Source organism: Sceloporus occidentalis, unplaced genomic scaffold (genome assembly GCF_023333645.1).
Source record: "Sceloporus occidentalis isolate IW3139 unplaced genomic scaffold, rSceOcc1.0.p SCAF_1, whole genome shotgun sequence".
NCBI lineage: Eukaryota > Metazoa > Chordata > Lepidosauria > Squamata > Phrynosomatidae > Sceloporus > Sceloporus occidentalis.
The window spans coordinates 117,698,939-117,843,117 of record NW_028316981.1 but is presented as its reverse complement, the minus strand read 5'-3'; the positions used below and the strand labels follow the sequence as shown (position 1 = coordinate 117,843,117).

Sequence of the window (144,179 nt, the reverse complement as noted above, 5' to 3'; positions counted from 1 at the left end):
CTTTAGTCTTCTCTGCCAAAGAGTGCTGAAGCCTCACAAAACTACAGATCCCAGGATTCTGTAAGATAGAGCCATGACAGTTAAAGTGGTGTCAAACTGCATTCTTTCTACAGTGTAGATATAACTTAAGATTCTGAAAGGCTTGAAAACTGAGGTACAACAAGTGTTACTTCACTATGGAGCCCAGGAATAATGGGTAGTGAGCAGAATTTCCAAACATATTTATCTGGGAATGAGATGATTAGATTGCAATCAGTGGAACTTCTTTCTGAATGAACATGGATAGGATTGGGATGGATCCTGTATGAATACTTGATCTGTATCTATCATTCTCAAACCCCCACACTAAAACATGGGAGCACAAGGTGGAACACAGCAAGTATCTCACTGAAACACAATGTGCTAGACAAGTAATTTCTTCCCCTAACATTAATCCTGTAGTTAACAGAAGTGCCCAGAATCAATCCTGAACCTACCCACCCCAGCTAATTTAAAAATTTTAGGGTGGGGCATGAGAGTGCAGTACAGTAATTAGTGAGATTACAACTTGGTAACATGACAGAAAGAAAACACAGAGTACTTTAACACAAGGTTACAATCAACCACTGATCTTACTAAACAGTGTCTGACTGCATCTATACTGCAGAATTAATGCAGTTTGATATAGCTTTAACTGCCATGGCTCAGTGCTATAGGATTCTGGGATTTGTGGTTTTGTGAGATATTTAGCCTTCTCTGTTAGAGCTCTGGTGCCACAACAAACTACAAATCCTAGGATTCCATAGGATGATACCATGACAGTTAAAGTGGTGGCAAACTATTAATTCTGCAGTGTGGCACAGGGCTGAATCTTATGCAAACAAACATCCTCAAATCCACTGAAAATAATGGGCTTAGACATTCAGTTTCTGGCATCAAGAACTTTCCATCCCCATCTCTACATAAACATGTTTATCCCCACATATTGAGAAATAATGGAAGCTTCAGTCCAAAAAATGCTGGAAGGCCACACATTCCCTTTCATCTATTCCCAGAAATCCTAGAAGAGTTTTATTAGAGCATATTGAATGCTCACAAGTAGAAACACAACTGTTAGTAAGGAGAAGGAATGAAAAGATGATAGTGGCATGTTGAAGTATTGATTAGAAATTGTTAAAAGTAGACAGGTGTTTAGGTACAGGAGGAAATGCCTTCCCAAGAAGATGTTTTCAGCCTGATTTGAAAATGAAATTGGATAAAATTCACTCTTAAGGGGTTTAGTAGGTTGTTCTCTTACTACTTTTCAGATACCAGTTCCTACTTTGGCATTGTGACCATATCAGTATGTGATGCTCCCACTCAGGGGTTCTTTGTGTGCCAGTGCTACATGTTCAGGAACCAGCAAACCAACTACTGTAAATATATTGCTGGCCATGTTTAGAGCCAATGTGGGGTAGTGGCTTAAGCATTGGAATACGACTCTGGAGACTCACTCAGCTATGGAAACTCATTGGGTGACCTTGGGCAAATCACCCTCAGAGGAAGGCAAAGGCAACCCACCTCTGAACAAATCTTGTCATAATATTTTTGCCTTAGGGTTGCCATAAGTCAGAAACAACTTGAAGGCACACAGCAACATGCATAATTCTAAATCAGTATGCTTACTTTGAGAATCGGTGTGGCATAGTGGTTTGGGCTACAACTCTGGTGACCAGGTTCGATTCCCAGCTTGGCAGAGAAACCCACTGGGTCACCTTGGGCAAGTCACATACTCTCAACCTCAGGGGAAGGCAATGGCAAAACCTCCTCTGAACAAATGTTGCCAAGAAAACCCCATGATAGGTTTGCCTTAGGGTTGCCGTAAGTCAGAAAGGTCTTGAAGACACACAACACACACACATGCTTACATTATACAGTCCAAATTGTTTCTGAATCCAGTCTAAAGATCTTCTAAATACAGTGGTACCCCGGGATACGAATGTGCCGCCTTACGAAATTTCCGGGTTACGAAAAAAATCCATGTAATTAAATGTTTCCGGGTTACGAAGGTTATTCCGGGTTACGAAAAAAAATTTGGTGCTTTTCGGTGCGATTTCACACGAAATCGCGGCTTTCGCTATTAGCGCCTATGGGCTTTTCGGCTAGCGAAAGTTTCCGGGTTACGAAAGCGGCGGCGGAACGAATTACTTTCGTAACCCGGGGTACCACTGTAGTCCTGAAATTCAACCAACATTTATATAGAGCAGTGATGGTGAACCTTTTAGAGGCCAAGTGCCCAAACTGCAACCCACTTTTTTATTGCAAAGTGCCATGTCCCTCTGGCTTTCTAGTAACAAACTCTGGCAAACTCTGTGCTGGGGCGATGGCACATGTGCCCAAAGAGAGAGCTCTGAGTGCCACCTCTGGCACACGTGCCATAGGTTCGCCATCACTGATATAGAGTATCACAGACAATACAGCCAGCTTTCTGCATCCATGAATTTTTTATCCACTGATTCACCTATTCACAGCTTTAAAATATTCAAAAATATTATAAATTCCAAATGCAAGTCTTGTTTTTGCCATTTTATAGAAGGGACAACATTTCAATTTGCCATTGTATTTAATGGATGTGGCATTCCCTGGGAGACCCATGGGATGTGCCCCCTCCCAGGATAGCAATGTTTACCAAGACTGAGGTGTGATAACCCTACTGGCAGACCGTAGGATTATGACTCGCCTTCTGGTTGACAATGCTTTATCCATAATTGGATAAGCCCATGTTGATTCGGCTGAGACAGTGTACACATCCTGCTCCCTTTGCTAATTAGGATTTTCCTGAGTACACATTGGTCCCTAATTCCGCAAATTGCCTTCTGATGTACTATGAGATACAGTGGTACCCCGGGATACGAATGCGCCGCCTTACGAAATTTCCGGGTTACGAAAAAAATCCATTTAAAAACATTTTTCCGGGTTACGAAGGTTATTTCGGGTTACGAAAAAAAAATTGGTGCTTTTCGGCGCGATTTCACACGGAATCGCGGCTTTCGCTATTAGCGCCTATGGGCATTTCGGCTAGCGAAAGTTTCCGGGTTACGAAAGCAGCGGCGGAACGAATTAATTTCGTAACCCGGGGTACCACTGTAATGTAAACCTAATGTAACCCTGATGTGAATAAAAGGGGCTGGCCAAGACCTGGCCAGCTAAGAAGTTTTGCACCCCCATTCCTGTCTCTGCGTCTCATTGCCGCGACAAATGGAACTTGAGCAACCACCGATTTTGGTATCCACAGAGGGTCCTGGAGCCAGCAGATACCAAGGGCCTGCTGCATATCCTCAATCAATTAGTGGTAACTATAAGAATTGTGACATTCCCATGCATCTGTGGGCCATAGCCTACAACCATGGTAGTTTTAAAGGTGGGGTTTAGTTTTTTATTTCTTTAAAAATAAGCCTGTGTTTTTTTAAAAACAATCTGAACAACAGAACTATATCCCTCTGGATTGAACTCCTGGCTTTCCCATAAGAGTGATGAACCTTAAACTGCAAAGATCCTCCCTGGCCACAGGGGTTTTCTGTTCTCATTTCTGATCAGGTATCAGGACCTATTTAAAGCCTGGGAAAGGTTTGCATGGACCAGCAGCTCCCATCTGAGACCACCAAAGTTTTAATTGGACCGGGAGCTCCAGTGTATAGAAAGATCATGTTTCTAGAGATTTGGCATTTATCACAAGCTTTAATTTGCAGACATCCAGCATCAGCTGGGCAGTGAAAAAGAGACTGTTATCCTCTCCCTCCCTCCCCGACTAACAGAATAGGAAAAGTAAATTCAATTGCATTGGGAGTTAAGGGCTCCTCACCACAGCAATTTTATATAGAGCTAGACTCAGCTCTTCACAGCTGCTATGGTTGAGGCCTCTCCTGAATGTTTCCCTTTAATAACCCCCAACATCTTTGTCTTTATCTCTATCCTGCCTTTTTCCTGAACATCTCCTGCTCAAAGTAATACCTCACTCTGTACCAAGGATGGAGAATCTTTGGGTCTGTGGATATTTTGGCCTACAACTCCCATTAGCTCGACAGTATGGAAAAAAGAGACTGTGAAAGGTGTAGACCAAAACATCAGAGTATGGGCAGTAGTGTCACTAGGGTCACCAGTGTGGTAATTCATGGTGTCACCTCCTCCCACTGACCTCCTCCCATACCACACCATACAGAATCTTTAGTAATGTCTTTTGTACAGTCGGCCCTCCTTATCCACAGATTTTTTTATCCATGGATTCAAGTATCCACAGGTTGAAAATATTCAAAAACGGTATAAATTCCAAATAGCAATTCTTTATTTTGCCATTTTATATACGGGACACCATTTTACTATACCATTGCATTTCATGAGACTTGAGCATCCATGGATTTTAGTATTTCTGGGAGATCCTGGAACCAAACCCAGTGGATAACAAGGGCCCATTGTACTAATGTTACTCATAGATCGTAATTCCCATATACAGTGCGCCCGCGCCATACGTAGGCGCGCCATACGCGGCCTTGAGCATACGCGCTCAAGCGGCAGCGCGCACGCGGGGCGGAAGGGGCGGTGCGTCCCATTCAATTGAATGGGCGCGCGCACCCGTTGCGCCCTGTGCGTGCCTGCGCCGCCGCGCGGTCGCGCCCGAGCCCCATTGTTTCCAATGGGGCTCAAGCATAGGCGGAATTCGCCTTACGCGGAGGGATCCGGAACGGATCCCCTGCGTAAGGCGAGGATGGACTGTATCACTTAACATATTTTAAGTATTTATTTATTTATTTTTATCCCACCTTTCTCCCAAGTTGGGACCCAAGGCAGTTCACAATACACACACACACACACACACACACACACACTAAAACATCACTTTAAAAAACAATTAAAATTATCCAATTAAAACAGTAAAAAGTTTTTTTTTAAATACATCATACAAAATTTAAAACATACAATGTTAAAAATAATCTAAACCAGCCCCCCAGCCTCCAATAAAACCAGGCCTGCATGATTTTAAAAAGCTTGCTGGGATAAAAATGTCTTTATTTGCCGGCAAAAGGCCAGCAGGAGGGGACCCAGCCTAGCCTCTCGTGGAAGGGGAGCAGCCACTGAGAAGGCTCTGTCTCATGTCCTCACAAAACAAGTCTGGGATAATGCTGGGACCAATAGAAAACCTTCTCCTGAGGATCTTAGGGCTCTACATGGTTCGTATGAGGAGATACAGGCCCGTTACAAACGGGCCGTTTTGTGCGTGCAGAGCGCGCACTAGGGTTAGAAACGGGGGGTGCTTCCGCACCCCCCTAACCCTAGTGCGCGCTCCGCACGCACAAAATGGCGGTGGCCGTTCCACACGGCTGCCGCCATGAGGACGTCACGACCACGCCGCCTCTATATGGGGCGGCGCGGAAGTGATGTCCTCGCTCCGCGCCAGGGCGCTTAGTGCGCCCTTAGTGCGGAGCAGGAAGGAACTCCGTTTCGGAGCTCCTTCCTGGTTTGGTCCGCTGGGCGCAGCCTTCACACGGCTGCGCCTAGCGGACCAAAGGAGAAAGGGGCCAAGCGGCCCCTTTCTCCCCCTCCCCGCCGCCGCGGGGTGTCCTTGGGGCTTGAAGCCCCAGGGACACCCCTTTTCAGGCTGCGGGGAAGCGGCGTTTTGCCGCTTCCCCGCAGCCTGAAAAGTGGCGGATCGGGGCCTCAGTGGCTGCCGTTCTGGCCACTGAGGCCCCGATACACCGGGGAAAGGGGCAGGTACAGCCCGCTCCAAATGGGCAGTCTGTAACCCGCCACAGTCTCTCAAATAGTCTGGACCTAAGCCGTCTAGGGCTTGATAGGTCATGACCAGCACTTTGAATTGTGCTCAGAACAGGTAGCCAGTGAAACCGTTTCAACACAGGAGTTATACGCTCCCTATAACTGGCTTTGGTCAGCGTTCTAACTGCGGCATTTTGGATCCGCTGAAGTTTCCAAACAATTTCCAAAGGCAGCCCCACGTGCAGTGCATTACAGTAGTCCAAATGGGATGTAACCAAAGCATGTGTCACTGTAGCCAGGTCTGATGTCAAGGAATGGGAGCAGCTGGCACACTAGTTTTAATTGTGAAAATGCACTCCAGGCCACTGTTGAAACCTGAGCATCCAGACTCAAGAGCTGAGCCCAGAAGCACACCCGAGCTGCGAGTATGAGATTTCAGGGGGGGTGTAACCCCATCCAGCTCAGGCACAGCCCCAATTCCGTGATCTGCCTTACGACCAACTAGGAGCACCTCTGTCTTGTCTGGATTAAGCTTCAATTTGTTTGCCCTCATCCAGTCCGTTACTGACAGCAGACACTGGTTCAGCAGAGAGACGGTTTCCTTGGAGTCAGATGAAAAGGAGAGATAGAATTGGGTGTCATCCACATACTGATGACACCACACCCCAAAACTCTGGATGACAACATGGGGAACAAACAGAACCCTGAGGGACCCCACAGGCCAAGGAGCCAAACAGGAGTTCCCCAACACCACCATAGCAATGCCCCCAAATCCCATCCAAGAAAGGTGGCTTAGAAGGATACTATGGACGATGGTATCGAAAGCTGCTGACAGATCTAGCAGAAGCAACAGGGACACACTCCTCCTGTCCAGGTCCCTACGGAGGTCATCCACCAAGGCGACCAAAGCTGTCTCTGTGCCATAGCCAGGTCTGAAGCCAGACTGAAATGGATCTCGATAATCCATTTCATCTAGAAATCCCTGGAGCTGCAAGGCTACCACTTACTCCAGAAACTTGCCCAAGAAAGGAATGTTAGAGACTCTGATAGTTATCTAGAAGGGTGGGATCCAGGGAGGTCTTTTTCAGTAATGGTTTCACCACAGCCTTCTTTAGACAGGATGGAAATTTGCCTTGCTGCAGTGAAGCATTCACCACTCCCATTACCCACCCAGCCAGTCCCTATCTAGCCACTTTCAGAAGCCAGGAAGGGCAAGGATCCAGTATGCTCGTGGTGGCTCTCACTTCTCCAAGGATGCTATCCACATCCTCAGGCTGCACAAATTGAAACTTATCCAATAATATGGGACAAGCAGGTGCTATGATTACATCCACTGGACCTGTCACAACAACAGTATCCAAGTCAGAGTGAACCTTGAACCTGAGTGATTTTGTCTGCAAAGTGTATTGCGGAATGGTCTTTGTTTTCTTCTTGGGGGCCAGAATGTAAGAAGCCCCTGCCAGCTCAATACGGCTCTGCTGGATGACACTGTGCAGATGCAATGGTGGTGGAAAAGTATAGTTTCTTTGCTGCCACCTTTGCCACAGCATAGGCTTTCCAGTGGATTCGAGCCCGTATTCAGTCAGTTTCACTCTGAGTCTTCCACCATTGTCACTCTAGTCTCTGTCCTACTTGTTTCATCACCATCAGCTCCCTGGTAAACCAGGGTACATGTCTGGCTCCACTTTGTGTGAGAGGACGCTTTGGAGGAATCGTAACCACCGCCCTGGCCATTTCCCTATTCCAGAGATCAACTAGGGCTTCAACAGATCACCTGCCAAAGCAGCAGGAAATTCCCCAAGAGCCCCTGCAGAGGATCTGAGTCCCAGTGAGTCTAGTGATCGTAATAGTAATAGTTGTGACATAAACAACTGATAAAATTAAAATTATACCTTTAAATAACAATATCATATGCAGAGCCTTACATATACACAGTTTCATGTGTTTGGAGTTTAATTTTGGTAATATGATTTTTAAATTTAAAAAAGGAAAATTTAATTTAAAAAAACCTGGTGTATCTCCTTTTTTCTCCTCCTAAGTCTCACCCTACTCACACTATTTCTTCTGCATCTTAAAGAGACACAAGCAAACACCACAGCCCATTTCTGCCAAAAGGCAGATGTCTGGGGAGCAGTGGTGTCACACATGCCCCATTAGGGTGTCACCTGGTGTGATCTGCACCACCACCCCAGTGATGCCACTGAGTAAGAGACTGTGGAGGCATTTTTTTACCCAGTGGTTCCCAACCTATGCTCCAATGAGCCCTTGAGGATTCACATGCACTTCCCAGGTGCTCCGTGGCTGCTCTAGAAAAATGAAAGAAATAAAAATTGAATGAAATTAAAGAATAAGAATATATTCATACACACACTCTCTCTCTCTCTCCTAAACACCATTAACTTGTAAGACACAGGGTAGGCCTCTTAGGAGCTCTGCCATAGAAATAAGAGTAAAAAAGGTTGGAAACCCCTGGTTTTACCTGATGATGGGACCAGCCCTCTTTCCATAATTCTGTGATAGCATCTACATTATTATTGTGTGCCTTCTAGTTGTTTTGACTTACAGTGACCCTAAGAAAACCTATCATAGGGGCTTCTTGGCAAGATTTGTTCAGAGGGAGCATCAGCACTGTAGAAACAATGCAGTTTGACACCACTTTAACTGCTGTTGCTCCATCCTACAGACCCCTGGGAATCTGTAGGAATATTTGGCAGAGAAGGCTAAAGACCTTGTAAAACTACAGACCCTGGGATTCCATAGGATGGGGCTACAGCACTTAAAGTGGTGTCAAACTGCATTATTTCTAATGTAGATGCACCCAGTGTTTGTCACTGCTTTCCACTGAGTGACTCATCCAAGGCCATCCAGTGGGTATCCATGGCTGAGCAGGGATTCCAAGCATGGGCTTCCAGAGTCCTAGCCCAGTACTCTTAATGTAATTTAAGCATTTTTATCTTTTTTAAAGTATTTGATATTTTAGCACTGAATTTGTTTTAATTATTGTAGTAATTTAATCCTATTTTAATGTACAATGCACCCGCATCATAGCGCCGGAAGAAGTGGCAGTGTGCACCGGAAGAAACGAAGGCATGTACACCCATGGCACATGCGTGCTGCTGCCACTCCACACCACCGTGAGCACAAGCCCCATTACATGGAATGGGGCTCGAGCATACGCACTTTTTTCTTTTACATGGGGGGGGGGGGCGGAATGGATCCCCCGCATAAAAGAAGGGTGCACTGTATTGTTTTTGTATGTTTTTAACAGTATTTAATGTTGCAAGCTGCCCTGAGTCCCAGTCTTGGGAGAAGGGTGGGATATAAATATAATAGTAATAGTAATAATGCTCAAACCAGGACACCACACTGGCTCCTTCTGTAGATGCAGGGGCTCAGTTTTTGCGTGGCAGTAATACCTTGTGGGCGTAGGATGCTGTCTTATTATTAAAGGCATTATAATTTTGTCCTGGTTTTTAAATCCTTGTAATGCCAAATGTTCTATACAGTATTTAACCTTTCTTTTAACTCTGCATTTAATATTGAGTATTTTAATGTGCTGTGTTTCATGATCTGTCCTATTTTGCTCCCTTTTTACTAGTCATGGGCAGAAACAAACATACACCAGCCTGGCACAGCGTTGGACTATGACCCTGGAGAGCAGGGTTCGAGTCCCTGCTGAGCCATGGAAACCCACTGGGTGGCCTTAGGCAAGTCGCACTGTCTCAGCCTCCTCAGGGGAAGGCAATGGCAAAGCCTCCCCTAGACAAAAAACCAAAACAAAACCCCTTGATGGGGTCGCCATAAGCCGGAAAGGGTCAGGGTCTCCTCCCCGCTCCACACTGAGGGAAAGACTGAGGGCCGGGGGGCTCCCAGTCCCAAGCCATCCCTTGCAATTCCTATCAGGACGACTCCCATTGGCTGCCTTTCCTTCGGGCGCGCGGAACCCAGGCTGCAGCCGCGCGCGCTGATTGGCTGTTGGGCTGGCGCGCGGGGGTCGGGGTGGGAGACGGAGGAGGGGCGGAGTCGTAGAACGTCGATTGTTTAGGTTCAGCTCCCGCCAGGGACCAAACGCGAGCGGCGGATTGGCTGGAGCCGAAGTGGGCGTGAACCGCAGAGGCGCGAAGGAAGGGGATTGGCGGAGGCGGCGATGCCTCGGTGGGATTGGCTGCGGCACGGGTCTGTCATGGAGCCGGTGGCGCGCGGGGGCGGAGGGCGGTTGGCGCGCCAGTAAGAGAAGAGGCGAGGAAGGGAAAGGAGGGAAGGGGCTGCCATGGCGCGGGTGTCGGTCTTGGGAGTCTCGTTGCTGGAGAACCCCAGCCCCTTCGGCCACCCGCTCCGCTTCCAAGTGCAGTTCGAGTGCGGAGAGGCGCTGCCTCACGGTGAGTCTGGAGAATAGACGTATACACACGCCGCACGACTCGAACTCATCTCCGCCTCCCTGTGGATATGGGGCGGGAAGGAAGGAGGGGAAGCGCCGGGGGGCTCCAGTGGCTGGACCTACGGCTCTGGAGACCAGGGATCCGATCCATCAGAGTGTCCTGGGTCTACTCACGCTCTCTCAGCCTCAGAGGACGGCAGTGGCAAAGCCCTTCCGACCAAGCCTTGCCAAGGAAACACCAGGGCTGCATCCTCACTGGAGAGATAACCCGGGTTGGCATTACTTTAACTGTTTGTCTGGCTCAAGGCTATGGAATTCTGGGAGTTGGAGTTTGTTGTGGGCCCAGAGCGACTCCTCTCTGGGCCCCACAACAAACTCCAACTCCCAGAATTCCATAGCCTTGAGCCAGAGCAGTTAAAGCGGTGCCAAACTGGGTTATCTCTCCAGTGAGGATGCAGCCCATGATAGGTCCAAAACACACTGCAGAGACAACCCAGTTTGAGACCGCTTTAACTGTCCTGGTTCGGTGCTAGGGAATCCTGGGACCTGTAGCTTATTGTGGCACCAGAGTTTTCTCTCTGGATGGACGTTACCAGACCAGGGAGATTGGAAGAATAATCCAATGGCAATCCGAACGCAATCATGGGTTTTCACGTTATTGCGTGATAGACTACCACATGCAATTTTGAGCAATGGCAAGCTATTTTGGGGCAGTGGGAAGTCAGTTCGAACGCAATTCGAATTCATGTAAATTCACTGAACTAGCGAATTCACGTGAATGCATTCTGGCCCCACTTTCTTTTCATTCGAAATTAAGAGAGATTCCTCCCGTGTGATAAACTCCTCTGAAAGGAAAGGCGCGGTGTCTCACAAAACTGTGGCTTCCCAGGATTCCCTAGCATTGAGCCAGGATGGTTAAAGCAGTCTCAAACTGAGTTGTTTCTGCAGTGTGCTTTGGAGCGTAGAGTCACCTAAACGCCTTAAAGGCACACAGCAACAAGAACAGAGTCTAAAACACGCTACAGATCAGTTCGATTCCTAGCTCTGCCGTGGAAACCCATTGGGGGACCTTGGGCGGTTCACAGTTTCTCAGCCTCGGAGGCAAAGGCAAACCCCTTCCGAATAAACTTGCCAAGAAAACACCATGATAAGTTCATCTTCAGTCCCCATAAATCAGAAAGAAAGGCACACAGCAACAAAAGGAGCTGGGAGGAAGGGTCCATGAGTGGGCTTTCTCTCCTGACAGGCCTTTTCTTCATGGTAAGTTGGGGGCCCATAACATTCAGCTGTGCTGTCTACGGGCACAAGATCCCACCTGTTCTTGGAGGCTAAACAGGATCAGCCCTTGGATGGGGAACAACAGAAAACACCAGGTGCTGCCGGCTGTATTTTGGAGAAAGGCAGTGGTCAACAGCCCTTGAGTATTCCTTGCCTAAAAAATCCCTAAGTCATTCATTGGGACACCATTAAACTTACACTCGCACACCAGAACCATCCTGCAGGTTCCACACATCTTCGTATGGAGCTGGTGTGGAATACAGTCTGCCCTCCATATCCACAGATTCAAGGATCCAGGGCTTGGAAAATATTCCTAAGATATATAAATTCACAAAAGCAAACCTTAATTATGCCATTTTATATAAGGGACTCTATTTTACTGCACCATTGTATTTAATGGGACTTGAGCATCCGCAGATTTTGTTATCCGTGGAGTTGGGTTTTTTCCTGGTACCAAACCCTAGCTGATAAAAAGGGCCCACTGGAATATGCAGCAGCTTCCATAAGACTAAGGCTGAAGAGAAGGTGGTGGGGTTCATTCTCACTCTTTCGTCTAACTGACAAGATAGTTGAGAGGAGGGAAACAAAGGAGAAGAGAACCATTAAGATGGAATTTGTGACCTCAAAGCCAGCAGTTCTATCGAAAGAAGGATGTAGTCTCCCTGTAGCAATAGCAAATACATTTCTATACTGCTTATCAGTGCACTAAGCACTCCCTAAGCAGTTTACAATGTGTAAGCTACTGCCCCCAATAAGCTGGGCACTCATTTTAGCCACCTCAGAAGGATGCAAGCCTGAGTTGAGCTTGAGTCTTTGGCTGGTACTGAACTCGCAACCTTGCAGTTTGTGAGTGAGTGGCTGCAGTACAGGCATTTAACCACTACGCTTGTCTGATGTGGGTGACAGGCAGTTTTTCCCTGCGAATGTGCCAGGGAATTGTACCATATTTGTGCCCATTGCCTTGTGTGCCTTCAAGACTGGCAGTCCCCCCCCCCCCGAATGTGCCAGGGAATTGTACCATATTTGTGCCCGTTGCCTACAGTTTCTTTTTTTCCCTGGAAACTCACCAGGGACTGGCAACAAATGGCTGGGGACTGGCACTGGTCCATAGATCACCACGTTGAGTAATACTGTTGTAAAACACTTGCACTGCTCCTGGCCATACTGTCTCATTGCAAACAACATTTTGAATGTCTTTCTCTCCTTAGTAGCTGTGTTATCTATTCCTATAGCAAGAGGGAATTTTCCTATCCAGTAAAAGAGGCAAGTGTTAACTGGTCTTGGTAAACTCTGCAGATGTAGCTAGTTGGTTAAATATTATGCTGTCCTGGGAAATTGATCAAGTCAATGACACATCACATCACTGGGCATTTCTGGCTATAGAGCAACATAATTGTTGGAAGGCTGTACTTCAGAACTGATCATATATGTTCCTTCAAACTGTGAGGATTGTTACAATGTTTAAAATATTTGACTACTAACTGCAGATCTAGTAACTTCCACTCTAGCTATTTCTAGAGGGATAGCAGTGTTCATCTATTGCAGAAAACCTGTTAGGAGCCCTTGTGTGCCTTCAAGTCATTACCAATTTTTGCAACCCTAAGGCAAAGAAATGGGAGTGCCACTACATCTGATAGTCCTGATGAGGAATCTGTATTTAGGACAAGAGGCTACTGTAAGTACAGAACACGGAGAAACAGAATGGTTCCCAATTGGCAAAGGGGCCAGGCAAGGCTTCATCCTTTCACACTATCTGTTCAACTTGTATGCAGAAAATACCATATGAAGAGCAGGCTTGGACACAGAAAAAGGAAGAGTGGAGATAGGAGGAAGGAATATCAACAACCTAAGATATGCAGATGACACCATACTACTAGCAGAAAGTGTCACAGATTTGGCACAATCACTGAAGAAAGTGCAAATTCAGGCCTAATGTAATAATAATAATAAATAATAAAATTTTTATTCCTATCCCGCTTTTTCTCAGGCAATCAAAGCGGCATACAAGTTAAAATACATCCATATATATATAGTGCCCCCCTTAAAACAAGATTAAACAGTATAAGATTAAAAACTACATATTAAAAACCAGCTAATCCAAATAATAATCATTATGGGCAGAGTTCACTAGATGGGAAGTCTTTTTCATGGCTGAGTATTTTATTCCAGGAAGGCCTGCCAGAAGAGATCTGTCTTAATGGCTTTTTTAAAGCTCTCTAGATTGGTAATTTGATGGATCTTGTCCGGCAGGCCATTCCATAATGTAAAAAAATTTATTATTTTAACTTAAAGAAAACAAAAATAATGACCATAGAGAATTTACATAAATTAAACCTAGATAAAAAGGAAATCAAAATATTTAAAGATTTTCCCATACCTTGGATCAAGCATTGATCAGAATGGAGAATGCAGACAAGAAATCAGAAGAAGATTAGGAATGGGAAGGGCGACTATGAAAGAACTAGACAAAATCCTAAAGAGTAAAAATATGCAGCTGAACACTAAAGTTAGACGTGTTCACTCATTGTATTCCTTATTACCATATATGACTGAGAGCTGAACAGAAGAAAACAGTTAGGAAGAAAATCAATTCATTAGATGTGATGCCAGAGAAGAATACTGGGGATTGCATGGACAGCCGAAAGGACAAACAAATAGGTCCTTGGAACAGATGAAGCCAGAACTCTCCCTGGAAGCCAAGTTGACTAAACTGAGGCCGTCATGCTTCAGCCACATAATGCAAAGGCACGACTCATTCGAAAAAATGATGCTGAGGAAGGTGGAGGGAAGTAGAAAGGAAGACCACATGCCTGATGGACAGACTCTGTCATGGAGAGCATGGGCCTGGGCCTGCAGGACCTGAACAGGGAGGTAGAGTATAGGGGACTTGGAGACGTCACATTCAGAGGACCACCATGAGTTGAGATTTACCCAAAAGTAGCTAGCAACGAAAGGCAAACCTATCACTTTTTTTTTCTTTTGGGGGGGGATATTTGTTCAGAGGGGGTTTGCCACTGCCTTCCTCTGAGGCTCTTTAAAGACTAACACACTTGTTGCATGGGATTTTCATGAACACTGGCCACTTCATCAGATAGATGAAATGTGCGCCCTAATATACCTTTGCTTTGGGATGGAATGTAGTCAGTGAGGTCAGAAGAAATGAAATAGGGAAAAAAGTCTGCAGTTTTCAAGATTTGGTGTTTCTTTTTCTTTCTTTCTTTTTTAATAATGTAGTGGCCTACAGAATTTGATAGTACTTGCCCATGCACATATGCAAATTAAGAGCTTGCTAAACTGTGGTCCACTTGAGAGACAAAAAATTGTGGGACAGGCTTTTAAAATAAAGTACTTATGCAGAAAGCTTCCTCTTCATGTACAAGCGTGAAAAACTGCATAAGAAAAGGAAAACTCTGTCACAGAAGAAAAGTGAGGATGCTTTTCAATACCTGCTTCACACTGCAGATGGTATTCTTTGATGCCACAGTCATATACACAATTATGCAGTTTGGTACAGATCACTATACTGGAAATCACAGCTTTCATTAATACGATTAAACATTTTAGTCTTGCATCTGCAAAATGTATATTTGGAATCATAGAGTTCGATGAAACCACAAGGGCCATCCAGTCCAAACCCCTGCCATGCAGGAATTCACAAAGCACCCCTGACAGATGACCATCCAGCCTCTTTAAAAAACCTCCAAAGAAAGAGACTCCACCACACTCCACAGGTGTGTGTTCCACTGTCTAACAGCTATTACTGTCTGGAAGCTCCTCCTAATGTTGAGGTGGAATCTCTTTTCCTGTACTTTGAATCCATTGCTCTGAGTCCTATTCTCGAGGTTCAGAAAACAAACTTGCTGCATTTTTAGTATGTCATCCTTTCAAATATTTAAACAGGGCTATCATATTACCTCTTTACCTTCTCTTCTCCAGGCTAAACATACCCAGCTCCCTAAGCCTTTGTTCGTAGGGCATGGTTTCCAGACCTTTCACTATATTAATCCTCCTCCTCTGAGCATGTTCCAGCTTGTCAACATCCTTTTTAATTGTAATGCCCAGAACTGCACACTATTACAGTGCACCCTTCCCTTACGCAGGGGATCCGTTCAGGACCACCCCCATGTAAGGGAAATATTGCATATGGTGGAGCCCCATTGAAAACAATGGGGCTTGTGCACACGCACCATTGCCTCTTGCTGAAAGCTGCATATGACGGATGCACTGTATTTCTCTCAATCTAGACACTACCTTTGTTGATACAGCCTAGATGCATTGGCTCTTTAAGCTGCTGTATAACTCATGGTTAATTATTAAGACTCCTAGTTCCCTTTCACGTGTATTATTATTAAGCCAGGTGTCCCCCATCCTGCTTAGGTGTAGTACCTTACATTTCTCCCTGTTGAAATTCATTTTGTTAGTTTTGGCCCAGCTTTCTAATCTATTAAGGTCATTTTGAATTTTGATCCTGTTCTCTGGGGTATTAGCTGTCTTTCATTTGGTGTCATTTGTAAATTTCGTAAGTATGACCTCTATTTTATCATCCTATGGCACCCCACTGGTCACTACTCTCCAGGATGGAGAGGAGTCGTCGTTGAAAACCCTTCCGGTTCAGTCTGTCAGCCAATTAGAGAGCCATCTAACAGTCATTGCTAGCTTGTTTGTGAGAATATCATGGGGGAGCTTGTTGAAGACCTTACTGAAATTAAGATATGCTACATCCATAGCATTTCCTTTGTCTATCAATTTGGTAACTATCAAAAACAGAGATCAGATTAGTCTGGCATGACTTGTTTTTGAGAAACCCATGCTGACTTTTAGTGTTTGTGACATTCCTTTGTAAATGCTTACAGTCAGTCTGTTTAATGATCTGCTCTAAAATCATTCCTGATGGTGATGTCAGACTGATTGGGCAGTATTTGTTTATGTCCTCTTTTTTCCTCATTTGAAAATGGGAACAACATTTGCCCTCATCAGGTCTACAAACATTCTTGAGAGTAAAGATCTGTTCTAAAGCTGAGATTCCATGCAGATCCCTGTGATTTGTTGTTCCTTTTCTCCAGAGTTCCTTTCATTTGATGCAAAAATATGAGACACTTCATTTTTCTACTTGTGACTCCTGATGTTTGGATATAAGTTCTTACAACTAGCAGTACCACATGAGAGAGCTGTTAACCTTCATAGCTGCACCAGTGGTTTATCATAGCAGATTGCTCACAATGTTTCCTGACTGTTGCCTAATGAGATGATCCATAAAGGCTGAAGACAGGCATAATATTTAAAGAGAAGCTGCAGCAGATTCTTTACCCCTGTTGAGAGCTAGGCTTCCTCCCGGCTTTGTAATTTGCATGATAGATGTATACTTGTTCTAGCTGAACTCTGGGTTAGCTGTCAGCATTGCTCCTCCCCCATACTCCAGGCAACATGCCTGAACTTCTTTAAAAATCTAAAAACCTCACATTATACTTAATTGATGTTTGCCTACATTTTTAAAGTGGAAGCACACTTTTTAAAAGCTACCAAATTGTTCTAAGGATTAAAGGGAAGGGGACTTAGTGATTTGCTGGGAGTGGGTCAATTAGAGTTCAGCTAGCTTCTACAGTGAGTTCATAGACAGCTCTGCTCAGGTCAGCTCCCCTAAAGAAAATGGATCTTCATGAAATTGAGTGAGAGGACTTGCATATTAACTCAACTACTCTGCAAGTCTTACATCTATTGAAGGGGACTTTCCTTCTTCCATAACTCTAGGAGAAATTAGAAGACCAGGACTGGAACTGGTGAATCAAGATCCAACTTTGTTTAGGGAAAGAAATGCATTTCTGCCTTCTACCATGATAGACCAGGATCCAAAGAGAGGGAGCACACGGTAGATTTAATATTTGATATAACAGAAGAAATTATTCAAAAGGCCAAAGAGAATATTGAGAAACACCTTGCAGAGAAATTGATTTGACTGATTATCTGACAGGGGGGTTGGTGGTTTGTGCCATAGAAATTTGATAAAACTGCTTATTATATACTTAGTTGGTAGTATGCAAAGGGATCTTGTAGAATCTTTGAGACTAACTGTGTGAAAGAAGTTCTAGCATAAGCTTTGATAGACTTGGGGCTAATCTGTGCTGCAGAAATAATTTCGGTTTGTCACCACTTTAATTGCCATGCCACAAATTCTGAGATTTGTGGTTTTGTGAAATATTTTGCCTCTGTTGGGGAGCTTTGGTGCCAAACAAACAAACTACAGATCCCAGGATTCCATAGCATTGAGCCATGGCAATTAAAATGGTGTCAAACTGCATTATTTCTGAGTGCAGATGCAGCCTTGGTTTACTTCGTCAGATGCATAGAGTGAATTCTGAATACTTTGTTGTTATAATGCTATTATATGTGAATATACAATGTATATGCACTGGATGTGAAAAACAATGTGACAAGAACTGAAAAATTAACTAAAAAGCCTTAAGGCAACAAACTTTTTCATAATAAATTAACTAAAATAATGGCATTTGGAATCCAAGACCACGTTTCAGTTCTTCAAAAAATACTTGCATCTCTTCTGTTAGTGCATCCTGGTCCTAGGAAAAATCTTCCAACGAACAAGCTGATACTGTGAATGCTACATGATGTATTTTGCTCCCTATGATGGCAAGAGATTGGGGAATGGTTGTTTACCTTACAGGAGGCTGTACATGACAAACTAAGGCCTAGAAGTCAAAATTTCTATCAAATTTGTTAGCTTCATTCAATTAGAATGTAAGTGCTCTGGGCTCCCATTCTTTCCAGATTATGGTCTGTCAGGGTGGGAGACATAAATGCATATCTTCCCTTAAATAAAATTGAATCCTTGATTAATCAGATCTGTTTTGTTTTTTTTAAGGGACAGAACTGAGAAAGAGCTGTTCTTCAAAGGGAGCTCCTCTTCATTGGGAATGAAAGTTGCTGACAGTTGCTTACTCACATCTTCAGCCTTGCTCTTGAACATTCTTTAAACATAGATATACAGAATACAGTTCCCCAAACACTGATAGTAACTTAGTTTTTTGCCTTAGAATATTGACTTCTTTTATTAGGATGGGAATGAATATGTTTCCTTCAGATATCTAGGACTATGTTACCTACAGTTCTGCTTACTGCACGTATACCATCTTCATCTTTCAGACTTGGAATGGAAGATCATCTATGTGGGTTCTGCAGAGAGTGAGGAATATGACCAAGTTCTTGACTCCGTGCTGGTGGGACCCGTTCCAGCTGGGAGACATATGTTTTTGTTTGAAGTAAGTTCTAACTAACTTTTGTAACTCCAAAACTATAATTTGGAGAAGAGGGAGGAAAGCCAGGAAGAGTGGAAGGTAGGAAGACAGAGGAGATTAAATGAAAAGACTAAGCCTGTGTGGCCAGTAGTCGGGGATAGTGGCATTTGGAATCCAAGAACATATGGAAACCAACAAGTTTTCCACAATTATTTTAACATCTATGTGTTTATCTGCCATCAAGTCACTGTCAATTTATGGCAACTCCATGAATTTCATAGAGTTTTCTTAGGCAAGGAATACTCAGGTGTTTTTGCCAATTCCTTCCTCTAAAACATAGCTTGCAGCACTTGGTATTTATTGGGGTTCTCCCATCCAAGTCCTAGCCAATGCTGACCCTGCTTAGCTACCTAGATTAGATGGGATCTTGTGCCTTTGAAGTATTTTATCCTGTCTAAGCTTCTACTGTATTTGTATCCTGAAGCATTCTCTTTCATTTTTGTTCAGTTTTGTTTTGTAATAACATACAGTACACGTATACATCCTCTTTATTATGTACTGCCAATCCCTTTGCGTTGTAGGAAAGGTGAAGGGGGAGTGATATTGTCTTCCTGGCTCTTCAAGAAAATTAGTGATGTTAGGACTACCATCCCAAACTGATTGCTCTACTCTTGCTGTAATCAATAGTCTTACAGAAGATCACCTATTGTTATTTCAATTATTTCTCCCACAGAAATGTAGCTCAGTTCACTGGTTTTTCCACACTTTTGCTTAACTTGCCTGCCATTTATGATCAACCTCACCTATATTTTTCTTTAAATCTGCTAATTGAGTTCTTCTGTATCAAAAACTTACTTTCATGCTGGGCTGAAATGAGGGTATTTGTCTATCTTTTAGCATAGTTTTCTTAGGCTGCATGTATTTCTCTGTGTGTCTGTGTTATGACATAACTATGAAACAAATAAAAACTTGTTGATATTCGTTGTCTTGCCATATATGACTTTGTTTCTCCAACATAAGCCCGTCTCAAGTTCTGTATAGCTCAATGGAAGAAAAGATACATTGCATGCTGAAGGTCCCAATTCAGTTCCTGGCATCTCCAAGGCGCGATACAGACTGCCCCTTTTATCTCTGGGTTGGGGGCAGGGCAGCCTTACCAGCAAGTCGGAGTTTTTCCAGACCACAGAGAAGCCGAAAAATGTCACTTCTCCATGATGCGGAAAAGGGGTGTCCTTGGAGCTTCATGCCCCTGGACACCCCGGGAGCCAAAGCCATTAGAGAAAGGGGCCACCCAGCCCCTTTCTCCCTGGCATCGTTCCTGCAGCCATTTGGTTGCTGCGGGAATGGGGCGGCTCCCAAAAGGAGCTTCATTTCAGAGCTCCTTCCTGCGCTGCACCCAGGCCGCCATAAGTGTCTTGGGGTGGCACATAGACGTCACGCACATGCTGCGCCATTTGGATGCAGCACGTGTGTGACGTAATCATGGCGACCCCCCGTGTAGATGGGAGGCCGCCATGATGACGACGATGCCACATACTAGGGTTGCAGGGCGTGCAGATGCTCCGCCCCCATGTAACCCTAGTACGTGGCCAGGCCGATGCAAAGCACCGGTCTAGATCAGGCCCAAGTTAAACTGGAAAAGCCCTGTCTGAAACTGTGGAGAACTACTGCCAGTTGATGTCAGTAATACTCAGCTAAATGGAAAATGTTCTAACTTGTTATAAAGCTGTTTCCTATATGCTGTTATATTCTAAAGAGCAGTGCAGTGTAGTGAATAGATTACGCTTGGGCTACAAAACCTGTTTAAATTCCTGTTCAGTCTATAGAATCCTAGGAGTGATAGTTATTCAGTTTTACTTAATACGTATCATGAAATAGATGAGAATCAAATAGAAAAACACAACTTTAGTATTTTAGGGAATGGGTCATGATACAAACGTCATTAATTTTGTTCTTCTGTCCTTTTCCTCCTCAGGCCAATGCCCCCAAGCCTGATTTGATCCCTGAGAGTGATGCTGTGGGAGTTACAGTGATACTTATCACTTGCACTTACCTAGGACAGGAATTCATCCGTATTGGATATTATGTTAACAATGAATACATGGATCCTGAGCTAAGAGAGAACCCACCCATCAAGCCAGACTTTTCCCAGGTGAGTTACTGGTATGATAAGAGCAGGGCCGGTGTGTTTTTTCTGGAGTCCTAGGCTGAGATCCTATTGAGAGCTAGTATAATGTAACACTATGCTGGCATAACTCCATGGAATGGTGAGAGAACTGAGGCATCCAGCCTGGTGGTAGGAGTGGGCCTGTGTGTCTTTGTGGGACTACTTGAGGCTCAGTCTGTTGGGAAACAATAGTGTATATATAGCATCTTCCTTGGGATTCTTGAAAGATATTGGAGAGATTGTCAGCCTTGATTCCATCTTTTATTGTTCTCACAAGTTGGAGGAATATGGAGTGGAGGGATGTAGGTCATAAGGAGGCAAGTCAAGCATTTAAAATCATCATAGATCTAGTGTAGTAAATGGTTCAAAACAGGGCAAGGGTGTAAGACAGGTCTGTGATTTTTTAAAATATAAAGAAATACTTCCATAGAAAGTGGGGTCCATCCTCCCTTTGAAAGAGACTGGAATCCAGTTTATAGGCATAGCGTGGTTGAAAGTGAAGAGGTGGTTTACCTGCTTTTTATGTTTAGCGAAAAACTATCTAATTTCAGAGAAATAGTTGGGTTACTCTTTGAGTTGTACTCCATCGGTGCTTCTGAGAATTTGAACTGTAACCCACAAAATCTTATTCTAAAATAAATCAGTCTTGAAGGTATCCTTTCCTACCCTACTTTCTTTACTGCTATGTGTGACTCAGTATGTAGTGAACCATTTCCGTCATTTTAGAGCAAAGTGGACCATAGAAGGTCTCATGCATCCCTTTACTGCCCAGACCCCAAAACCAATTATTTGGAAATAATCTATGGGAGGCATGGTTTGAGAGTTAAAGGCTATTCCCCTGGTGCTAAAAATACAGCCTAAAAGTAAATAGAAGTGACTTCTGATCATCTAGAATATCACTTCTGATTACCACTGAGAGCAATGCTGTGGCCTGCTGAGGATATGGCAGAGCTGAAATTAGACTGCAGACCCTCTGCTCGTGACAAACCCTATTTCAGAGTTTAGAAAATACATGCAAGATATCAAAAAGCAGGATCCTACCCTTGAGATTCAGCACCAGACAGTACTAGAAAACAGTATGTGGGTATAAGAAAGATGTTAGCAGAAATTCTGATCTTCCATTTCCCAATCAAGGAAGCCATATGGTGATTTCAGTTCGTCCTCGGTTTATTACCTGCCCCCAGGACAAGACAAAGAGAGTCTAAATTTCAATGTATAGTTTATGTATTTGATAATGTTTCTATGAGAACAAGCATGGTGTAGTAATTTAAACGTTGGACTATGAGTCTGGACACCAGGATTCAAATCCCCAATCAGCCATGGAAAACTACTGGGTAGCTTTGGTAAGTCATACTCTCAGGCTCAGAGGAAGGCAATGGTAACCCCCCCCCCCCCCCGAACAAACGTTGTCATGAAAACCCTGTGATAAGTTTTCCTTAGGGTCATCATAAGTCGGAAGTGACTTGAACACACACAACAACAAGCTTTCTTCTCAGCTCCATAAGCTTGAGAGGCACTGCTGTGGTTGTCCTTTGGAAGAACTCATGTTCTCACAAAGGGATTTTCCAAATGTTTAAAGCAAATTGGAATTGATGGGACATCACAAGAGATCTTGTAAGGTCAGCATTTTATGTACTCAAAGATGGAGCCTAGGTTAAAACTGATGTCTATATCTTGAACCAGTTCTCTTCTAGCTGTAAAATATGAGCAGGTTCCTTACACAGGGATTACCCTGATGTAGTAGAACAGGAAGGATTACTCAAATGACCAGTTTCATTTGTTGTTGTTGTTGTTATAAAGTAGTGCATTCTTTTTAAAATCTCCTTTGTCCCTATTTCTGGAATTGTTGCAGGATTTGAGAGGTTGTTGCCTAGAAAACTAAATCCACTATAAACCTATATAATTTTGACTATTCTTCTTCTTACTTCTAGCTGCAGAGGAATATCCTGGCCTCCAATCCCCGAGTCACCCGTTTCCACATCAATTGGGATAGTCCTAGAGACCAGATGGACAATATTGAAAATGTAGACCCAGAGCCTGATGGTTTCCTGCCACCCAACTGTGCATATATGAAAGGGTTGGCCTCTTCAATGGCTCTTCAGCCTGAGAATTCTATGGACTGTATGTGACCCAAGTGTAAAGATCTAGGAACCCTACATAGAGAAGGCCAATTGAAAAGTTTGTGTGATAAATGTGGGAAGGATTTGCAGACATGTGGCCAGTGGAGATGAATGAAGTTCTAAGTAATATGTCTCTATAGACGGACATTTCAGAGCTCATTTCCTATTGGGATTGTGACAGATCTTCCTTGCTGACTATAGGTCTGTAGTTCTGCCATACTATTTCTTGATGAGGATTTGGATTTGGCAGGCATCGAATCCAGCTGACTGAATAAACAAGAATTTGTTGCTATATTTTCTGAAGTCTGGAGCAGTGTGGGTTGCCTTTTACTCTCAGCACCCATTTTCTGAGAATTGTGAGCACTTTCATTTTAGGACAGTTTCAGTCTCTTTCTCTTCTTTCCATCTTCTCATTCCATTCCAACAAAGCTAAGCCCTGAGGAGTTGCTGTTGCCACATAGCTAATTCTTCTCAGGAGTTGTACCAGTTCTGCAGCAATTCTGCAGTTGTGCTTAGCATCAGAGGTGTACGAAGATGAGAAAGAAGCAATAATAGGATGATTACTGCACGATACCTGTAATACTCCTTTTGAGAACTCCTGTTTTGCCTTGCACCAACTGCCCTTTCTACCAATATCCCAAAAGGCGCCCTCAACAAACCCAGAGTCATATCTGCATTATTGAGGGTTTTCCCTTTCTTGCCTCATGTCCTGCTTCCTTATTTTCAGAGCATACAGTGCCTTGGTACTTGGCCTGTCTGTTTCTCTCACTGGTATTATAGTGATGTATGCTAGATATTTGTTCACATTGTGGAATGGATGTCCAACCAATAAAACATTTGGAAGAAACTTGTTTGAATTCTGAGTGGTATTTGTGTGGCTGAAAATATAAAGAAACTTTAATAGATCCAACTTGCTGTCCACTTTGATAAGTCATTGTTCAGTAAGGTGCCTTACTGTGTAGCATAAGGACATTTTCCTTTTAAAATCAAGAATGGTGAATCATATTTTAATTACTGTGTGCAGTCTTCTCTATTATATCTGTGGGATTTAGCATGGTATCAAGTGACATTAATTTAAGTCAAACATGTGGGACAGGATGTGCCTTTGAAAGCTGCAATTTTCTGTGGTAGTCTGACCAAGCTGTTACTAGGTTTTGAGGTTTTACTCATGATCATACTATGGTTTTACATCTGCACTTATGGTTTATAAAATTAATGCCTATTTTTTTATTTTATGAAAATTTGGCTTTGGCTTAGATCAGACATAATGTTAAACCATGTTTTCATGTTGTAGCCTGCTGGGCGAGATCATCCAGAGACATGGGGCGGGATGTTACCAGTACGCTGATGACACCCAGATATGCTTCTCCATGTCTTGGACTGCTGCAGTGACTAAGGATGGTATCTCTCCTCTGAATGAATGTCTTAAAGCAGGAATGGACTGGATGAGGAAAAGCAGACTCAAATTGAATTCTGATAAAACGGAGGTACTCGCTATAAGGACCCCTAATCCCCATATGGAAATATACCAACCGGTCCTGGACAGAGTCACACTTCCCCTAAAGAACTGCGTTCGTAGCTTAGGGGTGTTCCTGAACCCATCCCTTCAGTTGTTGGCTCAGATAGATGTGACAGCCAGGAGCGCCTTTGTCTGATATGCCAGCTGCGACCCTACCTGGAGCTGGGAGATCTAGAATAATAATAATAATAATAATAATAATAATAATAATAATAGGATTTATTTATATGCCGCCCAATCACTGGGAATCCGGGCGGCTTACAACAGAGGGGATAATAGACGGTTCCCTGCCCTCAGGCTTACAATCTAAAAAGACACAACACAAAAGGAGAAGGGAATGGTGGGGGGGAGGGAGGGGATCAGGTCCAGCATTCTTCTCTCCCTCTGAGGCCTGGACCAAGGCAGATGGACTGGAGGGAGGACTCTGCTTCAGACTAGAAGTGGTGGTATACACACTGATAACCTCTCAATTCAACTTCTGCAATGCATTCTACATGGGGCTACTTGTGCCACGTTCGGAAACTTCAATTGGTGTAAAATACGGCAGCCAGATTGGTTCGCCAGTAAATCTAGAGTCGATCATATGACACCAATCCTATAATCTCTCCATTGGCTGCCCATTAGTTTCCAGGCACAGTACAAGGTGTTGGTTTAACCTTTAAAACCCTACGTGGCTTGAGTCCAGCATGCGGGGAGCACCTTTTTCTATACAATCCATCCTACACACTCCAGTCCCCCGGAAAGAATGTACTGCAGCCAAAGAAGACCAGTCTGACTGTGGTTTCCCAGAGGGCCTTTTCGTCTGCTGCTCCTAGTGTGGAATGAGCTGCTGGAGGAGATCTCTTCCGGCAGGCCTTCCCAGACTGACTGACCCCCCCCCCACACACACACACATTACCATATTACCACATACTTTAATACAGATACAGTAGACTTGTTATATGCTGGGGTTTAATAATAATAAATTATTTATTTATAGCCTGCCCAATCACAAGGAATCCGGGTGGGTTACAGCAATAAAAATAAAGAATACAATAAAAATTCAAAACTAGCCCCTTCCCAATCCCCTCACTCCCTCCAGGCTGGAAGATGGCAGTTGTTGGCATGGAGGGAGGGCTCAGTCACTTGATTTGGTTCCAAGATCCCTCGTGGATAACAAAATCCGTGGATGCTCAAGTCCTATTAAATATAATGGCATAGCAAAATGGTGTCCCTTATAAAAAATGGAAAATCAATGTTTGATATTTGAAATGTATACTTTTTTTGAACATTTTCAAACTCTGTATGCTTGAATCTCCTGTATAAAAAATATGTGTATAAGAACGGCCAACTGTAGTTCTTCTCTGCCCCAAACTGACTCTGCAGTTCGCCTGTTTTAACTATTTTAATCTGTATTTTTATTTTTATTGTTTTGCTTATGGTGGAGGGATAGGGGATTATGTATTTTGGGTTTGTTTTTATTATGTATTTTATTGTATTAATTGTGTTACTGTAACCCTCCTTGATCCATAGAGAGAGGCAGGATTATTGTTGTTGTTGTCTAAGAATACTCAAAAGCATACCATACAAAAATGTGCATTTAAAAAAAAAATAGTGTAGTGTATAAAGTCAATCTAATGGCAACTGACATAATGGAAAGATAAGAAAAGCACTGTACCAGGGGAAAGTTTCAGAATAAAGTGACTGAATTGATAAATGTTTTAATTACACACTTAAAAATAAGCTAAGTGGTATCACTACCAAGAGCCTTTTTCTGGGGACTGCTACAGCTTGCCTCAAAGAGAAAGCTGGAGCAAAGTGTCCCCTTCAAATTCACTTGAAATAATATCTGTTAAACTCAAGAGATACTTTTGTGTGTCAAGTAATATTTTTCTTTTAAATTCTCTGACCTGGAGGTTGAGAACACCCAAGTAATTAGCATTCATATACTCATAATGAGTTTTCCTCAGGACAAAAGGCTTATTGGCTAGAAGACTACCTGGGTTGGGCCACACATTTATTTTTCACTACTGATTTTTTTCTGCTTGATCACAGTTCAAAATTGTTCTTGTGGCAAAAGTGTAGCAGAAAACACGTTAGTGACCTTGTTTGTTTTGGTGGGGAATAAGTTATTATCCTTGAGAATCTCATGTGAGCTACAGGGATTTCATAATTCCCCCCAAAAAAGTTTACCCTGAGCCACTCTTTTGAAGCTGTGTTTAATACTGCTTAAAATGTAGTTTCTTCTGTGATGCCTCTACCAGTCTCTCACTTCTTCCAATATCCTTCATCTTCCCTTTCCAGCATACAGTCGCTCTTTAGTTTCCACCAGAACTTATCTTTTCTATAATTATATTATTTTCTAGCATTATACCTGAAATTCATGGTCAAAATATGGTTTCAATGTGGCCTGCAGAGATCAGACTATTACATTTGCTAGAATTGTTCATGGCTTCATAACCTAAGAATTGGGGCTACTCTTAGCACATTTCTAATCCACAGCTAACCCAGAAGGCAAGCAACTCAGTTATTAGAAGATACTAGCTATAGTCTATTCTACTTGTACCCTGCAGTGTGTGATGACTCCAATTTGCTTTCAGCTGTGATTCAAGGAGTTAAGTACAATATACAGAGTTCTATAAATATGGAACTCACTTTAGAGAAGGTGTTCTTTGGCTTCATACCAGCAAGGTTTTCTCCATAAAAGGCAAAACTGGTTCAAGCACCTCAAATGTAATTAAGGCTGGAAAAGGAAATGTATTGGTGGCTGCTGTTTTGGAAGTGACATTTAAGGTTCCTTTTGAGGCATGGGATCCAAGAAAGAGAAAGCTGATGGGGAATGGAACTTCTTAAATACTGATCTTCCCTTCAGTTAGTATGAGCAGATAGGCATGTGGCACAGGGCCTTTTCTTTCTAGTTTTTAATCCGATTGGACCAGTGACCCACATCAGGATGGTTCCATCACCAAAAAAGAATATCTCACAGGTAAGGCCAATGTTCCTTTTCTTTCCAGTTATTAATCCTATTGGAAGAGTACAGGTGATGGGGAAAAATAATTTTGCTAACAATAATTTTGCTAACAGTTAAGGATAAAATCATCAAGGAAGTGAACCTTCCTCCAAAAGTCAAATTTCTGCAAAAATTTATATTGGCACAGTCCCTCTGAGAGTGATGTAATACAGTTCACACTGAAGGAGCTCTACTTCATTAAACAATATAGGCACTGTGTTTGGTGTGGATCTATATATTTGGAGCCTCTTTATCAATTTGTTTGATTTCCCTTAGAAAATGGTGCAAAATATTTATGGATTGCCTTGTGCTACACAACAGGGTTTTTGGGTTTGCACTAGTTAGAGCCTTGCTGTTTTGTCAACATGGCTTATATGCTGTGCTTGGTGATGGAGTGGGGCTGGTAGAATTAGCATGACCTTTTAATAGTCAACAACACAGTGGGGGCTTTCCCTATATTAGTGCTTTCCAGATGGATAAATAACTCCAGCAAGAAATTCTCTTATCAAACCTTTTCTCCTTGTCAATGAAAACAAAAAGAGGATCTTTAAAATCCTTTCCAAGGTCACCTTTCCTTTAAGCTATGTCTAAATGTAACTGCTCTTGGCACAAGAGGATTTGGAAACTATAAATGAAAAACTGAACTATGTGTTGGGGCGGAGATGAGGAAGAGTTGAATAGAAACAATGAAAATGCTTATGGAAAAACACCTTATTTTTCATTATTTTTCTCCAGTCCTCTATTTCAGACATAACCATATGCACCCACAATGCCAAGGACAAGCCAAATGATTTTAAGTTACAGAGTACAAAGAAAGCAGATTTCAGTTAAGCATTAGAAAAAATGTCTTGACATTAAGAGTGGTTGAACAATGAAAGCAATTACCTAGAGACATGGTGGGGTCTCTTTCTCTGGATGTTTTTTAAAAAGGCTGGACAGCTATCTGCTGGGGATGCTAGCTTGATTTCCTTCATCGGGGGATTGGACTCAATAGTCTATGGAACCCTTTCCAAATCTATGATTCAATTATTGCCAGCTATATGGCATGAAAAATTAGGAATGATGGTAACTATGGAGGGTCTTTTTCCCCATGAGGTACAGGATATGCAAAAGGCAATCTGCAGAAAGTGGGGATTATCTCTTCACTGTTTGGATGTCTGACTCAGATGTCTTTGAATCTGAGCTGCAGATGAAAGTGCCCCACCTAAAAATTATTTCATTAATATAAACTGGTGCTTTCCCTCTTGCCATTTAATAGTATGTATAGTCAAGAGGCTACTTGCCATCAAAATATATTATCATCTGTACTGTTTGACACTTAAAAATAGATTTAAACTAAAGTAGTGATTTGAGAGTTGGGGCTGTGAGTCTGAAGACCAGGGTGATCTTAGGCAAGTCACATGCTCTTGACCTCAAGGGAAGTCAATGGCAAACTTCATCTGGACAAATTTTGCCAATAATACCCCATGATAAGGTCACTTTAGGGTAGCCATAAGTTAGAAACGTCTTGAAGGCACACAGCAGCAACAGCAACAGGAATGAAACTAGCATTCTAGGTGTTGTTGAACTCCAGTTCTTACTAGCCCCAGGCATCACAACAATGGAGAGGCAAGAAAGGAGTGGTAGTTCATCATCTGGATGGGGGATGGCTCCCTGTTCTTGGTTTAAAACTAGCATATCAGATTATATCACTGGTCCTATTCACATTTTTTCAGATTATACTTAGTACAGCACTTCAGAACATTTCTAATATTTCAGATGTACAGGTAAGTATGGAATCTAAGTGACAATCAAAACTAGTTTTCTTTCTGCAGTTCCAAAGGGGGGGAATCCCAAAGACTATAATGAAACTATTTACTATATCTAAAATAGTTTTTAGTTAGCTTTTGCAATGCTCATTCACTAGTACACCTGCGACTTCATCACCAACTATTTTACCTCCAAAGTAGTTCCCCACTTATAAAACATGTCTATTCCAAAGAAGAGGAAAAAAAGGAAAAAATAAATTCTTACACTGATGTAAAACACGATCTAAAGAGTCCACTTTCTTAATTTTTATAGCTCTTAATCATGTCACACATTGTATGAGGGCATTAATTTTTTCACATCAAAATCTGGATGCAAAAATTAGATTCGGATTTTTTTTATCCATATCTAAGCAAGAGTACCATTTAGGAAGGACAATGTGCCTCAGTCACTGTCTCTCAGACACAGATTCCGCCATTTTCTCTGGCAGGAAAAAAGGGCCTATTTAGCAGTGGCACCTAGGAAAGTTCACTGTGTTTCGTCAACATTAGCTTTTATGTGTCAAGCAAAGACAGTCCCACATCCCTAAGAGTTTTGGATTCCTCTAACTCTTGTTTGTTGCCTGTGAATATTTGTCTTTGTTGTTTTTTAAAAACGGCAATTGTCCAATTCTAGTTTTACTGTTTTGTTTCATTCATTTCTGATTACTACTTTTTTACAGGTTTTTATTATGATTTTTAAAATGCAGATATTTAAGTCAAAACTGGAATGAACAAACTCTTTCACCTACTTTAACAAATGGGGTCACTGTTTTGTGTCAGTGGCATTGCTATAATAGCTCATATTATATTTAAGACAGCACCAGGTTTTAGTAGTTTACTTACCAACACATAACTGTTTGTGAACTATCCTTTTTAAATTATTGTAAACTGCCTTGATTCCCATTTTGGGAGAAAGGCAGGATATAAAGCTAGTAAATAAATAATAAATAAAATAAATGAACCATCAACTTTAGAACTACTTAATAACCCCAGAACTGATTCTCGTTCCCCATGGACAACCAGTTGAGTTGCAATCTAGTTGCAATAATTATTAGGAGAGCACTAGTACCTGTATGAAAAGCTTTCTTTCAGTTGTGTGCCCCCTCCCCCTGCTCTCTCTTTCTCTGTGTGTATGGAGCCTGTCTAATATTGAAGTATGTGGCTACCTGGTTTTCTTTGGAGACATAATTAGTTCTGATTCCTTCATTCCAGGCCATTGTCAATGCTATGGTCTAACCTGGACAGTTTTTCTGTCATAGGGACACATGAAAAGAAGGAAACTGTGGTTCCCAAATTTACAGAGCCCTAGGGTGTAATTCTGGGGATTGTAATCCAAAAAATACCATTTTCAAATTGTGGTAATACTGCAACATAGAGAGTGTAATTCTAACTAATTTCAGTATTGGCTGTCTCTAGCAGCAAAAGGAAAGCAGATTTGAAACAGCCCCTACTTACATTATCATATGCCTTGAGGAGCATGAGAATGTACAGTATTTCTGGAAGTAAGCCCTGCCCCTAAGTGGGAAGCATTAACCACAGCTGCTGTTTTGTTGTGCTGTCCCAGTTTGAGGCTGGAAGATTCCCCATGGTCTCAAATGCTCCAGACTCCAAGGCTGTTCTCACTTCTTAGCACCCACTGCTCACATAAGGTATGCATGGCTCCAAAAGTCCAATATTTTACAGCAACAGAACGGAATCTTAGAGCTGCACAATAGTTGCCTTAGTTGTGTTTTTGTTTAATCTCATCTCTGCAGGGAAATAAAGCTTGATGGCACCATTCCAAATTTCATAGTCTGCTCTGAGCAGAAAATACATCCTTCTCCCTTTCATCAGATACTTAGTTACTGTCTCAGTGCGTGATCTCGCTATTGCAGATTGGTTTGTCTGTTCATTGGCAGTGCCCACTGCAGGAGCCATAATTCTTGGAAATAAATTATGTCTCATATCTATCTCCTTGGCACCATTTCACAAGGTGAGACCACCATACTGGCTTGAAGCAGAGATCTAGCTGGCAATCCACCTCAGAGAGACAGAGCCAGGTCTGTTTATTACCATTTGTGTTCATCAGATACACTCTGTCTTTAAGCACATGCATGGTGGCTGAAACAGATGGACCAAACAGGGTGAAGAAGAGGCCAGCATCTAGGCTGTCTACAACTTATTATTGTAGTTATTTGGTGGTACTTCAATGCTAGATACATCTTTCTTTGTAAAATCAAAGTGGTTAAGGTTTGATTAAGAGACAAATATCATAAAGGACTATAAAGAGACTTTGAACATGTGTATCTGCACACTGTAAACTGAAATCCAGCATGACTCTCCTGATTCTTTGCAAAGAATCTGAAGAATTACATTGTGGTGAGTCTACTGGTGACCTTGGTGTCCTCATGGAGCCACATCTTCCAGTTTAAAAAAAACAACAAAGATCACTAAAAGCTTACTACAAAGATCCATAAGGGAACAGATAGGCTGGAGTTACTGTAAAGGAAAAATCTGTATCCCTACATCCTTGTAGTGATAGAAGTGAGGAGCAGCCATTGCAAAAGTAAAAGCAATGCCAGTGCTGATGACAAGCAGCCATGCCTTTAGTGTTGAGGGAAAATATTCTTAAAGTTGTCAAGCTCACCCAGTTAATTATCTCAGATAATTAATGAGGCCTACCATCCATTACATGAACATAAAAGCTTGGGAAAATTACTGTCTCAGATACCAGCTTCCAAAATTTCATCAACATGACCAGTGGCTATACTTGCCATGACTCACAAATTTGAGAGGATTTGTCCAAAAGGTAACTTTTCAAAACTCTAAATATCAATGATGGTCCAAAACACACCACAGAAATATTCCAGTTTGAGACCGCTTTAACTGCCCTGGCTCAGTGCTAGGAATCCTGGTAGTATAGTTTATTGTGGCACGGCACCAGAGTTCTCAGAGAGAAGCTAAACATCTCACAAAACTACAATTCCCAAAATCCCCTAGCATTGAGCCAGGAGAGTTAAAATGGTCTCAAACTGGATAATTTCTGCAGTGTGTTTTGGACCAATATATTCACAATAAGCACAGGAGCAGCTGTATCAGGGTTACAGTTAATATATTCTCTGTTCACCCTCGCCCCCCCCCCCCCAGACTTTAAGGGAGTTAACAAAGGTGTTGGAACTATTTGGGAGATGTAATCCAACACCTTGCATAATTGCTAGTCTAGGGCAGGGCTTCCCAACTTGGGTGCCTGAACCCCCAGGCAGGGACGTAGCCAAGGGGGGGGGGGTTCTTGGGGTCCAGACCCCCCCTTCCATTAGAAAAATGAATGGTGTGTGCTGCTGCGCCGCCGCACTCAAGCCCCATTATAATGGTGGCACTTAGTCTGGACCCCCCCTTCCTAAAATCCTAGCTACGTCCCTGCCCCAGGGAGTGCAAGATGGAATTTTAGGGGGTATGACAAAGAGTGGCTTGTGTCCTGGAGTGATGGGTCATCATTCAGGTGGTTTTTTTTCTTCTGAATAAATTAGAATCAAATTGCTCCATTTAGATTTGAATTTTATGCACTGAATTAAAAGCTTTTTTAAAAACAGTTCAGTCTGTTCACCCATGGTTCAAAAATTAGAAATTAGACTTCTTGATTTCCAAATGTGATATTACTTTTGTAGGGGATGCGAGCATTAGTCAAAGATTTCCTAGGAGTGTGGGGCATAGAAAAGGTTGGGAACCACTGCTCTATAGGAAGAAACCACCACAGATTCACCACACCACTGACACAAGAAGCCAGAGGCTGTCCTTGCACACACACATTTTCTAATGAGCAAAGGAGCTAAGCAGAACCATCTCAATATATTTTTCTATCTGGGGTGAAAAACAGGAGGGTATTCCCTCCCAGCATGCATCTACACTGCAGAAATAGTGCAGCTTGACACCAGTTTAAGTGATGTAGCTCCATCCTATAGAATTCTGGGATTTGTAGTTTTACAGGGTCTTTAGCTTTCTCTGCCAAAGAGTGAAAATTGCTGCCATTCACTTCTGGAAACGCATGAAACACTCTCCTAGACATTGCTGAGGAAATTTTTGTCAGAGGGGGGGAATGGAGACATGGCCCCTCCAAATTCAATTTTTTGTGTGTTACCTCAGTTGTTTGTTACAGTATGTTCAGTAAGCTTAGAGAAATACTGGGGGTGATCCCGTGGTCAGGAATACTAAAAGAGAAAGGAGTTCAGGACGGATGGGAGTTTCGCAAAAGGGAGATACTGAACGCACAATTTCAAACAATTCCAGTGAGGAGGAAAAATAGGAGATGTCTCAAGAAGCCAAGATGGATGACTAAAGAACTTTTAACTGAGCTAAGTTTTAAACAGGGCATGTATAAGAAATGGAAAAGTGGGAAATCACCAAAGAGGAATTCAGACAAATTGCTAGCACATGTAGGGGTAAAGTTAGAAAGGCTAAAGCGGAGAATGAACTCAGGCTTGCTAGAGAGGTTAAGAACAATAAAATGGGCTTTTGGGGGTATGTTGACAGTAAAAAGAACAAGAAGGAAACGGTAGGGCCACTGTGTGGAGAAGGTGGCAAAAATGCTAAGAGGAGAAGAGAGAAAAAGCAGATCTACTCAACACCTTCTTTGCCTCACTCTTCTCAGGGGCCATTCAAACTTCCCTTTTACACTAGATAAGAACCCAGATTAACCATGGGAAGTTCATATTGGCCCCGATCCTTCCACAAGCGAAAATGAGGCTTTCACACCTGTTCAGGGACAAATCCTCCTTGGTGTGGGTGTTTTGAAAGCAGACTTTAAGCTGTATCTTTTGAGGAAAACTGGGTCCAGCAAATATGAACTTGTCCCCAATCATGATCGGGTCAAGTTCAGGGGAGGGATTTAGGTCAGAGGGAGGGTGGAACATGCCTCCCCTTCATCAGGGTGAAGGAGGAGGAGGACGAAGAAGGGGCCAGGGGAAAGAAGGGGGCCATGAAGGGCAGAATCTGAAGGAGGAGGAGAAGGATGAAGGAGCCAGAGGAAAGAAGGGGGCCATGAAGGGCAAAAACGGGGGGAGGAGGAGGAGGAGGAAGGAGCCGGGGGAAAGAAGGGGACCATGAAGGGCAGAATCGGAAGGAGGAGGAGGAGGAAGAAGGAGCCAGGGGAAAGAAGGGGGCTATGAAGCCATCCTGGGGTGGCTGAGGGAAAGCAAAGGATGCAGAGATGGCATTCCGAGGTGAGGAATTTATTATTGTTGTTGTTGTTGTTGTTGTTGTATGTGTATGAGGCATTCTGGGGTCTCAAGGAGGGAAGATGCAGAGATGACATTAGACTGCATTTTGGGGTTGAAAATGGAGGCAGAGGAAGATCCATAATCTGTAGTGACCCAAATACACACAACACACACACACCCCTGAAGGTTTTTAAATTTGACAAAATATGCGCACACTGACGCCAGTTTTTTTTAAAAAAGGAAGGGGGAAAGCACCCATCCAGTTGCCCAATTGCTGTAGGAAATGTCACCTTTGACGAAAGCGGAACTGAATTTGATTGACAGCAAAGGAGCCTTCTTTTAAACCGGCACCTGCAAATGTGTACTATTCGCAAAGAGCTGCAATGGCATTCAGGGTTAAATTACTCCGATTGAGGTAAATTATAGTGGGCATTTGCTTCCAGAGAGATTCGTGAGGGGGAACCCTGATCTGCCCAGTTCCATCCAGGGTAAATGGGCCAGTGGGAATGGGACCCCAGAAAAGGAAAAGGGTGCTCAAACTGAGAAAAATAGAGCAGAGCACACAATACAGGAAATGCAGCACAGAATAAGTAAGAGGTAATACAGAAATACCTGGTTAATCTAAATGAATTTAAGTTTCCGGAACCAGGTGAACTACATCCAAAGGTATTAAAAGAACTGGCAAATATAATCTCAGAGCCATTGGCATTAATCTTTGAGAACTGCTGGAAAAGTCCCAGCAGACAGGAGGAGGGCAAACGTTGTCCCCATCTTCAAAAAGGGGAAAACAGAGGATCCCAACAATTATCGTCCAGTTACTCTGACATCTATACCAGGAAAGATTCTAGAACAGATCATTAAGCAGAGAGTCTGCGAACATCTAGAAAACAATGCTATAATCACAAAAAGTTAACACGGGTTTCAGAGAAACAAGTCATGCCAGACAAATCTAATCTCTTTCTTTGACAAAATTACCAGCTTGGTAGATGAAGGGAATGCTGTGGATATAGTATATCTTGATTTCAGTAAGGCCTTTGACAAAGTTCCCCATGACATTCTTGCAAACAAGCTTGTAAAATGTGGGCTACACAAGGTAACTGTTACATGGATTTGTAATTGGTTGACTGGCTGAACCTAAAGGTTGCTCAACAATGTCTCCTTTTCATCCAGTGGGGTCCCACAGGGCTCTGTCCTGGACCCAGTGTTATTCAACATCTTTATCAATGACTTGGATGACATACTTGGGGGCATACTTCTCAAATTTTCAGATGACACCAAATTAGGAGGAGTAGCTAATACCCCAGAGGACAGGATGAAAATTCAAATTGAGCTTAATAGAAAGCTGGGCCAAAGCTAACAAAATTAATTTCAATACAAAGAAATATAAGGTACTGCACTTAGGGCTAAAAAAATGAAATGCATAGATAAAGGATTGGTGACACCTGGCTTAATAAGACTATGTGTGAAAAGGATCTAGGAGTCCTAGTAGACCACAAATTGAACATGAGTCAACAGTGTGATGCGGCAGCTAAAAAGACCAATGCGATTCTAGGCTGCATCAATAGAAGTATAGTGTCTAGATCAATGGAAGTAATAGTGCCACTCTATTCTGCTTTGGTCAGGCCCCACCTGGAATACTGTGTCCAGTTCTGGGCACCACAGTTCAAAAAGGATGTTGACAAGCTGGAGCGTGTCCAAAGGAGGGTGACTAAAATGGTGAAGGGTCTAGAAACCATGCCCTATGAGGAACGATGTTTAGCCTGGAGAAAAGAATATTAAGAGGTGATATGATAGCCCTGTTTAAATGTTTGAAGGGATGTCATATTGAGGAGGGAGCAAGCTTATTTTCTGCTGCTCCAGAGACTAGGACCTGAAGCAATGGATGCAAGCTACAGGAAAAGAAATTCCACCTCAACATTAGGAGGACCCCCCTGACAGTAAGGGCTGTTTGACAGTGGAACACACTCCCTTGGAGTGTGGTGGAGTCTCCCTCCTTGGAGGTCTTTAAACAGAGGCTTGATGGCCATCTGTCAGGGATGTTTTGATTGTGAGTTCCTGCATGGCAGAATGGGGTTGGAATGGATGGCCCTTGCAGTCTCTTCCAACTCTATGATTCTATGTACCTTCAGTATGAGTCCTCTTTATGTTTCTTTTATATGGTTTTCTTGGCAATATTTGATCAGAGGACATTTGCCATTGTTTCCTCTAAGGCAGAGTGTGTGTCTTGCCCAAGAGGGCTTCCATGGCTGTATAAGGATTCGAACCTTGGTCTCCCAAAACCGGATGCTCAAATCACTACATCACACTGGCCTTTAGACCAAATTTGAGGCATGGAACTGCAGTTTTTCATTTATGAGAATGAATAGATTACCACTTGGCCACCCCACCTGGCACTCTGTAGTTTACTAGTACCAATCTAATATTAGACTAGTTTCAATTACAGGAATTATAACATTTGAAATAATCCTGATGCTACACAGCATAGAAGAGGATGAAGAAAGTACCAAGAGATAAAGCTAAAGCAAAAACAAAAACAAAACAAAAAAACTAGTCAAATTTTTAATAATAGTGTTTGATTAATTGTATTAATTTGCACTGTTAGAGTCCAACTTGAAATTAGCATCCCATTTTAAAATGTTGTATATTCATAACTGCTTGAAATGCATTAATTTGTGAAAACTTGATTGGTTTTCAATGCTCAGATTTCAGATGTGTTGTTAATTATTGACCTAATTTGAACTCTGTCTTTGTACTCAAAATTAAATTACTAAGGACTATGTGCAGGCAGTCAAAATAGTTAACATTAAATATCAGATCTGTTCCTTTTAGTGAAAAGCCAAGGCAGGCCAAACAATTTTAAGTGCAGTGTACAGAGATGTGCTAGGAGGCAAAAAAAACACCCACCTTCTGTCCCTGATGGGTGGGAAGGGTCATGCCTGCCATTTGCATGGAAGGCCCCATTCTCACTAGCCAATTTGCACTGGATAGAACTGGGTAGATCCGGTTGCCCCCATACCGAATCAGCCCAATTACAAGTGCCCACTACCCTTTACCTTGATCGAGGCAATTTGCCCCTCTGAAATTCACATTTGCAGTACCGCTTTAAAATGGAGCCTCCTTTGTTGTCAATCAAATTCACTTCCGCTTTCGTCAAAGGTGACATATCCTATAGCCATTGGCCAACTGAATGGGTACTTTCCCCCCTCCTTTTTTTAAAAAAAAACTGGCAGCACTGCACATATTCTGTCAACTTGTCAAATTTAAAAACCTTCAGGTGTGTATGTGTTGTGTGTATTTGGGTCATTACACATTATGGCAACCCTAAAACGACCCCATCCTGGGGTTTTCTTGGCAAGATTGGTTCCAAGGATATTTGCCATTGCCTTTCTCCTGAGGATGAGAGAGTGTGACTCCCCCAAGGTCATGGATTTCCATAGCCTTCCCTCTGAATGCCAGCCTCTAGCTTTCCCTTCACTTCCAGCCCAGCATTTCCTCTTCTTTGGAACCTCTTCCCTTCCCTTCCCTTCCAGCCCAAAGCATTTGCATAATGTCACAATAATAATAATAATAACAAATGTCACTTGCAGGGGAGGCCACCTGAATGCCATCTCTGCATCTGCTTTCCCTCTGATTGCCACCCCAGAATGACACCTCTCCTTACATACATACATGTAGCACAAGCATTCACACATTGTATCAATTTGCCAAATTAAAAGGAAAACATTTGTAACATTCGCATTGTAGCATTCGCATATTACACCCAAAAAATAATTTTTTAAAAAATGCCACTTGCAAAGTGACCTGCTGTGCCGGCAGCAAGCAAACAAAAGGGAAATGTAGCACAAGCACACACATTCTGTATCAACCTGTAGAACAATATGTATCAACCTGTAGAACAAGCATTCGCATAATCTGTCATAATAATAATAATAATAATAATAATAATAATACCTCACCCCAGAATGCCATCTCTGCATCCTCTTTCTTTGCTTTTCCTCCGATTGCCACCCCAGAATGCCATTACATACACATAGGTAGCAAAAGCATTCACACATTGTATCAATTTGCCAAATTTAAAAGGAAACACAAGCATTCACATATTCTGTCACACACACACACACACACACACAATAATTTTTAAAAAATACCACTTGCAAAGTTAATTTTCTCCAATCTTCAAAAAAAAAAAAAAAAACCACCCCACCTCCACCTTTTCTATACTTAGCACCTAAGTAGACAATCTGCCTATTGTTGGACATTAATCTGTAAGTACTGCATGTCCTTGTAGCAGTCTTAGGAACAGTTTTCATGTTCTACTGTTATCCATGCCCAATGACTGGGAACTTAAGTCCACCTGCTGCGGAGAATAGTTAACCAGTCTTGACTGTTTTTGTGTTGCAGGATCATGTTGCAAAAGCTTGACAAGCAGCCTCTACTCACAGCAGCTCTGAGGGTAGTAGAATTGGCAACAACACAAAGCAGGGAGAGACACTTACAGTTGAGCTCTAGATCCTGCCCTTTGGAAGCACTTTTCCATTGTACTCCTTCCCCAACCACACCTAATTCAGTCCAGTACTCACACAATGTCTCATCGACTGTAGCTGCTGGTTGTTGTTTGCTCCTATGCATGTGCCTTATTTTTCCCTTCACAGCCTGTAACCCAATCACCATGCTTTTGCATGTGGCCATTATCCAAGGCAGAGGAGTCCTGTTCCAGATGAGCATCACAACCATCCACATGCCATTCCTTATCATACAGACTTCCCAATGTTACTCTAGAAAGACTGCTGACATTTGAGTTGGTATTGTGAAATTGTGTGCTGTCTTTATTTGCATCCCCGTGGACCATGCATGCATGCTGGGGCTGATTGGAATTACAGTGCAACTCATCAAGGAAGTGTGTCTGTTGCTATAGCTCAGGGTAGTGTCAGGTAATGCAAGAATCAGACATAGCTGGGAAATGGGACTCTTGAAGGAGCACTTCTTCCTATATACATCTGCCCAGTGACTCGGGTCTGCTGAAGGGGCCCTCCTTTGTGTCTCACCAGTGGAAGCAGTATACTATGTGAAGAGATGACCTTCCCTGCAGTGGTGCCCCTTTTGTGGGATGTCCTTACCTTGGAGGTCCAATTGGCAACAATACTGTTTTCTTTCTGGTTAAAACATTAAAACACACAGTTACAACATTTTTAAAAAGCCTTTGGGGGTCAAATTTATTTCATCCAGCTCTGTACATATAAAATGATAAATGGTTTTAACTTGTTCTAACTTGTTAAATTGTTTAATGTGCTTTTAGAATCATAGAATAATAGAGTTGGAAAATACCTCAAGGGCTATCCAGTCCAAACCCCTGCCCTGAAGGAATATACCATCAAAGCACTCCTGACACATGGCCATACAGCCTCTGTTTAAAAACAGCCTCCAAAGAAGGAGAGTCCACCACACTCTGAGGCAGCATATACTGCTCTCGAGCAGCTCTTACCGTCAGGAGGTTCTTCCTAATGTTGGGGTGGAATCTCTTTTCTTGTAGTTTCAATCCATTGCCCTGGGTCCTACTTTTTTGGAGCACCAGAGAACAATCTTGCTCCATCTTCAATATGACACCCTTTCAAATATTTAAACATGTCCATCATGTCACCTCATCACCTTCTCACCTCCAGGCTAAACATACCCAGCTCCCCTTTAGTCTGTTTATATTCTCTTTTACTGTTTAAAAAAATTAGATTGCTTTAAATTGTTCCAATTGATTTTGTTTGTATGCTGCCCTGAGACAACTTGTACTGGGTATAGGACCATCACTCAGTCTATCCAGCCACTGTAAGGCCAAAGAGCTTGCTGATTCCATGAGAGCCTCCAGGGAGAGCTGAGAGCAAAAGGGAGAGAAGAAGGAGTAGCAGAGCCCTGAGTACTGTTTACACAGTACATGCCTGAGCAGGAAAAGTCAGCCATGGGGCTGAAGGAGAGGGATGCTCTATAGCAAAGGTGTAGTGTATGGGTCACAGGGTGTGGATGCACAGTGTGTAGCCTTCCATTGGGAGTGGAGGACTGATTCAAATCCATGTGCTGTTGAGTAACACATCCCACAAGCCAAAGGATTTTCTGGCTAAAGACTTTTGGCTCAGGGTGAAGAACACAATGTAGTATTGGTGAGATTGTGCATCCAGTATAAGTTACATTATGTAACTGGCATTAAATTTCAAGTCAAAGTTAAAAACAACAATAGCAACAACCCCCCCCCCCCCCAGTAATGAATTTAGAAGAAAGGTAGTGAAAGACTTAACTTATATATACATACTGCACCTCATTGTAAATGCTCTACCTCATATGCCCGGCATTGTGCCTCACCCGTTCATGATACGAACTGCAACTTTCAGAAGGACAACCTTGTTGGTCTGTCGCAGCAAAAAAATTAGAATTGTGGAATGGGAGCAAAAAGCCAGAATCCTATGTGCAACCTTAATTAATCAATGGGATTTAAAAAAAAGATTGACTTGCCTTTCTAGAGTGGATTTAGTGGGACTATTCTAGTTCAGGCTCACTAATACGATTCAGTCCTATGAGGGCTGTGGTAGTACAGAGGGAGAAACAACAGAAAAACAAAAACACAGTTGATCAGTAACTTTGGTCTAAAATTCACTGCAGAAATAATCCAGTTTGAGGCCACTTTAACTGCTCTGGTTCAGTGCTAGGGAATTCTGGGAACTGTAGTTTCTTGTGGCACCAGAGCTCTCTGATAGAGAAGGCTAAATGTCTCTCAAAACTACAGTTCCCAAAATTCTCTAGCATTGAGCCAGGGCAGTTAAACCGGTCTCAAACTGGATTATTTCCGCAGTGTCTTTTGGATCTTTATTGGGACCAAACAAAATGTCACAAAACAGCACAAGCCATTGAGTTCTTCATCTGTTTTAAATTTTGGTCTTTCTCTTTGTTTTATTTTGTTATAATAAGTAGTCTTGGCTTGGCCATAAATCAAAATTAAGACAATAGTCAAGAAATCAGAAGACAAAGATCTGGAAGGGCAGCTGTGATGGAACTAGACAGGATGGTCAAGTGCAAAGATAAATCATGGAATACCAAAATTGGGATCATCCATCCCTCACTATTAATGATTTCTATATATGGATATGAAAAATGGTTAGTGAAGAAGACTGACTGGGGAAAACAGTTCATTTGAAATGTGGTAGTGGAAAAGAGTTCCAGTACCAAAACCACACAAATGTAAATCAAGCCTGAACTCTCACTTGAAGCCATGATGACTAAAATTAGGCTGTTGTACCTTGAACATATCATAAGATGATGTGACTCACTGGAAAAAGACAATAATGCTTGGAGAGTGCAAGGCAGTAGGGGGAAAGGGTGACTGCACTACAGGGCTAAATACCCTAAGAGCACAAGATCCCATCTGATCTTGGAAGTTGAGCAGGGTCAGTCCTGGTTGGTACTTGGATGAGAGACTGCAAACAAACAAACAGCCAGGTGCTGTAGGCTTTATTTCAAAGGAAGGAACAGGCAAAACAACTTCTCAGTCTTCCTTGTGCCTAAGAAAACCATATGAATCTCATAAATCCACAGGTAACACATACATATATGCATACACATCAAGGAAACCATAGCCCTGAATCTTCCAGACTTGGCCAGATCTAATCATAACAGGGTCTCTCTGAAAGTCTATCATTTTTAGGGTCATCACAAGTCAAAGCTACTTTGAGGACAGATAACTGCAAACTAGAGAGCCAGAGTGGCATAGGACGCTATCACACAGGGCAAAATTGGAAGTTTAAAGGGGTGGCAATACAGGGTCATCCAGGGCTTAGGGGTAAATTCACAGCTGCTTTTCACATGATGCTGCACCCAATCCGAACGAATCTAGGGAGAATGGGAGGTCAATCAGGAAATGAGTAAATTCGCAAAATTATTGGATTTACGTGTCCATTTTGCCTGCAAATTGACTCCCTTCGTGTCACGCCAGCCGTGTGGAACACAAGCCTCAGATGACTTCGTTTCCCTGGGTGCCTTGATGGAGAATGCTCTCATCCCTTAAAGGGATACACACACACTCCCCTCTTTAGGTTCCCAGGCTACTTTTCCTCCTCTAATTAAGGGAAGAGCTGCTGGGAGAAAGCAGCGAGAGGGCGTTTTGGAAGTCCTCCTGGACAGGAGGGAGAAATGGAGGACATGTCCTGAAAAAGGAGGGCATGGAATCAGGCAGGCTTATGGATCCTGTGTGTGTGTGTGGTTTTGGAGTTTGCAAAGGGAAACACCTTTTGGGGCTTCTGTAGCAAAGAGGACCCCCCCCCCCCCATATCCCCTCCTCTCCTTGGAGCATGGAGGGAAGCACTTGTGGAAATGACAGTTTTGAGCATGCTCAGAAAAGGTATTTCTACGCTGGCAGTGGGGATTTTTGTCTCCTTTTGATAGCCAAATCCGCATTGGACCCACTTTAATGTGCTTTTAACCCCTTGTTGTGCTCTCTGTGTGATAACCAATAGCAAATGGGCTTACTTTTGAGGGATGCCACCACTTTAACCATTTTTGGGATGGAAGCACATAGGACCTATGCATGATAAAGTCCATAGTGATTTGAGCATTGGACTACAATTCTGGAGAGTATGATTCTCATTCAGCCATGAAACCCACTGGGTGACCTTGGGGAAGTCACACTCTCTCTACCCTCAAGGGAAAGCAATGCCAAACCTCCCCTGAACAAATCTTGCCACGAAAACCCCATGATAGGTTTGCATTAGAGTTGCCATAAGTCAGAAATGGCTTGGAAGGCACGCAACACACATATCCCTGCTCCCTTATAAAAAGCTGTAGAGAATTTACAAAATGCACTCCATCGTGATATTTTGATTGCTCTCAATAACTGTGTGGCCTGAGTGTGGGAAACTTTAGGACGCCCTTGAAAAGATGATACATACAATAAACATTAGCATTTGCGAGCCACCATGGTGTAGTGCAGTGGTCCCCAAACTGTGCCCTTTAAGAGATTTTGGACTTCATCTCCCAAAAGCCTCAGCCATGTTGGCCAATAGTCTGGGATTCTGGGAGCTGAAGTCCAAAATCTCTTAAGGGACATAGCTTGGGGCCCAGTGGTTTGAGCACTGGACTATGACTTTGGAGACCAGGGTTCAAATCCCAGCTCAGCCATGCAAACCCACTGGGCGACCTTGGGCAAGTCACACTTTCTCAGCCTCAGAGGATGGTAATGACAATCTCTCCCTGAAGAAACATGCCACGAAAACCCCATGATAGGGTCACCATAAGTCAGAAAGGACCTGAAGGCACCCAGAACAACTTGGCTCATCCTTTTTGCCTGGTGTCCCTAGCAATGGCTGTGTGCTGAGGGAGGGCCATCTGTGGCTTAGCATACAAAGAGAGCTTTAAAAAGTGGGGCCTGGGCTCTCCAACACAATCTTTACATGGTTTACATAAGGTGCTCAGCACAATCCCTCGTAGAGCTAAAGCGTTTGTTTATGCCACAAAATGCCTCCCTCCGTCCTCCACACATCTCCTTACATAAGAGCCCCATGTTATGTAATCTGGGAACCCTTCCCTCCGACTTGAGCCAGACTTGGAGAAATCTAGTCATCTTGCTTGGAGAAAAACAACATCCTCCTCAGGATCCTTTGCTCCACAAGGCTGGCATTGGCAGAACGGGGAGCACAGATGCCCATGCGGAGCAGATGTCCTAATAGCTAAGATGAATGGAGGACGACATCACCACCGTCATCTTTATTTGAACTGGGACTCGAGAATGGCTTCACAACGTTTTAAAAAAAAGGCAATTAAAAACACAGAAAAGTGACACATCATGAAAACAGAATTAAATGAATTGGGACATGAGCGAATAATGCATATTAGTATTATTGGTATCATTAGTGTTATTCACTAATTCACTAGTGTTAGTCTTTGCTAGGGAATTCTGGGAGTTGGAGTATGTTGTGGGGCCCAGGCAAGTTAAAGCGGTGCCAAACGAGGTTATTTCTCCAGTGTGGATGCAGCCCCTGTCCGACTCTCAATCCACTGAAGCAGGAGAGACCACCGCCAAAAGCCACAAGCAACAGGGACTTCCTGGTCAGGTGAGGACACTGAAGGCTCCCTTAATGCCCGCACCGCCTTTATGTCCCTTCTCGGCCCCCGTCACAACGCCCCCTCCCTCTCCGACCCGGAGCCCCGCCCATTTCACAATGGACATTCTTTGGAACGCGGACAATCGCAGCGTTCTAAATATAGAGCCCTGCTGAACCCCTCATCTTCCGCTTCAGCCAACCAGTGGGAAGATAACCCCCGCTAGCCAATCGGAGGAGGCGCTAGGAACGTACACGACGCTCTTACGCAAGGAGGGGACGGAGGCGCGTATATGAGGAAGTCGTCACTGCCAGAGAACCAATCAGCAACCGCGCTGCTGAGCCGCAGCCAATGTGAGTGGGAGAGCGGCGTGCGGGGGCCAATAGGGTGCGAGGCGCAGCCGCCGCCGCCGCCGTGTCGGAAAGTGGGCGGAGCGTGGCCCGGGCCTGGCAGGGGAGGGGCGGGGGGATCGGGCCTGGCTGGGCCCCGGCGGAGCCTGTGCCGGAGCCTGGACGGAGCGAGCGAGCGAGCGAGCGGGCGGGGAGAGCGCCCCTCCCCGCGGGCCCAGCCCCAGCCCCAGCCCGGCCCCGCCTGGCCATGGGCAACGCCGCCACGGCCAAGAAGGGCGGCGAGATCGAGAGCGGTGAGTGAGGGCCGGGGAAGAAGGAGCCCAGGCAGGGAGGGAGGGGACGCCCTCGGGCCCAGGCGCAGCGGAGGCAGCAGCAGCCTCGCCTTGGCCTCGCCAGCCAGACGCTCCCTCCCTCCCTCCCTGGGTGTCTTGGGAGTTCCCGCCCCGCTCTCTGCTACCTCACAAATACTAGCAACAATAGCAAGTAACGCAAATATATATCCCTTATTTATTACGAGAGTGAACTCCCGAGGCCCCAGCGGAAGGAGAGGCAGCGGCACTCTCATCCAGGATGCATAACATATGCTCCCCGAGACGCCGCTTTCCTTCCAAGAGCCTTCCCTTGCATGCTTTGCCTCCTGGGTCCACGTGGGCCTTGTTTAGGCACACACGGGGCGCATCTCTCTCTCTCTCTGTGAGTGTTTAATGTATGTTATATAACACATTGTTGCTGCGGTTGTTGTAATAAACTCCCAAGGCACCACAGTGGAGGGATGGAGAGAGATAACAACAACAACAACAATATATTGTGTCCCTGTGTATATATAAATATATACTCCCTAATATTCTCCCCACAGTATTTTCCTTCCCTACCCAGATCATTTCCTTGAATGCTCGCTCTATCTATCTATCTATCTATCTATCTATCTATCTATATGTTGCACAGGCGCACACACAAACACAGACACAGACATTTATATATGAATAATAAACTCCCAAGGCACCCAGTGGTGAGATGGATAATAGTAATAATACACTCAATAATAATAATAATAATAATAATGAATATATATGTACACACACATGCATATTATTCTCCTGAATATTCTCCCCACAGTATTTTCGTTCCTACCTAGATAAAATTCCTTGAATGTTTTGTCTGGTTGGGTCCACTAGTGTCTTGTGTAGTCATACATGGTGTGTATGTGCATGTATAATATATATTATGTAACACACACACACATAATAGTAATAAACTCCCAAGACACCCAGTGGAGGGTCAGCAAGAGATGGTGATTGATGATGATGATGATGATGATGATAATCTCATAACTAGTAAGAAGAAGAGGAAGAGAGGGGGGATACTTGGTGGGCCAATCTCAGAGCACCGGTGGGCTTTCAGGCAGGGCTCTTGTTCTGGTGCTTCTAGGCGTCCCCCTCCTGCGACCATTTAACTGGTCACCTGCCGGTACAGCTTTCCCACATGGAGTTGCTCTCCTCAGTTTCTCTATCCAAGCCATTCTCCCAACAGTATTACCTTCCCTACCTAGATAATTTCCTTGACTTTGTCTGCTTGGATCCACTTGTGTCTTGTGTAGTCATACATTGGGGGGGGGGGGTGTATATAAAATTGATAAGTCACAGGTAGGTTGCCTCTTATCTCCCCTTTGCTCCTGAACTTTCTAAATGGAGCTGTCTCCTCTGGTCATTCCTGTGTACAGTTACAGATTTCTTAATAACATCCAAAATCCACAAAACAACTTCAAAACTTGCAGCTTGTATTTTGTGCATTTTGGTTGGCCAATGAAGGTATTGTTGTTTTAGGGCTTTTAGATGTTATTGTATTTTGCTGTATAGCCAACACGGCATTATAACTTTTATAATGTTTATATTTGATATGTAATTATCCTGCAGTAGCATTTCAAACACATTTCAATATCAACAGTAGGATGTGCTGTTTTGTTTGAGTTTGTTAAGTTCACTGTGCCTGGTAAAGATGTATGTACTGATCCTAACACATTTGCTGTTGCTTTTAGGCAGGTATGACAGGTTCGTCTAGACAGCTGGCCCTCTTAAAATGCAAATGAAGGATACTTATTGCAGGAGAGGCAGATGGATATAATTCACAGCCGCAAAGGAAGCTGCAGAACGGAACAGCAATTTGGTCAGGCAGGAGAGTGATCCTCAGATGGAAGTACTAGCAACAAAGCAGACTATCCGAATGTAGTTTACCTAGATGGAAGGTAGAGAGTTCTGCTTGGACTGCTTTGCCAGGAGCGGAAGGAAAGAACTTGTAGCTTCAGCAGACTTGCAGGACAGCCAGATGTCACTGGAATGGGACTCCATGAAAACTATTTAAAACTCATTTTCCTTTCCCTCCCCCCATTAGTTCTTTTTTGTTTCCTTGAGATATTTTTATCATACAGGCCTCTTGTCAATTTAATCTGGGTTTTGCTAGATTTGTTTTGTCTAAGCAGTGGGCATACAGAATGCCTTCTTGTCCATTGTGTGTTCTTCCAGATGAAGCTTTTATGATGTAATCTCCTTGCTTCATTCATAGGATCTTGTACAGGATGGTTTCAAACAGTGATGTGCCCCATTTTTAGCCCTCTCGCATTTTTGTGCCACTACTACTTTTTTTTCTTACTATAGAAAGCATGTTCAGGAAAGATGAGAAAGGCATGCAATGCCTTTTGACTGGTGGCACTAAGAGCCACTTGTCTGGAAACACCTTAGATGATTCAAGTCACATTTCTTTAGCCTCTCTACTGGATCTCTTTGGAACACCTGATATCTTGGTGTGTAGACTATTCCAGCATTCTTCATGCTGGACTTGGGCTAGGGTGCCCATTTTCTTTTTTTAAGAAAGAACGAAGGGCTGGAACAGATGGCCCTTTAAAGCTGCTGTCCAGGTGGCTTGGGAGTGTGGCATTTATATACTGCACTCTCCCATGCTGCCCTGAAGCTGCCCCAAAGTCAGGTACCTGCCCAAATGTGGATGCCTTCAAGCCCCTCCGGTGGCACACCGTTTATACGCCGCATGCCGCCAGAGCACCTTGAAGCCACAATGGGGCTGCAGCATGGCAGGAAAAGTTGCCTTCTCCCCACCAAAAAAGGATTGAATCTTTGCCACTCCTTTTTTGGCTGGCTTCATGGTGGATTGGGGCTGTGGTGTGTGTTCGCTGTGGCCTCAATCTGTCTGTTTCAAGCCACCCCTTCTGCCCATCTGTTTCACCCCATAGTGACTAAATGATTGTAATAAATAATGTGTATGTGATGGAACAAGAAGACTACAGTACAGCAGAACATTCAGCCCAGACTTCCAAATGCCAGTGTTGTGCTTTCAAACATAGCATTGCCTATCATTTCTCAATAATTCTTCAAAGCGAGAAGAAGAACATATTGTAAGCGAATGTGGAAACTTTAAAGCTGTGGCTTGGCACCTGAGACATTTTATCCTCTATGACTCCTGGAACAAAGGAAGCAATATGGAAACCCTTTCTGAGCTCTCAGTGCCTTATGGATATTAGCTCTTGCTTCAGCATGTCATTGCAGAATTGTAAGCAGAGTCCAGGAATCCCAATTAAACTCTTTCCTGGCTTATTTTACCTTGTGAATAACATCCCATTGGTTCTACTCAAACTAAAATAGCCCCTTTTGAAAATTTTCTGTGCAACAGGGATGGGGGATGTTTAGTGAAGCAAATGTTAGACTGCAGCTTCTTCATCATTCGTCACTGGCTGTACTGGCTAGAGCAGATAGGAGTTGCAATCTAGTAATATCTGGAAGGCCACACATTCCTCATCCTTGATGTAGAAGAGTAATGGGCAAGGCAGAGAACATGTTTACCACTTGCTGCTTTTATCACTGTCTTATAAGTTATCATTGTCTTATTTATATATTTTAAAAGTATTATTGATTTTTTTAATTGCAAATATAAAAAAAAATAAGTGGGAAGAGAAAAAGAAAGCAAAGGGAGGGAAATACTTAGGATTGTTAGGATATTGTCAATGGAACAGCCATATAAGCACCTTCTTGAAGATGGAATCTAGAAAGAGCACATTTGTGGATAGATAAAGCAGCAAGGTACTCTGAACATTGAATAATGGATTTTATTTGTCTTTCCATTCCTGAAATATGTTTTTGGTTGTGGTTTTTTGTTTGTTTGTTTGATTGTTTTGCTATACCACGAGCACAAAATAGCCACAGGTTAAGTTCCAAATTACAGGAATAAAGTTTAAAAATACATAAACACATACAAATATCAAATATTTTCCTAATGCAAAATTAATAAGCCACAATACATCCAATCAACCAGAGAGCAACCACCACTGGACATGCCCACTTGATATGTCACGGGGGCTAGAGCCATTTACTACTGTGGTACTGAAGGACTCACAGTATTTAGTATTTGCTGTTTTAGTCATCACTTTATTTGCAATCACAGTTGTGAATGACATCTAGGAATTTAGAGAAGACAGACCAATATTAACATGAGCCAATATTGTGGGCTCCCTGAACATCAAGGACCTGATTAATATTCTTTTTCTGCACTTCAAAACAGTATATTATTGCCATAGCAAGAGAATTCAACTGTTTTTAAGGAAATAAATTGCAGAAATTAATAATGTGTGCCGTTATGATTTTCTTGTATAAACACAGTTGTATTTTTTCTACTTGGTGATATTTGCATCTTTATGGAATTTTGTACTTTCTGCTGAGGGGAAGCATAGGTAAGTGGGAAGCAATAAGGCAACATGATTAGAAACAGGAACAGTTTTAGTTGATGGTTTTATGGGGCTTAGATATCCTGTCAATTCAAACACTAGTTCTTTAATGTTTGAAAGGTAAAGTACAGCTTTTTAATGCTATTATTATGAAATGCTGAAATATTCATATATTTTTAAAGTTTTTAAATAAATCCAAATGCTGCACCATGCACAGCTTCACACAAATGCATTTGTGTGGAATCATGAAGTTGAACAGTTCTGTTAAGTTACTCTATTTGTTTATGAACTTGCATAGTCCGCCATTCCATTGTGTTCACATTGTTCAGGCACTGAGTTTATTAGATCAAGAGGTGGAAAAATAAGAGTGGGCACTTTCCTTTTAATGATGACTTAACCACTGCAGTATTGGCATTTAACTACTGTGCCACCAGGGCTCCTGACTTGGGTAGTTGTGACTGAATTCTGCATGTCCTTCAGGGCTGTAGTCTCATGTTTGTATTTACTGTACACATAAACACGTTATCTAGTCTTAATGGTCTAATAGCTGTTTTCTAACTTTGCAACCAAAGATATATTTACAGATTGTGAATATGAAATATTTCTAAAGTTACTGCTTCAAATGACAGTGTGCAGGCTCTCTTCTGTTAGGTGAAATGACTTGGAAGCTTTTGCGTACTGCCATGAAACAAATATATTCAGTGGGTCAAAACACTGCAGAGATAAATCCAGTTGGTAATTGGGCATGCAAATAGTATAAATGTAAATGTAAAACTGCAAAATTGGAGCTTAGGCTCTGGCCCTGTCAAGGAACACACCCAACCTGCCTCTCTGTCTGTTGATCTCCTAATATATATCTAATATAGGACGTGTCCAGGCTGTCTGCTTTTGCATCTGAAGAGTAGTGATAGAGGAAACAGTGTTAGACCTGTACAGTACTTCTTTTGCTATTTTGTAAATTTCTAGCAAATATGCCATCTGATCCACAAAGGATCTATGCTGCTATTTTCCCCCCTCCTGATTAGTCCTCTTCCTGCCCTGTCTCTCCCCCTCCCCACACACTGTAATTTTTGGCAGCATTAAAAAGGCAAACAGAACTCTACTTCAATTATATTGAGCATGGCTGTAATTAAACAATTGAGGACAGATAATGCTTGTGAAGCTTTTTAAGCAATTAAAGGAAGCACTGTTTCAATATTATTATTATTATTAAATGGGACATCCAGGTGCCTGTGGTTTTTGGCTGCCAGAATGTTCTCTGTAAAAAGCCAAGTATGGAATTTTCTGGAAAATAGAATGGTCAAGAAAACCCAGATCATAACTGTCTCAGTACAAATATAAACGTTTTTGTGAACTCCACTAAATCTTTAATAACTATTGTGAATCAAAGTGGTAATTGGATACATACCTCCTGATATAGTTAATACGATTTAGTACAGTTGTTGACAGTTGAGTATTGTCTGAGTGTTCTGGACTGCAGTTGTATAGTCCCCACCCACCATGGTCAATGGTTATCTTGGCTAAAGATGTTCTTAAAGTATATACTGTGTCTTGAAAATGTTAAGGTAGTTTACAACATTAAAATTACAATAAAACAAACTATAAAATCAGCAATTATAAGAAACAACATATATCCACATCAAGTAGGAATTACAACACACACACACAATTCCCTGAAACTGGAGAAAATATTTGGAATGCTGTACATTTTCAAGTAAGAAATTTTCTCAGAAGATGCAGACAAGAAAAAGAGAGTAGTGGTATGTCAATTACAGATCCTCAGGAAGGTTATTATTACGAAAGAAGTTAAGAAGCTGGCAAGATAGGAAATCAGAGTAATATTGAAAATCAAAGTGAGGAGGACAAATGTTGTCTCTTATTTTCAAAAATGGGATTATTTTTTTTGAAATTTTTGAAAATAATTACCACCTAGTCAGCCTGACAATTTGGAAATAGTAGGGCTGTTGTGTAGAGAAGATGGTGAAATACTAAGAGAGAAAAGGCAGAACTACTCAACAGCTTTACCTCCATCTTCTCTGAGAGGCAGAGCTCAGCCTGGGAAAATGGAGCAGATGATGCAGTAGGGGAAATGCATCACAGAATAGGTAAAGTTACAGGAATACCTGGATATTCACAAATTCAAGTCTCCAGGTCCAGATGAACGACATTCAAAGGTATTAAAAGAACTAACAAAAGTAATCTCAAAACCACTTTCAATAATCTTAGAATTCCTTTGAGAACAGGAAAGGTCCTAGCAGACTGGACAAGGGCAAATGTCCCCATCTTCAATAAAGGAAAAAAAAGAGGACCCAAATAATTACCAGCCAGTCAGCCTGACATCAATACCAGCAAAAATTCCAAAGCAGATAATGAAATAGACTGTTGCACACACTGCAAAAGGAATGCCATGATCACTAAAACTCAACATGGATTTCTCTAAAACAAGTCATGCCAGACAGGGGCTGTGCAGACTGCCTCTAAGGGGTGGCCTGCAGCTTCCTTCAGCTGCGACGGATTGTGGCCATGGCAACCACATGCTGAGGCCCCAATTTGGCCTTTCCAGGGTGCAAAAAGATGCAAAAAGCGGTTCCTTTTTGCGCTCTGGAAAAGGCATGATAGTCGTGGCGCCATGACTTTAAGGTGCTCCTTTGATGCTGTGTCGTGTGGACCCAGCACCATGATGCCACGCACCATGTGGAGCAGCGTGTGACATCACGCCACCTTGAGGCGGAGTTGGGGCATGCATCATGTGGATGCTCTGGCTCCGCCCCCCAGGCTGGCCTTTATGGCTGGTGTGCATAGCCCCTAACCCACCCACCCTCTCTTTTTTTATGAAGTCACAAGCTGGGTGGATGAAGGCAATGCTGTGGTTGTAGCATATCTTGATTTTAGTAAGGCCTTTTGACAAGGTCTCCCATGATACCCTTGAAGAAAACTCATAAAATGTGGGCTAGACAATGCGACTGATAGGTAGATTTGTACTTGGTTGGCAAACCAAACCCAAAGGGTTCTAAACAATGGCACCTCCTCATCCTGGAGAGAAGTGACCAGTGGAGTGCCGCAGGGTTCTGTCCTGGGCCCACTGCTATTCAACATCTTTATCAGTGATTTGTACGATAGAATAGAGGACATGTTTATCACATGACACCAAATTAGGAGAGGTAGCTAATACCCCAGAGGACAGGATCAGAATTCAAAATTACCTTAACAAATTAGAGAACTGGACCAGAACTTGAATTTCAATAGGGAGAAATGTAGGACAACAGTTCCAGTGAGAAAGAAAAATGGGAGGTGTCTCAATAAACCAGGATGGATGACTAAGAAACTCTCAACTGAGGTAAGTTTTAAATGGAACATGTGCAGTATAAGAAATGGTAAAAGGGGGGAATCACGAAAAAGGAATTCAAAGAAATAGCAGGCATGTGTAGGAGTTAAAGTCAGAAAAGCTAAAGCACAGAATGAACTCAGTCTTGCTAGAGAGGTTAAAGACAACAAAAAGGGCTTTTTTGGATATGTCCACAGCAAAAGAAAGAAGAAGGAAATGGTAGGGCCACTGCATGGAGAAGATGGCAAAATGCTAACATAAGACAGAGAAAAGGCAGAATTACTCAACACCTTCTTTGCCTCAGCCTTCTCAGAAAAGGAAAAGGGAGCTCAACCTGAGGATAATGGAGCAGAGGACAGAATAGGGGAATTTCAGTACAGAATAAGTAAAGAGATAGTACAGGAATAATTGGTTAATCTAAACGAATATAAATCTCCAGGACCAGATGAACTACATCCAAGAGTATTAAAAGAACTGGCAAATGTAATCAGAGCCATTGACAATAATCTTTGAGAACTGGAGAACAGGAGAAGTCCCAGAAAGGGGGGGAAAGGGGATCCCAACAATTATCGTCCAGTTACTCTGACATCTATACCAGGAAAGATTCTAGAGCAGATCTTTAAGCAGAGAGTCTGTGAACATTTAGAAGGCAATGCCATAATCACAAAGAGTCAACATGGGTTTCAGAGGAACAAGTCATGCCAGACAAATCTGATCTCTTTCTTTGATAAAATTACCAGCTTGGTAGATGAAGGGAATGCTGTGGATATAGTATATCTTGATTTCAGTAAGGCCTTTGACAATGTTTCCCATGACATTCTTGCAAACAAGCTTGTAAAATGTGGGTTAGACAAGGCAACTGTTACATGGATTAGTAATTGGTTGACTGGCAGAACCCAAAGGGTGCTCAACAATGGCTCCTTTTCATCCTGGAGAGAAGTGACCAGTGGGGTCCCACAGGGCTCTGTCCTGGACCCAGTGCTATTCAATATCTTTATCAATGATTTGGATGACAGAATTGGGGGCATACTCATCAAATTTGCAGATGACACCAAATTAGGAGGAATAGCTAATACTCCAGAGGACGGGATCAAAATTCAAAATGACCTGAATAGATTAGAAAGCTGGGCCAAAGCTAACAAAATGAAATTCAACATGAAGAAATGTAAGGGACTGCACTTAGGGTGGAAAAATGAAATGCACAGATATAGGATGGGGGACACCTGGCTGAATGAGACTACATGTGAAAGGGATCTGGGAATCCAAGTAGACCACCAGTTGAACATGAGTCAACAGTGCAATGCAGCAGCTAAAATGGCCAATGCAATTTTAGGCTGCATCAATAAAAGTATAGTGTCAAGAGAAGTAATAGTGCCACTATATTCCACTTTGGTCAGGCCCCACCTGGAATATTGTGACCAGTTCTGGGCACCACAATTCAAAAAGGACATTGAGAAACTGGAGCATGTCCAAAAGAGGGCGACTAAAATGGTAAAGGGTCTGGAAACCATATCCTATGAGGAACAACTTAGGGAGCTGGGGATGTTTAGCCTGGAGCAGGGACGTAGCCAAGGGGGGGGGGGTTCTTGGAGTCCGGAACCCCCCCTTTCATTAGAAAAATGAATGGTGTGTGCTGCTGCGCTGCCGCACTCAAGCCCCATTATAATGGTGGCACTTAGTCTGGACCCCCCTCCCTTCCCAAAACCCTAGCTACGTCCCTGCCTAGAGAAAAGAAGGTTAAGAGGTGATATGGTAGCCCTGTTTAAATATTTGAAGGGATGTGATATTGAGAAGGGAGCAAGCTTGTTTTCTGCTGCTCTAGAGAACAGGACCCAGAACAATGGATGCAAGCTCCAGGAAAAGAGATTCCACCTCAACCTAAGGAGGAACTTCCTCACAGTAAGTGTTGTTCTTTTGGAGTCTCCTTCCCTGGAGGTCTTTAAGCAGAGGCTGGATGACCATCTATTGGGGATGCTTTGATTGAGAGTTCATGCATTGCAGGGCATTGGACGGGATGGCCCTTGTGGTCTCTTCCAACTCTACAACTCTATGATTCTATGAGGAGTAAAATGCTCAATGTACAGCACTACAACACTTTTTGAAATGCTGCAACTACTTTAGTCACCAGATAAGCAGTCAAAAACCCAGTGGCTGCTATGTCTCAGTGTCAAGTAGGCAACTATAAGCCTTGGATACTAGCATAGTTGGTAGCCTCTGAGGAAGGTGATAGTCTGCATAGTTGCAGCTATAACCTTTCCTGATAAAGTAGCACATGAGTCAATTAGTTCCTGCTCTACTTTGTTAGTGGAATGGTTTATATCCAAACCATTCTTGAAAGAAATTTCTTTGGCCATTAAAAGAAATTCAACTTGTGAAGAAGTACCTCAAAAAAACCTCCTACTTGAAACCCATCTTCTGTGAACTACTGAGTCATTTGACCATGCCCCAAAGGCCTTCTAATTTATACTTTCTTATGATAGTGCCCCATCCCTCAAGAAAAACAGCTTTTGAAGTTTCCCTTCTGGTTATGTACTTCCCTGTATGTACTTTATAGGGAAATGCATCTGAAGACTGAAGGGATGCACAAGGGCCATCTAAAATTCCAGATCACTTAAGGTAAACACCATACAGCTTGTCACATCACAGAATCTCTTTTTTGATCCTTTTTAATTATGATGGTCTAGTGGTGGCATTTTGTTGTAAGAGATTCAGATTCAAGTCAATGGTCATAAAGGTAACTTGGAAGCCAGGCAAGTCAGTTGTTTCCGTTTACCCTCCAGGGTGAATTTGTTAAATAAAATGTACTGTAATCCGTTATTTCTTTATTGAATATCTTGCTTTTCTCTCAAGGCAGCTCACAGCATTGGTTAAAACAAAATAGAGCCAAAAGTAAATCATAGTAATCAAAACAATTTTTGGACTGTTACAGACTGCCAAAATAAAGCTGCTTCGGGTCTCTTTGGAGGTACGCTATTTAAATGATGCATGGGTCCTAAGAGTCCGGGGGTTGCGCCATAGCCACACTCCATTCCTAAGCACTGGAGTGCAGCTTTGGTGCAGCTTCCAGATTCTTAGGATGCATGCATCATTTAAACAGCATACCTCCAAAGAGACCTGAAGCAGCTTTATTTTGGCAGTCTGTAACAGGCCTTTAAAAAACAAATAAGCCATCCTATTAAAAACGGCCCAAATATGAAATATGAAAGTATAGCACATACAACCCATTGAAAGAACCATCACCTCTCCCTCATGGGACCTTCTTTCAAGATTACTTAAAATGGTTCCACAAACCCATGGAAAGATGGGGACCAAATCACTTCACTTTCTCTGCCTTATTGCCATACTTACACAAAGATCAGGTTGGGAGGTCTACCTCTCCCTCATTGGCACCTCTGACAGATAGCTCTCCTAGTTTCACTCTGTGCTTTTCTATTCTTCACCTTCCTCCTTGCTTAGCATCTCCCCTTTGAGCAGTTTTTGTTCTCAAGCTTTGGCTAGGGAAAATGTGGTCCATGGACCATGTGGTCCCAAATCCTTTTTTGTGCTCTCAGAGCCACTCAGTAGGCCATGAAAGCCCTCCACCCCATAAATTTTACAAAAATTAACTGCAAAACTAATACAAAGTGTAGCAGGATAGATTTACCCATCATCCCCGTAAACCCCCAAACAGCCAATTTAGGGATGAAAGGGGAAGTGAAGTCATATCACATGAGGATTTGCAGAGAACAGTCTCAGTGGCCTGCTGGAAGAGCAGAAATTGGCCCATGTCCCCGGCACAGTTGCTGACCCCAGGAAATCTCTGATATTTGGGCCTTGTGCTCTGTTTCTTGATACCAAAACACATATTTGACTTGTTCACTGCTTCCATGACTTGTCTGCTGTTCCCTGTGCACTCGGCCCCAAGATGGCAACTTTGCTTTCTTATTTGGCATCTACCCTAGTCCACTGTCTTGTGGTTTTGGTATGATGGTTGGTATGATATTTTTTACTTTAATTGTTTTGATATGAGGATTTTTTTTTTTTTGCTTCAATCCTTTGTGATTTATCAGTTGCTTCGTTTTTTTAATGTTCATTATTCTTCTGGAAAAGACACAGACATTCCTGGAATACTCTTTTATGACACTTGCCCTTTAGTTTTTGAGCTGTAAATGTAATGAGGGAAATCTAACTTTCAGCAATTTGTAAATTACTGGGTGGTAATTTATGGCTTGTCTGCTTTCTCTGATGCAGCATCTTTAATTCAAAGTTAATGTCCAATTAGTACAGTGCCTTGTTTTAGTTCCTGGCCACAGATCCCTGGCAACATTTGCATAACTATAGTATGTCGTTCATAATAAGAAGTGAAGTAAGGAAGTTTGAATAAATGGAACTCTTTTCCATGAGAGGTCCAGGTGGCCCTCTCCCTGCTCTCTTTCTGCCAGCAGGTGAAGACGTTTGTATTTAAGGTGGCATTTGGTGACAACAGATAGAGTTTTTAATGGGGAAGGGGTGTAGTGTTTTTATTTTTATCATGTTTTAAATATCTTTTAATGCTGTTTAAAACTGTGCTTTTTACTTGTGTTTTAAAATGAAAGTTAGTTTAATTGTATTTTAACTTTTGTATTAAGATTTTTTTTAATGTATTGTATTTTTAAGGTGTTGTATACCGCCTTGGGTCCCTTACTGGGAGATAGGTGGGATATAAATAATTAAATAATTAAATAAAGACTGTTATAAGTGCCCACCCCATCTTTCCATTTTATAGTGCGTACTGTACCTCAGTGCACAGGTGATGGAGGAAATTCCTGGGTGTCTAATAGTTAGGAATAAATAATAATAATAATAATAAACTGTTTATTTATATACCGCTTTTCCTCAAGATCAAAGTGGTTCACATCAGGTAAAACTATGACAAAGGTCATAATACAGTATAAAAACAGTTAAAACATTCAATTACAATCATAAATATTCAATAAAATTATCTAAAATAAGAAATTAAGTGGTCAAAATTATAGGCTATCAAGTGTCTTAATCTAATTGGGGAATATTTCTCTAAAAAGAGTCAGGAGGGTATGCTTGCTGGAAGAGATAGGTTTTAAAAGCCTTTTTAAAGGCTTCCAATGTACCACTAGAGCGGATCTCTTCTGGGAGAGCGTTCCAAAGAGTAGGCGCTGTCGCTGTGTAAGCTCTTTAGTGGGTTGTTGCCAGTCTCATCTTAGGATGTTCAAGTAGGAGTTTCCCCGTTGTTCTAAGGGTGTGGGGTGGATTATATAGGGAGAGCCATTCCCTCAAGTAACTCGGGCCCAAGCCATGTAGAGGTTTAAAGGTAATAACCAACACATTGTATTGGGACCGGAAGCGAATTGGCAGCCAGTGAAGAGATTTTAACACGGGGGTTATATGATCCGACCTAGCTGTACCTGTGACCAATCTGGCTGCAGCATTTTGAACCAACTGAAGCTTCCGAACCTGATACAAAGGTAGCCCCATGTAGAGACAGAAATCCAAACAAGAGGTTACCAGTGCGTGTACTACAGTTTCTAGGTCTTTCGATCCAGACAGGGACGCAGTTGGCGTATCAGCCGAAGCTGGTACCAAGCACTCTTGGCCATCGCATCGACTTGAGATGATAACTGTAGAGATGGATCCAGGAGTACTCCCAAACTGCAAACTTTCTCCTTTAGGGAAATGTAACCCCGTCCAGGACAGGATGGCAAATTTCCCTATCTGGATTCGGAGGACCTATCACGAGTACCTCTGTTTTCTCTGGATTCAGCTTGAGTTTGTTTTTCCTCATCCAGCCTATTACTGACCCCAGGCAGGCATCCAGAGGAGAGGTGCCAACCTTAGTCACTGTATCAGTCAGAGACATGGAGAGATAGATCTGGGTGTCTTCAGCGTACTGATAACACCGAGCTCCATGGTTCCGGATGATCTCTCCCAGTGGCTTCATGTAAATGTTAAATAGCATGGGGGACAGGATGGCGCCTTGTGGGACGCCCGATGTAAGCTCTCTTTTACGAGCGCAACTGTCCCCCAGCCTCACCATCTGGAATCTCCCTGAGAGAGAGGACCGGAACCACTGGAGCGCACTGCCCCCGATACCCAAATCTCTCAGGCATTCCAGAAGGATACCATGGTCAATGGTATCGAAGGCCACTGAGATGTCCAAGAGCACCAACAGGGTTACACTTCCCCTGTCAGTGGCCAGACGGAGATCATCGACTAAGGCGACCATGGCAGTGTCAACTCCGTAGCCCGCTCTGAAGCCAGTTTGAAATGGGTCCAGATAATCGGTGTCATCCAAGACAGCTTGGAGCTGAAAAGCTCCAGCCATAATGTGTCATGAAGGTTCACAGGCAATTCTGGTCAGGAGAACAAACTTGGGAGTTTACCCTTCTGCTGACCTAATCTTCAAGTGTAGAATTGTACTGTGAACCATGTTATTAAATACTTCATAAAGCTACTTCTCAAAGTTAAAAATGTAATAATAAAACAGTGCAACCACAATAAATAATTGATATGACTAGTTTATTGATCAGATTAGGCTCTATGGCGGGTTACAGACCGCCTATTTGGGGCGGGCTGTACCCGCCCCTTTCCCCGGTGTATCGGGGCCTCAGCAGCTAGAACGGCAGCCGCTGAGGCCCCTATCCGCCGCTTTTCAGGCTGCGGGGAAGCGGCAAAACGCCGCTTCCCTGCAGCCTGAAAAGGGGTGTCCTTGGGACTTCAAGCCCCAAGGACACCCCGCGGCGGCAGGGAGAAAGGGGCCACTTGGCCCCTTTCTCCCTTGCTTCGCTGGGCGCAGCCATCTGAAGGCTGCGCCCAGCGAAGCAAAGCGGCGCCGCAAACCAGGAAGGAGCTCCAAAACGGTCCGTGGAAAGGGCGCACTAAGCGCCCTGGCATGGACCGATGACATCACGTCCGCGCTGCCCCGTATAGAGGCGGCATGGTTGTGACGTCATGGCGGCCCCCATGTGGAAGGGGGCCGCCATTTTGTATGGACTCAGTCCGTACTAGGGTTAGGGGGGTACGGAAGCCCCGCACCTTCCTAACCCTAGTACGGACTGAGTCCGTACTTTCATGGTGGTGTGTAACCCGCCTATATCACTTGTATAACACTGACATTGTTATTTGGGGAGGATTGGGTGGCAGAGATTGATTGGTTATAGTTGAATTCTAAAAAGAAATTAAGGCCATGCCCTTAATAGTGTGGCAGGTACTAGCAGGACACATAGATTTAATTTTAGTTCTTTTGTCAGGGGCTTCTTATATGTGGAGGGAAAGAAGGATTCTGCTGCCAATGGCTGTTCTAAGTACAATATCCAGTCTATTTTTGATGTTTTTACTTAAGCACTGTACCTCTGCTCATCTAGCTTGTAAAAGGTGTTTTGGTTCACAGTTTAAGAGCAAAATGTAAAATAAAAATATAAAAAGCAAAGAAGGAATTCAACTTGATATGTTGGTAACCAAAGCAGCCTCCTAAAAGTGAAGATTTTAAATGTTTTGGTTTTGAGGTCTCACCATAGAGTTCAATGGATGCAAGAATGGTGCTTGAAATAGAAGATATAATTTCAGGGGACAGTGATCTGATTGCACCAATCCTACCACAACAAACAGGGGTCCTTAGACATGATCACAATTATACAAAGCATGTTGGGGATCTTTCTGGAAGAGGTATGGCTTTAGATAACATTATCTCAAGTTGAAGGCTTTATAGATAAAAACCAGCATTTTGATCTAGGCCTGAAAGAAACTGGGAACCAGTTGAAAAATATTTGAGAATAGATGCTATAAGCAGCTTTTAATAATACAGTCAGCCCTCCTAATCCATGGATTTTTTAATCCACGGATTCAAGCATCCACAGTTTGAAAAATATTTTAAATATATAGAAATTCCCAAAAGCAAACCGTGATTTTGCCATTTGATATAAGTTACACCATTTTACTATGCCATTGTATTCAGTGGAATTTGAGCATCCACAGACTTTCATATCCACAGAGGATCCTAGAATGAAACCCCAGTGGATACCAAGGGCTCACTGTACTCACAAAGAGTTTTGCTGCTGCATTTTATTTAATGATTACATTTATTACATAAATAACATTTATTTTCAAGGAGCTCAAAGCAACGTTCATGATTCTCCTCTTGTTCTTTGTAGCTTTAGGAGCTCTGTGGCGTGGATCTGGCTGAGAAATATTTCCTGCCAAAGGTCACCTAGTGAATTTTGTGATCAAAATAGGAATTTGAACATAGGGGTAGTCTGATAGTCTCATCACTACTCAAGACTGGCTTGCTGACCAGTTGAAGTTTCCTAGTAGTCCTAATAGTAGTAGTAGTAGTAGCAGCAGCCAGACCCAGCCTACTGCCATAGTTAACAATTTAGATGGCCAGATCTTGCAATTACAGAAAACGATGCAGTTGACACACAAGTGGGACCTCTTCACCTTCAATTAAAAAACCCACCCTTCCTTCTTTTTTGGGTAGGTGAATGCAGGCATGTGTGAGGAAGCTCCAGTTTTGTCCATACTCTTCTCTTCTGGCTGAATATTATCACCAAATAGTCAACGGAGGAAGAGGCAGCATGGCGTAGTGGTTTGGGTGTTGGACTAGGACCCTGAAGACCAGGGTTTGATTCCCAGCTCAGCCATGGAAGCGCACTGGGGTGAGCTTGGGCAAGTCATATTCTCTCAGCCTCAGAGGACGGCAATGGCAAACCCCTCTGAACAAATCTTGCCAAGAAAACCCCCTGATAGATTCTCTTTAGAGTCTCCATATGTTGGAAATGACTTGAAAGCACACAACAACAACAACAACAACAACAGGCCATGTAGGAGCTGATGAGCTTTGCTTTCATCTCTTTTGGGGCAGAGGCAGTCTGGCTGATCAACTTGATTGCAGGACAGTCTGATCCTTTGCCTCATTTCTTCAAAGTGATGCCTGTTGTGTGTGCATTTTCCCTCTCTTGGCTAAGACTCCAAAGCACTGTCAATGTCTGTTTGCTTGGATTGACCCTCCTGGGGAGCCGTAGTCCAAGTGCAGAGCAGCCACCTTCCAGACTGCCAAGATGGAGGCTGGAGGTGAGAGGGAGGCGCAGGCTGGGTCTTCTTTGGGAGGGGATAGGAAGGCCTGGGGACCCCAATGCTGGCCCTCAGGGGCCAAAGGAGGGCCCTGGCTTTATCTAGGGCCAGAGGGTTGTGACAAGATCCGGGGCGGAGGTGGGGTGGGGAAGGGAGGAAGGGACCCTGATGTGGGGAGGCTGCTGCCTGGGCCCAGGTCAGCAAGGGGAAGGATGGCTTGGAGGGAAGGGCTGCTCCAGGATGGTAATTTAAGCAAAGGGTTGCTGTTGTTGTTGTTGTTGTTGTTGTTGCGGCATGCCTTCAGGTCGTGGCCGTATCACCGGGTTTTCTTGGCAAGTTCCTTCAGAGGGCGTTTGCCATGGCCAATCTATTTTTAAATGTTGAATTGTATCAGTTTTAATTGTTGATTGTTTAATAATATTTTAGTGTAGTAAGGTGGGGGGGAAGGTAATTAATGGGATGCATTTTAATTCTATGTTACGTTTTATCTAATGTTGTGAGCCGCCTTGATCCTACAGGAAAGGCAGCATATAAATAAAGCTTTATTATTATTATTATTATTATTATTATTATCCTCTGAGGCTGAGAGAGTGTGACTTGCCCAGTGCCACCCAGTGGGGTTTTACATGATTCGAACCCTGGACTCCAGAGCCTTAGTCCACAACACTCAAACCACTATGCACTCTCTACAAGAAGAGGTAGGCCTCAAAAAGCAAAGGCAGGCCTTTTGATTTGTAAACTATCATTCTGTAAGATTTAATATACCTAGCTACTTGTTTACTCTTTTCTGGTTTATTGATTTCTGTAGGTTTGCGCCTGTGGCAGGTCAGAACGGGTAGTGACTGGTCTTTATGCGCCTTTAAAGAGATGGGATTTTATTTGTGTGTGTATGTTGATGTCTGTCTACAGGGCACTAAAATGTACAGTGATGAAACTCTGTGAGTAATGTGTGTTTGGTGTGGAACATGGCAAATTCATAGTAAAGACAGTATTAGATTTTGATATCACAGGAGTGGAGAGCTAATATTCTTTTACATGCTATCTGTTTTAATATTGTAATGATTAAATTCTGTTTTAATATAACACTTTTCTATGTTTTTAATGGTACTGTTTTAATCTTGTAAGCTGCTCTGAGTCCCAGTTTTGGGGAAAGGGCGGGGTATAAATAAATATGATGATGATGATGATTGTGATTGTGCTAGAGGCTATTGAATAAACTGGATGTGGACAGATTTCAAGCTACCAGTCTGGTTTGGTGGAACAACATACAATTACAATTTAGAAATTCTACGCTTAGGAAATTCATTGCACTACCAGAAAAGAAATTAGAGAGCCAGTGTGGCATAGTAGTTTGAGCGTTGGACAATAACACTAGCCATGAAACCCATGGGGTGATCCTAGGCAAGTCACATGCTCTCAGCCTCAGGGGAAGGCAATGACAAAACCGCCTCTGAAGAAACCCCTATGATAGGATTGCCTTAGGTCACCATAAGTCAGAAACTACTTGAAGGCATAAAACAACAACAACTAACCAGAATTTCTTAAAGATAACTGAGTTCATATTCCTTCCACACCATAATTAATTCATTCTTCCCACCATTGCCTTTATTCATTTTAATAGTTTAATTTGAGTGAGAAATAACTTGTTTACTGAAGGCAAGATATATTTTTATCTACTTCAAAGAACTTGAAGGTCTAAGAAGTAGATACTGATCTACCATTCTGCCTATCACCTCATTACATTGTTTTATTGTGATTGTAAGGAAGGGTGGCTTTTGAAATCTGAGCTTTTTTTATTTGAGAAAGCACAAAGTGGGAGTCATGGGTGTACAAATGATATTGATAGACTATTTCCTTTCCAGGAATTGGAACTGGGAACCGGAATAGTCCAGTTTTCCTTATTTTGAATATAGATAATTTTGAATATGTGATAATTCTCAGTGTGGTGAAAATAGTGTCTTGGTACAATGTAGAATTAGATTGTGGAGTTCAAATTCTGTTCAGAAGAAGTGTGCAATCTTTGTTATTATCATCATTTATTTATATCATTATTTATAGTTACATCAATATGCATTGCGCTTTACAAGTAAAACAACCAAAAACAGTGGGTCCTGCTAAAATATGTGTGTGTGTGTCTATACATATACACATACATATAGACAAAGAGGGAAGAAAGGAATAATAAATATATAAAACTATTAAATATAGTTGTAAAACAAATTAGTCAAATAAAATATTTGTAATATAATATAAAGCAAATGGACAAATACATGTAATCAAAATATGCAAGATTCTAAAAGCTTTGAAAAACAAGTTTTTAACTCAGATTTTTTTTAATTTGCCAGAAAGATAGCCATATTAAGAACAGTTAGCAAGCTGCAATTGAAATTGAAAATACTTGCTGAAAGTCAGTGGCTTGTATAGTAACAACTTCTCTTTGTTATGGCTTTTCCTTTCTCAGCTTTCCCCCCTCTGAGTCTGTGCAGTCTAAACCAATGCTAATAAAAATGGTGGTCTGTGGACTGGTGCCAGTCCATGAGCTATTGGCTACCAGTCCTTGGTAAATTTTCAGAAAAAAAAGATACAGTTGCAGCCAATGGGCACAAATATGGTATCATCACTGACACACTGGACAAAAATAATTGCTGGTTCCCCACATCAGATAGCTTGGGGCACAGTAGTATAGGTTATTTCTCAATATTTATACTGATCAGTTAAAAGATCACACAGGGCCGTTTTCTGTCTCAATCAGCACCAGGGCGGTAAATATTTTCTGTAATTGTCATCAGCCTAATGTCTAAAATTTTTTTTAGACAGACATAATTGACATATTTCTCCCCTGTCCTCCAAATTTTGAAATCCTAGAATTGTGGTGTTTTGTTACTATAACAACATGTTTTCTGTAATTGTCAAGCTAATTCTAAAATAAATAGATCTTTCGGAGAGGTACTGCTCAGTGTGTAAGATCTGTAAATTTAATTCAGCATGGATAGGTGAAATGAATGACTGTTTTAAGTAGTTTGAATACTTTAAATACTGTCGGAAAAGCACAAAACTTCAGTCAGTGGAACGCTAGAGCCAATAGCAAAGGATTTAATCCTTCACAAGGAGATCAGGCAACAGAAATTGCAGCTATCAGCCAGAGTAGAAAGTCTTCTGCTCTGCCTTCTCTAGCATGGTAGGATTTTTTAATTTGCCCCTGACCTACTGCAAGGAACAGAGGTATTATACCAAGAGTAGAGAACCTTTAGCCCTCCATATGTTTCGCACAACACCTCCCACAGTCCCTCCTTATTTTTGCCATGCTGTATGGGGCAGGTAGGAGTTGTAGACCAAAACATTTAGAAGCGATTTTAAAAGAGGAGACTTGAGCATGGACTTTTTTGCCTTTAATTTTCCCTCTTCTTATATGGGTTAGATTAACCAGCATACTGTAATGGTTTGAACATTGGACTATGATACTGGGAAACTAGGGTTCAAATTCCTGCTCAGCCATGGAAACCCACTGGATGACCTTGGGTGAATCACATAGGCCTGTTACAGACAGCCAAAATAAAGCTGCTTCGAGTCACAGTGGAGGTATGGTGTTTGAATGATGCATGTGTCGTAAGAGTCCAGAAGCCACACCAAAGCCACGCTCCAGTCCTTAGGGCTGGAGCATGGCTTTGGTGTGACTTCTGGACTCTTAGGACGCATGCATTATTGAAACACCATACCTCCACTGTGACTCGAAGCAGCTTTATTTTGGCTGTCTGTAACAGGCCATACTCTCAGCCCCAGAAAATCCTGTGATAGGTTCACCTTAAGGTTGCTGTAAGTCAGAAATGTCTTGAATACACACAACAAAAATGTGGATTAGGCAGGGGGAAAAATAGGGCTTCTTTCTTTGATCTGGGAGGAAAATTGCAGGATTACTTTACACAGGATAGCTGTTTACTGGGGTGGCTTTCTTGGTCCTAACTGCAAAAATGGGAACCTTCTTCTGGACATTCCTGCAAGACTTTTCTTATCCTGCATCTCTATTTGCCATTCCTCTGCCTTACTAAGGAGACCTAGGTTGGATCTTGAGATCTTGTCAACAATGGCAACATTTAGGTCAGCATCTCGGTAGAGACATAGGTGCATAAGTCACTTTTTGGTGCACTTGTGCTCTATTAAAATTTCCACCACTTGGCATCAGTGTTGGAGGGTGATGAGAAGAGCATCTGCTCCTTCCTCTTACCATTGAGAAGGGGAGGAGTGGTGAGCAATTCAGGCCATGCTCTGGGCTCCTAGGAGAAAGAAAAGGCAGGTGGACTGCATTAGAGAATGAACCCTCATTTCTTTCCCCTAACTACTTGAGACCAGCTGCTTCACCATGGGTTGAATCCCCTCCCCCCATTCCACCCCTCCCCAGCAATAAGCAAGAGCAACACAGGTTCCAGTCACTCACACCTACTTTCCTCTCTCCCTTGTTCAGTCACATTAAGGCCCAGATCCTACATGTGTGCGCAGTTCTGCTTCCTCCTACTGTCTGTCAGGTCCCTCCCAGGTGCACTGTACATCCTACTACCATCTTTATAGTCCTGTGGATCCATCAATTCCATTTCCAAAATGTTTCATGAGAATGCTGAGTATAGAATGAAAGGATCTTCCAAGCAGCTCTCTTTCTTATAAGGTTCTACTTGTACAGCATTATAGGCTTGCTCATGTTTCCTGTGTGGCAGCCTTTGTGTCCGAGGTGGTCTTCCTGAGCCTCTTATGGATCATGTGACAGAAAGAATAATGTGACCTTATGCTAACTATATGAGGCTGTGGCAGAGATAGGAATGCATGGTCTACAAATTCCATAATCCCTCACCATCTTGTGTTACAGGTGCCACCAAGGTTTACAGATCCCATGAAGGTCAAGCCACAGCTGCCATGTTTATGGCAGAATCAACCATGTAGTGTTTCTGTTTAATGCCAGAGCAATGCTCATTGGGGTGGCTCTGTTATAATATTGCAGACATCTGAGACTGAATGACCATATGTCCAGAGCCAATGTGGCTCTCATCCATTTGAAGCTGTTCAAGGAGTCATTAGCCTTATTTTGGCAGGAACCAAATACAGTAAAAGAAAATGCTGTCAAAAAGGAAGAGGAAGAAAAGGATGATGAATCTAAGGAGGATAACTTTAACTGCAGGGAACACATCTCATTCTTCCAGACCAATAGATCATCTAAAACCCAATAATCATTCCACGTTCACTGCTTGGATGTAGTCCTTTTTGTACAGGTCTATTCCCCTGACTAAAAAGACACCATAATTCCGTTTTCCGATCTGTTTTAAGGTGTATGTGACCCATCCACGGTTAGTATGCAAAGGGATCTTGTAGCACTTTTGCAACTGAGTGAAAGATATTATAGCATAAGCTTTTGTAGACTTGGTCTGTTTCCTCAAATGCAACAAGAGTATAAAAGCTTATGCTGGAACATATTTTGGTCAGTATGAAGCTGTGCAGACCACCCCTGAAGGGGTGGCCTACAGCTGTTTCCGTCTTCACCTGATCGGGGCTGTGGCAACCGCACGCCACAGCCCCAATCTGGCCTTTCCACAGCAAGAAAGGAGCCACAAAAAGCGGCTCCTTTTGTACTGTGGCTTTATGGTGCTCCTTCAGTGCTGCGTCATCTAGACGCAGCACCAGAGGAGTGCCATGACACTGCATGCCGTGTGGTATGACGCACATTGTCATGCCGGCGTGGGGGCAGAGTCAGGGCATGTGTCATGTAGACACCACGCCCCGACTCCGCCCCCAGGCTGGGCAAAGATGCCGGTCTGCATAGCCCCTATGTCTCAAAAGTGCTACAAGATCCCTTTGTGTTCTCATATTCCAGACTAACATGTCCCTGAGTTGAATGGTTAGGTTGTGATATATCTGTATGCCTTACTTCAATGCCTAACTTTCAGTAAGTAATGTATGAATGGAAGATTGAGAAGAAAGCATTATGTAGACTTTTACTCTTTCAGTCGGTCTCCTGTTCTGTTAGTATAGGCTGAAAGGTGACAGGTTGAGAACCATTATTTTATTTCAGCTGTACTCCTCCCAGGTTATGACCCAGCCTGTGTGAAGTACTATAGATGAAGTGGAAGATCAGAGGACATTTTACTGCACAGAAGAGTTATTACAGGGGGATATATGGTTCTTGAGCCATGGCTTATCCCCATTCTGTGTGGGCCAGCCACCAGAGGGGGATGTTCCACATGGCTTGCAAAGATGTGATGCTGCTAAAGATTGGTTTACCAGTTTCAGAATGTCTGACTCAGCCATCTCTTGTTACAAATTTAATGAAAGAAATCATGGACCATATAAGCCATTTCTGTTATTTTAAGTATTGATAGAGTATACCATTTATGTTCTTTGGTCATTGATTACTTGGTTGAGGAGAGAGAAAATTATGGATGACACAATTTTTGCAAAAATAACTGTGTTATTTGCAAATAAGTATGTGTATTCTTTCTGCTTTAATCATAAAAGAGATGAGTAAAAATTGCATCAGTGTGTGAAAATGTGTGGAAATGTTAATGCTGAATGCTGAATAAGTGCTACTCTCCAAAAGATTAATCATTTTGAGGAGGTCTCACCTTTCAAAAACTGTTAACACATGGATGTTCCTCTAAAAGCAAACCTATGGGCTTATAAGGATATGATGAGAGAGGTCATAAAGTGCATATGTACAAGAGAACAACATTTCAAAATGTCGAACGCTTTTTAACAATGTAGTATGTGCAGCCAGATGCTAAAATCTGTCAAACAGTCTGATGCTAACCATGTGTTCTTGGAAGCAAGTCTCATTTAGCACAGTAAATTTTACTTTCAAGAAAGGATATCAGTTGAACTTGTAGGTAAACTTCACAGAGCCATGTAGGGCAGGAGTGTGAAATAGAGGCTGCTACTGCCAAGAAGGACCAATCTCAATATCAGTTGATTCAGTTGCAAGTATAAAATTAGTATATTTTTCTGCTGCTTTTAAATTCTGGCACAACAAGGTTGATTTGACCAGTTTGGTGGGATTGGAACCAATTCCCAGCTGAACAGACAGCAAGAATAATTACAGTGCCTGGTCTTCTCTATGCTACACCATAGGAAGAGAAAAAGACACGAGTGTATAGAACTCTTTTCACTAGACGGCTATTGTCCTACTACATAAATTGTCTGAATCAAGCCTCCATTACCTTGCTGCTCCACCTCCACGTGAGCCTTGCATAAGTAAACAAAATATTTTGAGCCTGCTACAGACCACTTGAAGATTTATTCCAATTTAGATCCAGGGATGACATTTTTTTTCACCAGCCTCCACTTTTCTTATGATTTTCACTTTGATGACCTACTGATCTTTGCTTTTGTAACATTATGGGGGAGAGCTGGTGAGGCAGGCTAATCTCCTTTCCCCCTGCTTTGCTGCTCATGTTTGGTGCGTAAGGGATTCTGAAGGAAGCTAGTGTTTTTAACTTGGCTGTTGTAGGCAGGCACCCATGGCTACAGTAGGTTGGGCTAGAGTAGAATTCCATTCTTTCCCAGCTCAAACATTATTATATTCTTTACTACAAACATATTGCCTTAACACTGCATCAAAAATCTGCTTTTCTAGCCCTCCTTCACCAGCCTTCCAGTGCCAGTGCTGCTTACACAAAAACCCTTCCAGTCAGACAGAGAAGAAGGAGAAAAAAAGGGACTGGGTAGGCATAAAAAGACTGTAAAAAAGGAACTTCTCTGTCAAAGTCTTTGTTAAGTGAGATATGCCAGTATGCATATGCAAGTCTATTAAGATGTATCTTGAATGTTTTTAACTTGCACAATATCCTCATATTTACTGTTAACATCTTTGTATCTTTGTGGGCCAGGTGGTCCTATTATGATAAGGCTTGCTTTTAAGCTTTTATATGTCCTGGCTCACTGACAGTGGGCGGTAATTGTGACTATGGATCCTCTTTGTCAAAAGTTAGTTTTGAATTTGTGGTCTACAGACCTGCTAGCTCAGTGATTCCCAAACTTTGGTTCCCCAGATATTTTGGACTGTAGCTCCCAGAATTCATGACTGATGGTCAAGTTGTCTGCGGATTCTGGGAGCTTAAGTCCAAAACACCTAGAGGAGCAAAGTTTGGGGACCACTGTGCTAGGTCAAAGGCCAGAACTAGTTTGCCCCCACTATAACTACAGATCATGTATTTAGAGAAAGGCTAAAATATCATTGGTGTCTAGATAATGGGGAAAATATATTGTATGTTTTTCAAGGAGAAGGATGTGGGTAATCAGATCACCATTGTTTGATTTTGGTACCAGAACAGCTGTAGCTTGAGAATTTTCAGTGCTTTCTGCTAAGAAGATCTGCTGTCTCATAGAAGCTGATGTATGCCTAGAGGAGTATGCCTCTGCAGAATAAATGCCATCTATTCCTGTTTGCTGTTTTTTTTACTTGGATGTTCTTCCAAGTACTTCAATACTCTACACCTCTTGGGAAAAAAATTAAACATGACTTTACAAACATAATGCCTAAGAACATCTTTTCTGGAAAAAAATAATTGCAGGGACAGATTCTCCTGATTTTCATTGTGCATCTACAGGATCATGCCTGTAGAAAGAAAGAATCAGTTTCCTTTTATGTTTTGTCACCATCTTGTTGAAAATTGTTCACCCCACTTAGCAGTCGTTACCTTTAAAAAAAACAACCAACAGCTGTGATGTACTTTTTAATGACTGATATATTTACTGTCTCATGTAGTGTCTTTTAATTTCACTGCAGCCTTTGACAGAGAAAAATATCTTTGGCCAAGTGTTTCTAATACAGTTCCAGTTGCTGATGAAATCTGTACTGCATACCTTCAAAGCATAAGCTCCCAAAGTTTTAGAAGTTAGTTTAGAATTGAAGATGCTTGTTGAAAATATGTGGTGTTCTAGTTTTTGAAGTGTTGCTTTAGCAACATTTGCTCCTGTAGATGTTAATGTTTTATCATAAGCATGTATGTGCTGATGCATTAGGTACTGGAGTAGAGCTTGGTCAGTACTTAATAATCTTTCAGAGACTGGTGAGACTCATCACTTGATGGTGATTTGAAATCTTGATAAAGAAGCCAATTTCTATGCATTACTGAAATCTTTAAACATATATTGCTTCCATTTTAAAAGCTAAGGCAATTTACTTGTCCTCTTACTTCCACCTTTCCCTCTCACTGATAAAATGTCCAGGTATAATTTAAGTCTTAACATATTTCTAAAAATGTGTGGTAGGAGCTGGTCAGGGAGCTTAACTGGAGGATTGCAACATTTTATTAAAGTGAAATCTGCAGCTCTCTAACCCAGTCTTGTTCAGTCACTGGGAATGGGTAATGAGCTCAAGGGATGTAGCTGACTCTCATAAAAGTGAAAAATATATGTGTGCTGTTTCTTTTGCTATCTCTGCAGCTTCCAATGATAAACATACATATGTGGTGGTCTCTATCTACTAACATTTTGCAAATCATGGCAAATGTTTAGGAAAATGCCATAGGAAAGCTGTTCTGAAAAACCATATTTGCATATTTCAATTCATGGAAGGAGTGGTAAAGCTCCAGCAGCAAAGTTTCAAGGGGATAAAGCATGCTAGCTGTTCATATGAGTTTACATCATCTAATTGCTGTCATCCCTGCCTAAATGTAGAAGGCCCCTGACTGTTGGCCAGTCCTTATCTGTCGAGCAGTTCAGAATTACAGCTACCAGATTATTGTTTTAGCCATTTGGTTAGAGCCAAGTTCCGGGGAATCAGCTTAATTAGGATACATAACTTGCATCTGATGGGTGAAACTGGGTTTATTGGTATGATGACTTAACACTCATCAGAAGAATCTTCTGGCAGAATATTCCACCAAATAATGTTTCAGTTGTCCATAACTCCTGAATATTCACTTTCTCAGGGTGAAATAACTTTTGTACCCAACTCTCTCAAGTTCTGAGATCCTGTAAAAAAGAAAGACAGTGTTGTGACAGCTAAGACAGTACAGTTGACAGAGGATAAAATGATGTATGTTCAAGTATCCTTCTTATGTAATGAGAAAATTGATGCCATTACATATCAGATTGGTACAATTGAGAAGTAACTATGGTGAGATGAGCTTGGAAGTGACACTTAAGCTTTAAATGTGTAAAGACATTTATCATTTATAAATAATAAAGCTGTTGTCTGTACAATTTGCTTTCACTTACCCCATAGGATGTCATGCTCCAGGACAGGTTAATCCTATGTAGCAGATAGATCAAGTATGGAATTATGTTTTTGGGAATTTACTTCCCATGGTGTCGGCTGTTTCTGACCAGCTGTTAGCAACTGGGCATGTTCGTGTGTAAGTAGACAAGACAGATGTGTTCCTGGTCAGTCAAAAGCAGGGGTAGGCAAGCTTTTTGAGCCGGGGGCCGGGTTGCTGTCCCTCAGACAATTGGGGGGCCGAAGCCAAAAAATAAATAATTAAATAATTTTTAAATAAATAAATAAATAAACAAACCAGGACAAATGTAGGACAACATTTTCAAATGGTGGACACTTTTTTTAAAAAAAATGGAGGACACGCAAAAAAAAATTGCTGATTTTTTAAAAAATGTTAATATAAATGCATGTTTCTGAGGCATCTATAGACAATTGCCCCCCTTGCCCCTGAGCGCGAGAGGCCAAAGGCCCCGGCGGCAATCGGCGGCAGGACCAGGGTGGGGCCAGTCCCAAGGCCTCGCCGGGCCGCATCCGGCCCGCAGGCCGCAGGTTGCCTACCCCTGGTCAAAAGGAATAGGGATTCAGCCTAAGCTGAAAGATGTTACACTCCCCTTAAAGACACAGGCTTTCATCTTAGGTGTACTCCTGTAATTAAAGTAACCCTGAGCCTGGAAGCTCAGGTTTCTATGGTTCTCAGGGGTACATTTGAAGTTAATGCTTTTGCACCAGCTGTGCCTGTTCCTAGGGATTTCTGACTTGGCCATATGCCTTAGTTACATCCCATTTGGATTACTGTAATGTGCTCTATGTGGGGCTGCCTTTGCAGAATATTTGGAAGCTTTAGCTGATGAAAAGAGCTGCAGCCAGACTATTGACCAGCATTAGTTAAAGAGTGGATACAACTCCCTCATTGCAACAGTGCCATTACCTACTGATCTCTTTCAGGACACTATTCAGTGTGTTGGTTATGATGACCTGCAAAGCCCTATATGACTTATATCCAGGTTTTGTAGGCAGGTGGAGAGCTTTTTCTTCCAACAAGCCTTTGGGAATTGACTTCTTATGGGGAAAATACTTTTAATAATGTGTGCTTTAAAAAAAAAAAGAGGTACACTTTAAAATTGTTTTTAATTCTATTAGTAATTTACTTATATTTTAGCTTTTATGTGTTTTAGTAATGCCAAGGTTTATCTGTTTCCATTTTAACTTTTTGTAAGGCATCTTGAGGTGAAGGAGGAGGCAGTGTAGGTGGTGGAAGTAGCAGCAGCAGCGGTGTAACTGGAAGCATCTGTTCCAATGGAAATAGAAGATATAGGTCTGTCAATCCAGTTTGGGGTTGCACCCATTGTTAAAGATCACACCCATCTTGTATTTCAGACATTATTGGTGTTATTGTGTGCCTTCAATTTGTTTCTGATTAATAGCGACTCTTAAGGCAACCCTATCATGGTGGAAATAGTGGGGTTTACATTACGTGTCCATTAAGGATAGTTGTGTTCTTTTGCTGTAGTTTTTCTATATTGGTGTGTTTGCAGTAGTTAGTGCCACATTGCATGTGATGGTGGTGACTATGATCTGAATTTTGATATAACTGTATTTGGAAAAGGCATGTTTAGGGTTGTTGGCTTTGTTTTCTTCCTTTTTTGTGTACAGCACCTTGGCTCTCAGTCTGAACTGACCAGACATCCAATGTTTTCAGTTAAATTGAACATCTCGGGTTAGGCCTTTATTCTCTGGTTTGCATGTCCACTGCTAAAGGAAAGAACTATCCAATTAGGTTAAAAGCATGCAGGTTAGAAGGACAGAGTGCTTCAAGGACTCTTCCATCTGCCCTATCTTGTTCCACTCCTTGTCTTCTTACACAACCATTACTTTCTGCTGCTCTGGCTAGTTGCATTTATTCCAGCATGCTCATTAGAAAATATTTTAAGCTTTTGTGCTGAACCCACCAGAGATTTACCTCCTGAGATGACAAAAAAAATTTCACCTGATCTAATGCGGCTTCACCTGCACAATTTTAACCCTCTGTTATCTTTTTGGAAGTGAGAGCTTCTTTCTTTTAGAGCCAGAAATCAAGGTTTTGAGTTCTAATGAGCTGAAAAGGCTGCAAACCTTATTGTTCTCTTTCTCTCTTGGAGCACTTGATTTCACTATTGCCTGTAATTCAAATATAGGAAATAAGGTGGTTGTCCTGCTTCGACCATATATCACCTTGCCTGCTTTGTTTTAAGTTGATTTACTTGACTTGCAGTAATGTGAAGGAGAGCCAGTGTGATGCAGTGGTTTAAGCATTGGATTATGACTCTGGATATGAGGTTTCTGTGGCTCAGCCACAGAAAACCATTGGATGACCTTGGCAAAGGCAGAACCCCTTTGAACAAATCTTACCAAGAAAATCCTGAGACAGATTTGCCTTAGAGTCAACCTAAGTCAGAAATGACTTGGAGGCACACAACAGCAACAATATGAAGTCACACATCTGCACTTTTCCTATGTTTTGCTTGCAGAAATTACTAAGATAATATTTTATTGAGAGCTGATTAGTAGTGTAAATGGTCATTGCAAAGTTCTGTCTTTGTGTTAGTCAAGGCTGGAAAAATCACTTCGGTATCCAATAACTGCCCTTTTATACATTAGGATTTGAAGTATTTTCCAGCAATGTGATTGGTTTGTCTTACTGGGTTGTTGACTGGTGTTGAAGCAGTATTTCTGCAGCAGTCAGAACTGATTGCTCTTAGAGGAAGTGAATATATTCTTGTCTTATGATCTGAGTGGAATTATTGTGTTGGTCTGTGACTAAAGAGACCTAGAGACTGATGAATTACTAGGAAAGCAATCCTCTTTGTCGCCTTAATTAAGTGTTCAGAGTTTCAGTCCCAAAGCGAATGCATCTCTAGTGACAGTCATCTGTCTACCAGTGCTGAAATGGTTGGGGAGTGTGCAGTTTCTTCGTAGCCAACTAGGATGGCTTGGCTGTTTGTACAGAGGCAGAGGCAGGAGTCTGTTCCTTTAAGGGCTTTCTGGAAACCTGGCACCATGCCTAGCCTCTTCTCTTCTTCCCACTTCAAGCCTGTTCCTTTGGGGTTTTTCTTGAAACAATACTGCAAGCTACCCTGCCACTGTGCTTGCTCTCCTTGTCTAGAAGTGGAGCCTTGGCTTCCAGGCTGCCTCTGAATTGCAAGCCAGCTGTGCTCTGAGGAAGGGCAAATAGTTACAACATTGGAAGAACTGGTGATGGGATCTAAATCTGTCGCAGCACTGAAAGCGTAAGGAGCAGAACTATCCTCTGGAAACAGTGATATGGACACTGAGCCCAGCAGTCCTCAAACTACATGGGAAGACATCTCCGACTTCACCTTCCAGTTTTGGACCCAGCTTTTTCTGTGGATGCATTTGCTTGGTCGGCTGGTCAGTTATATCTTCCGTAGCTCTGGGGGGCTAAAGCAATAACTTTCCCCACTTGTTTGGTCTCCAGATTGCCACTGTGTCATTTGGATTATTGTCCTAAACATAGATCTCTTTGGCAAGCAATCCATATGAGGAAGAGACATTTCCCTTGTACAGTACTTTCTCCTTCTGTTCTGTCCCCAACCTACTTCTTATCAGTTACAGGTGGTTTCATCTATCAGCTTGTTCTTAATCTTCGGATTCAGGCAAAGCAAAGGTTGTTTTCAGAAGCAAGTAATTGTTTTGTTTCCAGATATTTGTTAGTAGATTTTGGACTGTGCAGCAATGCACACATTTTGTGCTTCATTTAAAGGATCTGAGCTCTTTGGGCATGTTTAGAAATAGATTCTACAGGGCATGGTTACAGTAAATGACATAGTGCTAAAGAGTGTTTGCACCTGAATGCCACTCAGCATTCAGAAAGGGAAGTTTCCATCACTAGAACATAGAGCATCTGTGTGGATATAGACATGAACAAGCTCCTCTTGCATGTGTCTTACAGACTGCATCTCCCTTGCACCATCTACAGCCCAAGTTATTCACATTGGTGTGTGGTTGTTTCACTGAGTTATTGGAACTGCTCTGTCTTCTGAATTTTTGCTCCCTCCTTTGTGTTGGAGAATCATCCTGCGTTGCAGAGTTTTCCTACCTGGTGAGAGCCTTATTTGTCCTACCTTCAGGCCTGAGGGTGAAAAAGATTCAGAGAATCTCTGACCTATTTTAAGCTTTATTGCGTAGCCCTCCCTACAGTTGATCTGGCAAGCCTCCCTCCTCCTTCTGTATTAATCAAATCTGCCCGCTGTTCACCCTCTGACCAGCTGTGTAAGTGACCAGGCTGCTTGTATTTGCTGCTGAAGGCACAGAAAGAGAATATGGACTGGACAATCTTGGATCTTTCCTGGACATCGTGGGGGTTGGGGAATCCTGGTATGCTCATGGATGGCTGCCCTGAAGAACTCTCTACCAGTTGCTGAACTGTCATGACTGTTTTGGTCTGGGGAAGTGGACTTGATGGAAATTCTCTCCTGTTAGAAATCGAGAGCAGTCTGTTTGAGTCAAATGCCTGTCTCATTCAATTGGACAGGAATGTAAAGAGCTCTGCTGAGGCTGAGCTGGGCTGGGCCTGCTCTCCTGTTGCTTCTTTCACCCTTCTCTTCCTGCAGCAGGACAGGAAGAGGGTTGTTTCTGTCCCTACCTGTTGGCAAATGGCAATGACTGAGGCAAGTGCTTTCCTAAATCCTGACAGCGTGTCCTCATTGTCTTTGCTGTGAGAGCAGAGCTGGGGTAAGCAAAAGAACTGGTGATTAAAATAAAGGGAAACATGAACCATGGAGCTGAGGTGAACTCTCAAAACTTGAGCAAGAACAAAGGGTATAAGATGTCGGCACTGCAGAAACTGGAGAATCTAGCAGGGCGGATCTTTTACTGGGGGCCACGGAATGATGCGGGGGCACCTGGCTACGGAGAGACAGCCTATGAATCAGAGCACACAACTGCCTGGAATGAGCAGAGTGAGTTGATAATGGAGCATGGCTTCGCGGGGTGTAGGAATGGATGTGAGATTCCCCCCCACCCCCAAAATTAACCCATACAGGTCCAAAGCAATTTCCATTCGCTTCCGGGCGCAATACAAGGTGTTGGTTATTACCTATAAAGCCGTAAATGGCTTGGGCCCAGGGTACTTGGAGGACCGCCTCTCCCCATATAATCCGCCCCGCACTCTCAGATCAGTCGGGAAGCAATTGCTAAGGGTTCCCAAGGCAAGATATATGTTGTCTTCTCAAAGGGCATTTTCTGTCTCGGCCCCGCAGACCTGGAACTCCCTTCCTGACAACCTCCGCTCTGTCACCTCCCTTGACCAATTCAGGAAGGTACTTAAGACCTATCTCTTCCAACAAGCTTTCCCCATGTGTCTTGACATCTGTTTTCTCTCCCAATATACAGTTGCTATTTGGCTAGTTTGTTTCTCTGGTTTTATTTTTGGAAATTTCAAATGTTTTATTGGAATGTTTTTAATGATGTTTTTATACTGTTCGATGTATCCATGTTGTAACCCGCTTTGATCTTTGGAAAAGCGGGCTAGAAATAAACATTATTATTATTATTATTATTATTATTATTATTATTATTAGCTATTTTCCCCTTAAGATGTTTGCATGTATTTGGTGCTCACTGTGGAGCAGGTCAGTGACTTCATCCAAAGAAGACACTAGACGTGGTATGATACCATTCTGAGAGACATTTTGGTTGTGACTACTCTTCACTCAGTTATTTGTGCTAGACTGTTTGATTTTGAAGGGCACATTGCTTCCTTTTAGGGACATCAGAGCTAAGGAAATTGTTTTTTGATTTACAAGTCTCTGAATCTCCCAGCCACAAAAATTAACATTTCTAACTGACAGTAAGGCTTCCTAGTGTCTGACTGTGATTTTGGCCTTAGAACCCAGTGTTTCTCAAGTACACACACTAAACCAGCTCTGCCTCACTGATAGCCACTAAGCAATTTAAACCCTGACTTTAGTGAATCATCTTTACAAACTCTAAGCCTACAGTGGTCTATTGCAAAGAATGAAGATCCAGACATGAAAAAAAGAACTACTTACTGAAATGACATGGGTGACTAGCATAAACTATAGGAAATAAAAAACCATGGGTAGGCTCTTTCCCCAATAAGCATTTTTCTGCTTCAAATTCTGCCCATTTTAGGGAGAAAGCTTTGGGAAGGAGCAAGAGATTATACAGGGGAGTGATGTGTGGGCAAAGTGTCCCTTCTCTGTTCTTCCTGGCTCAATTAAAAATATATATAAAATAGCTCTTGGATTATGGCAGAAGTGGGAAACCTAGGCCCTCCAGATGTTTTTGGGCTGTCACTTCCAGTGTTTAGGCCTGGTGGGAGTTGCACTTTGCCAGAGGTTGCCCACCTCTGCATTATGGTTTCTCTGGATTTGACTGTGATGTTATTATTATTATTATTATTATTATTAACCTTTATTTATAAAGCGCTGTAAATGTACACAACGCTGTACATACAATCTTTTTAATTGGACGGTTCCCTGCCCTCAGGCTTACAATCTAAAAAGACACGACACAAAAGGAGAAAGGAGTGGTGGAGGGGAAGGGGCCTTTCTAGTAGGATAATACATATAAAATACATAGCAATATAGGAAATGATTCAATAAAACAGACAACAAAGAAACATCAAATAGCAAGTGACAGTTATGCAATGCCTGGGAAGGCTTCTCTGAACAGGATGGTCTTCAACTCCTTTTTGAAGCTGGTTAAAGAAGTGATGGCTCTTGCTCGTGGGGGAAGAAGGTTCCAGGAGTGAGGGGCAGAGAGTGAGAAGGGGCGAATCCTAGATGGGGCAGAGGAAATCCTGGGCTGGGATGTGTACCTTGGGCTACAAAAACAGGAAATACAGAATCTGGACTGTGAAGAATAAGGATATTGAAGCATACCTGGGTGTCCTGCCATGTTTGGGGCAGAACTGCAGCTTTTTGGTGCTTGTTGGCAGATATGGCATTACTAAGAAAGAATTTCTTGCTAGACTCTTTTACTTTTGGCCCTTATTTGCAGTATTTCCTCTGGCTGCTTCTCACTTGGCAGGGAATCCCTTTGTCTTCATTTTAAATGCCTAATCAGACTTTTTGACATAGGGAATTCTAGTCTTCAGCTGACAGAGCATTATGGGTTAGAGACACAGACCGGTCCTTGTTGCTTTTGCTCTTTCTTGCCACCACCAGTCAAAGCTACAGCTTTCATTCTTAACTTGGTGTGAAATCATATTCTACATCTATTATTGGTTATATCTTGATTCCTGGAGAACTTTACCTCAGGTGATGGGTTGGAAATAGAAAGTAAGCCTTTGCATTGTCTGTACTATACATTACTGCCTCTCTCAAGCAGAAGAGATTCAGTGCAGTCTGTTCATGGATCCTCGAGTATGTTTAAACAAAGCTGTGACAGTAATGTTTTGGCACCGCCGCGTGGTCTAAAATAGAAGCTTGTACAACATCTGATTCCTCTTTGGCCTTATTATGCTTTTGGCATTGGCATCTCTCCTCGGTGCTGTGCCTGGCTCTATTGCATAGGAAGAGAAAAGTTCAGAACCTGTGACAATCTTCTTGGAAAGGAAGTAAAGTGTAATGGTTGGAGCAAGGTGCAAGATCACCTGCATCTTCTACCCAGCTCTTGCCAGTGGGTCTGTTGATAAAGAGTAGTTGTGTCACTCTAAGACCTTTTTAACCTTCCAGTTCTCACTAGTAAAAAAAAATGAGAACTTTTCCTAGGGAAACAAACTTGAGGTTAATACTTGGGAGCAGTGTATTGCAGATGATTGGTGTCCATTTAGCTTCCTGTGTAGTTTTATTGGTGCTAGCCAGCAAGGCAACTGCGCAGTCTGATGATGATGATTAATTTATTAGTCCCTGGAATTAATAACTGTCAATCTCTCATGAAGATAGCATACTAATTAAATCAGGATGGGTTTTGATGATCATTATGGAAAAATCTGTGCTGGTTTCATGGTTTCACAGATGTTCTTTCAAACAAAAACATCTTTTTCCCTCTCTAGAACTCTGCTCTGCTTTTGCTTGCATGCTTTGCACTGTCCAAACCCAGGCTGCAGTGTGGCTGTCTTTTCATTGAGTTTACATTGGCTTGGCAACCTCAGGGGCTTAAATAACAATAAACAAATATACCACTTGTCAGCCACCTGGCGCCCACCCACTGTGGAAAAAGGGATGGCAGATCTGCATTTGTCTGTAGATTTTTCCAAGGATTAGAGCCAGGCTGGTTCGGGAAGTTTATTGAAGTAAGGCTTGACACTGACTTATTGAGACTCTCCCAGACTGACTTCCTAAACTGATCACTTCTGTAAGCCAGTGTTAGCTAAACCAAAGTCTCCAAAATCCTGCCATGTCAGTTATACAGAGCAGATGGTACAGAGATGATAGTCCAGGAATCTGACTCTTAGTTGAAGGTCCATATGTTGTCTCAGTTACCAGGGATTTCTGGGTGAAGTCTTTAGCCCTTCCATCAAAGCAACCATCAGAAACCTGCACAGAAGGCACATACAGCAGCTACTTAAAGCTGTTCATGGGAAAGTCCTATATGATTTATGGTTTGCCTTTGTCCCAGAATGTAAACAGATGATTACACATCTGGGAGAGAAAATTGCTCACCTAGTAGTTGTTGTACACCCTCAAATCATTTCCAACATATGGTGTCCCTAAGACGACTCTATCATGGGGTTTTCTGGGACTGAGAATGTGTGGCGCACCCAGTGGGTTTCCATGGCAGAATGCAGAATTGAACCATGGTCTCCAGAGTCATGGTTCAATGCTCAAACTGTTATGCCACACCCTAGTTGGGACTCCTCAAGATAATCATAGATAGACTGTTAACAGTCAGTACAAATCTCCTGGATCAGCCTAGTTTGTCCAACTATTTGGGGAGTTTCTCTGTTTTGTTGCCAAGATTCCCTTTAGCCATAGGAAACAATAAAAAGGAAATATTTTCATGCTAAAAGTCCAGAAATGCATAGCTTAATCAAAAGCTTATGAAAATCCTTAAAAGCACAATAATTTTAAAAGCATGCAGACCTTTACTTGAAGAAAGTTTAATGAGAAGTTTTGTTTTACAACAACACAGATAATATGCTCATAATTTAAAAGGATTTCATTTGGAGGGAAAGGGAAAAAAGAAAGAAAGGGGCAGGTAACATATGTAAATAATTCAAAATAATATCATTAATAGGTCTAACATAGATATTTACATGTTACTTCCTCTTGTTCTGTGTCTTCAAGTCATGTCTGCCTTATGGCAACCCAAAAAATGCCATATCACGGGGTTTTATTGGCAAGTTTTGTTGGGGGGGTTGCCATTGCCTCTCACTGAGCTGAGAGAGTGTGACTTGTCCAAGGTCAGCCAACGGGTTTCTGTGGTTGAGTGAAGATTCAAACCCTTGTGTCCAGGGTCCTAGTCCAACACTCAAACCTACACCATTCTGGTTCCCCACATGTAACTGCTGTGCAACTGCAAAATTACAATCAAGTGTGCATCCATGGATTCTTTATTCACAGATCCAAGCATCCACAGCTTGAAAATATTCAAAGGAAGCATACATTTGAAGTAGCAAACCTTGATTTTGCCATTTCCTATAAAGGGACATCATTTTGCTATTGAATTTAATGGGACTTGAGCATCTATGGATTTTGGTATCCACGGGGGGGAGGTGGGTGAGCGGATAACAACGGCCCACTGTAACTGCCAAGATTTCAAAAGAGAATCTTAATATTTGATTAGAAACTTGAGTGCTCAAATTTTTATTTTTAGGGGAAACTGTGTTCAATCAAATTGACCTCTTTTGCATTTCCAGTTGTGTGAATTCTCAATTTTTTAATGTCATTAGTTTAACTAGAAAATCATAATATTATTTGATGGCTGAAACCCACATTCCACATTACCCTAAACTTCAATTACTAATGAGACTGGTTGGTTTTAGGGCCCTACATAAGTACAGTACTATGATTCCACTTTAACCAACATGTCTGCATCCTGTGGAATCCTGGGACTTGTAGTTTGGCACCAGAGAAGCTCTGTGAATGAGAATTCCAAAGGGCTCTCCCTAAACTAACAATCCAAGGATTCCATGGGATGGAACTATGGCAGTAAAAGCAAGATCAAAACACTGTCACTGAGTAGAGTGAAAAGACCCTTCGCTGGACAAGCAACTGTGCAAAAGAGAGTAAGTGGTATACAATCATAGAATTAGAAGAGACCACAAGGGCCATTGAGTCCAACCCCTTGCCATGCAGGAACTCACAATTAAAGCACTCTCGACAGATGGCTATCCAACCTCTGTTTAAAAACCTCCATAGAATGAGACCCGAATACACTCCGAGGGAGTGCCTTCCACTATCGAACAGCTCTTATTGTCAGGAAGTTCCTCCTAATGTTTAGGTGGAATCCAATAGTAAGTTCATAAACATACAAGTACGAAGGAGGAGATAAAAATTGATCAACAAGCCAGCAGATGATAAAACACAGTTAAAATATCTATATAAAATAAAATATCTATATAAAATAAAATTCTCTATAAAATAAGAGAAGTAATAGTGCCACTGTATTCTGCTTTGGTCAGGCCCCACCTAGAATATTGTGTCCAGTTCTGGGCGCCACAATTCAGAAAGGACATTGAGAAACTGGAGCGTGTCCAAAGGAGGGCGACAAAAATGGTGAAGGGTCTGGAAACCATGCCCTATGAGGAACGACTTAGGGAGCTGGGGATGTTTAGCCTGGAGAAAAGAAGGTTAAGAGGTGATATGATAGCCCTGTTTAAATATTTGAAAGGATGTCATATTGAGGAGGGAGCAAGCTTGTTTTCTGCTGCTCCAGAGAACAGGACCCGGAACAATGGATGCAAGCTACAGGAAAAGAGATTCCACCTGAACATTAGGAGGAACTTCCTGACAGTAAGGGCTGTTCGACAGTGGAATGCACTTCCTTGGAAGGTGATAGAGTCTCCTTCCTTGGAGGTCTTTAAACAGAGGCTGGATGGCCATCTGTCAGGGATGCTTTGATTTGGATTTCCTGCATGGCAGGGGGTTGGACTGGATGGCCCTAGTGGTCTCTTCCAACTCTACGATTCTATGATTCTATGATCTTAAGCACGAAAAAGAGGCATATAGGCCAAAGGCCTTCCTAAGCAAAAATGTTTTATTCTGGAAGCCAAAGGAGGCAAAGAGGGAACCAGACAAATGTCTGAGTGCAGTGGGGGTGGGAGCGATGAAGTTTCAAAACAAGAGTGGAGCTGCCCTGGTCCCTGCCAGATACTTCAGAATTTAGTAGGATTGAGAGAAAGGCCATGCGGGCCTATTCATTTGATCCACCATAACTGAACCTAGGTAACACTCTACCTCCATTACTCATATATAGGTATGGATTTATATCAATTTTATTAAATTTTGTCTTATTAATTGCTTGTTGTAATTTAAGATAAATTTGTGCTTATTGTAATAGCGATTTTGTCTGATGTATTCCTGCCTTGATCCATGGGGAGAGGCGGGACATATAAATAAAGATTTTATTTTATTATTATTATTACAACCCCTGATGTTATGTGGAGGTCTTATATTTGGGATTTTAAATCATAAAATCAAAGAAATTTGTTCCAGACAATAATAATAAAAAACACCTTGAATCTTGTTCAGCATTTAAATATCTGTAGTGCATAACTGCTTTAAGCTCAATAATATCCATTTGTGACCTATTTAGTAGGTGCTGGTGACTCATCCTGCACATGGCCATGCAAAACATGTATCATTTTGACCATTTGGGAATTTAAAATCTCTTTTCACTAGGCGGCTATTGTCCTACTACATAAGAGGTTGTCTGAAACAAGCCCCCCCCCCCCATTACCTTGCTGCTCCATCTGCTGCTCTATCTCCATTGCTTACTCTCTCTGCAGCATCATTATCACTTTCACTCTGCAGCATCATCATTCTGCAGCAGCATCACACATCATGCTTTCTAGTACCCCAGTAATGGCACTCTTCTTCTCTTGCACTGAAGCATACAGCCCTCCATTTTGTGAAAGCAAGGCAAGCAGTAGCAAAGTGTTCTCCTCACCCTTTCTCCCAGTAGCCCTGCCTTGGCATAGCAATTGCATATGATACCACTGATAGGGAGTGTATGTCTTATGTTACAGGGAAAATGGGGTTGGTACATGCGTTGCATGGTTATTAGATGCTCCCTTTGAGCAAGAAAATCTTTGAGATAGGATTCATAATTCTTTGGAGGCTGGCTTTTCCCATCATCTTGTGCTAAACCACTGCAGGGCACTGAGCCATAGAAGACAACTTGTGCTTTGGATCTTAAGTGGAGCTGCCACCATTGGCTCAGTAAAAGCTTGGATGGGCAAGTATTAATCAACAGCCAAAGAGGGAGATGCTATTTGACTCCCTGCTTGCCAGCTAATTTTGTTTCTTGGCCTGAATCAGCTTCAGATCCATATTGAGCATAGCAGGGTTAGGACATAATTGTTAAATCTATTCCCAGGGAAATTGATTAGGGTCACTCTAGCCTCTGGCAAAGCTACTCTGCCCTTCATCTTCCACCCTCCTGCTACATCGTAGTTGAAGGGCTTAAAGCCAGTGTGCAACAGCTGAACATAGGAGATTGGTATTAAGTGTAGACCTCTTACGGAACATGACTTACTGCCCTTAAGACAACCTGTATCTGAGATGAAGGCTTCAGCATTCCAGACATCAGAGTGCTCAACTTTTTTGTCTGAATGTATTACATAAATTGTTCTGGCAGCACATGTGGATTCTTAATTGCTACACAATTTTGTGTTGGGCACAGAGAAATTCAGCAACAGTTATGTTGGCTCCTAGTTGCCTTAGTCCCTTTTGATTATTTTGGTTTTTTACCATGCCAAAAGGCATCTCCTCCAAAACGTAAAATGTTTTCCTTCTATTGTGTATGTTTTGTGTAGTTTAGTGGAGAGTATCATGCACAACCATTACTTGTAATTTTGATGCTATGCTTTAGGGTCTTGCAAACATTGTAGTAGAGGCAAATTTCACTTGCTTGCTAATGTCAGTTTTCCATCTGTATCTGCCAGCAAGTTTTGATTACCCTTTTGAAAACCCGAGTACTTCAATTCAAAATATAGAATTCTGTTTCTCCTGCCTGTTTCTTTTGGACGGTGCAGATGAACTGGAAGAAAGAAACCACTTTTAAAAAGCAACAAAGAGGTGGGGGAGAGCAGCCATCGCCTCATTTTTCCTTTTTCTTCTTCTCCAGTTTGGGGCATCCTTGAACAATAGAGAAGGTAGCATTGGGGACTACAGGTGTATGTGTTGTGCACTTTCAAATCATTTCCAACCTAAGGTGACCTTGTCATGGGGTTTTCTTGGAAAGATTTGTTCAGAGGAGGTTTGCCGTTGTGGTTGCCTTCTCCTGAGGCTGAGAGAGTGTGACTTGCCCAAGGTCACCCAGTGGGTTTTATGGCTGAGCTGAGAATCAAACCCAACAATCAAACCACTTTGCCACATTGTTTCTCCTTGATCTAGGGACTACAGGAAGAAGAGGAAAACGGCAAATATTACCTTCCTTTTTTCCAACTGCAGGAGGATTCTTGGTGGATCTTCCCTCAGGAAATGCTTGTGTTGATAGAACTATACTAGGAATGTAGCCCACTATGAACAGTATAAACTAGAAGGAACCTGTAGCACTTGTCCAGGCACCTTGCGTACTGTAGTTATGACACCAACAGTTATCTTCTCCTAGGGGAAGAGTTACATTTTCCTTTTAAAAAATGTAAGGGCTTGTTCTTGCCGCATCAGTAACTTGAACACAACTACATCCACAGAGGAAGATGAGTGCACAAGGCATGGGTAGGTACTGCACATTTGTTGCATTAAAAACCAGTTGTGTAGAAAGGCCCTAATAAGAGATTAGTGTGCTACTTTTTAAAAACAATCATCAGTAGAGTTGCATACATGCAGGCAGTTGTAACTCAGGACTTAGAGAGTTAACTTTTTTAAAAGTATTTTTTTCTTTTATCGATTATAGAGTTTAAAAGTTATTCATTTTTTGTTATTTTTAGAATACAAAAACTTACTCCTCCTTGTGCTGCTTGTTACTGTTTTATAACTATTCGTTACATTAAAGGAACAACTATCATTACTGATAAGAATGGAAGCAAACTTGGAAAATGCTTTTTCAAATATCTCTGAAAATGCTTTTAAATGCCCAGAACAAATAATTTCAAATGGTAACTAGGTGCTAGTCATTAGAGCCATAAAGTAACTTCATGCCCAGTTGTTGCATTGCTTTTAAAAGGTGCTTTGTTATGCCCTCATTACTACTACTACAACAAATCATCTTGTTGCTAGTAACTGCATTGTTTATTATTAATTTCTTCCAAACTCTCTTATGACTGGTTTAGAGGCTTTGAATTGTGAACTTCCGGTGGCATGACAGTGTGTGGATCACCCTCTTAGAGAGGGCTCTTGAGAGTGATTGCTAGTCGGGGAGATGGGATTGGTTGGGGTGAGGTACCAGCCAATCAAAAGTATCCCCCCCTCCCCATAAAGGGGAGGTAGAGGGGCTCCAGGTATTGTGCTTCAAATGAAAGAGCGAGAGATAGCTAACGGTGATACAGAGTAGCTGTAGACAGTTTTGAGCAACCATGTCTGCAACAAGTAGTCGCAAGCTGCAGGTCTGTGACAAGAGCTCCACTGCCACTTTTAAAAATTTCGCTTTTGGATAATTGAATGAAGATATTTCCCCTACCAATTTATTATACTTTCTGCATACACACTGTTGCAATCTAGCACCAACAGTCTGTTTCTCTAGTTCTTCTTTACCATCCTCCAAATGCTAATGCTGCTTAAAAAAAACCTTCCAGCTAGGTAGTGAACAAGGGGAAAAAATGAAGAGGTGTAAAAAGAAGCTTCTTTAGCTTTGTTAACCAGAGCATGCCTATAGTTAGAAATTTAACGAGCAAAGGAAAAGTGACTGGATCTGAATAATGATATTTTGAGACGAACATCTCCAAATAAATTTGGATGGCTCTGGAAAACTCTGAAAAGTACTCTACAGAAAATAAGCAGGATCTGGCTGGATATAATGACATTAAATTCTTAATATAAGCGAACAATATTCTAAAAACACAACAGTAATAACTTTGTGACTTGAATAGTGTTAACGATGTTTGAGAAAGAAGTGGGACCAAATGAACTGTTGGGGTTGTATTGATTTGGAGACAATGTATAATGCCTTCACTAAAGATAGGAAGAGATGAGTGTCCATCATGTGATGCATTCTTCTAGTCAGCACAGTAACCTATAGTTCCTGTAAAGGATTTCCACATCAGCAAATAGGAGTGGACTACTAGCTCATAAATGTCACAGTAGACATAGTAGACATGGAAGTACAAAAGTACCAATAGTATTTAATGGAATATGGTGGGTAAATACAGCTCCTACTTGTTCTGGACAAACGAAAGTCGAGGAAACAAAGAAGGACATGCTATTTTTAGAGCAAGTATCTGACTAAGAGGAAGGAAATGTTTGAGACTGTGAAAACAATTGACCATGTTAAGAGAAAGTAACCATGAACTGCTGGAAGTCCATGATTCTAAAATAGGAAGAGGGAGGGTAGCAGAACAGCAATGAATGTTAAGAGCTGGAAACTTAAAAAAAAAAAAAGCTAGAGAATTAGATTCCTATGGTTGGAATGTTCTTTTTCTTTTGAAGGAAGTTTCCCTGATAGCAATCAAAGCTTGATAGACTTTCTTGAAAGACTCAGGGCAGCAAACAAGACCTTTTAAAAAAAATGCTAAAACAAGACAGGCTTCCTTAGGAGATTATTACATGAGGCTAAAAATTGGAATCACTTATCAGAGGACATCGCGTTCATCCTGCTGCTGACTTGCATTCAATTTGTTACTGTTGTGCACTTTTATATTGACATGTAAAACTTGTCAATAAGCTCTCAGTCTCACTGCTATTCCATTTCTTCCTTGGTATAGTAGATCCCTTACGGTTATTCTTCTCAGGCAGTGATGTGGTGTGAGGGTATGATCCCTCTCCTCTCCCTGTCACAACAATTGCACACAGCAACCCCATGCTTTGGGAGGGGAGAGGAGGTGCAGCTCTGGCCGCCAACATCTTCCCAAAGCCGTTAGGCTTCAGAAAGTTGTTGGCTGCACAAAGTTGTTGGCTGCACCGACTGCTTGACCTCTTCTTCCCAGAGTATGGGGCTGCTGTGTGAATGTGCACACAGCAACATCGAGCTTTGGAAGCAGGGAGAAGGAGTAGCCCTAGCACTAACACTTTCTCAAATAGGACAGCTGTGTGCACATTCACACAGCAGCTGGCTTCAGGAGGTGGCTGGCTGCTGCGACAAATTGTCTTCCCCCCTTGTCTTGGAAGCTGGCATTGGGCAATGCGGGGAAAAAGAACACATGACCATGGATTGCCAAAGTGCTCTTATGTGAGTAAATGTGATAAGACATGATACATGAGTGGTCTTTGTGGGCATCCGGTTTGTCAGGTCAGTAAGTTTTGTGCTATCCTTTTCACCAGCTATAGGCATTGTCTGTTACAGGTCCAATGCTTATGTTCAATGCAGCCCTTGCCAATGTCAGTGCCTTCTCCTAGCCTTACCTTAGTGGTGGCAAAAGGTAATATAGCAAACAAATCAAACAAACTGGTTGAGCCAGCAAGTGCCACTTGATGTCCAGCACAGAGATTCTGATTCCCTAAGTACCCCTAAGCAGGTTATCTGGCATTTTGGAGTAATCATTTTCTAATTTAACAGATTTGGTGAAGAGTGTTGCTAATGAGCTTTGCCAGCTGCAGGGTTTAGGTAACCAAGATAAAAAATAACCGATACTGATAATCAGAATAATAGAGCTGGAACCCAAGGGGCCATCTTGTCTAACTCTCTGTTAATTAGAGAGCACTTAGAGAATGCTTAGTTCACTATGAAGCAATATAGAAATGTAAAGTGCTATTGCTAGTTGAGGAACTTATTGTTAAAGCATATCTGACAGGTGGCCACCTAACCTCTATTTAATAGAATCTGATTGGTTGGCTTTTTCTTTTACCTCTGTTCTCTGAGCTTTCCAGCCATCATTCCTTCAGCTTTGTGTTAGTTTTCAGATCTTTGCACCTTCAAGCAACATTTCCTTCCCATATCCTTGCTACAAATAGCATATTATAGGTGATGTTCTAGCAGGGATCATCTTGTAAGTCTGATCCAGACTTACCTGCTGATACCCCACAAGTAGATGCTTTAGATCCATTTTTGCACATAAGACTGGAAATGTTGGATTTATGCTGAAACATCCTCTGCTTGGGGGGGGGGGTACCTTTACCTCAGTGACTGTGTTTGGCAGTCATGGTTCTCTTCTGCTCTTTGATTGGGAATGAGTTTGGTTCTGACTAGAGGGAACAACCAAGGCCTTGGGTCTCCTAACATTGCATCATACCAATTAAACTTGGATCTCTTATCACATCAGATACCTATTGTGATAATAGAAGTCTCTTATTTATTGATATGCTTGCTTCCCTATCATCCCAAGACCTCTAACTGATGTTAGATGGCTCTTCTTATTCACCAAATGTGTGTGGATGTTCCTTCTGCTTCTGCAGGATCACGTGAGGCCCAGTCAAGCTTGACTATTGTTTTGCCAGCACCTACTGAGAATGCTGTGATTCTGAACACACTCAAGCTTGTTGTAAATTGGCAATTGCCTCTCTCTGTCAAGGTGTATCTGTCATGCCTTATTATCTTCTGGCTTTCACCTGTGGGGGAGGTGCACAAGGACAGCTCTTTCTCTCTCCTGCCAGATTATTTGAGATTGGGAACTGATCCTGTATACATTACCTTAAGTCTGTGTTAGCCTGTTTCATTAGTGGAATAAAGACATGAGGATATCTGCCCTTGGCAAACATATGTCTGAGCTAGCTTTGCTTCTGTTGGGGAATCTGCTCTGTTTTTCAAGAGTGGCTGCCCTCTTCATCTTCGGGGGCTTCCTCTTGTCTGAGCAGTTCCATGTCACCTTTCACATCATATATATCAAAGTGAAAACATAAGAGACAGACAAGTGAGCAATAGAAGAGAGAAGAATGAGGTAGGCACTGATGAGAGACATCCCAAGAGAATGAAAAAATTGCAAGGAGCATGCCTGGGTTCCTTGCCATTTTTATCCTGATGGAGGAAAAACAGTTTCTCTTAGCCCCACTTGAGGTTTGCCTTTCACGTTTTTTGTTACCTTTCCCCCCAATCTGTTGCTGCCGTGGAGAAGAAGAGAGAGGTTCAGCCACAACCTGAAAACAAGCTATTGCCTAATAATCCAGGCTGGTTCCGGCTTGGACAAGCTTTCAGGGAAATATGGGAGGATCTGTGTCAGCCTTTTGTAATAGGCCTGCAAATAAGTTGCCTTCAGTGACTGGCAGCCTCTTTTTCCTGCCCTCCCTCCATCTCCCTTTGCTTTGCCATCATGTGATCCCCTGCCCCACCACCCCTTCCCTGAGGGTGCTGATAGGAGGCATTGTTTCGTAACCAGCTGCCCCACTTAACAGAGCAGTTGTTTTGTGGACTTAGAGGAAGTGTTCCACTGAGGGGAGCCTATTTGCACAGCATCCCTAATAGTTCTCTACCTAATCTCTAAATAGAGGTCATGTTGTCTTGGTATTGAACAGACTTCCAACTTGGCATCCCAGGATTTTGGTATATGAAGGACCTTCAAGACAGATTTTGCTGTGCCTGAAGAAGCAGCTAGTGTTGACAGAGGGGGCTTTTCAAGTGCTATGGTGGATCTCTGCAGTTGGGTGTAACGTGGTCCATACCGATGCATTCCCGGGAAAGGGAGAGGAGGCGAAACAAGCGTGCTCTGGAGCTGCGCTCGGCCCTGTGCTGGCTGGGAACTCTCTTTGGCTTCCAAGACAGGTGGAGTCCCAAACGGGGGCCGTGTTTGTTTTTGACACCAGGGGCAAAGTCCCCCATGAGCCATCAGGTCAGTCCTTCCCTGCCACCCATTCTGACCTCTTAACTGTATGCTTCCAGCTGCAGAAATAACAGAGCCACCAGGTGGACCCCAAGATTTGAGGGCCACTGCATGGATGGTAAGCAACAATGGGGTTTGAGATGGGGGTGAAGGGCTGGTAGGTTCTTTCTTTCCCTCCCACATGCTCCTCTGGTGTTGGATGGATCCACTTCTTGCAAACTGGTATATGCTGAGAAAAAGGCTCAGCTTTATAGGCCACTTATGAATTTTGTGATCCTACCTATGATACATAATCTGTTGTGATATATTCTTTGAACTCCTTACATGTAGCCTCTTCAAAAAATCAACAGCTTTGAGTGTTGTTATATCTAATGACTTAAATAGTTAGTCTTGAAGGGGTCATTCCTGAGGAATTAAATTTCCACTCTATTTTTGAGTTCATTCTCTTCCTCGTTCCCCAGATCTGTGTACCTTGATCACCTCAGAGCTGTTGCTTTATCTTTGAGCATAGCTGTGGCTGCATGTCTTTTATTATCACAGTGTAGTTCTATCTTTGTGGTGTCTTGCTGCAGCTACAGTGCTAATTACTATTTTGAATACTGTTATGAAAGTAGATCCTGGCTATCTATTGATGCATTTAGAAATATGTTTGTTTGGCCTTCAGTGATACCTGTAGGAGGAATGCCTTTTTAAAAATTAAATGTGTTTGTGGATTTTTACTACTATATAGGCTAGGGTGTGTGCCTTCCAGTGATAGAGAGCATATTGGGTCCAGTACAGGACCTAGGAAACTCATACATCTCCCTTTGGAATTTGTAAAAAAATAAATATTAATAAAGAAATAACAACAACAACAACCCTCCATGCCTGTTGGGGAGGCAATTTAATATTTCTCCCCAGTCTCCCCCAGTCTATTGTTTTTAGTTGTTTTTCGGGCTGTGTGGCCATGTTCTAGGAGAATTTGTTTCTGACATTTCGCCAGCATCTGTGGACTTTAAAATGATTCTTTGCCCCCATCCTGCAAGCCCAAACCCACCATACTATCAGCTCCATCTTCCTTGCTACAGCTTTCTTTTTGACCATTCTTTCTTGCAGTCCGCCCTAGAAGTAGTGTGCACACAGAGGACCCAGAGAAGGGTGCAAGACAGCTACTTCAGTCCCAGTCTTTGTAAACTGGCTCCTATGTGCAAATAGCTGGATCTACTCTCATGATAGGTTCACCTTAAGTCGGAAATGATTTGAAGGCACACAAGAACAACAACAACTTATTACAGTGCACCAGGAAATTAGTCATGGTGAGAAGAGAACAGTACCATCACCTAGAAAAACTCCTTTGGGAAAATTCTGAAGCCAATCTTAGGAATGTAATATTAAGTGGGATTACTTGGGGGGGTTGAGTAAACCTTACCTTTGGCATGAATTTTACAGTGTAGCTTCACTCTGATCTTGGCAGTGTGAGAGTTAAATTAAGATATTCCCCCAACACAAGGGACTTCCCTCTTTACAAGGTTTCCAAAACAACAGCAACAAAAAAACCCAACATCATTTCAACTAACAAGCCCCTTGAGGTGAAAATGATGACTCTGGCATGCAACTATTGTGTAATCTCTGAAGAATCCTTAAACATCCTAAGAGGCCTGGTCCAAATCATACCCAAGCCGGCATCACTTCTCTCAAATGCTGCCAATGCTCAACTCTACATTTTCCCACCTCCCCCAGTGATACATTGCCTTGGTATCATTAACACAGGACACTGTAATGTATCTAGAATAGTGAATCAATCAGTAAATGAACTGGAAAGAAACTGGGAGATTTAATGTAGCCAAGTGGAAGAAGTACAGTTGTCCCTCCATATTCGCTAGGGTTAGGGGAACAAGACCCCCGTGAATATGGAAAAACCGCAAATAACAAAAACACTGTTTTTACCTGAGAGAACACCTCTCTAGGAATCTCTAGGTCCTGCAGTGCAACTTTGTGGTCAACGTCCAACATACACTGACCATAGAATGGCACTGGAGTAGCTACAAATGGTCTTTCAGTGCAACTTTTAGTTAAAGTTGACCACAAAGTTGCACTGGAGGACCTAGATAGTCCTAGAGAGAACATATTGATGAAATCCGTGAATAATCAAATCCGCAAATATCAAAGCCACAAATATGGAGGGATGACTGTATACTATTTTTAACACCATTTCTTTACCACCTCTAAAAGATTTTATGACTTAAATACCAAGTCTGCAGTTAAAGTCAAGTCATAAAGTGGCATTTATTTTATTTGGGGTTTGCAATATCTTTAGAGGAGAGGACTTAGTTTACATCACATCTTTCCTTCGGGGAACTTAGGATACTTGGCATAGTTCTTCAAAACAATCTTATTAAGTTAGTTAGATTAGGTAAATTGAGAGAATGATTTGCCCAAGACTATCCAGTGAGCTCCATGCTGAGTAGGGATATGAACCAGGGTCCCTCCTTCGTCCAACACTGTAAGCACTACACCACACTTGCTGTGCTGTTTATCGAGAGCCAAAATAGGAAGGCTAGGATACATGGACTGCAAATCAGCATCACATAACTACATCCAAAAGTTGAGTCCCAGGATCTGTGTGCTGAGCAGGGGCCTCATTTTGGGGGGGGGGGGGTATAGGAAATGTGGACTGCACCAGGTGACACCCTAAGGATGGGTGATACCACTGCACCTTTTGGCAGAAATGGACTGTGGTGTTCATTTGCATCCTTTTAATAAACTGTAGAGATGGTGTGCATCGGGCGAAGCTCAGTGGAAAAAGAAAGGAAAGGCCCCAATTTTTGATTTAAAAAAAATAACTTTAAAATTTAATTTTTATTTTAAAAAATACTTTTATTATTTTAAATTTTTCTTTAAACCATCACCTCTTACCAAATTTTCATTTAAACTGCATAAAACTATGTACATTTAAGTATTTAGGCTGTGTATATGGTATTGTAATTTAAAGGTATGATTTTAATTTTGCCCGTTCTTTATATTACGACTATTGCCATTACATTCAGTAATATACAGGAATAACTATTTGTCAGTAACAGTAATACAAAAAACATCGCTAAGGATTCTGTATGGTGTGGTATGGGAGGAGGGCATTGGAAGACTGAAACCATGAGTTACCACACTAGGTGACACCAATCCTGATGATGCTACTGGTACTGAGCCACAGGAAATGAGAGTACAGTGCCTCCAGATTCAAATATAAGCATTTTTCTCACGAATGGTCACTTCCCCCACCCCTAATATATGGATTACATTGTAGATCAAAAGGTGTAACATCCATGTAGGCATGAGCACTTGGAAAAAGCCTATGAGGAAAGCACAGCCCTTGGCTCACATGTTCCTGCCTCCCCTCAGATATTTTTGAGATCCTGAGGGCTACTCCAGCGTCTTGTGGGTTGTTAATAAATGTTTTGAATTATTTTAACACTAAAACTGTACCCCAGTACTCCAAAGGGATGCAGAGGGCAGGTTGCCATATTTTTCGACCTGCTACTGACTGTTTTATATAAACACCCGAGAGAGGCCTTTATTTAAGCAGAAGACAGGGAGTCTTGGAGATGTCTCATCCACAGGGTTGGTTGAGATCGATTCAAGGGCAGTTAACAGTAACAAAAATGAAGGCAACTTCTGGTTTATTTTCTGGTTAAATAAAGACCTCAGCAGGGCCTAAAATAGACTGAGGAGGCCCAGAAATGTGGTGGTGGGAGGATAACACAAGAATCTGCCTTATAATTCAAGACGGTTGGTCCATCCAACTCATACTGTCTACACAAGACTTTCCCCCAACTCTTTGCCTTCCAAATGTTTGGGATTATAGTTCCCATCACCCCTGACCATTGGCTGTGGTATCTTTGGCGTATGGAAGTTGTAGTTCAAAACATCGGTGAGGGGGCACATACGACATCTGGCTTCTGCTTACTTCCAATGGTCTCCAGTTTTCTAGACAGGGGTCTTCCCCAGTCCTACCCAGGAATGCCATAGATTGAACCCAAGATTCCTTGCTTACAAAGCATATGTTCCTCCACTGCAAGTCTAGTGCTTCCACCACCTCCCCCCGCTCATATGGATAGAGCAAACAATGAATATTTCTTCAGGCCAGAATAACCCCTGAGTCCCACATCTTCCCTTCTGATGTGGAATGTGGCTCACATCCTTGAGTAATCTAGATTTTGTTTTTACTTTATATAGTAGATACCATCTGCCCTGATACACAAATGCTCTGCAACGGGCAATTTTCTAAAGCTTATGCTAGTTTCTTCTCTACCACAAAATCCTATGTTCTGTAAAGTACACTGTAACTTTCACCACTAATACAGATTTCCTTTGTATCTCCTTTACACCAAGTGTGTTATGAAGGCCTATGGCAGTGCAGAGGTAAAGTGGCTGACAGAGTGCCATATGGAGATTGAAATCTCCGCCCCAAAAATTTCTTACAAGAATGAGTTGCAAAGAAATGAAACGTACTCATCAAATAATGCTTCGTGTTTCCCATGTGCATGGAAATCATATACAACTGCAATTACATGTGGATTATTGGTGACCTTTCGGCTTTTGCAGCTTTCTCAGGGTGCCCTTCTGTGCTGAACAAGATGCTCTCTCCCTTGGTGAAAAGCATTTGCTTTGTTCTTCTCAGAGGGGAAGAGAGGTGAGGCAGTATGTCTGATTAAAGCAGACTCTGCATGGCAAATGAGTCTATAAAACTGATGGCAAAAATTCTCAGAGTCAAAAGGTTTGTGCAGAGCTCAGTGTCATGAAAGTCATTGCCTGGTCTGGTTGTTTGACGACTTTTGGTTCATCCACCAGTGATATGGGCTGCCAATTGTGTCTGGGAACAGGGAGAGAAAACAGAGATACCAGAGGCTTTGAAAGATTACTGTAGCTGCATCTCTATTAGTCCCCTATCCTCTGGTGTTTATCTTGGCATAGGTCAGTGTGTTAGGCCCTTGTGCAATTGGACACGGCTGAGCAGTTCCATAAGCTGGATTTGTGAACTCTGACCAACCTGACATTAATAGAAAATGCCTTCATAGGTTGCTTTTTGCAATGGGTGTTTTCAATTCAAATGTTATCATAGAGAACTACTTTTTGTGAAAAGTACTGTAACACCTTTGTCAAAATCAGATACATCCGTCAGTTTCTCCTCTTTCCTGTGTTACTGTACTTCCATTCAGCCAACAGTTTAACAGCATTGGTGCCATTCTTGTTCAATCATGATCTGAACAAATTTGGAGTGTGGCTGTGGTTGAAAATGTTAGTGAGTGGGCAGGAAGGCCTAAATCGGGACTGAGGCAGCTCCTGGATCTTTCTCCTGACTCTGTGGGCTTCTTCAAACACAACTAGCAGAAGAAACTGATTCCAAGTAAGGTACAAGAGCCCTCTAGTGAGCAGACAAAGGAAATTTTCAGGCATATCTCTGGTAGAAATTCATTGAAACCAAAATGTTTCTCTTAGAGGGCCCAGCTCATTTACATGATAGTTAAAATGTATGTATTCTTTTAATTCAAGACAATGGGCTTAAAACAACATTTGAAATATTTGAATAGTTAAACAAATGTGTAACATTCTAGCTTTAAGTCAGTACATTTTTCCTTTCCAGATGGGGACCTACAATTTAAACCCAGCAAACTATATGGGGCCATTTTTTATCCTTTTCATTCTCTTTTTTCTTACTCCTTCTCCTTCTTTATAGCTTGTCTAATTCATTATTTCACCTAATGTACTCTCCATGCCTGACCCACTCAATCTGCTTTTACTATTTGCCTCCTTTGCATTAAAAATAAAATTTAGAAGAAGAAGAAATGCCATGGCCTAGCTTTGGATCCTGACACTCCAATTGAATTTCAATGCTTTAAATGACCAATAAACAGAGTTGGATGATGTTACTAGAAAACCATCTACCGTATTTCAAACCCTCTATACAAATGCCTCCCCATGTAATCCAGACTGTAGTTTTCTTTTCTCTAATTTGTAACTTGTGTAGTTGAGTCCCTATCAATTTGGAAGTGAAATGGGGCCACCAAAAATAATGTAGTCCCTTCTGCATAGATGAGGAATTCCTTAGGTATGCAGAAATTTTGATCTGAAAGAAAAATAGCTGACTGAAATTGCATAAAGCTTCTAGGATGTTTGAAATGTTTGAGGTGTTAAGCAAACTTCCCCAGCCAGATGTTTTGAGCTGCAGTTTCCATGATCCCTTACAATAGGCCATATTAACTGGGCAAGTGGGAGTTGTCCAAAACATCAAGTACGGGGAGACTAGTATAGAGACAGTACTGAAATAACTGCTCCCTGTGTCTGTGGGTAGACATTTTTTGGTTCACTCTGAGCAACAAAGACAAGAACTCCTGTCTTTGCAGGCCTGGCAGTTGGAAGCAGGCTGCTTGCAAGTGCTAGGATGGAATGCTAAAATCTGGATGCTTTCATTGTTTTGTTCTGCAAACAGGAAGTGGCAAAAACAGGTCCAAACCAGGAGTGGGCAACCTTTTGCCCTCCAGATGTTTTGTACTTCAACTTCCATAACTCTTTGCCTTTGGCTAGATTGAATAAGGCTGATGGAAGTTGAAGCTCAAAGCATCCAGAAGGCCAGTGTTTTCTTTTTCCTGGTCAATCATATCTGGAGTTGAATAGGCTGTGTGAATATATGGCTGAAGGCAGTTTAATCATAGAAATTTGATGGTATCATTTGACAGTGGAGAGCAGAGAGGGTGAGAGTTCTCCAGGGGATATTTACCGCAAGCCTTACATATTGTCTTCCTCATGCTCTATACCAGGTTGGACTGCCATTCCTATCAGCCTTAGGCAGAATAATCAGTTGTGAGGGATGATGGGAGCTGGAGTCCAGCATCTGAAGGGTCAGAAATTGCCCACTAATGGTCTATAGTGATAAAGTGTTTGGGTTAAAGACTGGCAGCCAATCCCATCCTGAGCCCTTTAGCATTTCGTAGTGGGCTGGGAGCACGTTTCAGCTAGACTGAAAAGTAAAATGATAAATATAGGCTCCAAACAAAGCTATAAGCTTGCTGTTCCTGAATTCTTTGGAGCTGGGTGTATGCTGCATAATTTTGTTGCAATTTCTCACTTCATCTTTCTGCATAGAATGTCATTGCAGTCCCTGGGAGTAGACACAAAATATAGATCTCTGACTTTTAAAGTTCATCTTTTGTTTGTTTGTTTCGGAGGAAAGGGGAGAGAAGTAAGAGAGACGGGCTGATAGTAAATGAATGATGTCTGGACTTTGCTTATGACCTCTAAATTGCTAGTAGGCTGAACAAAGCACAGAGTATGATCACACATTCCTCTCAGATGGTACAACCAGCAGGTTAAGTGGCATTTTCAAGATGAATCTCTGCCAAAGCAATGGACTTGAATCCCCATGCCAGGAATGGAGGTCTTTAGGGCCTTTTGTGCCCAACCAAGAGTGGCAGGAGGTGAATCTGCCGTTCCACAGCCTTCTTAGTTCAGTTCTATAACTGGGCCTGTAATATGGAGGAGAAATAGCTGGCTACAAGAAGGGCCATTGCTCAGTAGTTGAGTGTATGCTTTCCTGTACAAAGCCATGGCTTCAGTCCTAGGCATCTCCAGTTAAGGCTGGGGAAGAGATTGCTGCCTGAAACTCTGGATAGAAGCTGCCAATCAGTGCTAGCAATGCTGAGCTGGATGGTGTGACCTTGAAAGAATAAAACAGCTTCCTATGTTCAAGTGCTTAGAAGGTATTTGTATGATGTATGTACCGGTATAAAATCTCAATAATGACTTAAAAGAAATGTATTAAAACAAAGCATGAAGCAAAAATTTGCAAAACAGTAAGGCATTGATGGTGAGAATGTAAAAAGCTAGGGGCTTAAGTTAAGCTTGTTGGATTTTTTTAAAATGCAGAGCTAGCTGAACACCTCCACACTGGCATTTTATTGTGTAACATTGTATAGGTTTGAAAACTTGCTTTTAAAAAACATACCACAAAATAGTACTGTATAAGCATTTTTCCCCAAAGAGACTCTTCAGGCTGGATGCTGTGGAAACACTGCGGAATAGCAGACGAGATTCAAAATCAGCAAGTGCATAGTGTTCCACATTAGGACAAAAAAATTCCTAACTGTGCGCATACACTGATGGGATCTAAATGAGCTGTCACTACTGAAAGCGAGGACTCGAGGTCATAGTAGAAAGCACACTGACGTCAGCTCAGTGTGCTACTGTGGTGGTGGTGGGGGGAAGGCTGATTTGATACTGGGAATTACTATGAAAGGGACTGAAAATGAAACAAGTGTATTATTATGTCCCTGGTGTGCCTTCACTTTGAGTGCCATATGCAATTCTAGTGGCTGAATTTTAAAGATGAGATTGTAGAAGAGGAGGAAGTGCAGAAATGGATGGTTGAAATGTTTGGGTGAGAGGAGCTTCCTTTGAAGACAAGCTTGGGGCTCACCTTTACTTAGTTTATAGAATTAGGAAGGGTGTTAAGGCTGATGAGGAGAAGCGAGAACATTTCTCTTTCAAAAATCTGAAACTTGAAGTTATTCAGTAATTTGCTAGGCAGTAGCTGCAGAACGATTGAAAGTAAGTATTATTTTGTGCAGTGCGTGGTCAGTTTAAGAAATTAATTGGCACAAGGAAGTTTAGACAGCCACTAATGCAATCAGAGATTCATCTGTGGAAGACGCATGACTGGGTGAGGAACCTATGGCCCTACAGATGTTTAGAACTCCACAGATGTTGCCCTGGATTTCCTAGAAAGAAGAAGCATACCTGAGCATGACTAGGATTGATGGGAGTTGGTTTTCTTCTAGTAAATCTAAGGCAATGGATGAGGGGTATTACAATTTGTACTCCCAAAAGCCCTGTGAGCTATGTTAGGCTGGGAGTGTGACTTTGCCAAGCACTGACACATTGAGCTTATGGTTGAGGATGGATACAGGTCTACCTGGACCAGTTCACCTCTTCATCTACTCCACCGCATAGATTCTCCTAATTTGAGTTGGGAAACAGAAGGGATAATACATGATCTAGCAAAGTGTACCTTTAAAGGAGGATATGAATACATTATATGAGAAATACACTTTCAGTGTACAAAAGTTCTATGAAGAGGCTCTTGGCCTGTAGAAGATCTCTCTTACGTGGTCACACCAGATAGTGTCATTAGGTAAGACACCTTTGCAATGCTGGAGGAAGATATGGTTGCTAATGGGCCATATTGGCCTCTAGGGCAATTTTATTCTATCCCATCTAAATTTTACCTAAAGGTTTGCCCTACAATTTCACTTGCAAGAGAAAAGAATGCACATGTGTGAGCATATACCAAAAAGTACATATATGACACCTGAGTGCCTCATTTCTTTTTCTTTGTTTTTGTTTTTAGATGTATACATTTATATGTAATGCCATGTCGGACTGTTTTACATTCCAAAACTTGAACATTTCCCCCACATGATGGCATCATCTTTATTATGATGCCACATCAAATGCCTTCATAATGGGGGCTCACTTTGGGGAAGGGAATAACCTTCCAGACTCCCAGCTACAATCTGTAGAACAGAGTAGCTGCCTAGTATGCAGAATTGAATCCATCTTTGGTCTAGACCCCAAGAGAGATGATGGCTAGAGTTCAGTCAGGCACTTGGGTGTGATGCAAGAGTGGCCGCCCGCTTGAAGTGGGAGTCGGATTAGATCACAGCGCTCAGCCTGGCCTAAAGGCTTGGGATGTTCCTTCACCATCTGAAGTACCTCATGGCTTATGTAAGAGGTTAGTTTTCTGGAGATGGAGGGGTGGGGGTAAAATGCTAATCTTTTTGGAGGACCATCCAAACCCACTGTAGCCTTAGGAAGAGAAGAGGAGCTGCCCAATTTCCCTTATGTGGCAGCAGAAAATCTGCATGCAGGCTTGGGAGGAGGCTGCAATCTGTGGGGGAAGGTGTAAGCTGTAAGTAATATGGATAAAGCAGGAGACAAAGAGAAAGTAGGTCAGACAGGCTGAGCTGCAGCTCCACGTCTGCTTGTGTGCATGTCTTGGGGAAATCCAGCATCTCAGTGCTGCAGTGTGAGGGAACTGGGTGGGAGGATTGTTTTGAGAACGTCTCTTCATATGGCATCTGTCTCGAGAGAATGAGGAGGAGGCAGGTGGTGGCTTTGGGACAGTGCCTCTAAAATAACTTGTTTGAAGGGCCTCTCTATTTTTCTGTCTTCCTAATTTCATGCTATATGGAAAGGGACAGAAAAAGCCTTTCTCCTGCTCTCAGAGGCACCAGTTCTACTCCATTCTTAGCTATCTGAGGAGTACTACATGGTTTGGGGCAAGAGGGTGGAGATCTGTGAACCAAAAGGCCCCTGCAGTCAACTTCCCAGTACTGTGCTGTTTCTGGGGCTGGTACTGATTTGTTTAGCATGGCTAAGAAGTGCTGATTTGGCCAGTTCTATTCCTGCTCTCTTTTGGCCCTAATTAATGAATTAACATAGAGATGCTGGGGACTTGAGTAAAACTTGAGTCAATGTGAGAAAAAAATCAGGCTAGTGAAGGGTATAGTCTGGGGGACCACGCAGTCCAGCATTGGATGCCAATCTAGGAATGTATAGTCTAGGACTGTATTGCCTTGCCTAGTTTTGTGCTGTAGTATTTGCCATTGTAGCATCTGTAGGGCTCGCTTATTTAGATTGAGAGCCAGGGCAGAAGAGTTTGGTGTCTGGTCCTTTAAGCTTTGCATATCTAGCCTGGCATGGAGCCTTGCCTTCTAAAGCCCAGCCCTTCAGTATTTCTAGAAACTGCCTCTTTTTCCCCACAACCCCCTAAACTCTTTAGTTCATTTCATGTCCAAACCAAAAACTGTGGTAATCTAAAGACAATATCAGACTTGGATATTAACCAGACTAGCATAGGATTGTATCATCAGTTTTCAAAGAAACCTGTTAAATATATTGAATTAACTGTTTCAATGATAGGTTGCAGTTCTGTCAAAATCTACATAAAGGGTTGGGATACTGTATCCTTCATGACACTATTGGGCATTAGGGCAGAGGTGGGATTCATAGAGTACTGATCTGTCTCTCTGAAGGATCTGACAAATTTCATGGCTTTTACTGCTTATTGTCTCCCTATTTACAAGGTTCCCCAATCCCCATTAATAAAATAGCTGGAGATGTTTAATTTAATTTCAGGTAGGTATGATGAATTGGATTTTTTTAATATGCTGCTGTCTTGAAAATCTCTTCAGGCATTGAATGTTGGCTTGGTTTAACAACTTCTCTGTTCACCTTCTAGAATCATCATTGTAAACATGCTTGGTGCCATTATACTCCTGTAGCTTTAGAAAGCCAGAACATATACTGTATGTAAGTTCCATATCTTGGTGTATGTGTGGGAGGATGTGTCTGCCTGGCTTGTAAGTGCAGAGCAGGCCAAGGACACTAGACAGTTGCCCTTACATGGGCAGAAGACATGCTTCCAAGATTCCTTTGTTTCTAGAGGCTAAGCTGGGTTGGGTGTTGACCTTATATACATCATAGAATCATAGAGTTGGGTGAGACTGCCAGGGTCATCCAGTCCAACCCCCTGCTTGCAGGAATACACAATAAAAGCACTCCTGACAGATGACCATCCAGCCTCTGTTTAAAAATCTCTAAAGAAGGAGACTCCACTACACTGAGGCAGTGTATTCTACTGCTGAAAAGCTCTTACTGTCAGGAAGTGCTTCCTCATGTTGAGATGGAATCTCATTTCCTGTCGTTTGAATCCATTGTTCCATGTGCTAGTCTTTAGAGCAGCAGAAAAGAAGTTTGTTCCTTCTTCAATGTGACACCCTTTCAAATATTTAAACATGGCTATCATGTCACCTCTTAAAGGTGTTTTCTTCAGGCTAAACATACCCAGCTCCCTAAGCCGCTCCTCATAGGGCAAGATTTCTGGACATTTCATCCTTTTAGTCACCCTCCAGCTTGTCAATATTCCTCTTGAATTGTGGTGCCCAGAATTGGACACAGTATTCCAGGTGAGGTTTGACCAAAGGAGAATAGGTTGGCATTATCACTTCCCTCAGTCTAGACACTATGCTCCTATTGATACAGGCTAGAATCACATTGGTTTTTTTAGCTACCACATCACACCGTTGACTCATTTTCAGCTGGTAGTCTACTAAGACTCCAAGATCTCTTTTACATGTACTGTCATCAAGCCAGGTATCATCCATACTATATCTGTACATTTTGCTTTTTCTGCCTAAGTGTAGTACCTTGCATTTCTCACTGTTGAAATTCATTTTGTTACTTTTGGCCCAGCTTGTCAATTGGCTAAGGTCATTTTGAATTCTGATCCTGTTCTCTGTGGTATTGGTAACCTCTCCTAATTTGGTGCTATCTGCAAATTTGATAAACATGCCCTCTATTCTATCATCCAAATCATTTATAAAGATGTTGAATAGCACTGGGTTCAGAATAGAACTCTGTGGCACCCCTTTTGACTTCACTGCTCAACACACTTTGAGGGCAGAAGAAGGATATGGTATACAGTGACCAGCCTGCTGGCCCATACAGCCCACATCCATCCATGCTGCCCAGTCAGTGGATTGGTTTTGCAGTCAGGTTGAATTCAAAACCAATACAAACCAACCTTAGGACCCTTTCTAGAATTGCCCTGGTTGCAGAGGAGTTGCTTTTCCCTGAGCAGAATTCAAAGATATAGCGTGTTAGTCTACAAATCTCTCTACGTACTTTTCTGTGAGCAGCTCACCTGTGTCTGTGAAATGCTTAAAAGAGCCCTTGGCTCTCAGGACATTCTACCCTTTAGAATCACAGGATGCTAGGATGTTGGCTGAGCCCCAGAAGACTCTGACCATGGCCAGATTTTTCCTCTGAACTTCATTCTTGGAAGATGCCCCACCATTGCCAGTTCCAGAAATAAGTTTGGGGTTCTGACATGAGAATCTTTTGTGAGGGAATTGCTGCCAGGGCATATATCCTCCAGTCTTGAAAGCTTAGTCCCTGAATTATGTTTTGTTGCCTTCTAAGAATGGCATCTAGATGAAAAATGTGTTTGTGCCAAGAGAACATGTGCTGTCCCCTGGATTTGGCCCTGCTCTTGATGTCTTCAGTGGGACCTGGCTTCCTAAAGGCCTTGTGAGGAAACCTTGGATGTAAGTAGAACGGAGTGGGGCCTCTGATTTTTCTCCAAAAAATTCAACAGTTGCCCCTTCTCACTGAAGGGATAGAAAGCCCATTGTGGGTTGAAGTTCTCTGTGGTGTTTGAGGATTGTGCACATATTGGGCCCCTGAACAAGTGACATGTTGGTAGGTCCAAAGTCAGATCGTTGTGGATTTCAAGCAGGGTTAAGCAGCTTATTTACTTCTGGGATGAGTTAGGAGCTCCAATTGTCACAGGAACTTCCCAGGTAGATTACTGTTGGGTGCACAGCCACAGATCAACAGTTGCTCCATCCAATTCTCAATTATAATTGCCAAACCTTAAAGAGGGACTTGTGCACCTGTTCTCTGCCCTCCAGGAAACTGACTGCTTGGAAACTGTACTTGCTGTAATGTGTTATCTTCTGGCTTCCTGGTTTGGGAACTAACTCACTACACCATTTGTGACAGTTTTTCCAAGATGCCACAGAAAGTAATGAGGGTTGGCAAGGTTTAAAGGGATGCTTGCTTCCCACACAAGCCTCTCTGACTTTCAAAAAGTTTTCAGTAGCTCAGGTACTCAAGTAGCTTTTCCCCCTCTTAATGCCATTTCCCTACCTCTGCTTCTTTGCAGTGAAGGAGTTTCTTGCCAAAGCCAAAGAAGATTTCCTCAAGAAATGGGAGAACCCATCACAGGTATGGTGGTGCTTGTGTCTTCTTCTTTTTTTTCTCAGCATCATGGTTTGGGGCTTGTTACACATGTTCTCTTTAGGCTGACTTTGAAGGTGACACTGGTGGATGGTGAGAAAACAACTGTGCAGCTTTCTAGGTGTGTTGAACTGCAAATCCTATCAGCCCTAGCCAGCAGAGCTAATAGTGATGAATGCCAAGATTTGCAATTCAGGGACATCTGGAAAGCCTAGCTGTTCCCACCCCTGGTGTCAGATTCTGTACGTTGTGCTTAAATCAATCTGATGGATCCATGGCCTAAGCCAGTACTATTGAAAACAGAGGTCCATGGACTGATGCCAATCTGCAAGCCATTGGCTGCCAGACTAAGATGAGTTTCCAGGAAACAGTGCAGATATGGTACAAATGTGGTACTGATCCCTGGCACATCGGAAAAAGAATTGTTGATCTGCCACATCAGTTAGTCTGAGAAGCACTGGCCTCGGTGCTTGTAACATATTCACCACATATAGGAACCATAGCCTTAAAGCTGTTGCTTTGTCAGGGTATAGTCTTCTGCTTCTGCTTTTCAAAAAACATAAGCAGTATTATTTTCATTAATGCCTGAGAAGAATAGTTTCAAGAATTTCATTTACTGCTGGTAAAACTGAAGACAAAAGGTCTTGATTCAATTTCCCATGCTAAGTTGCCATGCCAAGGAAAATGGGGCTTTGAGAGAGATGTATTATATGGTTATACTAGAGCAGGGGTGGGCAGTTACCTGAGGCCACACACACAACCTAGCCAGAGCTTGGGAAGCCCCCCTCCCATTGCATCCCTTTCCCCTCAAAATTTTTAAAATGCTTTTGACTTAACCCCCCCCCCTCAAAATGCCCCCTGCATCTTCTGTGGGAAGCAATTTGGCCATCCTTTCCCAGATGTGTTGGGTCCAGGAGAGGCATGAAGTCACTTCTGATTTACTTTGGTTATAAAAGGGTGGTTAGAGGAACATGGCAGAATTGCTGCCACACCATCTAGAGAATACAGGTAAGCACTGGAATTGTTTTTTGAAAGCCCACATTTTCTTGAAAAAACCTCCCCACATAGGAGGTGTCCAGGCTTTGCAGAACTCAAAAAGAGCTTGTGTGACTTCATGTGGCCCCATAGCCTTTACTCTCCTATGTAGAAATAATTAGAAAGATAGATTGTAGATAGAGGTGAGTGAAAGAGAGGGAGGTTTGCAGGATTTATAGTGTAAGGACGTTATCGCATGGGGGAAATGGGGTAATTGGAAGGTCAATGCAGTGTGATCCCGGATGCAATCATGCGGATTCACGTTATTGCATGAGAGGTTATCACACGTAATTGAAGTCAATGCTAGGTCAGTTCGAACCCAATCCAGGGTCAATCAAGACATGTGTAAATTCGGTGAAATACAGAATTTACAAATCCTGTTCCACTCCAAAGTTGCATTCAATTCAAATTTGGCAGGTATGGATTTAGGGTTGCTATATCCTGGTTTTACCTGGGATTTTTATGGTTTTGGGGCCTCAGGAATGCCCCCGCCCGGTTTTTAATACATGTCCTGGGCCCGGCCTCCAGCAAAGGCCTGCAGTTGTCCCCCCCCCCCCCGCTGTTTTATGGGAAAGCTCCTCCTCCTCTGGTCTTGGCCCATGCTGGGGACGGAGGAGCTGAAACTCCACCCCTTGAAGCCTCTCCCACTCCTCCCACCAGCTCCCTGTGACTCCGTTCACTTTCCTCCTCAGCTGGGGCAGCAGGGGCTAGTTGGCCTCTACTTTGCTTCTCAGGCAGGCCGGCAAACTCCTGGCTGAGGGTGGGGTGGGGACCAGTCAGATGCCTGGAGCCCCTCTCCGTCGCTCTGAAGGGGGTGCAGGCAGCGAGGAAGGAGAGAGAGAGGCCAGGCTCCTTCCGCTTCCTCTTTCTCCTCAACTCCTCCATGTTCTTCTTTGTCTCCTTCTTCTTCTTCTTGAGGAAGGGAAGGGAAGGGGGGCTGGACTTGCCTCTGAGGAACGATGGGAGCGCGCCTGCCTCCCTCCCTGCTCTTGTGTGTGTATACAACACAACAAGTCCAGCCCCCCTTCCCTTCTCTTCCTCCTCTTCAAGAAGAAGAAGGAGACAAAGAAGAACTTGGAGGAGTTGAGGAGGAGGAAGAGAAAGCAGAGGGAGCCTGGTCTCCCTCCCTCCCTCTCTCTCTCTCTCTCTCACACACACACACACACACACATAAACACACGCACGCACACACACACACACACATATATATATACACACACTCATATACATACAAACACATATATACACACACACATATATACACACAAATATATATATACACACACACACACATATACTCAGACACACACACACACACACATATACGCACACATACACATATATCCTCAGATGCATTTAGTCTATTATTATTATTATTATTATTATTAACTGAAAGAAAGAAGTTGGCAACATGAGCTTTCTTAAAGTCTGCTTCCTCAGATGCATTTAGTCTTAGAGGTGCTCCAAAATCTACATGCCCCTTAATTCTATTATTATTATATTATTATTATTAACTGAAAGAGTCTGCTTCCTCAGATACATTTAGTCTTAGAGGTACAACAAGATCTCAATAATATAAGGATTTATATTAATGTTTTTAAAAAATATATATATTAATGTTTTTGACTTTTAGTTGGTTATGTCCTCCATTTTTCTTAAATGTCCTATATTTTGGGCTAAATTTTATCCTACAATTGTCCTACATTTTGGTCTAAATTTTGTCCTATGTTATGTCCTGGTTTGGTTGTAGAGAATTATGGCAACCCTATATGGAATGCATGTCTCAATCACCCTTGGATTGCCTTCGAATCAGACTACAGTGGAGCCTCCGCATACGTGGTCTTTTTATAGGCGGCTTTGAGCATAGGCGCTCAAAGCCGCCGGCGCGCGCGGGGCAGAAGCAGCGGCACATCCCATTTAATTGAATGGGCGCGGGCACCCGTTGCGCCTCGTGCGCCGCCGTGCACGAGCCCCATTGGAAACAATGGGGCTTGAGCATAGGCGGATTTTTTTATACGCGGAGGGATCCGGAACGGATCCCCCGCGTATAATTAGCTTACTTGCTAATTAGCTTACTTGCTGTTCACCGCTATGATCTTTGGAATAGCGGTATATAAATAAAACAAATTATTATTAATTAATTATTAATAAGGTTCCATTGTACAATTCCCAAGCTCCTTTGCTGGCTGCAATTTCCCCCTCCCTCCCTCTGGGTGTGCGGTGCTTTTCTCTCAGCCTCTCGAAGTACTTCTGGAGCTGTTTTGGGGATGAAGCAGCCCTCCCCACACAGACACACACACACTGCCTCCCTCCCTCCTCCTCTCAGCCCCTTCTGCCTCTTTCCCTTTGCAAAACTCATCCTCTCCAACTGGAGGGAAGGGATTGGCTCCCTCTTTCTCTCTCGTGACCCTGTCACAGCGTTTTCTTGGCAGGTTTATTCAGATGGGGTTTGCCATTGCCATTTTCTGAGGAGGCTGAGAGAGTGTGACTTGCACTAGGTCACCCAGTGGGATTCCATCCCTGCCTTTTAGAGTCATAGTCCAATGCTCAAACCAACTGCAAAGTTGCTTTGGACTGGTTTTGAATTGGTGAATTGGCTAAATAAGTGAATGAACAAATAATGTGAAACAAGGCAAAACTATGGGAACTGGAAGCAAGCCCCGCTGGAAGTGTAAAAAGGTCACAATCCAATTCTGCCCTCACTGCGGATGTGCAGGGATGCTAATTCGAATTCTAGACTATGAAGGGTATGTACACATATGATAATTTCTTTTGCATTTCCACTACTTTGGCTTTGGGATGGGTGCTGTGTTCTTCTGTGGTGTGATAGCCATCCACGTACTTGTGTTCATTTCCGAATTGGCCCTACTTTCTTTTCTTTCGAAATTGAGAGACATTCCTCCCGTGTGATAACATCCTAAGTTGACTTGTTTGAATATGAGAGGCAGAAATTTGGACTAAGTTATATTTTAGTGACCTAGCTCTGAGATAGCTTGGAGCTGTTTTTAACTGTTCTTTAATCGTTTATGGTTTGAGAACTATTTTTAAAGAGGAGTTTTAGTTTGGCTTTAATTGTCCATAGTCATCTAATGCTATAAATCCTTTTAATCATTGTAAATCATCTTGGAGGTCGACTGGATTTTGAGTTAAAAATACTTTAAATACATAATTCTGATCAGATTCACTAGTGTCCAGAATGCTTGTCAAGCTAAGGGGCAAATAGTAAAACTTTGTCCAAATAACTCAACTTAAAGAATCATTTGACACCTGGGAACAAGGAGTCAAAACCCATTAACTCATCATTTCTATTCCTATGAGTTAGCAGGCCATATTCCAGATAACGGTCACTGTTCCTCCTCCCTGCACAATATTTGGTGTGTGCCTAACAACTCCATTAATACATCTAGTACTTTAGCTTCCCAGGAAATCATTCCTACAATTCATCTTCCTGGCAATAGAATGGCTCTGTGAACTGGTTTTGAAATTCGAGTGCTGCTGCTGTTTGTCTTGCTCTTTTTGCTGCCTCTCTGGAATGATACATAAACATACTGCTTCATATAGTTGTGCTTTACAATTAGTGCAATTTGGAGGGATATTACTTTTTTGTACCTTTCTTTGATGTGATACTTGTAGGGTTTCAGTTTCTTGGAGCGTGGTGAGTGTTGGTGGCTGTATGACAAGGATGAGGAAATTGTAATCCTCCAGATGTTAGTCTACTGGATGTGCTGGCTAGGGCTAATGGGAGTCGCAGTCCAGGAACTCCTGGGGGACCACATGCTCACTCACATGTCTCTGCTGTACATAAACAGATAACCACTCTTTGTGGATTAAATTTGTTTCCTTTTTCTTTTGCTGCTCCTGGGAGGGCTGTGTCTTTCCCTTTAAAAACTGTTGTCTTTTGCTCCCTCTGGTGGTAAATTCTTAACTATGTTCCCAGCCCCAAGCATTTTCTTGGTGACAGCTGCAAGCTTCAGGGTGAAGAATTGGCACTTCACAGAAACATTCCTCTTTCGGAACAATTGCTGCTCTAATATGGCAGGAATGGACATAACAGTGCTTGAAGGGGTTATCTTTCAGTGAAATAAGCATATTGAGTCATCATAAATAAATAAAAAAATAAAAAATCATGGCCCTTGAAAGATTCCTTAAATGTTGATGGCTAAAGCCCAGAGTACAGAGCAGAATTCTTCTTATGCTTGCTTTCTCCTTTTTTTCAGAACACATCCAGCCTGGATCATTTCGATCGGCTCAAGACCCTAGGTACAGGCTCTTTTGGGCGAGTGATGCTCGTGAAGCACAAGGATACCGGGAATTACTTTGCCATGAAAATCCTTGACAAGCAGAAAGTAAGTCTTGGTTTACCAGTGGGTACAGGTTGTTGGTGCCAGGGGTTGAGAAGCAAAGCATCCCAGACTCTGGCTGACTTCTTATCTGTCTTGCAGGTTGTTAAGCTGAAGCAGATCGAGCACACCCTCAATGAAAAGCGCATACTACAGGCTGTGACCTTCCCATTCCTTGTCAGGCTAGAGTATTCTTTCAAGGTAAGTGATGCCAAGGATTAAAATCTGTCTCTCTCTGTGTGTCATATTTTTCTCTTTCCCTCTTATCCATTGGACTAAAAATACTTTTGCTCCTATTATACATGTATAGTTGGGCACATGGTGGCTTAGTGATTAAGATGCCAATTCTGATGATTGGAAGATCGGAAGGTTGGCAGTTTGAGGCCTGAATACTGCATGATGGGGTGAGCTCTTGTCACTAGTCCCAGCTTCTGCCAACCTAGCAGTTCATTCGGCGGGAAGATAACAGTGTTCAGTGCAGTCATGCTGGTCACATGACCACCGGAGTTGTCTTCGGACAATGCTGGCTCTGGCTTAGTAACAGAGATGAGCACCGCTCCCTACAGTCGGTTACAACTAGCCATTCATGCCAAGGGACTACCTTTACCTTTTTATACACGTAAACCCAGAGTGTCAGGCAGGAGGCACTGCACAGTTGAACAAAGGGTGGTGCTTTCACATTGCAAGTTCAGTCTATTTGTGGGGTTGAGTGGGGGAGCTTTAGCCACCACACTTTCTGCAAGCTCCCTCCCCCAGCTTGCATTGCCACATTTGTGATTTTGCATAGATTTCCTCATACACACATATGATAGAAAAGATATAGACTAGAACATGTACAGTCCAAGTCTTGTCCATTCTCCTTGCATGATAAGGTACATTATCTTGCAACCAATTACTGGTGAGGATGTCATCACAGCAGTGGGGAGAGAGTGGCAATGAGTTACAGGAAAGTCTCTGCTTCAAACTACCATGAGCAGCCCTTCAGACTGCTGGCCAATCTTTCTGGGTCTGTCAGGGTTCCTAGCCAGTTAAGCAACGCTCATTCCAGGAGTGCACATCTGGCTGCTTGGCTTCTGTTAGGCAAGTGTTCCTGAGATGGGTGGATCACCTCTATCTGTCTTCCTTGCAACAGATCCTTAAACCTTGTCAGGTTTTTTTTTTTGTCCTGCCTCTTTTCCACTTGTGTGACTGCACAGATGTAGACTGGTTCACATTAATATGTGAGCCTTGAGAAGGGTACAAGACTCGTGAGGAGAGAGAAGAACTCTCAATGTGTAAGTGCCAGTCCTGGAAAGAAACTCTTTCTGTTTCACCGGCAGCTTTTCACCAGAAGCATCCATGCCACAGTGAAAAGTGGCATGAAACCATTCCCTGGAAATCATAACTTTTTGAAAGTATACAAATACTTGCTATAAGGAAAACTAAATAAGCCAACATGATGCTGTTATAGTGAGCACACAGGCATGTACTAAGTGTTATAACAGGACTTGGTCCTAATGGGTGTGATCATTAGCTGTGCTCTGGATCAGGGTTTCTAAAGCCTTTAGTTAACCTTACCTGCATGGAAAGTTTATTTTAAAATGACCTAACCTACATTAGGAAGGGAATAGCTATTTTTTTTTAAATTGTACAAAAGTACATGTTTCTAGACATCATAGATCTAATCCTGAGACCATCAACACTGTTTGTTTCAGGCCTTGCTCAGAAGAAATCTGTACATGTATCCCATGTGTGTCTAACTGCTTTGCCATTCATCATTTCATGAAATAAAATTTCAAAAGATTGTAAATTCTCCATCAGATTAAACTTTGAACAAATAAATCCATGCTATCTTGCATAGTTTGTTTCAGTTATTAGACCCTGAGGATGGGAACTGCATCTTAATCATAAGCATACAGTTACCCATCAATAAGTCTTATAAATGATAATGGGACTTACTTTCAGACACATATGCTTTGGTTTTTAGCACCAATATTACTGTATATACTCGATTATAAGTCAACCTCATGTATGGGTTGAGGGCAGGTTTTGGGGCCAAAATTATGGATTTTGCCATGACCCGTGTGTGGATAAGTCGAGGGTAAAATTTGGAGGCTCCTTCAGTATGTGTATGTGTGTCTGTGGCAAGAGGCTTTTTAATTGAGGCTTGTTTCAGCTTTCATTTCATTCTTCACTCCCTAAACACCTGCAGCGCCATCCGGATAGGAACTCTGTTAGTTTAAAAGCAATTAATCACCCAAGACTTTCTGCTTGGATCAAAAGAAAAAGAAACTCCTCTCTTGACTGTATGGGGAAATCTGAAAGAGCTGCTATCACATTACCATACTGACCCATAAATAAGTCGACCTGGGATTTAGAGGTCAATTTTTGGGCATAAATTTCTTGATTTCTATCTGGTAGTTGCCTGACTACATGGATTATTCATCCCATTCTTAGTGAGAAGCAATGTATGGGATTGCTGCTAGACGTCTGCATTCCGTTTTAGTAATGTTTGAAGTGGCTTTCTTAGGTACCTTTTTAAGGCTCCCAAGAGTCTTGTCATGGTAGGAAGAGATAGTACCAAAAAGAACAATCTTCTGTCAAGCAAACATCCTTTGCATATATATTTTTCAGATCAGTACAGACAAGAAAACAAAATATTTATGTATGTACACTTTGAAATTTATTGAACATGGAGTTATTGATTGGGAAAGGGCAGTAGTGTAGGATCTGTGGGCAAGGGAAAAAATAAAAAGGACTGGTTTGCTCCCCATGGCCACCAGCCTATTTCTCTCCAGACTCGTGAAGCCCTTAAAACACAGGAACCTCCTGTGTAGACACCTCTGGTGTCCACTGTTGGAAAGGTATGACACTTGCTTTAAATTTTAAATGAAAGTTTGCAGAGTATTTTAATGGAAACAATATATAAACTGCCAATATCTTTCATTATATAAATGATATAAATTATTACAAACAAGCTAACATAAAATAAATGTCTAATTGTGTACCAGATGCAGGAATCTGCTCCCCACCCTCAACCACCACCCTTCTTTTTTTCTGGGGTACCTTGTATGTGAACACTCTTATGCAGGCTTGAGTATTATTATAGAAAGGCAGTATAGAAAGACCTTTTGCCAAGAAAGGAGGGAGTTGTGGCCTGGACTTGTGGGAATTAATGTAGGAACAAAGCAGTACTTGCTACGGCTCTTAGTTGTTTCTTCACTTACCTACAGGATAACTCAAATCTGTACATGGTGATGGAATATATCCCAGGCGGTGAGATGTTCTCCCACCTACGGCGGATTGGCAGGTTCAGGTGAGTGGGAATGATTCTCTCATTGTAGGAACAAAGAAGCTGGCTGTTAGATTTCCTGACTTAGTTTCCCAGATGGGTTAAACAGGGGGAAGAGACTAGGAAGCAAGGGATGTCTGCGATTTTTTTACTTTGTACTTAAGTCTGAATGGATAAAACCCTCCAGTTTTACGTGTGGCCTGTTAATTTCCAAGGCAGAGTTTATGTAGAAGAGTCTAAAGGTAGTGATGGAAAGCTATGCTTACTTTGCTATTTAAATTATGGCGGCATGCAGTCTATCGAGCTGCCCTTGAAAAGTGTTCATAAGCTGCACTTAGTACAAAATGTGACAACTAGACAGATTTCTGGTGTGTTCTGTGTTGACTGAATTACACCAGTCTTGTGTCAACTACATGGATGCCAATTTGGGTGTGGGCACAATTCACATCCTGGTTGATTTCCTCTGAAGCTCTATGCACTTTGTAACCAGGTTGCCCAAAAGACTGCCTTCTTTGGTAGGAGCCTGCCTCTGGTACAAGCAGATGTAAGGATCTGTTTTAGAGGCTCTACCTCCCACCATTGAGAGGCAGGGCTAGTGGGGACAGAGGATGGGGCCTTCTCTGTGGTGGTGGTGGTTAAATTGTGGAGCTCTTTTCCTCTCTGTTCAGCTGTAGGCAGGTTGTTAAAATGTTTTGGTCCCCTTGGCTTTTGAGTTATTTAAAAAGTGTTTGTTCTGTTGCCTGTTAAGATTGTTTTATTTCTGCTCTGAATTTTGCTATTTATGTTCTAAAGTTTAAAAATAATTTCAAAGTTTTAAGATTAGAAATAATATTTTGAGACCTAAAGAACACCCAGAAATAAATTTTGGAAATAAAAATTAACTGTCTTGCACTTGAACATGAAAGTGGGGGCGTGTCAGAACAGATTGATGCTTTCAATGAGGAATAATGAGGACATGGATCTCTGCTACTTCTTATTAACATTGGGAGGCCCATAAAAGCTGAATGGTTTTTACTGCGGGGTTGTTGGCTGGTAGTGGTGTCCTAGGTAGAAACTACACTACAGTGCCACGTTGAGGAAAGAATGCCCGCATATGTTTAGCTCCATTGTCCTGTGTAAGAAGCTTGACAAGGAACAGAGAGAGTGCAAGTTAGCTTCTAGTTCAGCACCTTCAATCTGGTGCCCTCCAGATATTTTGGACTATCACCCCTGTCAACTCTTGCAATTGCCTATTATATTTGGGGCTCATGGGAGTTGCAGTCTGAATCACCTGGAGGGCACCACATTGGATAAAGCTGTTTTATTTTTATTTATTTTTTAAATGGAAGGCCATCCTGAACTGGAGGGTGTTCAGCTCATTGGTACTTGGGGCATGGAGAAGTGTGTAGGCAAAGTGGTTCTTAACCTCCAGATATTTGGAATTTTCAACACCCAGAAGGCCTGACCAACACAACCACAGATGGTCAGAGATTATCAGAAGTGCAGTCTAAAAAATCTGGTGGACCCAAGATTCAGTTTACGTTGATTGGATGTGGTTTGTGAAAATGCTTCTTTCTTCTTCCCCTGGCCCAATTTTTTGCAGTGAACCTCATGCCCGGTTCTATGCCGCTCAGATTGTGCTGACGTTTGAGTACCTGCACTCACTAGATCTCATCTACCGAGATTTGAAGCCTGAGAACCTCCTCATTGACCAACAGGGCTACATTGAGGTAAAGTAGCTTTCATCCACTCCATGGGATTCTGCTTTCAACCATCATAGGAGTTTCTGTCCTTTTCAGTATGCTTGGGGATGCAGTTCCTTTCTACAAACATCTGAAGCAATTAACATTTTTAGAAATGACTGTGTTTTGCCAGACATAAATAACTTCTTATGAAAATCAAGGAATTGCCAGAAAAGGAAGGATGGGAGGATCAAATCTTTCTGTCATTTGTGTTTAATTTCTAGGAAATGGAGTACTCTGGTAAAAAAAAAAAGCACAACACACATACACACACCCATCTGGTTAACTAAATATGCTCCAATCTACCAGATGTTAGGCTTTCTGTGTTCCTGGTGAATATGCATGTTCAGGATATATTACACAATTAGTGCTCTTTTCTTTTCTAGATTTCCCACCTTAAACATTATCTCTTCGTATTCTCCTACTTCTGTTGTACTGCAAACAAACCTTATTCTTTCTTCCTCTTACCCTCAGGTGACAGATTTTGGCTTTGCCAAACGAGTGAAAGGCCGAACATGGACCCTTTGTGGAACTCCAGAATATCTGGCTCCTGAAATCATTCTGAGCAAGGTGAGTTATCAATCTCCACTAATAATATACTATACCTTACACAGCAATGGATGAGAATATGGCCCTTCTGTTCCTTTGTACAGTTTCCAATGAAGTGCCAATCATCTTTGATATTTCTCATCTGAGCCTGCTTTACTATTTCAGGGTTATAACAAAGCTGTAGACTGGTGGGCCTTGGGTGTCCTCATCTATGAGATGGCAGCTGGCTACCCTCCATTTTTTGCAGACCAGCCCATTCAGATCTATGAGAAAATCGTCTCTGGGAAGGTAACATTTCAGCATAGAGGCTTGCATGGATGTGATAGCTGTTTGTTATGAGATAGCAGCTACCTTATTTATGGCAAAAATATGCCACATGTGACCTTGAGACCACATCGGTAAGTGCCAATATAGCTCTAAGGATTTTGTTGTAAAATGCAAACATACCTAATGTTCAGTAAAGCATTGACATAGAATCATAGAATCATAGAATAGTACAGTTGGAAGAGACCGCAAGGGCCATCCAGTCCAACCCCCTGCCATGTGGGAAATCCAAATCAAAGCATCCCCGACAGATGGCCATCCAGCCTCTGAAGACCTCCAGGAAAGGAGACTCCACTACACTCTGAAGGAGTGTGTTCCACTGTCAGACAGCCCTTACTGTCAGGAAGTTCTTCCTAATGTTGAGGTGGAATCTCTTTTGCTGTAGCTTGCATCCATTGTTCCGGGTCCTAGTCTCTGGAGCAGCAGAAAACAAGCTTGCTCCCTCCTCAATGCCCTTTACATGCCAGGTAAATGCTAGACTGAGTGCAGTATCCACCCTCTCAAGTTTTCCTTTGTTAAATTTTCCAGTTGTGTTTTAGCAGTACTCAAAGCTCTCCCCACAGTAACATAAGGAGTGGAAATGTCTGCATAGCTATTTTTCTTTGTAGTGCCTGACTTACATCTGAGGAATAGGAGAATTCTGTTGACTTTATCAGAATATGAAAGCTCAAATGCCATTATATTTTAAATACTCTTTAAGATTCTAGTCCACATTGTGGTGAATAAATGGCTTGAAAAGAAATTCTGCTAGCTCAGGGGTGGGTGGATTTTCTGGGGACAGAATTTTAACATAGACTAGTTTAAAATGCTGGGCCACTGTGTGTAATATTTTATCATGTGTTACCTCCCAGTTAACGCTCCTGGATGATGTAGGATTAGTGTTGGGTCTTAAAAGGAAGGGGGAAAGGAGACAGGTCTGAAGATGTTCAGAAAATAGCTTTTTATTAGTTAAAATGCCTGATACCTTTCAGCCTGGGGATACTCTTGAAGCCTTTTTCAGAGGACCATTTAAAATCAAAATTGCAAAAACATCTGATTGAGAAATTTCCTCATCCAGAAATTTCTGCAGGGTTTTTTGTTTGTTTGTTATTTAGCCCCTTGAAGAAGGCCCCAAGGGTATCCACAGGCCTAAACAATTTTTAACTAATAATGACCACCTTCTACAACCTAGAGATGTGTCTCCTTTATCTCTTGTAGACTTTATTCCTCTAGTTTTGCTCTTTTCTGTTTTTCTTAAAATTGTCAGACCATGCAAGGTATCTTGCTAAGAGTTAAGGTTAAAACAAAGGAAGGGGCAGGCACATAAGTCTTCCCCACTTTAACTGTAAAGTTGTAAGTATTCACTAATATCACCCCCTACATTTATTATACGCCCAAAAAGTTTGGGTTGGGAAAAGGATAACATAGGAGAAATCCTCCAGATTCTTTTACACCAGATATTTTTAGTACTTTGATTCCACTTTAACTGCTAAGGCTCATCCTGTAGAACAGGGGTTCCCAACCTGGGGGTCGCGACCCCATTGGGGGTCGCCAGGTTGGGAATCCCCCGCCTCCCCCTCCCCTTTTCTCCGCGGGTGCCAGCGCCTCCTGCTCCTTCCCTCCCTTCCCGCGGCTGCCAGACAGCTGTGGGGAGGAAGGGAGCGGGGGTCCTCCTCCTCCTCTCCCTCCCTTCCCGCGGCTACCAGACAGCCGCGGGGAGGAAGGGAAGGGGGCGGGGGTCCTCCTCCTCCTCTCCCTCCCTTCCCGCGGCTGCCAGACAGCCGCGGGGAGGAAGGGAAGGGGGCAGGGGTCCTCCTCCTCCTCTCCCTCCCTTCCCGCGGCTACCAGATAGCCGCGGGGAGGAAGGGAAGGGGGCGGGGGTCGCTTCCTCCTTTCCCTCCCTTCCCACAGCTGCCAGACAGCTGCCGGAGGAAGGGACGATCAGGGCTGCCTCCTCCTTTTCTCCCCGCGGCTGCCAGGCAACCACGGGGAGAAGGGGACGGGACTGCAAGCCCCAGAGGCCTTTGTGGCCGCAAGTCCCACCCCTTCTCCCCTGGTGGCCTCCCTAATTGGTTAGGAGGCTGGCAAGGGGCAGGACTTCCAGCCGCAAAGCCTGCTGGGGCTTGTAGGCGGCTGGAAGTCCCCCCCTTCCTGGCCTCCCAACCTATCGGGGGCCACGGGCGAGACTTCCCTCCCCAATGGGGGTCGCGGCGCTGCTGCAGAATCATTGGATTTGTAGTACTTTTATCATACCAGTCTGCTGTCCTGCAATAGTCACACTAGTTTTAAGAATAGAAGCCATACTTACCATACTTTCACCTAAAATAGTACTTTGGCAATCCATCACATGATCTATTTCCCACACTTCTAAATGCTACCTTCTGGGGGGAAAGGTGAGAATGAGTGATCACAGCTACCAACTGCCTCCCGAAGCTGGCTGCTGTGTGAATGTGTACACAGCAGCTGGTTTCAGGAAGATGTTAACCATTGTGATCACTGGGAGGGAAAGAGGAGGAATGGAGCAGAATCATATCCACTCATACCATGTGACTGCCTGAGTAGCAGATTTGCAGAAGAAGAGGCCTATTGCACGAAGGCAGTAATGGAATAGCAGCAAGACTGAGAGCCTTTTGATGTATTTTGCCCATCAGTGAAAAGGTGACTACAGTTATAAATGGAATGTAAGGCAGTAGCAGGACAAGTATGATGCTGTGTTATAGGTACCAGCCAAAGACACTTTTATCTTGTTCTAATTCCACTTTTCTGCCTCGTGATAAAGGCCATAGTTTGGTCAAAGGCACTAGAAGAGCTCTCTGGCTGAGAATTCCAAATATCCCTCCTAGTTTTGGAGAAAAGGCATAATATAAATAAAAGGTAAATCATAATTATCTAGGGTACACCAAAATGAAGAAAGCTGATTTTTGTATTGGAGTAGGGCTGCATTCAAATTCACATACGGCTATGAAGCTAACTGAGTCACAGTCACTCTGTTCTTGCCTTAACCTACCTCACAGTGCTATAAAAACAAAATGAGAAGAGCCATGTACATTATCTTGAGCTCCTTAGGAGAAAGGTGGAATATAAATGCAGTTATTTTAAATAAATAACAGAGCATCATAGTGAAAATGAATTTTAGAGCAGAGTCAGTTCTGCTGTTCAGAGGGAAACAGAACTCTGAGTTTTGGCTCCCAGTTTAGGGAAGCAGACTAAGAAATAGTGACTGAAGATTAAAGACAATCATGATTGCAACACAGCACAGATCTCCCAGGAGAATGAATGACAGTTATAGTCATTGGAAGAAGTCGGATCTTCTTTTAAGGCATGATTGTAAGCCCTGTTCTAATAAAATAAAATCAGCATGGGATGGGAGGTTGCTCTCAAGTAGCCTGTCAACATGGGTGACCCATGAATTTCACAGGGTTTTCTTAGGCAAGGAATACTCAGAGGAGGTTTGGCCAGATCCTCCTTCTGAAATACATCCTGCAGCATTTGGTATTGTTTCGTGGTCTCTCATCCAAGTACTAATAAGGGCTGACCATGCTTATATTCTAAGATCAAACGGGATCTGGTGCCATTAGGGTATTTAGATATAGGTAACTCATATTGCAACATTAATTGCCCTGAGATTTAGAATTGCCATGGAATTCTGTTCCATTCAGAACTGAAAACAGCTCTCAGGACTTCCACACAAAATCCACTCACAATTACACCCAAGTTTTCTTAGTTTAGCAGAATAATTTAGAGGTGGAGATGGGAGCCATCTTCTTGCCTTTTTAAAACAATCTGGAGTCAGGAATCCTTGCAGATCTACTGAAATCACTCAAACATTAAGTTGCAATTCACTTTGCGACTAACCCTGAAGAAGAGCAAAATACTGAATAGCAGCTATAAAATTTTCTGGTTATATTGGTAAGCTGCAATATTTTGAAATAGAGAGACTTTAGAAAGGGAGGAGGTCAAGGAAAGCCCTCTTTTTGCTGCTCTTGTATCAAGATTGTAATGAAAACCAGTTGCACTTCTGTTTAAGCACATGAGCTAGGCCTTATAAGTTTGTGGCAAATTTTGCAGTTGTAGGCATGCAATGAATAGTCATCTTATATCCAACTGTGTAAGACTCCTCTAGAAGACAAAATGATTAACTGGTTGTTGACTTTACATCCAGGTTCGCTTCCCCTCTCACTTCAGCTCAGACCTGAAGGATCTGTTGCGTAATTTGCTCCAGGTAGACCTCACCAAACGCTTTGGCAACCTCAAAAACGGAGTCAATGACATCAAGAATCACAAATGGTTTGCTACTACTGATTGGATTGCCATCTACCAACGGAAGGTGAGCAGCAGTGCCAGAAAACAAGGTCCATTGTAGCACCTTTCAGACATCCCTCCACAGCAGAGATTGATGTTGTTATACCACTAGAGATGGTATAATGCCAACTGCCTGCTATTGCTTAGAGAGGGCCAAAGAAACGCAACATAATTATGGCAACATAATTGCTTGCTTTGAACTTCTCAAAAGGTAGTATAAATGGTACCACCTTCATTCTCCCCTTCATTACTAGTCCTGCAGTTGCAGTACACTGTACTGGCAATGTATGACTTCATGACGCTCGGGATCCAGGTAAACTCACTGCTGCGTCATTAATGCTAATTCTCATTTTGAGTAGCTGCTGTTAGACCTTTCCTTGAATTAGACTGAAAACATCAATATCAGGTTGCTAAAGTACTGTCTTGTGGCTTATGGTCCAAGCCAGACTGTTGGATTGCAACTCCTTAGTCTTTTCAAGCTTAGCCAGCAGTGAGGAATGCTGGGAGTTGAACTCCATCCAGCAAATCTGGAGGTGCAGGATTTCCCCATGTCTGCTGTGGTCCATGTGATGGCACTCTGGAGAGAATCCATCTCTGCTTTGGGTAGGTGTTTGCTGAACTCCAGAGAATGAAGATCTTAGACATTGCATTTATTGAGACCTAATTCAGTCAGACCAATAAAAGAGAGCCAAATCATTTTCTTCCCTAACCTCACTTTTCTGTGCTTGGTGGTTTGAAGTTATTTTCCCCAGAACGCAAACTAGTTTAGGGAGAGTGGCTTAAAGCAGCAGAGTATGGTGAGGCGAGTAGAAAACAAAGGTGTATACTTCACACTTGTTCCAAGACTTGTTTTGAAACCACTTTTTATAAGCAGAGAGAAAAGCACATGCCTCATAAATGGAAGCACAGCAGGTTCCTTCAGGGGGCCCAACTGTGTCTGAGAAATGCCATTGAACCAGGCTGCTGCAGTGCCTTCAGTTGCTTTGAAGTGGCAGGGCTGCTTCCATGGCTGTGCCCAACTTCCTGTTTTTCCTGCCCACCTTTTGTTTGTTTGTTTGTTTGTTTGTTTTCAGTTGGGCAGGGGTTCAGATTGGGAGGCCAGTTTCAATGTTTCATGGCGCAGTGGGCCTTTTTGTATAAATGCCTGGGTGCACTGGTCCACAATAAGCTTTTGCTTTGTCCCCTCTGCTCTACAGGTGGAAGCTCCCTTTATACCAAAGTGCAAAGGCCCCGGCGACACAAGTAACTTTGATGACTATGAGGAAGAAGAGATCCGGGTGTCCATCACTGAGAAGTGCGCCAAGGAGTTTGCAGAATTTTAGGGCCAGCCCCCTCCCCCTTGCTTTGTGTGCCCAGGGAAAGGAAGGGCTGTGTTTCATCAGCCCCAAGGGCCAGAGTTCCTTGCCTATGTGTTAATTTTGGGAGGTGGGAGAGTGTTGGGGTTCACCTGGATCTGTTTGGGCAGAAGAGAGAAAAAGGGGAGTTCATTTTGAAGCCGTAGAAAAGGGCAGATGTCTGAGGGCCACCTGTCCGCCTCCCTCCACAAGCTGCAAGGTGGTTCCCAGGCACTCTCAGGCAGGTTTTAAACAAATTCCCTTCCTCCTCACACCAATTCCAACCCATACACAAACCCTGATCAGACAGTCCCTGGATTATTGGTGGCTTTTCCCCTCCTATTCTTTTCTTTTTTACTTTACTTTACTTTACTTCTCTCTCTCTTTCTTTCTTTTTTTCTTTCTTTGAGGGGAAAGGGGATATTTTGCAATTCATCCTTGCCTGTAAGGTTTGGTTCATGGGGCATTGCAAAAATTCAGGAGGGGGAGGGCAAGAAATAAACACATCCAGATGGCACTTTGGTATTCAGACCAGCACTGCATGGGTTAATGGCCCAGCCTTCTCCCCTCCCCCTGTAGGACAAGCCTGTCCTTTTATCAATATTTTTCCCCAGTCTCCTTTTATTAACTTTAAAGAAAGGTTTAAAGAAATAGTTGACTGGCTTTAAAAAAGAAGGTTTTAACAGTCTTGGCGGGACAGTGTTTTCATATGCTCTGTTTCTAGTACACTTAAATAAAATTCTGCAGGAATTTTAACTCTGTAAAAACAGCTGGGTTTTAGCATAAAGAATTTGTTTTGTGGGCGGGATAGAAAAGACAATTTATTTCCAATCTTAGTCCTCTAGTCTGTGGGAAGGAGGGAGGCCATAGAAATCATACTTATTAGGGGGGAGGGGGGAGTGACTGGTTGCTAGCTGGTGCAGGAGAACTAAGAGAAGGGACCCTGTCTGATTTGTCTTTCTTACATGTGTACACACCCTTCCCCCCAATGCCTTTGAAGATCAGCTCCACTGTTTCAGGCAGCCCTTGCAGCCACTGCCAGAGTGGAGGAGAATCAAGCCAGTTCTAGTCCACACTGTGAAACAACAGAATCTAACTAATGGCTTGGAGAGGCTGACTCCTCTTGGTAGCAACTGGAATGGGCAAAATGCACGAGCAGTTAAAAGTTATCACATATGGCCTTTTCCAGCCAATTTTTGAACCTCGGTCTCTTGTGTTCTTGATAGTAGGATCTTTCCAGTCTTCTGATGGAAACTCCCATTACTCTAGTCCTCCAGGGCTACATCCACTTGCTGTGTGTTTGTGCTATGGTGGCAGAGGGTATGGATGGATGACCTAGTCCTGCTGTGAAGGGGCAGAGGTTTAAAAACTTAAGTTGCTGGGACGATCCATCCACTCGGGCAAGCTGATAACAGTGTTGACCAGGGAGATAACCGTTTTGATCTGCAGTTCTGACTGAGAATGAGAGGTGGCATCCATTGTAGAGCCTTTTCTCAGAGATATCTGGGTGCTGCAGGAGCTGTGACTTAGGGTGTAGAGGGAGGGCACCTTGTGTTTCTCCCTAAATTTGTTCTAACTTCCCCTCTCCTTTCCAATGCAATGCCTCTTTGTGTTCTGTCTTCACCTGTCCCACTCCAAACACAGTCTTTCTATACTCACCACCAGTTTAGTTTCTTCTGTTCTCTTTCCGTGGCTGAGGAGCAGAGCAGGCTTCTCTTAGATTGGTAGATGAATTATATAACTTGTACAGAAGCGCTGTCAGGAGCAGACAAGCTTTGCTTGCCTCTCCAACTCCTCGTCCTCCTTTTCCCACCAAGAAGCTCATCAGCCCCCTTTGTGTTGGGTTGGGGAGAAGGGGAGCTCAATACCCACCCACTCCCTGCCTCGGAAAAGAAAACACACTTCTATGTAATCCAACAAAACTTGTTTCACGGAGGAAAACAACAGCAACAACAAACCCTACTTCCTCTTTAACAGTGTGCTTTGTTGTAAACATATTTGAAACTATTATCAATAAAGTTTTGTTTAAAAAAATTTTTTGAAATGTAGTTCCTGAAATGTGATGTAAGAGGGCAAAGATGGTGGGAAATGATAGACGGAGGATCTGAGCTGAAATTGACAATAAATCTAAAAAATGAAATATGTGGCAACCAGTCAGGTTTGCAGAACAGTAAATGCTAAAGAGATAGTGCTGAGTGACAAGTGATAAAATATAACTTCCCAGGTACTCAAAATACCACTGCATTAAGCACTGACAGAACCTGCTCACTATAAAGTGGGATTTCCAATTTAACATTTCTAAACTGATTTAGAAAAAAAAGTACTACAATCAGCCTTCCGTATCCACGGATTCTTTATTCACAGATTCAACCATCCACAACTTGAAAATATTCAAAAATATATAAATTCCAAAAAGCAACCCTTGATTTTACCATTTGATATAAGCGACATCATTTTACTATGCAATCGAACGTGAGCATCTACAGATTTTGGTATCCACCCAGGGTGGGGGTGGGGCTGAAATCAAATCCCAGCAGATAGCAAGAACCCATTGTATTTTTAAATTACTGGTCAGTATAAGGTACTGAGACAATCAAATCTATTTTTATTCTGGAGGGGTTCTGTCATTTTTATAAAAGATGAAAAGGCAGGTTTATCAAATGGCCAGGTGGATTCATGCGTCCATTATCTGAAAGTAACATTAGTACCTGTGAATTGCCAGATTTACTAGGCCTGTGTCTTAATATTTCCTCTGTACTGAGATATATTGGTGTCTGTAGAATGTCCACACCTTGCTCATTACAAAACAACACACTACAATGTATCTGTATAGGAAATAAAGGTTCCATCATATCTAGTTATACAGTTAAGTACTATGGTGTTGTGTGATGTCTTCCAGTACAAAATGAATCTGCTCAATGCCATTAAAGGCTGGGTAGACAAAACAGAAACCACACACAAAAGGTATGTTCTGATTTCTTAACCTTTAAATATTTAAGGCTCAGCCATGATTAGTACCGACTGTCTATTACAGAACTCCTACTCATCTTGCCTACCAGATGTACAACTTCAGCAGGGTATCGTGGCTGAATTTAGATTTCAAACTCCTGACTTCCATTCATAGAAGAAGTTCCATTTCCCCCCTCCTAATTGGTTACCTAATTTGTCAGAATATTTGATTGTATCTAAAGTTTGCTGTCATAGTGTCATCTTTTAAAGTTTGGTGTCATCCTTTAAGCTTGGCTGGAAAAAGGTAAGCTTTTGTTTTGGTTTTTAAAGACTACAAGACTTATGACATACAAGCAGAAGTAATTAGTATTCTGTTCCAGATAATTTTCTGATGTTCGTACAGACTTCTTTCTTAAGAGAGATATAAGCCTGTTACAGACTGCCAGAATAAAGCTGCTTCGGGTCTCTTTGGAGGTATGCTATTTAAATGATGCATGCATCCTAAGAATCCGGAAGCTGCACCAAAAGCTGCACTCCGGTGCTTAGGAAGGGAGTGTGGCTTTGGCGCGACCTCCAGACTTTTAGGACCCATGCATCATTTAAATAGCATACCTCCAAAGAGATCTGAAGCAGCTTTATTTTGGCAGTCTGTAACAAGCCATAGATGTTTTTAGTTTTACTGCATTTGGCTTGGGAGATGGCCATGTTCAAACAAAATGATAGAATGAAGGTGTAATGGAAAGCTAGGATGAAACAAGAGTTAGCAGTGAAGAATCACAGTTGCTTATCCAGTAGGGTCTCTCAGAATTATGGGATCTTTCCTGGTGCCTTTGTTTTCTGGTCTACAGCAGGAAGCTGTTTTCAACCTCAAATTGTTTGATAAAAAAATGGGACATTTTGCCTCTTAGGACATGTAGGAGGCTCTTATATTGTTTCAAAAGCATGAAATCTTTTTTGACTCAAAGTGGGAGTGGGGGAATTATGCATACAAACCATGGCTTGAATCAAAACTTAAGTTCCATCAGTTCAGTGGATCTACTCTAGTTGGGACTAAACAGTTGCATTTATGTGTTAAGGTACTTCCAAGGTATTTGTCAGTTTATGAGAATATGTCACTTGTTGACCTTTCATAGGGTTTTCTTAGACAAAAAATACTCAGAATGATTTACCACCACCTTACTCTAAAACAGCCTACACCATCTAGTGTTCTCTGGTGGTCCCCCATCCAAATACAAATGAGGGCTGACCCTGCTTAGTTTTCCAAAATCAGGTAGGATTTGGTGCCTTCAGGGCATTTAGGCCTAGAATTGGATCTTATGCTGCCATTATGTGGATTGAAGCTTCTAAAATATTTACTTCTTAACAGATATCTGTGCCTGTCCCGAGTTGTTCTCTGGTCCTTGTTGGAGTACATGATATACATACACGATCATGATCATGTACATTTTCTACATGATCCAGTGGTAAGAGTGCGGGCAGGGGGGTTACCTGGCAAGGAGGTAGGAATAAACTTGGAAGGTTGCCATCCTTGCCCCAATTAGAATAGGAACCAATGTAATGGCTCATAAAGAAATAGTTTAAGGATTGAGAGCTAGAATGTGAAAGCCAGTATGTTGAAGTTGTATCCCAATAAGCACAGCTCACAATTTATGCAGGTATTCAGTTTCTTGCAGTGCACATAATCTGATAGGCCCTTCTACTAACATTAACACTATAGATGAAGGCAAGAAAAAGTTTTAAAGCATAGAAAGCACTAACTTGAATCTTGCAGGCACTGGCTTTAAACCTATTGTCCTTAAAGGCAAGCTCATGCACTGCAGGAGGGAACAATGTCCAAGCTGCAAAAATGTTATAATAGCGTAGATAACTCTTAAAAGATTTTAAAGCTGGATCTGTAACTTTGTAGCAGGGTCTAAGAGAAAACAGGAGCCAGTATAGTGTAGTGGTTTGTTGGACTACGATTTTGGGGACCAGGGTTTGAATTCCTGGTTTTCAGCTATATATACGCAGTGGGGTAACCTGGGCAAATCAAACTTTCTCAGCCTCAGAAGAAGGCAAGCACCCTCTGAAAAAAGCCTTGTCAAGAAAACTCTGATATGGACAGGTTGCATACCTGTAACGGTATTTCTTCAAGTGGTCATCTGTGAATACATACAAATGGGTTGTACTGTGCCTGCGCAGTAGAGCTCAGAAACTTCTGGAATCACTGGGCAAAGTTTACTTTGCAACTTTTAGCAACTTTTTGGCGGTAGCTCCACCCATCCCTTATAAGTCCCCTGCGTTCCCGCTCTTTCTCCAGTTCCGAAATTTATGCCGTGAAAGTGACATTAGAATGAGCCAATGAAGAGCAGGACACTGAGGGGAGGATGGGCGGGATTTGTATGTATTCGCAGATGACCACTCGAAGAAATACCGTTACAGGTATGCAACCTGTCCTTCTTCGTGGTCTCTGCAAACCATACAAATGGGTTAGACTGACAAACATAGGTCAGCGGCGGAGGGAGTGTCATGACATCAAAGTAAGGTTCAAATAAAGCTGTATTATACAATAAAAGCATTGAACCCAAGAACTGTGTCAACTGCGTTTTGTACTTTCACAAATAGTACTTCAATATGTTCAAGTAAGGACACACCAAGAACACAGTAGGTCATGGAAGACCTATATGTAAACCATATGAAGCTGTAAACCATGCGAATTCTGACAAGGGGCATTCACTTCAAAAACATGTAAACAAGCAACAAACGAAATGCAATATGTAAACCATATGAAGTTGTAAACCATGCCAATTATAGCAAAGGGCATTCACCTCAAGAACATGTAAACAAGCAAGAAATGGAAATGCAGTGCAAATGGAATGTAGTACAATTAATGTAAACCCGAAACCAGCACTGCCCTCCCAAAGGCTGCGTCCCGTTTGGCCCTGGTATCCAGCCTGTAATGTTTGATGAAAGTCAAGGGCTGGGGCCAAACAGCAGCCTTACAGACATCCTCCAAAGGCACCCCAGTTAGAAAGCGGAGGATGCCGCTACCGCCCTAGGTGCATGAGCCTGGACCCTGGTAGGGAGGGGTCTACCCGACAATTCATAACAGAGGTGGATGGTTCCAGCCACCCATTTGGAGAACCTCTGAGCAGTCACAGGTAGTCCCATTTTTGGTTCCAAGTAACACTGTAAAAGTCTCTTGGAATGGCTCGAGCCCGATGTTCTGTCCAAATAAAAGGCCAAAGCTCTATGAATGTCCAGGGTATGCAAACGGCATTCGGTATCGGTGGTCGGGTTCGAAGCCAAGGTCGGCAGCACAATGTCCTGGCACATGTGGAAGGAGGACACCACCTTAGGCAAGAAGGTAAGGTCTATCCACAGGACAACCTTATCCCTATGAAACCTATGGCGGGTTATAGACCGCTGCTTTGAGGCGGTCTGCCGCCACCGCCGTTTGCTCCGTAAGGGAGCCTTCGCAGCCACACCGCGCGGCTCCCTTGCGGAGCAAAAAAGCTCCAAAATGGAGCTTCTTTCTGCGGCGCCCTAATGATGTCGTGAGGTGCTGCTGGCGCACTCGTGACGTCATTAGCACCGTGACACGTTCGGACGCACAGCGTCCGATACGTAAAGATGGCGCCGGCCATGTGGAACGGCCGGCGCCATATTTGTACGGACAGAGTCCGTATTAGAGCCAGGGGCGTCTAGAAGAGACGCCCCTTTTTTAAAATGGGACGTCCTGCGGACGTCCCAAGTGCTGGTCTGTAACCAGCCGAAGAAAGGGTTCATACCTTCGTAAAGCTCAGAGCTCCCCCGCCTGGCGAGCGGAGGTGATGGCCACTAAGAAGGCTGTCTTCAAAGTCAATAGTGGCCATGGGTTCAAAGGGTTTAGTCTGTAAACAGAACAACACGGTTTCTAGGCACCAGGCTGGGGTAGGAACCGATACCGGGGGGTATAGGTTATTGCAGCCCCTCAGGAAGTTCTTGACAAGATGGTCCTTGAAGAAAGATAGTTAGCCCTCAAACTGGTAGTGAGAGCAGATAGCAGAGAGGTAACACTTGACAGAATTCAGGCACAAGCCCAAATCAACCAAGGTCATCAGGAAATCCAGCACCGTCGAAGTAGACACCCGTGTAGGAGGGAGATCTCTCGAGGCCAGAAAGGACACAAACTTTTTCCATTTAGAAGAGTAAGATCTCCGAGTGGCTGATTTCTGAGCGGCCCAGTTCACCATCTGTACCGAAGAGGGGAGTTTCTCTAGGGATGTAGTCTCCAGGCCACCAGCGGCAGGCTGTTGATGTCTGGATGACAAACCTGCCCACGTTGGAGAGTAAGCAAGTCGGGACGGGGCTCGAATCAGAGGAATTCTCTGCAAGACAGGTGAATCAGAGATGGGAACCAGCTCTGTCTAGGCCACCAAGGTGTGATGAGGATGGAATCTGCACAGTCTGGTCTCATCTTGGAGACCACCCTGGTGATCAGAGGAAAAGGAGGAAAGGCATACAGCATCTGGTCCAACCAGGTGAAGAGGAAGGCGTCCCTGAGAGAGCCCGCCATCTGTCCTCGAGAGCAGAACTGAAGGCACTGGGCGTTGGAGTGTTGTGGCCCGTGTGCTGCACCCATAACCCTTGTTGGGACCTATGGAAATGACGCACAGTGTCTACCATGACCACCTGCAGAGTTCATCCACGTCGACAGGACACCAAGAAGAAGGAATCTGTGAAGATGTCTTCAACTAATAATGACTCTTACAAGTCTTCACTCTAAACGAGGGCTTTAATCTTCCTTTGCAGTATTTACAACATAGATATACACAGTGTATTGGACATCCGTCTCTAATACACACTATTTACACCAACCAACAATAACACAACCTCTGAGGCAGCCACATTAACACACAACCATCTCACTGCCTCTCAGTAACAGACACAGCCTACTCATAGGCACCAACTGTCTCTCAGTGACAGTTGACAGTTGCATCAACATTCCGATGATGCACTGTTTGAATGCTGACACATTAGCTGCCACTGGAACTGTAAATTATCTGCACAACAGCTCCCCCTAGTGGCCACACCAATGTCATTTCCTGACATGGAGGCCATCGCAAAGAGGTCGATCTGGAGAGTCCCCCTCTGGGTGAACAGATCAGACACCATGTCGGGATGGAGCATCCACTCATGGCAAGTCGACGAAGACCTGCTGAGCTGATCAGCCAGAATGTTCTCGTCTCCGGGAAGATGGACTGCCTGAAGGAGGATCTGTCTTGGGATACACCACTCCCAAATGCGGAGTGTAATTTGTAACAAAGTTTGGGACTTGGTTCCTCCCTGTTTGTTGAGGTAGTACATCACTGTGGTGTTGTTGGTCAGGAGGAGAACCATCTTGTTCAGCAGGCTTGTCTCGCATGCCTTGAGGGCTTTTTCTACGGGCAGCATCTCGTGCATTGATGTGGAGTGCCTGATCGAGGCTTGACCATTTGTCCCTTATCATCAGGTCCAAGGTGTGAGCCCCCCAGCCCTCCATGGACACATCTGTGGTCAGCGTGACTTGTGGTTGGGGAGGCGAGAAGGGCACGCCGGCACAGACATTGTTAGAGTCGAGCCACCAATGGAGTGAGTGAGCGAGAGACCTGCCTTAGTATTGTGAGCCACTTGGATGGGAGGTCTGTCATCAGGTCGAAGACTGATAGAAACCAGGACTGGAGGAGCCATAGCCCCAGTCTTGACCACTGGGTCACAGAAGTCGTGGAGGCCATGTGTCCCAGTGCCACCTGAACATCCTGGGCTCTTATTCTTCTGTGGGTCAGACAAGAGCGTATTGCGGTTGAGAGAGTTCGAAACCAGTCCTGGGGCAGGTAGGCCATGCAGTCAGTCCTTGGAGTCGAGGATGGTACCGATGAATCGGATCTGTTTGGACGGCTTGAGGTGGGATTTGGTCACGTTGACAACAAGACCGAGGTCTGAAAGAAGGGCAAGGGCGAACGACAGGTCAGATTGCAACTGATCTTCGGAAGGCGCCGCGAAGAGCCAGTCATCTAGATAAGGGAAGATTGTAATTTCTCTCTGGTGGAGATAGGCCACCACCGGCACCATGCACTTTGTGAAGACTCTCGGGGCCGTGGAGAGACCAAACAAAAGGACATTGTAGTGAAATGTCTCGGAGCCCACTTGAAAGGTCAGGAAACTCCAATGACTCTCTTGAATCGCGACATGAAAGTAAGTGTCCCTCAAGTCGATCGTGGCAAACCACAGGTCCAACGGGCAAAATAGAATTGAGAGTTACCATATGGAAACGGTGGTAAATTAAATAAGAGTTCAATCCACGGAGGTCTAATATTGGTCTGAGGCCCCCGTTGGTCTTGGGAACTGTAAAGTATCTAGAAAAGAAACATCTAGATACTTGATCAGGGTCCACGGGTGAGATAGCACCCTTAGATAAAAGGTTATGTACTTCGTCGAGAAGTGGGTTTGAGGGGGGATGGAAATGACAGCTCCGGTGGGCAGGAGCTCCTCGAACTTGAGGGCATAGTCCCTATGGACAATGTCTAATACCCAGGAGTTGGACATCAGGCTGGCCCAGATGTCCAAGAAGGGCCTTAATATGTCAAGAAAGCAGGTGGGGACGACGGAGCACGCAGCTGCACTTCAAGACCTTTTCTTGGACTGATCAGGGTCCTGCTTACGGTAATTCTTTTGGTACCATGATGGGCCCTGACGGCAGCCAGAGGAGGAAGAAGATTGAGAAGGATAGCATTGACGCTGATGGTCCCGTTGCTGGTACTGCCGGTCTTGATGAACAGGGTGCTGGCCCTGACTATACCATTGGCGCTGACCACTGAAGCACCTATGCGAAGAGGACTGTGGGGTGGAGGACATACCATGTTTGCATGGCGCTGCCTTCATTCGATATTTAAAGTTGAGTCGTCGTCGGTCTCTTTATTAAACAAACCGGCATCATCAAATGGCATGTCTTTGATGGTCGCCTTGGCATTAGCGTTGAGATCAGAAGCTTAAAGCCAAAAGTTCCTTCTCAGGGCAATGAATGATGGGGGTGAAGTTCTGGCCCTTCGGACTCGAGTGGCCCTCTCCAGTCTCCACGTCACACCACGGCCACGTCTATTGGATCCACACGAGAAGAACAAGAGACCTCTTGGACCGAACCTTCATCATTGTCAGAATGCGAGACCAGAACCTTGGACAATCAACCAGTCAGCTTGATTAGGAATCAACAGCACTTTATTGATAGCTCCAGAATCAGCAATTCCACATAATTCGGCTTCTTAGATGAGACTGACCCCTCCCAGCAAAAGCAATAGCTAAATCCCCAATGCTTGTCTACTCCTCCCCCAGCCAAAAGCCAGCGCAGGAAAAATCCCCACCTTTTTCTCACCGTTACTCATCTCCCATCACTCCCCCCTCAGCTTCTATCCCCCTCTGCTGAAAACTGCATTCCAAGCCTCTGAAAGAAAGGCCTTCAAGGACACTAGATAACCACCACCTGGCACTGCTCAGCCCTAACAAGCTCTAGTTACATTAGCCCTAGCCAAAGCATATTCCAACCCCCATCATCCCCACAAACCCCAAAGAATATATCTGATAGAATACAACAGGATTCTAACAATCATTGGAATCGAGTTGGATAGGGAATTCGGGAGTGGGAGAACGGTCCCTGGCCCGGGTGTTGTGGGCCTGAAAAGTAGCCGTCAGGGTCGACTTGGGTTTCGTCGATGCCGATGGAACCGTGGACGGTGTTGTGACCTTTGTGGCTGGCGGAACTGATATAGACAGAGATGTGGGTGATCGTCGGGCCATGTGAAGGCAAGCGACCTCAGAATCAACTTGAACATAATATCTGTATCACTGTCATAAATATAGTCCTGTTTAGAACTAGCTGGCATTGGAGTCGGGGAACGACGCTCGCGTGGGTGTGGGGTGAGGACAGGCAACTCCTCCCTGAGATGGCCCTCAGGGTCCAAGAGGACTCTGACATCTAGGTCTCCAATACTGAGGAGGGAGCAAGCTTGTTTTCTTCTGCTCCAGAGAACAGGACCTGGAACAGTGGATACAAGCTACAGGAAAAGAGATTCCACCTCAACATTATGAGGAACTTCTTGACAGTAAGGGCTGTTCGACAGTGGAACACATTCCCTTGGAGTGTAGTGGAGTCTCCCTCCTTGGAGGTCTTTAAGCAGAGGCTGGATGGCCATCTGTCAGGGATGCTTTGACTGAGATTTCCTGCATTGCAGGGGATTGAACTGGATGGCCCTTGTGGTCTCTTACAGCTCTATGATTCTTTGATTCCCAAGAGCTGTCCCACCTTGGACCTGCATCCCCCACTGATGATGTTCGCTCTTTTGCCGCACACATCGTTCGCATGGGGAGAGCCTTAGGCATCAAGGTCACTCACCTGGACGATGACGCCATGGACCCAGTGGAGAAACGCATCCATGGAAAAGTTCCCACTACTCCGTCTATCCCATTCCTCCCATCCCTGGAGCAGATAGCTAAACACTCATGAGATGCTCCAGCCTTGGTACCCTAGGTCTCTAAGAAGATAGATGGGTTCTACAGAATCATGCCATCTCAGTCTTCCTGGCTCCTCTCCCATCCCAAGCAGAAGTTGGCGATTGTTGAGGGCTCTCAACATGCCTTTACACCTAAGACCTCGACTTCCCCGGTGGACCGTGAAGCTAAAAAAGTGGATGCACTCGCTAAAAAGAACTATGCCTCCTCGGTGCTCGGTATCAAGGTGGCTAACTACATGGCCTGGTAAGTTTTAAAAGAAACCCCAAACAAATTTAGAGTGCTTAAATTTATTCTCACTACGGAAAGACAATGGCTAAGAAATTGGGATGGCTGCACTCCTGACCACTTCCTGTTGCCTACTCAGCTTGTGAACATGGGCATCTTAGTTCCTTTCCTGTGCCTCTGTTTCCCACCAGTAATGGGAGGGGGTTAAGGATCACACCTGTCCTCCAAAACACCTATCAGTGTTCAGTCTGAATGCTGGAAATTGTGAATCAAGGTAGCCTGCACATTCACTGAATAGCATGGAAATTGTGAATCAAGGTAGCCTGCAGAGTCCTGTTACAATCATGTGGCACCGATGGAAACATTCAGAAGAATGTAGCAGAAAAATGCAATACAACTGGAATATTATTAAGAGGATTGTGCGATTTCTTAAACACCCTATCCTGCTTTAATCGCTTGACTATATTGGAACTGGAACTATGGTTGCATCCCCACTGCAGAAATAATCCAACCTGACACCACTTTTACTGCCATGACTCAATGCTATGGAATTCTGGGAATTGAAGTTTTGTGAGACATTTGACCTTCTCTGTCAGGGAGCTCTGGTGCTACAAGAAACTACAAATCCCAGGGTTCCACAGTACTGAGCCATGGCGATTGAAGTGGTGTCAAACTGCATTATTTCTGCAGTGCAGATGCAGCCTGTATCTCTGTGGAAAACTACAAAATATATCTTTATTTTATGAGGCTCAACTCATAAATGTGTAAAAGCAGTAGCAGTAGCAACATATTCAATTTAAAAATGGTCAGTTGCACTGTGTTAAATTTAAAATGGCACAGTTGGCTAAGACTTCAAAAGGCAAAAATTTCGGCCAACCATTTTGCTCATTTAGTTTAACAAAAATCAGCTATCAGGGCATTCCATAGGTTCCCTCATTAAGTATTACTGAGCTCAAAGGACTATATTTTTGTCTTGGCCTTTCTGGCCTGTGTGTGAAACAGGATCATAGAATCATAGAATCGTAGAGTTGGAAGAGACCACAAGGGCCATCCAGTCCAACCCCCTGCCATGCAGGAAATCTCAAAGCATCCCCAACAGATGGCCATCCAGTCTCTGCTTAAAGACCTCTAAGAAAGGAGACTCCACTACACTCCGAGGGAGTTTGTTCTACTGTTGAACAGCGATTACTGTCAGGAAGTTTCTCCTAATGTTGAGGTGGAATCTCATTTCCTGTAGCTTGCATCCATTGCTCCGGGTCCTGTTCTCTGGAGCAGCAGAAAATAAGCTTGCTCCCTCCTCAATATGACATCCCTTCAAATATTTAAACAGTGCTATCATATCACCTCTTAACCTTATTTTCTCCAGGTTAAACATCCCCAGCTGCCTAAGTTGTTCCTCATAGGGTATGGTTTCCAGACCCTTTACCATTTTAGTCACCCTCCTTTGGACACGCTCCAGGTTTCTGAATGTCCTTTTTGAATTGTGGTGCCCAGTACTGGTCACAATATTCCAGGTGGGGCCTGACCAAAGCAGAATATAGTGGCACTGTTACTTCTCTTGATCTAGACACTATACTTTTATTGATGCAGCCTAAAATTGCATTGGCCTTTTTAGCTGCCGCTTCACACTATTGACTCATGTTCAACTTGTGGTCTACTTGGACTCCCAGATCCCTTTCACATATAGTTTCATTCAGCCAGGTGTCCCCCATCCTATATCTGTGCATTTCATTTTTCTGCCCTAAGTGCAGTACCTTACATTTCTCCGTGTTGAATTTCATTTTGTTAGCTTTGGCCTAGCTTTCTAGTCTATTCAGGTCATTTTGAATTTTGATCCTGTCCTCTGGAGTATTAGCAATTCCTCCTAATTTGGTGTCATCTGCAAATTTGATGAGTATTCCCCCAATTCTGTCATCCAGGTCATTGATAAAGATGTTGAATAGCACTGGGCCCAGGACAGAGCCCTGTGGGACCCCAATGGTCACTTCTCTCCAGGATGAAAAAGAGCCATTGTTGAGCACCCTTTGGGTTTGGCTGGTCAACCAGTTAGAAATCCATGTAACACTTGCCTTGTCTAACCCACATTTTACAAGCTTGTTTGCAAGAATGTCATGGGAAACCTTGTCAAAGGCCTTACTGAAATCAAGATATACTGTATCCACAGCATTCCCTTCATCTAACAAGCTGGTAATTTTATCAAAGAAAGAGATTAGATTTGTCTGGCATGACTTGTTTCTCTGAAACCCATGTTGACTTTTTGTGATTATAGAATTGCCTTCTAAATGTTCACAGACTCTCTGTTTAATGATTTGCTCTAGAATCTTTCCTAGTATTGATGTCAGACTAACTGGATGATAACTGTTGGGATCCTCTTTTTTCCCCTTTTTGAAGATGGGGACAGCGTTTGCCCTCCTCCATTCTGCTGGGACTTCTCCTGTTCTCAAGTTTTCAAAGATTATTGCCAATGGCTCCAATATTACATTAGCCAGTTCTGTTAATATTCTTGGATGTAGTTCATCTGGTCCTGGAGACTTAGGCGCGTTACAGACCGCCGAAAAGCGGCGGCCTGCACCCGCCCCTTTCCCCGCCGGATCGGGGCCTCAGTGGCCAGAGCGGCAGCCACTGAGGCCTCGATCTGCCGCTTTCCAGGCTTCGGGGAAGCGGCAAAAGGCCCCTTCCCCGCAGCCTGGAAAGGGGTGTCCTTGGGGCTTCAAGCCCCAAGGACACCCCACGGCGGCGGGGAGAAGGAGAAAGGGGCTGCTTGGCCCCTTTCTCCTCTGCGTCGCTGGGCGCAGCCGTCTGAAGGCTGCGCCCAGTGATGCAAACGGCAAAAGGAGCTCCGTTTCGGAGCTCCTTTTGCGGTCGGGGAAGGGGCGCACTATATGCCCTGGCGCGGCGTGATGACGTCACGTCCACGCCACCCTGTATAGAGGCAGTGTGGTCATGACGTCATAATGGTGGCGGCCGTGTGGAACGGCTGCTGCCATTTTGTGCATGCTCCGCACATGCTAGGGTTGGGGGCGTCCGGAAAGGATGCCCCTTTCTAACCCTAGCACGTGCAGAGCGCACACTTTTAAGCCCGTTTGTAACGGGCCTTAAATTCATTTAGGATTAACAAGATATTCCTGCACTATCTCTACTTATTCTGTGCTGAAATTCTCCTATTCTGTCCTCTGCTCCATTATCCTCAGGTTGAGCACCTTTTCCCTTTTCTGAGAAGACTGAGGCAAAGAAGGTGTTGAGTAATTCTGCCTTTTCTCTGTCCCCTGTTAACATTTTGCCATCTTCTCTACGCAGTGGCCCTACCATTTCCTTCTTCTTCCTTTTGCTGCGGACATATTCAAAAAATCCCTTTTTATTCTTTTTAACCTCTCTAGCAAGCCTGAGTTCATTCTGCGCTTTAGCTTTTCTGACTTTACCACTACACCTGCCTGCTATTTCTTTGAATTCCTTTTTTGTGATTTCCCCCTTTTTCCATTTCTTGTACATGTTCCATTTCAAACTTAGCTCAGTTGAAAGTTCCTTAGTCATCCATCCTGGTTTCTTGAGATACCTCCCATTTTTCTTTCTCACTGGAACTGTTTGAAATTGTGCCTTCAGTATCTCCCTTTTGAGAAACTCCCATTGGTCCTGAACTCCCTTGTCTTTTAGTATTTCTGACCACGGAATCACCCTCAATACTAAGTTTACTGAAATCTGCTCTCCTAAAGTCTAGAATGCGTGTCTGACTATGCCTGGCTTCTCCTTTCCACTGTATAACAAACTCCAGGAGAACATGGTCATTCCCACCTAAGGATCTCATCACTTGCACCCCATTAACTAGGTCATCCCTGTTGGTTAGGATCAGATCCAAAATAGCTGATCCCCTTGTTGCCTCTTCCACCTTTTGGACAATGAAATAGTCTTCAAGGCAAGTGAGGAATTTGCTAGACCTTGAGGATTTGGCTGAGTTTGACTTCCAGCAAATATCAGGATAGTTGAAGTCACCCGTCACTACTACATCTCTCTTTTCTGAATGTGTGGTCATTTGTTCTAGGAAGACATCATCCAATTCCCCAGTCTGACTTGGGGGTCTGTAGTAGACTCCCACAATAATATCCCTGTCGTTTCCCTCCCCTTTAATTTTTATCCAGATGCTCTCCACCTGGCTTCCACGATTGATGTCCTGGATCTCTTCACTGGTGTAAATGTCCCTGACATATAAGACTATTCCTCCTCCTTTCCTGTTTGGCCTATTTCTCTTAAAAAGGTTATATCCCTCTATTTCCACATTCCAATTATGAGACTCATCCCACCAGATTGCAATGATGCCTATTATATCATATTTACTTTGTTGTACTAGGAGTTCGAGTTCATCTTGCTTATTCCCCATGCTCTGTGCATTAGTGTAGAGACATTGCAGACCATGGGTCCCCTTTACTTGCTGCCTGTGCAAGTTTTTTTTGTCTCCCACTGTTGGGTCCTTGCACTATTTGTCTTGTTTCCTGTATGTCAGTTTGACTATCATTGCACATTGGGATAGGTGTATATAAACCAGTAGACACCCTGCTTTGTGTTTCTGTACTCTGAATTTCTCACTGGGAAGCATCTCTGATCTCATTGGGAAAGCTCAGCCCCTTTCACTGTTGTTGTATTTTTTTAAATTGTGGTTCAGGCTAGAGTGATAGAATGCTGGACATTCATACACTTTAAAATAGTTGTGTGGCATGTTGCAACAATGATTCTGCTTAGTAATCTGTATGAAAGGGAAAGAGGTATTTCATCATTTCAGAACAGAAAGAATGAAGAGGATCAGCTAACCTCAGTCAAAGAAGGTAGGGAAGAGGATCAAGAAGCCAGCTAGACGTATCTCCACTGCAGTGAGTGATGCTGATCCCTGCTGGGGTAATTATGACCCTCCAGATCTTGGTGGAGTGGGCTACAGTTCTCACCTGGATAGCACATGGTGATGAAATATGGATGTTTCGCTTCAAAAATGTCTGGACAGCTGCCTTTGCTCACCTCTCCTATACCTGAATGCTACCATGTGCCTGGCACATTTGATGACTACAGGCTATTCCTACCCTTGGGCAATGAGAGTAGCTTGGCTATCATAAACATGGATCAAATTGTGATTTGTTATTCTGTTTTTAACAGAGGGGATAGGTAGTTTTTTTGCCTCAGGTACCACAGTACCAGCCAGCCGTGGGTATTACGCACTTTACTTTGATGATTGGGGGTGTATGCCTTAGGGAACAAAATGCCTTGGGCATGGAATGGACTTCTGAAGAATCCACCTTGGGAAGGAGATGAGGCATATGCAAAACTGCTAACCATAACAGACTTCAGCCAGAATACACAGTAAATGTATCAAGTCTTCACTTGTTCTTGTAGACATTTTTTTACTTCATTTCTGTCCAATCACCAAGGAGAGATATACTAGTTTAAGTCTAATTCCTAATCCCAACTGTGTGTGTCCACACATGCTTTCAAGTCACATGCCAATTTCTGAATTTCACAGGTTTTTAGGCAAGGAATATTCAGAGGTGGTTTTAGCACTTTCTTCCTCTGAAATACAGCCTACAGCACCTGGTATCCCATCCAAATACTGACCAGGGCTGACTCTGCTTAGCTTCCAAGATCAGATGGGATTTGGGTAGACATGCTGAATCAATGGAACTTGGGTTATGTACCAACTACTGTTCAGAGGATTACTCTAATTGGGACTAGCCCCTATTAACTGAATAGCCTCCATTTTCCACATACTTCAGATATTATCTGGTTATTTGCAGGGTCCTTCCTAGATGGTGTCATGGTGGTTTGGGGACAGATCAAGTATGATATAAGCAGCAATAGTTTTATAATGGACAAACATCACTGCACTTTCCTTTGCTAAGGAGTGAGAAGAGCCAGTGTGATGTAGTGGTTTGAGTGCTGGACAGGGGGGACCTGGTTTGGAAGCCCTGCTCCCCCACCCCATGGGAAATCTTGGAGCCAGTCACTCTGGGCCTCAGAAAAAGGCAATGGAAAACCTCCTCTGAACAAATCTTGCCAAGAAAATCGAATGAGAGGATATCCATAAATCGGAGTTGATTTGAAGACAGATTAGAACAACTGGCCAATGAATTCTAATCTTTCATGTGATATGTCATTCCCTATTGGTAGGACTGTTGCTGTTAATTGCCCTCAAGTCAACTTCGACCCATGAGAATTTTGAGCATGACTTTCCTTGCATGGGAAATCAATATGTGGATGACACATCTCCAAGACCCCCTGTCTTCAACTCCTCTGCTCAGGTCTTGCAGGGCCAGGCCTGTGTATTCCCTGATCAAATCCATGTAGCATGCAGCCTTCCTCTCTTTCTACTGCCCTCCACCTTTCCTAGCATAATTTCCTTTTCCAATTATTAATTTTTTGCCTCATGGTGTAGCCAAAGTACAACAGTCTTAATTTAGTAATTCTAGCTTCAGGGATAGTTTGGGTTTGATCTGATCAAGGACCCATTTGTTTGTCTTCTTATTCTCAGCACTCTTCTCCAGCACTACATCTCACGGGAGTTTTCTTTCTATCACCATTTTTCACTATCCAGGTCTCGCATCTGTACCTTACGATAGGGAATACGACAGCATGTATTTCTCACTTTACTATTCAGAGCTATATCTTGACATTTAATGATCTTGACCATTTATTTTATAGCTGTCCTTCCAAGTCCTAGTCTTCTTCTGATTTGCTGACTGCAGTCTCTGTCCGGATCAGTTTTTGAACCAAAATATGGGAACTCTTCAACCATTTCAATTGACCTGTTGTCTAGGGTGAATTCTTGTGGCTCTTCTTGTGGTCATTATTTATTTAAATGTTCAGAGTTAAATCCTGTCATAATGCACTCCTCCTTGACCTTCTTGACCAGTAATTGTTCTAGGTCTTTTTGTTTCTGCTAGTAGCACTGTGTTATTTGCATATCAAGTTGTTAATGTTTCTTCTTCCTAGCTTCACTCCTCCTGCCTGAGTCTAAGTCTGTTCTGTGCACAATGTTTTCTGCATACAGGTTGAATAAATAGGGTGATACTACGCAGACTCGCCTGACCCCTTTGCTGATTGGGATCCATTCTCTTTCCCCGTATTCTGTTCTTGTTCTGAGTACAGATTATGCACCAGGACAATCAGATGTTGTGGCACTTCCATTCCTTTAAGACAGGGGTAGGCAACCTTTTTGAGCCGGGGGCCAGCTTGCTGTCCCTCAGACAACTGGGGGGCCGAAGCCGGGGGGTGGAGCTTCCACCCCCCGGGGGCAGGGCTGCGTGCTGGGGGTGGAGCTCACACCCTTGGGGGCGGAGCTCCCACCCTCAGGGGTGGAGCTTCCACCCCAGGGCGGAGCTTCCACCCCTGGGGGCGGAGCTTTCACCCCCCAGGGTCCAGGCCACCTCCTCTTTGCCGGCCCCTGATGGAGCCCCAAGCCCTGTCAGAGGCTGGGAAAGAGCCGGCGGGGACCGCCAGCGCTGGAGGCCTCCCCCTCTTTGCAGGCCCCTGATGGCAGAGGCCCGCTGCTGCTGCCGGAGCCCTCCTGGAGGACCCCAGCTAAGGCAACGGGCCTCTGGGAGGCCTGCTGCTCTCGCAGGAGCCCTCCTGGAGGGCCCCAGCGGAGGCAACGGGCCTCCCAGTGGCCCGCTGCCGCCACCGAAGCCCTCTTGGAGGACCCCAGTGAAGGCAACGGGCCTCTGGGAGGCCCGCTGCTGCTGCAGGAGCCCTCCTGGAGGGCCCCAGCGAAGGCAACGGGCCTCTGGGAGGCCCACTGCCGTCACCGGAGCCCTCCTTGAGGACCCCCGCGAAGGCAACAGGCCTCTGGGAGGCCCGCTGCCGTCACCGGAACCCTCCTGGAGGACCCCCGCGAAGGCAACGGGCCTCTGGGAGGCCCGCTGCCGTCGCAGGAGCCCTCCTGGAGGGCCCCAGCGATGGCAACTGGCCTCCCAGGGGCCCGTTGCTACCATCGGAGCCCTCCTGGAGGGCCCCTGCGACGGCAACTGGCTTCACAGTTGCCCGCTGCCGCCGCCGAAGCCCTCCTGGAGAGCCCCTGCGACAGCAACTGGCCTCCCAGGGGCCCGCTGCCGCTGCCGGAGCCCTCCTGGAGGGCCCCAGCGGAGGCAACGGGCCTCCCAGTGGCCCGCTGCCACCGTCGGAGCCCTCCTGGAGGACCCCCGCGAAGGCAACGGGCCTCTGGGAGGCCCGCTGCTGCTGCAGGAGCCCTCCTGGAGGGCCCCAGCGAAGGCAACGGGCCTCCCAGAGGCCCGCTGCCACCGCTGGAGCCCTCCTGGAGGAGGCCCACTGCCGTCGCAGGAGCCCTCCTGTAGGGCCCCAGCGACGGCAACTGGCCTCCCAGGGGCCCGCTGTGGCCTTCGGAGCCCTCCTGGAGGGCCCCAGTGACGGCAACGGGCCTCCCAGAGGCCCGCTGCCAACTGTTGGAGCCCTGGGTGCCGCCATTTTTTGCCCAAAATTGCGGCGAAATCTTGCGCGACCTCCAGGAAGGTCGCGCGAGATTTCACCACCATTTTGGAGGAAAAAATGGCGGCGACATCTCGTGCGACCTCAGGGCAGGTCGTGCGAGATTTCGCCGCCATTTCCCCCCCAAAATGGTGGCACCGAGCGGCGAAAAGCCGACGACGGCAACTGGCCTCCCAGAGGCCCGCTGCCGCCATCGGAGCCCTGTTCGAGGGCTCCGGCGGCCACAGCGGGCCTCCTAGAGGCCGCCGCCAATGGCGGCGAAGTCTCATGTGACCTTGGGGAAGGTCGCGCGAGACTTCACCGCCGTTTTTTGGGGAAAATGGTGGCGCCCGGAGCGGCGAAAAGCTGTAATTGGCGGTGGCAGCGGCAGCTAGGGGCCGGCCGAAAGGCCTCTGCGGGCCGCATCTGGCCCGTGGGCTGGAGGTTGCCGACCCCTGGTCTATGCAGTCAAAGGTTTTGCTGTAGCCAATAAAGCACATGCAGACTTTCTTCTGAAATTCCCTGGTATGCTCCATTATTCAATGTTTGTTTGCAATATGATCCCTAGTGCCTCTTCCTTTCCTAACTCCAGCTTGCAACTTTGGAATTTCACATTCCAGATACGAGTCATATTTGCAGAATTTTGAGCATCACTTTCCTTGCATGGGAAATTAGTATGCTGGTTCAAAGATCATTCAAAGATAATGTAAGAAATAGATCCACACTATTAAGCCTAATTGACTGGGAACCAGATGAGCTATGGACAAAAATCAGGGACACAGTCACAGAGGGATGTAAAAAGACTTTATCAGTGGCCAAAAAGAAGGAAAAGAAACAATGACTGATAGACAAAGAAAGACGAGAAGCTAAAGGAAAGGGAGACAGAAAAACAATCAGAATCTTGATTGTCCAAAGATTACTATGTAAATACAAAGAGAATTACTATAGACAAATAGAAGCTGACAAAAAAAAAAAAAAAAGAAAGAACAAGAGACCTCTTCCACAAGATCTGAAAATTTAAAAAGAAATTAAGAGCAAGGGTGGGGTTGCTCTACAATCAGAAGAGGAATATACACTTGTCCCTCCATATTCGCTAGGGTTAGGGGCACAAGACCCCCGTGAATATGGGCAAACTGCAAATAACAAAAACACCATGTTTTTACCTGAGAGGACACCTCTGTAGGAATCTCTAGGTCATCCAGTGCAACTCTATGGTCAACGTCCGATAGACACTGACCATAGAACTGCACTGAAGGAGTTACAAATGCCTAGTGGAGTGTTCTCTCTAGGAATCTCTAGGTCTTTCAGTGCAACCTTTAGTTAAAGTTGACCACAGAGTTGCACTGGAGGACCTAGATATTCCTAGAGAGAACATACAGTATTAATCCATGAATAATCAAATCTGCAAATATGGAAGGATCAGTGTAATATATGACCACAATGAAATAAGGAAAAGATGGCAAGAATACACACAAGAGTTATATAAAAAAATGTGAAAGTTTTAATGACACATGGGAAGAATAAACTTACGAAGTTGAATCCAAATTTTGGAAAGTGAAGTGAAAGCTGCACTCAAAAGCAACAGAAAAGAACAAATCACCTGGAACAGATGACATCCCAATAAAACTACTACAGTATAATTGAGATAATATAGAATCAAGCTCAGTTCTAACTAGAATCTGCCAACTAATAAGGAAAACGCAACAGTGGCCCAGAGATGAGAGTCAATATCCCCATACATTAAAAAAAGGAGACACAAAAGATTGCAGTAATTACAGAACCACAAGGAGGTAGCACCTTCCGTTTCCTGAGAACAGTAGGTTTTCCCATAGCGTCTTTGGACAGCATCCCGCACCATGATCTCTGCTGGCTGAGGCACTTGGGAGTTGTGGCCCAATAACATCTGGTTTTCCTAAAGCAGTAGGAACCTTTTGTTTTGTTCTTTCCTCAGGTTCTGCCCTGAGGCCATCCATGGGCAAAAGGAAAAATGCAACATAGGCAGGAAAAAAGAGGGCCCTTTCCTCTCTCCTAAATGTTTTGAGAAAAGGAAGGCCAGATCTAAGGGAGGGAGGTGAGAGTTTAGGGAGAGCAGCAAATGTCATCTAGGTCTGCATCCGCACTGCAGAAATAATCCAGTTTGGCAGAGCTCTGCTCTGGAGCCACACCAAACTACCATTCCCAGAATTCCATAGCATGGAGCCATGGCAGTTAAAGCAGTGTCAAACCAGATTATTTCTGCGGTGCGGATGCAGTT

The 144,179-nt window shown here is 43.2% G+C and overlaps 2 protein-coding genes across 5 annotated transcripts; both read left to right on the top strand.

Annotated features, from left to right (window-relative positions):
* The first annotated feature begins 9,882 nt into the window (after positions 1-9,882).
* LOC149322008 (histone chaperone asf1b-B-like) lies at positions 9,883-23,751 on the top strand. Its single transcript, XM_089506611.1, has 4 exons — positions 9,883-10,106; positions 18,539-18,654; positions 20,606-20,782; positions 22,729-23,751. Exons 1-4 carry the CDS (start codon positions 9,998-10,000, stop codon positions 22,924-22,926), a joined length of 600 nt encoding a protein of 199 aa, XP_089362737.1. The 5' UTR covers positions 9,883-9,997; the 3' UTR covers positions 22,927-23,751.
* A 21,165-nt stretch (positions 23,752-44,916) lies between these two features.
* On the top strand, positions 44,917-123,823 carry PRKACA (protein kinase cAMP-activated catalytic subunit alpha). 4 transcript variants are annotated; one of them, XM_089532924.1, is made up of 10 exons: positions 44,917-45,118; positions 104,864-104,925; positions 110,190-110,318; positions 110,415-110,513; positions 113,525-113,607; positions 115,166-115,292; positions 115,779-115,874; positions 116,019-116,141; positions 120,319-120,483; positions 121,655-123,823. In XM_089532924.1, exons 1-10 carry the CDS (start codon positions 45,073-45,075, stop codon positions 121,778-121,780), a joined length of 1,056 nt encoding a protein of 351 aa, XP_089389050.1. In that variant the 5' UTR covers positions 44,917-45,072; the 3' UTR covers positions 121,781-123,823. The 4 variants fall into 4 exon arrangements, with proteins under 4 accessions (XP_089389050.1, XP_089389060.1, XP_089389041.1 ...); XM_089532934.1 differs by lacking the exon at positions 44,917-45,118 and adding an exon at positions 61,897-61,936; XM_089532915.1 differs by lacking the exon at positions 44,917-45,118 and adding an exon at positions 75,449-75,539.
* Positions 123,824-144,179: the final 20,356 nt, after the last annotated feature.

What these genes read in the sequence shown, in the direction of transcription:
- LOC149322008 (XM_089506611.1), top strand. Translation starts at nt 9,998, where the DNA reads ATGGCGCGGGTGTCGGTCTTGGGAGTCTCGTTGCTGGAGAACCCCAGC. An exon ending in CGGAGAGGCGCTGCCTCACG is followed by an intron (nt 10,107 to 18,538) that starts GTGAGTCTGGAG and finishes TTCATCTTTCAG; the next exon opens with ACTTGGAATGGAAGATCATC. An exon ending in GACATATGTTTTTGTTTGAA is followed by an intron (nt 18,655 to 20,605) that starts GTAAGTTCTAAC and finishes TTTCCTCCTCAG; the next exon opens with GCCAATGCCCCCAAGCCTGA.
- PRKACA (XM_089532904.1), top strand. Translation starts at nt 76,900, where the DNA reads ATGAACCATGGAGCTGAGGTGAACTCTCAAAACTTGAGCAAGAACAAA. An exon ending in AACTGCCTGGAATGAGCAGA is followed by an intron (nt 77,090 to 104,863) that starts GTGAGTTGATAA and finishes GCTTCTTTGCAG; the next exon opens with TGAAGGAGTTTCTTGCCAAA. An exon ending in AAATCCTTGACAAGCAGAAA is followed by an intron (nt 110,319 to 110,414) that starts GTAAGTCTTGGT and finishes TCTGTCTTGCAG; the next exon opens with GTTGTTAAGCTGAAGCAGAT.